At 39.0% G+C, this 142,636-nt stretch overlaps 6 protein-coding genes across 15 annotated transcripts; 3 read left to right on the forward strand and 3 right to left on the reverse strand.

Moving 5' to 3' along the window:
- Positions 1-570: 570 nt before the first annotated feature.
- OCIAD2 (OCIA domain containing 2) lies at positions 571-15,747 on the reverse strand. Of its 4 annotated transcripts, none has more exons than XM_048303383.1 (8): positions 15,649-15,747; positions 12,311-12,440; positions 9,844-9,934; positions 8,980-9,033; positions 7,112-7,159; positions 6,003-6,108; positions 4,724-4,811; positions 571-2,317 (listed from the first exon to the last, which is right to left on the reverse strand). In XM_048303383.1, exons 2-7 carry the CDS (start codon positions 12,368-12,370, stop codon positions 4,730-4,732), a joined length of 441 nt encoding a protein of 146 aa, XP_048159340.1. In that variant the 5' UTR covers positions 12,371-12,440; positions 15,649-15,747; the 3' UTR covers positions 571-2,317; positions 4,724-4,729. The 4 variants fall into 4 exon arrangements, with proteins under 4 accessions (XP_048159340.1, XP_048159341.1, XP_048159342.1 ...); XM_048303384.1 differs by having other exon boundaries at positions 12,311-12,443; positions 15,649-15,740; XM_048303385.1 differs by lacking the exon at positions 15,649-15,747 and adding an exon at positions 15,415-15,498.
- Positions 15,748-21,142: 5,395 nt separating this feature from the next.
- CWH43 (cell wall biogenesis 43 C-terminal homolog) lies at positions 21,143-47,887 on the forward strand. 2 transcript variants are annotated; one of them, XM_048304520.1, is made up of 16 exons: positions 21,143-21,277; positions 22,127-22,318; positions 25,561-25,681; positions 25,823-25,977; positions 27,381-27,582; positions 28,553-28,641; positions 30,004-30,258; positions 32,974-33,099; positions 35,948-36,027; positions 36,953-37,058; positions 39,801-39,936; positions 41,120-41,269; positions 43,519-43,663; positions 44,263-44,324; positions 45,377-45,532; positions 47,039-47,887. In XM_048304520.1, exons 1-16 carry the CDS (start codon positions 21,235-21,237, stop codon positions 47,124-47,126), a joined length of 2,106 nt encoding a protein of 701 aa, XP_048160477.1. In that variant the 5' UTR covers positions 21,143-21,234; the 3' UTR covers positions 47,127-47,887. The 2 variants fall into 2 exon arrangements, with proteins under 2 accessions (XP_048160477.1, XP_048160478.1); XM_048304521.1 differs by lacking the exon at positions 32,974-33,099.
- A 7,230-nt stretch (positions 47,888-55,117) lies between these two features.
- Positions 55,118-97,156, forward strand: DCUN1D4 (defective in cullin neddylation 1 domain containing 4). 5 transcript variants are annotated; one of them, XM_048303828.1, is made up of 12 exons: positions 55,145-55,252; positions 64,765-64,835; positions 65,785-65,824; positions 71,663-71,692; positions 72,988-73,102; positions 82,578-82,669; positions 84,951-85,021; positions 86,579-86,670; positions 87,550-87,658; positions 92,030-92,134; positions 92,589-92,691; positions 92,802-97,156. In XM_048303828.1, exons 1-12 carry the CDS (start codon positions 55,228-55,230, stop codon positions 92,855-92,857), a joined length of 909 nt encoding a protein of 302 aa, XP_048159785.1. In that variant the 5' UTR covers positions 55,145-55,227; the 3' UTR covers positions 92,858-97,156. The 5 variants fall into 5 exon arrangements, with proteins under 5 accessions (XP_048159787.1, XP_048159785.1, XP_048159786.1 ...); XM_048303829.1 differs by lacking the exon at positions 71,663-71,692; XM_048303833.1 differs by lacking the exons at positions 55,145-55,252; positions 71,663-71,692; positions 72,988-73,102 and adding an exon at positions 55,264-55,405.
- Positions 97,157-99,835: 2,679 nt separating this feature from the next.
- On the reverse strand, positions 99,836-108,279 carry LRRC66 (leucine rich repeat containing 66). The gene is made up of 5 exons (XM_048303826.1): positions 108,125-108,279; positions 107,410-107,910; positions 104,836-105,005; positions 103,988-104,318; positions 99,836-102,596 (listed from the first exon to the last, which is right to left on the reverse strand). Exons 2-5 carry the CDS (start codon positions 107,903-107,905, stop codon positions 100,123-100,125), a joined length of 3,471 nt encoding a protein of 1,156 aa, XP_048159783.1. The 5' UTR covers positions 107,906-107,910; positions 108,125-108,279; the 3' UTR covers positions 99,836-100,122.
- An 86-nt stretch (positions 108,280-108,365) lies between these two features.
- On the reverse strand, positions 108,366-115,757 carry SGCB (sarcoglycan beta). The gene is made up of 6 exons (XM_048303827.1): positions 115,684-115,757; positions 113,984-114,193; positions 112,985-113,170; positions 112,681-112,872; positions 112,047-112,178; positions 108,366-111,202 (listed from the first exon to the last, which is right to left on the reverse strand). Exons 1-6 carry the CDS (start codon positions 115,705-115,707, stop codon positions 110,999-111,001), a joined length of 948 nt encoding a protein of 315 aa, XP_048159784.1. The 5' UTR covers positions 115,708-115,757; the 3' UTR covers positions 108,366-110,998.
- An 89-nt stretch (positions 115,758-115,846) lies between these two features.
- On the forward strand, positions 115,847-128,877 carry SPATA18 (spermatogenesis associated 18). 2 transcript variants are annotated; one of them, XM_048305075.1, is made up of 12 exons: positions 115,847-116,149; positions 118,113-118,218; positions 118,330-118,418; positions 119,833-119,951; positions 121,700-121,834; positions 122,485-122,719; positions 123,682-123,840; positions 124,221-124,396; positions 126,292-126,415; positions 126,762-126,827; positions 127,639-127,684; positions 128,160-128,877. In XM_048305075.1, the coding sequence occupies exons 1-12, from the start codon at positions 116,063-116,065 to the stop codon at positions 128,165-128,167; spliced, it is 1,350 nt and encodes a 449-aa protein (XP_048161032.1). In that variant the 5' UTR covers positions 115,847-116,062; the 3' UTR covers positions 128,168-128,877. The 2 variants fall into 2 exon arrangements, with proteins under 2 accessions (XP_048161032.1, XP_048161033.1); XM_048305076.1 differs by lacking the exon at positions 121,700-121,834.
- Positions 128,878-142,636: the final 13,759 nt, after the last annotated feature.

Raw genomic sequence — 142,636 nt, forward strand, 5'->3', positions numbered from 1 at the left:
AAATGATTCACAGGAAGCTGTGTAAGTTCATTGGCTTTTTTAGCCTTTTTGTAACATCTTCTGCCAAAAGGAAATGTACAGCCTATTAGTGTAAGAAAACACTAAGAAAAGTTTAGTTTACCTTTGCAAGGTCAACTGTTTTTCCTCCTGGAGATCTCTTCCCCTCTTATTAAAGAAGCAACTGATTACCTCAAATCTTTCCCTATTTTTTTCCATTGGTCACCCCTAAATTCAATGCATTCAACTTCTGCTTCAATTAAAAATAAGTTCTTTAACCTGCTTGTATGAAATGCACAATAGCAATGGTCAACAAAGATTAGCTCATTAAACTGGACATAATTAAAAGCAGCTGTTTTGTAGTAAAAAGACCTTCAAAGAACAGTCTTCCCATTAGCTGTGCTCATTTTTCCTTTGATATGCATAAATTTAGTGCTAATACATCTTAAGATTCACAAACTGCCTTTTTTCCATACCTGTATCACAGTAGCTCATGAACTTAGATCCACACAATTAGCTAATCAGCTTTTTGCAAAGTATGGAAACAAAGCTAGGAAAAAAGGAGACAAGAAATTTTATACATCAGAATATTTATTACAGAAAAATAACTGAAAGCAAAAAATAACCAAAATTACATTTAAAGCAAAGTTCAGTAGCTAAGTTGTAATCAAGAGGTAACACTGATCAAGAGGTAACACTGACCACAAGAACAGCCTCTGAGAGTCTGACATGAAAGGTCCTCTGTCACGTGCATCACTCTCCTTGGCACCACCTGGATGTGATGGCTTCCCTCCCTTCCAGGCATGACTAACCTTGGTGCAGCTTCTTGCTGTTATCTTGACAGCAGATGACAGATGAAGGGGAAGTAGCTCAGACATGTCACCATTCAAGTTTTGGTGGCTATCACAGTACACCCATGACAATTACATTATTTTCACAAAGGAGGTCGCCTTCTCTGTGGTTGTGTAAGCCCCTCGCCGTGGAGCCCCTGTGGAAGGCTTTCCCAGGGTCTCCCGCCTGTACCCAGCATCAGCTGTGACACAGCACCGCTGTGTATCACTGACTCCAACTGAAAGAGCTGTGGAAAAATACTGCAGAAAAGTAGCAAGTGTAAAATTGAAGCCCCTGTTTAGACAGGGGTTCTTAGCAGCTCAAGAATTCAAGAGGCTAAACACCAAGTAGAAAAGTATAAAATCTTGTAGGAAAGAAAAGGACAGGGAGTCTAGTCAGTCCAACCATTCCCCTTCTGCCTGGTGGCTGCTTGGATAGGAAAGGCTGTCCAAGTGCTGTTGAGTCAAGGAAGTTCAGTACTCAATGTTAATCACTTTGTCAAATCCAGAATGTCTTTTGTGTTTACTAACTAATTAATAATTACATTACACTTTTCCATACTATATATTTTGCTTGCAGAATCTTTTTGTGTCCAAGTAAAGATGCCCACAGAAGCTTGTTCAAAAGAGGGGCACTAACCATAGGCACAGGATAAAAGCAAACAGAAGAACCCCACAGAAGATAGCCTTCATTAGCTGACACTGAAGCCCAAACTTCCCAGTAGCTGTGCATTTCTTCCCATGTGAAAGCCATCACTGTGTTTAGGGGAAGTGTCTGCTTTTGATTTCCTGAGATGTTTCATGGAAGACTGCGTGTCCTGCTGTTTGTAGAGAGCATGTGCCATCTAGGTTTGGTTGTTTTTTTCAACATCTGGTGGCCTCAGATTTTGTGCAGACCACAAACTGTTCCAAAATATTGTGTGTTCTTGTTCATGAATGTGGCACCCACTTTTGGTATCCCTGGCAAAGTGGACCTTTGTGTAAAACTGGCTTATGGGAAGTTCATTCAGCATAGTAACTGGAGCGTGACAATTCCCTGGATTTGGTACTCTTAAAAGTACTCCATAACCAAGGGGTCAGCTCAGAGACTGAACAGCTGCTTCACTGTGCAAACCACTTAAACATCTTCACACTCTTTCCATTTGACATAGACAAACATTCCATCATAAACCACTCTGCCTGCTACACAAAGTATTGCCAGCATCTAAATACAATAGACAAATGCAATTTTTCAGCACTAAGAACTGAATTGCACAGAAGAGAGGAAAATAAACCAACACGTGCTGAAAAGAGAGGAGTGTATTTCAAAAGGCGCATTACAAAAAACTGGTATTTAGTGCAAACCGAACTATATAACAACACAGAACTATTTCAAATAAGTCAATTTATACCAAATCCAAGAGATAGAATCACTAAATTATTATTTCTCATCTACAGAAAAGTGCCTTGAAAGAAGCTGGTCCATAAGGTTTTTATCATGTTCACCACATCTGTAAATAGAATAAAAGGACCTGTTACTTATGAGTGGCACCTTGCTTTCAGTGTGAAACATGGAGCTTCTTGGTGATTTCTCTGAGAACATTCCAGAGTCCCTGACGATAAAAGACATTACCTTTGGACTCATAAACATGAATACAATTTTATCTGGGTGGTCTTCCTAAGCACTGCCAGAGCTTGCACCATATGCTTAGCATGGATAGTAGCAAGATGTGCTCAGCAGGGGGTCTGCACATTTTTAGAGCATAGCATGCTAAATTAAGAACTTTTATCAAAACAGAGAAGAGGTTTAACAGTACACAAAACAACACAATGCTTACAGTACTTCTTTTCCTAAGTTTCTAAAACCTGTCCATCAAAATTGATTTCTGGCAAATTCAAAATACCACACTGGCCCAAATATAATGGCTTTTTCGTTACAGCAATTAAAACTTGAAAGAAATACACTTATCTTACATTTGTTTTCAAACTAAGTTTTTGACTAAGCTTTCAAGATCTTCTAAAAACCAAACAAGAAGACCTAAGCTGCTGTTAAAATGTCTTTGATGAACATGTGAGCTGGAACAGGGAACAGGTTCCACAGCAGAAATTCCAGGACCCATTACAGGAAGAAAACAAAGAGAGGGGCCTCTGGCATCCTGTGTTCTTCCCCTCAAAAAGCTGTGAGGCTCCTTTGTATTTGAGACAATTTGGAATTTATTTAAAAGCTAACTGGTACTGGCACACCAGAAAAAATACTGTCAACTCACAGAGGAAGGCTGAAAAACAGAATGTGTTTGTATTGAAGGTTCAGAAAGCTGCAGCTCTGACAAACAGCAGAGGTAAATCCCACCATAAATATTTAATTTCTCTACACAGGTAATTGCTAGTAAGTGACCATCCTCAATTAAATATGCTTTGGGGTTCTTATTTGAAATAAGTGAGCCTCCATAAGCATTTATTTAAAAGAAAATCTTCCAAAGCAGTTAATCGGCACAGTATTGCAAGAGGTTAATTAAACTCATAACTGCTAATGGATTTAGAATGTTATTCATTCAGGCTTACCTGAATTATCAGCATTAAGTCTTGCTAACTCCCTCCCTCATGCTGGCACTAGCAAGAAACCTTTCAGAAAGTTTTGGGGGTTTTTTTACCCCTTTCCTCATACCAAACTAGCACAGAGAGCTGATCTGGAGGGCCAAGTCACTTCATGATCTCTATAGCTGGCACAAGGGAAGCACTGCTCTTTTGGCACAACCCTATTAGGTGAGCCTAAGCCAAAGTGCATTTTCTGCTAGTGGCTGAGCACTTGCAGCACTTGATATAAGATGCTGAACCAAAGTTGATCAAAATCAGGACTTTATTCTAATGGCTTCTTTCAGAACTCTGAAAACTCTTTTCAATCCTCACTGCCACAATGCATTGTTGCATAATAAAAGTCCATCAAAATCTCTCTTCTGGGCAAGTAAACAGGTTCTGATAGGATATTCCTCTTTATTCCTCTGTGAGCACACACTTAAGAGTAAGAAAGGGACTATTATCAATATCCTTGTCTAAATTCCTACATAATATATGCCAGACTTAATCCAACAATTTCTGCATCAGGCTTCTGTTCTTAGCTATATAAACTCACATGGCAGGATTTCACACAGGCCCTGTGCTCTCCTCTCTTGCAGGCAGCCAAGCTATTTGCAACACTTTCACACATTCTCCTGCCTGTGAGAAATGTAGGCCAGCTTACCACAAGCAAAAAGTGTGAAAGCATTCTTAAAAAACCCAGCTGCTGGCCTGTTTTTCATAGAGTGCAAGTCCTTTTAAACACTCCCCTACCTTCCACCCTGTAAACCCTCCTTTTTCATAAAGGGAACTTGCCCCTTTCTGGGGTGAAAACACCACATGAGTCATGTCCCCTGCCCCACCACAGCAGGCTGCTCGAGCATCACTATTCTGCTACTGCACTAAGGCTCTAGTCAAACTGTAGTACTGAATGCAAAAATCCCACACCTAGCTGTGTCTCCTTTTAGTTGTCAGTATTTCAGTACATTTTTAAATACCAACATAATCCATAATTATTTGATTCTTAAGTAAAACAAGCTGGAAATTGAAAGGAGTTGCATTTGTTTTAATACAAGCAGTTGATCCAAATTAATTCCACTCAGGTCAATCAGCAATACTCTGCTACAGCTAAAGAAAAAAACTCCTCAGAGATGGGGGATTTAAAATTAGCATAAAACGTATGCAATGTAAAAATAAGAACAAAATTAATCAGAAATTACAGATACGGAGTATTTCCTTGAGTAATGCTTGGATTTTGATCCATTATTAAAATCTGTGATTTTCACTATATTGTTCAAAAGAAGAATACCATTCAACATGGAAAATAACATGAGATTTTAAAAAAAATTAACAAGGTTGACTACCTGGGACTAAGATGCTGAAGGAATTGAATCTTCGCTCTCATTTGATCCCAATTTTGCTTTACATTCTTTGCAAGCATGATGACACTGCCTACAATATTGAAAGCAAATAAAACATTGAAGAATTTTGCTGGATTTCTTCTAATACAACCGTATAGCATGATGGCAAAAGTTCTTGAAGAAGTTATCTCTTGCCTATATTCCCCAATTCTTGTAATATGGGATATAAACTGCAAAATATGACATCTAAATGTCTCAGCCAATAAACCCCCATTAATTAATATTAAGTACTCCTTCTAGCAATTGCCAAAATATAACAGGATTTTCAAAATATAACGGCAAAAGATGGTCCTTGCCATTCTGCCTATGAGCAAACTGAGCTAGGAGTAAGGTGTATAACATTTTGTGTAATACCAAGTATATAGCTTTTTATGTGGGGGAAGAATACAAGTAGAGAAATAGATGAACAATGAAGAAGCTTCCCATTATCAGTCAGGCATTTTTGTAGGCATGTTGGTCTGGGGGAAAAATGTGGAAAGACAAAGGAGAACGATTTTTTGTGTAGAATTTTTGGAAATTTTGTGAGTGAAAGGTTTGTACCAGAAGCCATATCGAGAACAGAGAGTATAACAGGCATTTGAAGGAGGAGCTGGGAAAGAAGTCAGAGTCTGATTGGATGTGAAGGAGTACTTTATGTGAAGTTGAGAAAACAGTGACTGAAATGTGGAGTTGCCAGGCGACAGATCGACCACTGAGATCTATTCTATGGTTAGAGGTGCAAGGTGGAAAAAACACCCTCTCAGTTCGTGCTCTTCATGGCTTGGCGTGACAGTATGAGGTTGGGCAAAGCCACAGAGGAGGGGAAAGTTGGAATATGGATTGAGATTTAAATTTTTGTTAAAATATGAGAACATTATAAAAAATCTGTAGCATATTTGGCCTGATGTATGTTCCAAAGGAAGACTCAAAGGGTCGAAGTGATAACAGACAATCTTAGCAGTATGACACTAGATGAAAATAGAACTAGTAACTGTTGTCACATCACACCTAAAAGTACAAAATTTTCATTGAAATCATGGATATCCTAGTAACAGGTATTACAGTGAGTTTAATTTGCATTTTCTGAAGAATGTGTAGTAGTTTCTAATACTGCAATATATAGCCTATGACTAGCACCTCAGGATCTGATCACAGAACTTAAGTTCATAGTTCTGCTGCATATAATTTTTAGTGTGTTTTAGACTATTTTGATCTAGGCTTAATAATTCAAATAAGCACAGACCTTTTTTGTTGTGGACCAAATGGTGCAATACCAATTTTCTGAAACTTTTTTTGGCATTCTCCCATGTATGACATCTTTCCAATGGCAAAGCCTAAGACACCAGCAACTATAGAGACAGATAACAAAACATTGTTAATACAAGAGCTTAAATCAGGAGTGTGCTATTGGCTCCATTTTAATCATACAACAAATTGTGTATCACATCTTCTCAGAACACGTCACAAACACGTGAAGTTACACAGGGATTACAGGGTGAATTAAATAACTACTGAAAACTGGTTACCTATCATGAGAGAGAGCAACTGGTCCAAAACAATGCATACAGAAAAAGGATATAATATTCCTGCATACAGGAAAAGGATGTAATATTTAGAGGAACAGATTAGAGAAAATAAAATTTACTACACAATGTCAGCACTAATTGGTCTTGCCTTTGATTGCACACCATGGTTTACTTCTAATGATCACACTTTTAACACCAACTTCTCTGGCCTTCTAAGAAGCCAGAACATCAATTTGCCATACTGTTGCACTGTGGCTTTCATTGGAGTCAGAATAAAAGACTACTTCAATATCCTTGATTTCCTGCTGAATTTCTACTGAAGAAGGAATCAATTTAATTTCTTGTCATTTATGAGCCACCTCACTGTACAGTACAGTTTCTGTGCTTCCATTTGCTTTCTTTATCAATCCATGGTTTTGAATTAGACAGTTGAGATCAGTCAAATGAAAACATGAAAAGGACCATACCATTTTATATATTATAGTATCATGACTTCTTGATACCATAAGTTGTGCAATCTGCCAAGCACAGCTGATCAATGAGGCTGACATAATTTATAAAACAAAGTGGAGGCTGGAGTTTATACCAATTTGAGAGATTGCATTACATAAACATAAGCTGCTACTGAAAATATTTACATGAGAAGAATCATGTTTCATACATTTATTTTTAAACACATCAGAAACCTGATTTCCTAATCTGCTGGGGTAACATATAAATTCCAAAAGAATAAGATTTTGGAAAGAAATTCAGAGAGATGCATCTAAGGTCTGCATACTGCCTGTAAAGAACCTTTCCTTTCCTTTTAGAATTGGGTGCAACTTACTTGCCATCTTGGGGTATGGACCAAATCTTGCGCTTGCTGAGAAAATGCCTACAAAAAAGGAAATGATCAGAAAGCTTATTCACTTGAAGAACTCATCAGCACTCAAAACCAGGGCACCAATTTTCCTACAGGCTTTTGCATTTCTTAAGGTGAGGATGGTATGAAGTCCACTAACTCAGATTTCAGTACATCAGGGCACTTTGCATTCCACTAGTTCTTAGTGCATGTGTTTTGGGGTAGTCCTAGAGTCGTAAGAGGAAGAGAACCTGGACTTTGCAGGATTCAGCTCAGGCAGGAGTTCAGAATGTAAACCAACATGAAAGCAGCATGTCTGCCACTGGTGACACCTGCAGCACTGCAGAAGTGATGGTGGCTTATGTTTCAGCACAAACCAACCCTGAATATAAAACAGCAAAATTAAATCTCTTACACAGGGTCCAGCTCCTTGTGCTGTGTAAGTAGGACGAAACTGCTCTTTGGCAGCTTTCTGTGGCTATTGATTAAAACTGTACCACTGGTATCTAGCCTCCTCCTCTGGAAAGATCACACATTTGGGCCTTTAAGAGGGGAACACAGTGTGCTAAACAAGAAAAGCAAAAAACTGTCTTTAGCTTTTCCACCAAAATCCACATTCCCCCAGTTAAGCTCAGGAGGTGAAACCAGTATTCCTCTGAGAGCTATGTGTCTGGCAGAGGAGTGCCATGCTGTGGAGGAGGGCTCCACACAGCAAGACTACCGTGGCAAAGGGAAGGGAAGCGAACACTGGTTGCACTGTTACATGCATTCAGATAGTAATAATGAGGCATAGAAGCTCCAGCTTCTTCTAGAGGCAGGGTACTGTGTGCAGCCATCAGAAGAGTGTTTAGACAGAGAAGCATTCAGCCTATGCTAAGCACAAGGGCCTTTGCCCACTGTGATCTATGCAATTTTATATTGTGTCTCTCAGCCGAGGGAGGAACAAAAGTGTTGTTTGTTTCTAATCACTCCCCTCCAATTGTTGACACACAGTAATGATTATTTAATAAGGGCATTTGTTACTTCACAGCTGGTCAGAAACATCCAAGTACAATGAACAGAAACTGAGAAGAGTATCTGGTGCCAGAGGCTGGCATGTTAGCTATGGAGACAGCCCCAGTGCCCTTCCTATCGCTGCTCATCGTTTATTGAATGTGTATTCCTTCTCTGACACACCTGCTCTTACTTCTTCCCTCGCTGTCTCCCTACAAGCTCTTAGGTCAAGGATGGAATAGGGAACCCACATCAGCCTCTTGTGGTATAGCTTAGCAGACTTCAGGGTGGATGCCCCTCACTCTTTCCCCAAAACACTAACCTCAACCTTATACACAGTCAAGGCCCCCAGCAGGGAAACTGAAGGTGCCATGTGTAGAACCAGGCTCATCCACCACATAAACAGAATACAATTTTCTTTTGTGTTAGCCTGCAGATCGTAAGCCATCTCTACAGAAAGCTCTCTGTCTCCTCACTTTGGCAGTACTCCTTGTCCCTTTGCACCAAAGCTGTAGTCATATTGATACATGGTCACTGTAAAAGCATTGCCAGCATTTTTCAAATAAACCAACAGTTAGAGCTACAGTACCCAATTCTAACACCCCCGCTCGGGTTGTACAATGCTCTGCCCCACAGGCTGCCCCAGTGAAGGCTCTACTCAAATACATGTGATCATGGAGACAGAATCCAGCCACCAGTCTTTGGATTTGCAAATTCTCTTTTCAGTTCATGTTCTTTCAAAAGAATGACTGTGGCAATGCACACATAATAATCAAATCACCATAACAATGACAGTAATGAGTGAGAGGAATATTGGTATTAAAAACCAGCACTTTAATAATGTATTTTTTTATCTTTACCTTTTGAGATTAGCCCCTGGGTGACAAGCATGCTTCCAAGAGATAAAGGAAGACCTGTGCAAATGAAAAGGAGAGTAGCTGGTGTCAGCCAAAATTCACTACTTATTTGGTAAATACTCTTATATATTAAATGTTTTATGTTTCTAATGTTAAACATACTACTTCTAAACATTAACTTTGCCTACTGTCTTAAATCACCTATTATACCTGCTCATTCAGATTACATTCTCTTCAAAGCAAGGATGTCCTCACACATTAGACATCAGCCATGCTGTAACATCTGGAGCTAATGCTATATACATATATATTTATTACATAATAGTTTCCACAATCTGAGTATCTCCTCTAACTACTGCAACACTTGTAATGACAGCAGCTCCGATGAAATGCTGAAACCCTTTTCAATCTTCTCCATTCAGGAAATACGTAATTTAGACACAAACTGAGAGGGTGGACTTAAAAGGCACTAAAACACTGAGTACTAATCTTTTACATGTCCTAACACACAAAGAATTTCAGAAATCAAAGACATGTAGCCATGCCTGCCTTCCATTCAAAGGCACTAAGTATGTAATGAAGTAAAACATTTCTAAGGTGGTTGTAATAATGGACTTCAAGAATAGAACCAACTCTACAATTGCTAAAGTTCACATTAAACAAGACCTCAATTCAACCACCTTTACCTACAACGATTACGCAAACAATTCAATCAAACCTTTAAGAATACAATGCTTAATTTAACATGACATAGTTAACCCACAACAGTGTTCCAACAAAAAAGCATTTTGCAGACAGTTTTGCATACATACATCAAGAAGTCATTCTGTGTGGTGAGTGTGGTAAGAATGACTTTGGATCACCCACCTCTGTACCAGAAACTTTCCTGTTTGCATTCTTTATGGATCCTTGCAATCTCTCTATCTTGAATTTGGGAGATGGGACAAAACAACATTGGCTGAAAGCATAAACCTGGATTAGTTTGCTGAATTTAATCTCACAGGAAGAAAAAAAATAAATCAATTAAAGAAGATAAATTATTTTTAAAAAAATTAAAATACAAAAACCTCCAAGTGAAATTCCCTATTCTGTTGTTAGCGGTGTGACAAAATCTTGATGCCCCAATATAGAAACAGAAAGAACTACATAGGTTTTAAGTTTAAACCACCCATCTTGTTGGTCTTTCCTACAATTACTCAGCTGCTGCTTGCCTCAGAAGCATATTGCTTTATATCTGTTAGTAATTTTATTCTCATGAGCTACATTATCTCTCCCAGAAAGAAATGACAGGAAATAAAGGCAGAGTGGCAGTTTCAAAAATCAAGTTCTGCTCTGTACAGAAGCCAACTGAAGTTCAGTAAGAGCAGATTTTGCAAGTATTCAGAAGAGGGTCAACATAAACTCTGCCAGACTCCCCACTAGTAGAACTTCCTCTCTGAGCAATTTAAATATATCCATGGCATTAACTGAACTCAACCATACTGGCTTCACCTTAATACAAATTAGGCCACCAATAGACTTCTTTAAGGTAGCTCTTTTTTCACCCACTGTGATTGAGAGGAAAAAGTGACAGTATTATCTCTTGCAGTCTACTATCCAGAGTGTTGACCTGTAGACGTAAGATTATTTTTCTTTCTCTAAGAAAAGACTCAGCATTAGCACTTGTAGTGTCATTATCAGACATCTGAAATAAATGGGTGTACTGGTTTTGACTGGACAAGAGTTTATTTTCTGCATAGTAACTGGTATGGTGCTAGGTTTTGGATTTGTGACCAAATCAGTGTTCACAATACAGGGATATTTAATTACTGCTGAATAGAGCTTACGCAGAGTCAAGGCCTTTTCTGTTTCTCAGGCTTCCCCACCAGCAAATCGGCTGGGGGTGCAGAAGAATTTGGTAGGGGACACAGCTGGGACACCTGACCCCAGCTGATCCAAGGGATAGTCCAATTCCATACCATGACATTGTGCTCATCAAGAAAAGCCAAGGGAAAGGAGTTGTCATTAAGTTAAAATTAACTGAAATGTTAACATTTTTCTATAAAAACACAACATCTTCAAACACACATATTCTTGAAAGAAAAACCAGACATCATAGAACAAGCAATGTCTTGGGAAAAAGAGCACATTCATCTGTTACAGGATTCTATCTCATTTTATGCCTGACTGATCCATGATTTTATAGCCATAATAATGAAATGCATTTATTGGCCATAGCCACACATTTCACATTATAGCTAATTAATATCTCAGCCCTTCTTCAAGCACTGCTCCCACAGAGGTTAATGGTGGTGCTGCTTGGCTGAACAATACAGAATTGACTCCACTCCAGACCACAGAGAACCACTTCAAACTGGTTTCAGAGCAAGGTCATAGCAAATACAGTAAAATACAAACAGGCTGACTGAAAGATAAGGAAATGAGTGTCAGAGCCCCAAGCACACCAACAGGCTTTGCAACCTTTCTGCCTCCATACATATCCTGCCAGGGGTTTAGCTGCTTGGGCTCAGAGTCAGCTCTAACATGGCACAGTTGTGTAACACTGAATTAGACTGCTGTGAAAAGAGCAAAGCTCAGAGAAAACAGCAAGAAGCTTTGCCCAGGGACTCTGCCTTTCAGCTCAGGAGCTGTATATAAGCTCAGGCCCTTGCCTTAACTGTGTTGTAGGTATGTCTTACCTTGCCGTGCTAACCTGATCACCTGGCTTAGCATCAGACTTGCCTTATTCCTATGGACTTGCCTGGCATCACTGAACTGACTGTAGGCTGACCCTGGTTAACATCATTGGATCTCCTCTCTTCCTTTTTTGGGTACTGTGCTCCCTGTACCTGAGGCCTTAGCCCCTGCCACCCTGCTGTCACTTGTGCCCCTTCCTTGCAGATCAGCCCAATACTGCTGCCCTCTGGTAGTGACTGGTTAGCAAAAAACTGTACCACACTTGAATTCCTCAATTTCTCTATCAGAGGAGAATGTTCATCTTCTGTACAGCTGTAGACCAGATCCTTGTGCCATACTGTTCCCTTCTCCCCCTCTGAATACACAGACATGTGCATATGGAACTTGTTGGGGACAGGTTGTACTGGACTTGTACTCTGACACCATGCCAGCTATGCCAGCTTGTAACTCAGGGCATAAATCAGAGACTTAAGATTCACAACTCCTAGCCCTCTGAGCACAGTGAACCAGGAAAAATAACACACTGTCCTTTCCCCTCTTCATGTACACGCTTAAGCTAACAGACACCTATTTCTCTCTTCAGTAAGAGCAACTGAGGCAAAATCCCAGTTGTTCATTAGCAATAGCATTGAAATACAAGGGAGGAAACCCAGCTTACCCATCCAGGTTGCTTTATTGGAGGTATCTGACTCTCCTGTTGGACTGTTCCAGAAGACATTGTCTCTTTCCTTGTACTCTGCTACTGCTCTTGTTCAGCAGAAGCTATGCGCTTTATGCTTGGCTACTTTCTGCTAGGTACAAAGGTAAAAAGTCAAGATAACATACTGATATTTGTAAGTCCAGTGTTCATCTAGAAACAAAAATGACCAGGTTGAAAGGAGTGTACTTTTTACAGCACACAGCATTCAGTCACCTGATACACAGTCTACAGCACAGTGTATCACTAATCAGCAACACAGCCTTGTGTGTAACTTATGCAGGTAAGTCAGTAACTACAATTAAATGCTGAATCATGACCTAGTGCAGTATGCTCAATCATGAAGAAATGCAAATAAATATGAGCAAGTAATAGAAAACCTTCCTAATTTTTTAATGTACTGCAGGTCCAAGAAATAGCCTCTTTAGAGTGCTGTCCAGCATTACTGCACTACTTCTATCCTCACTGCCATCATTTGAAGCCTGGATTCCATGGGACCCACCAGGCAAGCCTATCACAAACCATATCTGTAATTCCAAAACCACAGTTCAGTTACAAACATCCTTTAAAAAAATAACAAGAAAGAATAAATAGATTCCAAAGAGTTTCAGAGTTGCAACCTTCCATGCCTGAGAACTTCACTGCTAGGGAAAAGCAAGAAGGAAACTCATTTATTTCTAGAGTAATTCAAACATGTAAATTGGATTTTTACCTAGCACTTTGCTGCATGGTCTGGCACTTTATTAACATAGAGGGCCCTTCTGCTTTTCCAAAAGTACTTTCTGAGAATGGTGGCACTGAGCAAGGCTGAAGTGACTGTGAAGGGCAGAGTTAAACAGAAAAGATATGCAACAATTTATTGACCTAAATGTTTTTTGGCATTCACAGTATTACTGTATAAACCACTTCCTGCACTTATTTTGGGGTCAGTTACATAGCTATAAAGCTCAAGCAACGTCTGCTTCACATACATTAGATATTCAGACAGTGAAGCTTTTTTAAGAAATGGAACAGAAGCAACATAACCTCCTCTCCCCTTGGTAAAAAAAACTTAAATAAAGCATTGCATTCGCACCAGTCTGCACTTTATTCTCAGACACTTGCAGAAATGACAGTGATCACTGTGTCTTTGAAAAAACGTAGGTTTGAAAACCCATATTATATGAGGGAAGCTCACAGCTCTGCACTGTCTTCCTCAGTCTGAGAGCAATTTAGTTTTTATCAGTCTCTTGTCACTTAATGCAAAAAAAGGACATAGAATATGAGAAAGATGCATAAAACTTTAAAGAGATTTGCATCAATCAAAAATCACTCAAATTTTCTTATTCTTATCAGCTTTCTTGTTCTTATCTACTCACAAAGCCTACTTGGGCAGACGGCTGCATAAAAATAATCACTGGAAACAGTTTCTAACTGCTGCAACAGATTTAAAGTGCTTGTCTTTTTCATGATGATAAAACAGCTGAGTCACAGGAGGATAATAATAAAACAAGGGAAAAAGAATGGTATAAATTAAGTTTATGAAGATTTGCAGTTTGCCATTGGACTCCTATATTGCCCTAAGTACACGTTTCTCCTGAATTATAAGTTATTCAGCTATGCTACTGCTTCAACATCATGAACCCCCCAAATATTTAGCCCTTTAAGCAGCCTCATGGTACATCTCCCATCATCCCATCTTTCATGGGATGAAAGCTAAAAGCTATACTGGCAAGAATGAAACAAAGAGACAGAGGTCATGTCATAAAAATATTATGTAACTGAATTATTAATATTCATACCTAGCAGACATGCTGTCTCCTATCTGAGGAATGCAAAAGTGTTCCAGTATTTTGAGGCCCTGTGTCTTGCAAAGACAAGTGTCATCCCAGAAATTAACTTTATTTCCATTAGCTTACTGAAGAAATTTAACTTTCTTGCAATTTTCTGTAATACTCATTGGTATTTTCTCAACCTGACGTGTAATTCTTAGTGTAACAATTAACTATATATTCTGGGAAGAATTCCCCAATTATATTATACTAGTTTAAGTGAAATACCTATATAATACAAGATTAAATCAATGTGGTTTGCAAGGATCAAATATTCAAAGAACTTACTCATCTCCTACAAGAACTATTCTGGATCATTTATTCATTTATGGAAGAAAATGCTAATATCAGGCTCCTGAAAAATCTCATGGATTCAATACCTCTAATGGGATGATAAAGAAGCAGTATGCAAGATGATAGCTAAGTTTTTCAAATGTGAGACTTGTCAACTTCCTATACTCTGTTTTCAATAAAAAGTCTCCTTCTGAATAGGAATGGTGACCCCATAATTTCTAGGGCTACTTTGGGGAAGAAAGAGGGAGCCAAAATTGCATGTATTAACTAGTACATGCAGTGGGCAGTTATGCCCAGGGCACTCATCACCGAGACAACTCATCAAGGATTTCAGAGAGGCGCTTCAAGGACCATTGTGAGGAAAACGAAAGGTGGCAAGACTCAACATGTTTCACACCTATCTAAACTGGCTCTTTGTTTTAAACTCAGGCTCTTATTTCAAAGGAGAGTCTACAGAGTAGCTGCACTAGGTCGTCAATGAAAAACTCTTTACCACCACCTGACAGCACGGCGCTGGGGAATGCAGCAGCTGCTCAGTGCCCTCACCCAGGGCAGTCCTCGCCCGGCCAGCACAGAGGATTGCTTTCACAGTATCACAGAACCAGTTAGGTTGGAAAAGACCTCTGAGATCATCGAATCCAAGCTTTGACCAAACACCACCTTGTCAACTAGATAATAGCACTAAGTGTCACGTCCACTCCACCACCTCCCTGGCAGTCCATTCCAATGTCTAATCACCCCTTTTTGTGAAGAAATTCTTCCTGATGTTCAACCTGAACCTCGTCCGGCACAGCTTGAGGCCAGGTTCTCTTGTCCTGTTATTAGTCGTCTGGGAGAACAGACCAATCCCCATCTGGCTACAACCTCCTTACAGGTGGTTGTAGAGGGCAATAAGCCTGAGCCTCCTTTTCCCCAGGCTAAAGACGCGCAGCTTCCTCAGCCGCTCCTAACAGGACTTACACTCCACACCCTCCAGCACATCAACGCGCTTCCTGCACTGAGGGGAAACGGCCCCGTGGCGCTGAGGCGGCACACGCCCCGCAAACCCCGCCTGCCCCGGGCCGGCTGCCGAGAGCCACGCCCCGACTCCAGCCTTCCCCCCGCCGTGACGCCGGAGAAACCCGGCCCCGCGGAGCTCAGCTGCTTGGCGCGGAAAGGAGGAGTCTGACACTCACAACCCCCAGCCGCGCTTACCTTCCTCCGGCGTCCGGAGGAAGCGGAATGGGCTGGGCTGACCGGCCGGGCCCGGCCGGCCCCGGAAGCCCGCGAGTGGGCCCGCCTGCGCAGGAGCCGCGGCCGGGCGGGGAGCGGCTGCAGCCCGCGCCCGCCTCCTGGGCTGAGCGGCGCTGGGGCGGAGGCCGGCCCGCCCGTGCTGCCGGGCTGCACCGCCGCCTCCCGGCCGCCGGGTGCAGGGACAGCCGGGGCAGCCGGCCGCAGTACCCACCCAGTTCCCCTCATTCCCCGGCTCCTCGCTCCTACCAGGATCTGCTACTACACGAGCGCTTCTCGCCTCCCCGTGGGCTGCTCCGGTAGAGAAACACCGAGGACGCCAAGAAAATTCCGCGTTCTCGGATTTCCCCAGTGAAATTCAGAACGGTCTTTTAGCAAGGGTATGGGTTAATGAAGGTAACAGAATCACAGAATCGTTAGGGTTGGAAGGGCCCTCTGGAGGTCATCTGGTGCAGTCCCCCTGCCAGGGCAGGGTCACCTGGAGCAGGTGACACTGGAACTCGTCCAGGTGGCTTTGGAATGTCTCCAGAAAGGGAGACTCAATGACCTCCCTGGGCAGCCTGTTCCAGTGCTCTGCCACCCTCAATGGAAAGGAGTTCTTCCTCACGTTGAGGTGGAACTTCTTGTGTTTTAGTTTATGGCCACTGCTTCTTGTCCTTCTGCTGGGCACCGCCAAAAAGGGTCTGGCACCATCCTCTGACACCTGCCTTTGAGATATTGATATGCATTGATGAGACCCACTCCCAGTCTTCTCTTCCGCAGACTAAACAGGCCCAGCTGCTGCAGTCTCTCCTCATAAGAGAGATGCTCCAGACCCCTCATCCTTTGTGGCCTCTGCTGGACCCTTTCCAGTAACTTCTTGTCTGTCTTGTAGTGAGGAGCCCAGCATACAACATACGGGGTCTGTCCTAGGAATTGAAAATATTTTTTGTGGAAATGAAATCTTGTTCTTTAAAAAAGAAGCAACAAAGTCTACTTTGACCATTTTGGAATGAAAAGCATTGCTTATCTACCTCGATTTTAATACTATGATGCTTATGTAAGTAAATGAATAAATTTTAATATTAACAAGAATTAAACAAATAAGAGAGGCATTTTCATCAAGCAAATAATTTTGCAAGAAAAAGTTATCCTGAAAATGTCAGTAGGGTGTGGGAGGGATTGTTCTAGAAATACTGAAAAAAATGGTTCCACTTTCTCTGGAATGAGAAATGCAATGCCCTTCTTTAAGGATGAGTTTTCTAAAACAAAAAATATAAACATGAGTTTTATTTTGCATTTTATTTTAATAAAAAAGGTCTCAGTTTCTATTTTGTTTTGCTTTGTTTTTTCACAGGAAGACATAATAGTTTTCAGTAAAGTATCCTAAATGATGATATGATACTTCAGTGCTTATCATGAAATGAATAGTCTGTGAGATCACTGTTAAACTTCCTCCTTTTGCATCACCTTGGCATATCAGTTTCATAAGAAACATAAGTCGTAGTTGATTTTTCTTAAGTCCAAAAAAACTTTCAGCTTCCAGGAGCCTTGGCTACTTGAAGCCCCTTTCACCAGACTATTCTTCCACTCTAGCCTGCCAAACCAGAGGATCGGACTTAGCAAATGTGCTTTTCACATGGAGGCTCGGCAAGAGTGATGTCCTAAAACAAGTCTTAAAAGTGTACCTAATACTTCCTGGGATCTAAAAGGTATTCTTGAAAACGTACATGAAAACTATTTAATAGATACTGGCTACATGCTATTCTGAAAAATACAATACACAAGAAAATCCTGTGTGGAGTGAGCACTTACTAAGCAATAACTTCTTAACTGGTCCAGCTTAAACTGAACATAAAATGAAATAGCATTGGAATGACAGTTTTCTCACGGGGCACATGTGTGCTTGGGGATAGTGGTTGCCTAGGTGGTTGCCTAGATAGGACTGTTTGGATTCTTGCACCTTCCTGTGCAAAAATGCTTATAAAAATCAGTTTAAGCTTCTTTTTAATTTTAACATTAAATTTAAAGTTAGTCATCACAATTGAATAAACACGAAGCAAAAGAGAGATTTTTATTGTTCCTGGAACAAAACCAACTTTACATATCAAAGGAGAAAAAAACCCCCAAGTGATACCAAAAATAAAACAACCAATATGGAGTTGAATGCTTGGCTGAGGAATTATCTGTTGTCAGAGTAGAAAGAGATCAAGGACTGAGATTTCACAAACTCATGGAAGGTTTACAGGCTTTGGCTGCTCAGCTGAAGAACCTCTTAGAAATCACTGAAGGGTTGCCAGGGTCCTGAGGTTCACCACATTCCCCAAAGCAAAGCCTTTCCAGTGTGCATATTTAACAGAAACACTCCACCTGTATATACAGTGCGTGCCAGAAGGAGGAACTATTCCCACTTACGATAAACATGGTTTATTTGTCCTTTACAAAACTGAACACTGTTAATTGCTTAAAAATTCCCTGGGAAACAAAGCTCCGCCTCCTTGCTTTGTAATCATAACAGAGCATGGAAAACCAAGTAAGTATTACACGGGAGGGCATTGTTCTCACACTGATGGGAGTAGGAGTTAAGGGCGAATGAAAAGACATGAAAAGTCACAGCAGGAAACTGCGGAGAGATACAATGGACTCTACACGATTCAATGTGAATCAGGCAGAAGCCATTTTTTTGATGAACTACTGTCCCTAATATACAATTCTTGCTTTCCCTACATGCAATCGTGCATAATTATTATTGGTTAAGGCCTATTTTCACACGCTACTTTATGCTTTATGATTGGCTCTTGTGTGTGTGTCACATCGTCCGTCGTGTATGTCACAACTGTCCTTCAGTTTGCATTTTCTTATCCTTTTCTTCCTTTGCTTGTTCCTCATTCACATCCTCTCCAATGCTGCTTGTTCCTTTCTCACAACCTTCCCATGGACTTTTCCCCCTGTATACATGCTTAAGTCCTTTTGTCTTATGCGCTCTGGTTCTTCTCTTTTATGGCTGGTTCACAATATGTCCATTTTCTAGTAAAAACATGGTTTCCACAGGAAACAGTCAACATACTTCTGAGTAAAACATTAAACTGTCCTCACTGCTTGCAAGAAATCATCTAAGTTTTCTGTGTCTTGGCTGATTCTTGGATGTACTTCTATTTTATACTTGGTCTGGGTTATCTTTTAGTAGAAATGAGTAGCTGGCAATTATGAGATATTCAAGATACAGGATTTCCTCTGGTCAGTGTGAAGAACCCAATAAAATGTTTGCAGACACCTGCATGTCTTTGTGTTTCCACTGAGACTGTGACAGGTGCCTAACTGTAAACTCACCCACTCTTGCTTTTTTTCCAGAGTTGCAGTTTTAATCCTAATCTGGGCTCATATGTTCATGCTTTCTGCCCCCCCCCCCCCCTTCCCCACGCCCCCCCCACCCCCTTCCCCCTTCCCCCCTCATTTCTCTGGCACTTTCTTCTGCTTCTTCATCATGCCCATTCAGGCACATCTCTACTGGGCAATATGCAAGGACAACTTCTCACAGGGGTCTGAAAGTTCTTTTAAATTCCATGCCTTTACTCAGGTTTCAAAACATGCTTGTATTATAGTTTGAACCCAAATAAAGCATTGTTTTTTACAATCACTAGCTTTAGAAAAGTTTACTCCTGTCAACCAATGTGGTTATGGGGCTGTTAAATTCAGATAATTTTTTATGTCTGTTTTAGGGTAGGGGTGTATTAAATACTATTCTAAAATGAAAATGCTCCTTGTTCTGTGAGTGGAAACTCCTACTGTAGTATGTTCTCTTGACTTTGCTGGTTTGCCATCATTGTATTCCTGTAAAGATCAAATGGTTTTGCTTTATTTTTTATCAGGTGCGCATGTGGCACTCCAGGAATAAAAAAAATATAGTGAAAGGCATTGCTACACGTACATGTGTAACTAAGCACCTTGAAAGCATTGGCTTTTGTATTTAAGACATTACACCTGAAAACTCTCTCCTCTTTTGCTCTGATGCTTATACATATATATAGTGCCCTATGAAGAGCACTGGAATGTAACTTTGTGACATGTGAAACCAAACTTAATAGTTACTAAGAATCTCAGAGAGAGTACCCAAAATACAACTGCTAAATTTGTCAGGATTTGCATTATTTTCATTGTATGATGAGTTTAATGGAAGCCACACAAGCATATCAGGTTTACTATTCCAGTCATGTCTAGTTTTACTGGAACTCCACCTCTGAACCATGAAGCAAGATATTGTAATTACAAAAGGTGTTGCAAATTTTTTTCAAATCTTTATTGGCTGAATACATGCTGTGAGCCTCACGCTCCCGCCATACAGCTCCAAAAGCAGCCATGTTCTGGGTTTATTCTGGCCAAGGATCTCATCTTCCAAGTTCCATTTGCATCACAGCACAGCAAGATGAAATGGTGTCATCACTTACATAATCCTGAACCAGTGATAAGTGAGCTTGGTGACTATTCTGGTATGAATTTTCTTTAATGAAGAAAAAGAAAGATGCATTTAATGACATGGAACTTGGAGAAAACAGAGAAGCTCCGTTTTCAAATAGCAGCCAAAATTCAACAAAGTTTTTGTAGCTAGCCAAACCCCACCATACTGCAGGGTAAATGAATCACTTGACTTCGAGACTACTGGGGCAACATTTAGTTAAGTACCCTTTCCTCTCAAATGTCTAGACCTGACTTTATTGCTAATAACGGGTCATATAGATGTCAGGTGTTTATAATTTACTCCTATGGATTTAGAGTTTCACAAACCGGGGAAAGAAAATGCATACCATAAGATTTATTTAGAATGGGACAGTAGTTTTAACACAAATGAGAAGATACAGATAGCAGTTCCATAGAATGCTGTATGAAGATTAATAAAACTTAATATGATGATATATTCCAACAGCAGAAGGACTTCTTAGTTCTTAGTTCATATTTACAATTTTACTTTTCATACCCAAAAAAATATTCTAAAATTCAAATTTTGCTTATGCAAACTTTTTGCCAGAACTTGGCCGCTGTGATCATGGCTGGGTCGATTTAACTCATGATTTCTTCTAAAATTAACAAAGGTAGTTACGCAGGAATCTCAGCAAACGAAATGCTTCTTTTGGTGCTTTTTGTAGACAGCATTGTCCTTACTCTGCTATAAAACAACTCACATTTCACAAAGGTGAGCACAGTATTATTTCGGACATCCCCGAACCCCGCGTAACCAACCATGTGTTTATACAAGCCGCCAAGTGGGTTAGCTCCTCTTTTCCCCGCCAGCTTGTGCGATGACAACATTTTGCTTTTATTTTTCTTGCTGGTGTGACTGTTCAGGGGACAAATGCTCCTTTGCTGACACATAAGTGGAGGGGAGAGATCTCCTGGCCGTTTCGCGCGGCGGGGCTGTGAAGAACACGGTCCGGCCGAGCGGGCTGCCCGCCCCGCCGCGGGGACGCGGCTCTGTGGGGCGGGACGGGCGGCGGAGCCGCGCCCTCCCGGGCACTCGGGACTCGGCGCCCGGTGAGAGGGACGCAGCCCCTGCACAGCCGGGCAGCGCCGGGGGCGATGTTTCCCCTGTGGAAGGCCGTTCTCTCGGAGAGTCTCCTGGGTAGGTGGCGGCGGTGCCGCCCGACGGGGCTGCTGGGGGCGAGGGGCCGCGGTGAGGGGCACCCGGGGGGCTCAGCCGGGACCGGCCGTGGCAGGGCAGCCCCGGCAGGGTGTCGCGGGGCTCACCGTACGGGCAGGCGCGTCGCCGATGAACGGCTCCCCTCTGCAACGAGTAAATAGTGCTCACATCTGAGTGTGCTTCTTTTGGCTCGTTTTTTCCTCTAGCGCTGGAATGCCTTTTGTTTCTTGGATCAGCCTAGAATTTATTGCTGCTCCCGGCCAAGTGTTTGTGCAGGTGTTGCAGAGCCGGTGCTGTGCTGCCCTGCTCAAGGCAGGGCGCCGAGGGTGGTCGCCATACCCAGCACCCGCGGTATCGCCCGCTTGGTGCGTCTCCTGCAGAGCACGGGAACTCACAGCGCTGTGCTGGTGTGCCTGGACAAGGTGTCTCCAGGGGAGAACACCACACCGATTTACTAGAATAATTCCTTTAGCCACCAGTCTGCCTTTGAGGAGCCCTGAGAGTGTGGGTGGACTGCTTATTTAGCCAGCCTTCTGAACACTAATCCTTTCCGAAGTTGAGCACTTCGCTGAGGATCAAAGAACTGCTGTCTGAGTGGGGGAAGAGCTGTTTTATTCTCATCATTCTATTTCCTCGGAAAATGTGTTTGTTTAACTCAAAATAACCAAATACTTCTTCACTGAAAGTGACTGTTGTTGCTTAAACTGCTTTCAAATACATTTGATAGTCTATATGCAGAAGTATAAAATGGTACTTTTAAAGTAATTTCCAAGAAATCTTGCTGCTGAAAATACGTGATGGGGTTGGTTTGTGTTTGTTTTTTTTTTTTAGGCTACATTTCTTGGTCTCTTTACCATGCACTGCCACCAATGATCTACTACTTCCCCCTTCAGACACTGGCACTCACGGGCCTAGAAGTTTTTGCTGTTGCCTTCTTTTCTCCAATATTCTTGACAATAGGCCCTTTTTGGAGGTTGGCTAACAATAAGTATGTCCTAGCCGTTCTGAGATTGACTATGGTTGGTAAGTACGTACTGCAGTGAGTTGTAGATTCCGTTTTGGTATCTATCTGTAAGAACCAACAGTCCAAATTGCCTTAAAATTCAGGTGATTACAAAAAGAGACAGGAGTAAGAAGTTCTTGCTCTCCCCATACTCATGTTTTATTGGTTTCTTTTTTATGCTCTCAAGCTTTTAACTATAGTCAGAGAAGTATTTTTTGCAGCAGTTGTATTGCATAAATACAGAAAAATCTCATTTCACTTTTATTTCTAGGAGCTTTTAATTTAGTATGAGTGACACCCAATAGGAAAGGTGTTTCCAGTATCACTCAAATACCAGCAGAACAGGTGTTTTTTTTTATTGTGACAATGGGTATGGACGAGACATTACAGAACAGCTTGGGGCTATTATAAAAGTAGTCTTCTGTGAGTGAAATATCCTTTTTTAGTTTCTGAGGCAGTCTTTTCCTTCTAGGAATGTATTTTTAAAATTGAATCTATCTACTTTTCTCTAGCATAATGATGGGGTTATAGGCTCATTCTAAATATGAAATAACCCTTATACGGTCAGTTGCACAGGAAGAAAGTTTGATCTTAAACTCAGGAAAAAGATGCCCCATTACCCATTCCACAGGCTCCTCCTTAAACATAGACTTGCTGGGATTCCCTCTTTGGTCTTCAGCTAACTGGTGCAAATCTTAGCTCTTGTTGATTTTTTGAAAGTTTTTTGGGGGAAGGTTTGGCAGTTACAGCCACGTTCAGAAGCAAGTTACTGCTAAAGAGTTTCCCACTCCGGATGAACTCGCAGGAGACAAGGGTCTCCGTCCTGTGTAGAGGTGAAAATGCTGCTGCTGTGTTTTAGAAGCAGCATTTCCTGGCTCCTCATTTGTTAATATAAGATGATAGTCAGATAATCACTTTTCTTATAGTTTTTTACTGTTAGAAGACGGAGTAAGATCATCTTATTTACTTTCCTTGTGTAGTTTTTTTAAAAAGAATTCTTGTTCTTTATCTCTAGAAAAATACTAGAACTGAGCATAGTTTGTCATTGATTTTGATGAAGAATAGTCTTACCATGTTCTTTACTTTTCCTATTCTTCCCATTATATCCATCCCAATGCTTTTTTTGTTGTTTTGTAATAAGCTTCTCAGTGAGCAGAATCTTCATCTTCCTGCAGCAGTGCTCAGTGTTTTTGCTTTCTCCAAGATCTTCTAGTTTAGAAACTGGGAGTGAGTGTGAGCATTTAAAATGGCACCTTACCTTCCTTCAGATGTGACAATAACACAAAGTTTGCCATGTTTATTTAAGATTAGTCCTTCAGATCACCTTGCTGTGTTTATTAGTTCACTTTCTCAAAAGCAATGGAAATCCCTTAAAAGTGTTTGTTCTGCTAAAGAAATTTTTGTTCTGCTAAATAAAGAGCAGTGACGGTCTTTTATGTTAGTTCTGTCCCATCATACTGATTCTGCTGTTTCTTAATTCTTCCTGCTTTTTTCCTCCTTCATACTGAGACACTCTTATTCATTCTCTTTTTGATCTGTTTTCCGTCTCAGAAAGGCCATGGCCTTCCTCTGGGACTTGTTGAACTGTCAGGCGGAACAATCTACCCCATGCATGCTCCGCCCCATTCTACGCAGTCTTCAATTTCACTATCAAATAATATGAAAATTCCTCATGCTTAGCCGAAACCAGAATTTTAATTTGGTATGAGTGATGCCCAATAGGAAAGGTGTTTTCAGTATCACTCAAACACCAGCAGAACAGGTGCTTTTTTGTATTGTGACAATGGGTATGGACAAGACATTACAGAACAGCTTGGGGCTATTATAAAAGTAGTCTTCTGTGAGTGAAACAATTTTTTTAATGTTCTGTTTCTTTCTGCCTTTTCTGGAAGCTTTCTTTTCCCTGCAACTTCTAATTTCTGTATCCTTTCATACTACTTGGTTTTATGTTCTATTTGGAAACAAACAAGCAATAACAAAGTACCCTGAGTAGTGTCTATTTGCATCTGTGTCTTCAGACAATATATGTTAAGTTTGGGTGTTTGGATAGATATATTTAAGTCTTGGGTGTACTTGCCCAGCAACAAAAGGTGTGTCTGCTCTAACTTGGCAAACCCATGCTAGCTTTAATCAGGGTAGCCCACATGATGAAATATTTGAAGAAGCAGGTTTATGGATTGCCAGCACAATTTAGGGACAGAAATCTGCCTGTACTGTACATGCAACTTCTGTTGAAGTCCACAGAAGTACACCTTCACTTCAGATAGATCTTGTTTATCATCTTGGCTCTAAGCTTTGCATCTTTGAGCAGAATGAGCAGGTAAACAGTTGGAGGATTCCTAGCATGTGTTGCCAGAATCTGCAGCTCCATTTCTGACGTTACTTGCTTAACGTCTCTTCAAGTTTGACTCATGCTCACTTAGCAAATGGCTGGTAGCATAGCAGTGTTGCTTCTTCTGCTGTTGGTCATTGGTCCTGGGCCAGAATTTGCCACACTGACTGAGATTAGAAGAGAATATATGTGGTCCATAGTCACTTGAATTGGAAGCCTGTTAGCAGAGTTTAAAACTGCTGATAATGTGAGGTCATTGTGCCCTGGGAAATGGCAAAGATATGTGTGCATGCTCTCCTTCAGTGACTGGGAAAGTGGTAGTTTTCAGTAATGAGATGGCACAGGCTGGTGGTGACCACTCTGAGACCAGATACGGGGCCAGAGAAAGCCTTGTTCACCCCTGCTAAGGCAGTTGATTACTAATCCCTGAGCTGTGTTTGGTGACTGCTCCTGTCTAATAAAGAACGTGGCTTTTGCCACAGCCCACTTATAAAAGTAAGTACACTGTGGCAAAAGCCATATCCTTTTTAGACAGGAGCAGTCACCGTACATAAAACTTTATGGTTTTTGAGTTATCTAAGTGCATGATTGAGGACTATCTGTATGCTTAGATATTTTATCCATGTAGCCTCTTTATGGAATAGATCACCATAAGTACTTAAATTAGGTCAATCACTTGGATTATTGGATAGTTCCTTCATATAATTTTTTCTTTGAAAATGATAACTGCTATAAAGTCATGTATACCCAGTTTCTATGCATACCTACATTTCTTTGGTTTGTTTAAAAATGTGTAGTGTCATGTGTTTTCAGATGAATGGTATAGCCATTCAAATTACAGACAAGGTTGAACTAATGTACAGGAAATCCTCATTACCTGATCTCTATTGCCCTTTAAAGCAACCTCTGTGTGTGTGTATTTGTTTGTAGGAAGCTTAGCATCATACCAGGCACCAAATGCTTCAATTAGACTACTCATCTTGGCTGCTGGTGTTTCTTCTTCATTGCTGGTTCAAACAGTAACATGGTGGTCAGGAAACAGTGTACAAAGGTATTTTCTTATACTGATGGAACTTAACTGATGTTTCTTTATATTAAAAACTGTTTTCTTTTTTTTTTTTCTTGTCCCCTAGAAGTTAAGATTTATTTTTTTCCCCAAATGCCTCACTATTTCAAAAACTGATTCTTCCAGGTTCATCAGGATATGGGGCTTCATGCTAGGCAAGATAATGCTCCTTGTTCTTCGTATCTGGTATACATCACTTAATCCAGTCTGGAGCTCACAAGTTGCCAATACTATCATACTGGCAATTGGTTTTGTAGCAGCAGTGGAGCAAATTCATTCAGGTAAGTATATTACAGCAAAGATGGTGGTTATGAAAAGAACCTAAAGTATACCTGGCTATGTGTCACTGGGTTTTCATTCTTTGATTATTTTCCCCAACACAGTCTGGTTTTTGACCTGATGCATGAGCATTGCAGGCTTTAGAAGCCATGGGGTACTTCCATCTTCCCATAACATGGCAGAACTGGTATCACAATTCATACAAGGTGTAGTAAGTTGGTACTGGAACTGCCTCTTTTTCCTGCTTGCAGTGTCAATAATATGACAGTAACATAAACAAAGGCATAAGCTAGACCTGCCTCTTTTTCCTACTTGCAGTGTCAATATATGACAGTAACACAAACAAAGGCATAAGCTAGACCAATAAAACCAGAACGGGTTATTGTCTTTCCAGCATGAAACATCTATAGTATTTTTGTTAGTATGTTAATTCAGTTTGCACTTTGAGTTTCTCTGCCAATGCATATCCTTTGACAGAGAAGGGGAGACAGGACAAAGTTGGGGAGCAGCTGATATGTCAAAATAAACAGAAAGAATTGGAAGAGTGGACAGCTTGTCCTGGTTAAAATTTTCCCAAGTTCTTGGAGTGTTTGTATGGGGTACACAGCAGTGGGGGCTGGCACAGGCTAAACTGTGGAGGTGGTATTGCCAAGGAAGAGAGCAAGGTTGGGTTGATTAGGTAAGGCAGCTCATGTTAAATCCTCAGAATCTCCTTCCTTCTCAGTATAACCATGATGAATTAATTGAAAGATAAAACCTTATCTATGTGTAAGTGGGTAGAAATTAGCATAATGCATATTGTTCGCAAGTTTGCATTACATGATAGAAATTAAGCCTGAGCTTTCACCAGAATTTAGAAAGGGAATCTGCTGCAGGAGATTAGGAAGGAAATCTGTCTTGTTTGTGGGTGACAAAGTGATATACCTATGCAATTAAAGGTGCTGCTTTCTGCTTAGATGAGAGAGGTTCTAAAGTACATGGAAAAAAGGAGAAGGAAGGAGTTTATTTCTGGCTTATTTGGAAGTGTCAGGTTTTGTTCTTATCAGAGTTTAGAGTTTCAGTCAACAGAATCCTCTGAACAAATTCTAGTAAGTTTTCTGCTGATTTTCAAAGCAAATTTAAATATTTAAATTCCAATATTATGAAAATAATCAGATGGGCAGGTTGTAATTTTTGTGCACTTATGGTGAGTATATTTTTTTGACAGACCTAAGATTGTTAGTAGAGATTTTTAATTTTTTTTGGTGTTATCAATTTCTGATAACACAATCCTAATCAGATAAATTAGCTTTTGTGCATGTAATTTATTCTGGTAAATTTGTGATTTTGGCTATTTATTGTTCTCAGAAACTCTTGCTAATAGGATTTGACAGTTTGCTTAGCTGTATCTCTATTCTTATTCTAGGTGGAGACAAGAGTAAACAAGGAACAAACAAAACTGGTAATGTGGTTAGACAGACTGCTTCCCATCCTCATTGGTTTTTATCAGGGATTGCTTTTGGCAGCCTCATGTTCCTCACTCTGTGGATATTTGGGGAGGTTTCATTAATTTCTAGATGGGCAGTAAGTGGACATCCACATACAGGTCCAGATCCTAATCCATATGGGTAAGTGGATTATTATTATTATTATTATTATTACTACTACTACTACTTCAAAATTGTAATCAAAATCCAGTGCTGTAGTGGGTGACAAGTTAAAACTCAACCAGATGATGGTATAAGAATTTAGATAGAAAAAAGAGGGTACAAGGTACTTCACACAGAGGATTCATTCTTCCTTTCAGATAATCTCTGAGCATTTTGTCCAGACCTGGAAATCTTAACATTTTCTGATACAGAATTATTTTATTTCAGCACTAAAATCTTGGTTTGCCACATTGCAAAACAATTTTTAGATGAGTTTCAAGGACTTATGAATGCAGTACATCTATAATATGCAGTAAATTAGTCTAGCAGTTCAGGCTTCAGAGAGATGATCAGGGATGCATGCACATAAATAAACTGTGTGCAGTATTAAAAGATATACTTCTGTAGAAGTTTTGATTAGTAAGAATGTTGTCTTAATGCTGTGTGTGGTTCATTCAGGTTCCAAAATCTAGGAAGAGACCAAATTAGTTATTCTGAGTCAACTACATGTGGTGGCAGGTGACAGAGTTTATAATTTGTAATTTGTATACAAAAGAGCTACCCAAGACTGATAGCAGTGTTAGATACTGTAGGATCCCTTATTTGACATGAAGAAAATACTTCTGTTTGGGGTGGATTCTTCCCTCTCATTTTCTCTGAGTTGTTTTTGCCTTTTGTACCTGGATTTCAATGGACTGCTTTTGCTGCTGAACACACCTCACTTATACATTACAATAAATTGCCATTATTTTCAGATGGATGTTTTTACATCCAATAAAGGGGAGAAAATGTAGTTGGGTGTGAGCAAAATTTAGCTCTGTTTAAAGTAAAAGAACTATAATATATTACCTAGGACCCTTATCTGTATATCTAGAGGTTTCTTTTTCAATGCCAGGTGTTTTTAAAATCATGTTACTGTGTATTTTCTTTTCCCTTATGGTTGTTTTAGAGGTACAGTTCTGCTGGGCCTTGCTCATGGGCTGATGCTTTCATTTTGGAGCTGGTCTTCTGTCATCAGTTTTGCCTTGCTTCTCATAGGTAGGTGCAAATCCTGAGCAGAATTTCTGTTTGTTACCTTATTCCCTTTACTCAAGTCCTCTGACCTTACAGCACGTCTCAGAAAAGTGTGGCTAATCAAAGCCTCCTTTTCTCTGCCACTGACTATTGTACAGTATGTCTGACCAGTTGACTAAGGATTACAGGCCAAATCTCCAGGCCATTGCCAAGCAGTGTTACTGTCTTCAGAAGCCCCTGCTAAGGTTCCCTTGACCAGCATCTCAGTTCTGAGCATCTACATTGTATAACAGTTGGACTTGATGATCTGAGAGGCCTTTTCCAACCTTAGTGATGCTATTATAAGGCCATATCTAGGGTTATGGGGTTGAGATGACATAAGCCTCTCAATTCCACAGAAGGCAAAATAACTTGTAATTTGACAAGCAGTCCACCTGGAGACAAGCTTACCTCCTATCTCTTTATTTTCCAAGTTCTGCAGGCAGTAAAATAGTATGAACATGGAGATCTTAGTGTTAAGAAATGTGTGTGCGGATTGTAATGTAAGCATGAACATTTGAGTTTTGATGTATACACACTGATTATTTAAGACAAGTACAGAAAGGTTCTTTAGTTGATTCAAACAATGTATTCTAAAATGCTCAGAACCTTGATGTATAAGAGTTAAATATTAAAAGTGTTTCTATACATTTGCTTTCATGGTGTGACAGTTAGTAAGTATTCTTACCTATAATGTTTTAAAATGAAGTTGTTCTGCTATAGAGAGTTTCTGTGGTTGGCTTTTCATGTACTGCCTTTTTCTCCGGCAAAGCATAACTTAGTAACAGGAGAGGAAAGGTTAATGTTCTGTTTGGGGTCAAATCCCCAAATCAAAGATAGCATGGTAAGTCAAGGATCTTGCAGTTAGTAAAAGATTAATAGTTGCTTTCTTGCCCATCATATGGTTATCTACAGGGAGAGAAGATCAGGAAAAAATATGTTTTCTCTTCATATTAACCTTTTTGATTCTTTCTGTATTATGGTAAAAGAGGTTCATAACTGGCAAACCTGTTACTCTCTTAAGAACTGCATCATTTCTCTGTTGTGCTGAAGAACTCTGTAAGAAAATCTGTTCAGTTTTGGCTCTTGATGATGTTTCTCTGTTGTCTTTTTGCTATACTGTTTTCAGCTGAATAGGCAATGTTATAAGAATGAGATATTGCGAAAGATAAAAGGCTGTCTTTGGCTACTGTGAGTAACTGTTCTTCTACTGATGCAGCTTTCATGGCTGCAAAGCACAATTATATTTCCCAGACTCTATTTTTTCCCTAGACAGAATATTAAAATGAATGTTGTAGATAATATACCTGACTGAGACTTACTCTATTCTTTTCTGTCCCTTCACAGGTTTAGCATCTTCAGCTGGTCTCCTTTATTTACATACCTGGAGTGCTGCTGTTGCAGGCAACATTCTTGGTATCTTTACTATGTGTGTGTGGCCTCAACTAGCTGGACGTTTTGTTAGCTGTCTGCATCCTGGGAAAGCCATGAGTACAGCCATGTTTGCCTATGTTCTTGAATTATTCTTCTGTGTGTGGTGTACAGCTTATAAATTTGTACCTGGAGGAGTTTACGTTAGAGAAAGCTCCCATCTTCTTTTAGGTACATTTGCGATAAGGAACAAATACAAATATGGAAATGTGTCTAGTGTATAAAGAGTCTTTTCAAATGCTCCGTTACTGTTTGATTTACTATGGCAAAAGTTTCAGAGCAAAAATTAATGAGACATGCAAAAAATAATCTACTTGTTTCTTTACTGTTAGAAATAGTCTAAAATGTGAACAGAAAATGGAATTCAGTTAAGGGGAAATGTCAAAGTGAAAAAATGCCTGATAACTGAGTATGCAGTGGAGGAAGAGATCTGTTAATCAGTCACCCTAAAAATATGGCTGCAATCCAGGGTGTGAATGTACAAATATGCTGGCTACCTAAGGTAGCAGTGCCTCAGGTAACGGGGTAGCTACTGAGACTGTAACAGAATTCAGTGCATTATTTAGCCCTGCTCTGCAGAGCAAAGTGCAGCATCCTGCTGATCTAGCTAGTCTACATTTGAGACCTGAGCTTCTTTGTCATGTGGCCCTACCTTATGTTTTGTGGACACACCAGTGTGTTTGGGGGGAATTTTGATGAGCCTGTAGCATCAGAAACATATGACCAGGACACGAAGAAAAGAAATTGCCAGGTATTTGTAAATAAGGAAGAACTAAGTTGAGCAAATATAAAGGCTTTAGCAAAATGATCACTTGATACGGGTGGAGAGGTGGAAAGGACACCAACCCTTCCTGGTTTTGTCTCCAGAAATATTTTTGCAATAGGTACTAACATGTTTCAATGGCATATTTCACTAACTATATTTAAACAATGCCAAACATTGTCTTGGGCTAATTGTGTGGCACATTTTTAAAATGTTATGCATTAGCCTATATTTTATTTGGAAAGGAGTAATGAACGCTGTGCTTAACTTGTTGCTGCAAAGGTTTTAGATTTCATAAATGTCTTTGCAACCACTTTGTGTCATTCCAGTTTCCTACTCTCCATGTGTATTACTTATATTACAGCAATCAGATGGTGGATTTGAGCTCATTATGGTTTGAAAAGAGTTTCGTTCCATTATTGCATTATTTTATTTGTTCTGAAAGCACTCTGAGGAGTCTTTAGAAACAGTTATCTTAACTAATTAAATTTATTTTTTTAAGTTATATGAAAAAAGCATGTGGTAGAGAAGTGTCAAATACTTTCTTGAGTAATGCTTTGACAAAAGAAATACTTTCATTCAAAATCCCTCTCTGTTGCTTCCTTTGAAATGCACACTTGTGATTAATTTACCTGGCATGGTCACTGGGTAGTCGCACAGAGATGGCCCTAATTTTTTCTTTGGTAAAGAAAACTGTAAATGGAACACATCTCAGCTGATGGCACTGCGTGAGTTTAAATTCCATCCAGTTTCTATCTTTTTGATGCCATCCCATAGCTTATCAAAGATTATACCATGAGGCTGTGTATTTGTTGCAGTGCTTTTACCCTTACAGCTTGGCTTTCTGGAAAACTGCTTGTTTTCTTCTGGTTTCTTTCAGGTGCAAGTGCTATTTCTTGCTTTCTTCTCCTGTCCAATATCCTGCCTTTCTCTTGCTGCAGTTTGGGTAGGGAACTGCACCAGGAAAAGTGACAATGAAAGTAAGATCATTATATTCAGAACTTCTGTGCTGCTTCACTGTGATGTGATATAATGCTGAGGGATTGGATTCCTGGTCTTCATCAACTTTAATGGCTGTGACTCAGTCTCCCTTTGAGAAAGGTTTTGTGTGTGCCCCCTTAGTCATTGCACTAGACCCAGTGTCCTGGTTTGTAAACTTTCACTACAACTAACGTAACAAGTAAAGGCAATAAAAAAATACTGACTAATAGTTGGCTATTACTCTGAAGTAAAACATGGCTTCTGTAATTAATTAACTATGCCACAAAGATATTAAGGGCATAGATGTTCTCCAGCAGAGCTCTTATCCAATTCATTATCCCCTCCTGGTTTCTTTGAAGGTAATTGGATCCTTTATCTCATAAGGGATTGGAAAAGACCTTGTACTATTATCAGTCTGAGCTATTTATTGAAAAGATACCCTCCCCATGCGTTGCAACAGTTAGTGCACAGAAGTTGCTTACTGGCTTTTAAAATATATCTGTAGGTGTGTTTAGTTGTCTATTCTTAAAAAGCAGAACTATTTCTGTTGGCTCTGGAGTTCCAGGATACAAGCTGCTGCCATGCTAAATTGGCCTTACAGCCTGCTGCAGTCTGCTTGCGCAGTTTTAGAACAAAATGTTGAGCAATTGCTTTTGTAGTTCCTATATGAAAAATGTGTTACTTGTATCTTGGTATCAGAGCAGTTCATTGTCAAAGATAATAGATATCTGCAATCATCAATGGACTTTTTTCATCAAGCTGTTATATCAAGGTTCTGTTATATGGAGGTGTAACTCAATTGTTCTTGTCCAGGTTAATTTCAGTAAACTTTGAAAACAATACTGCCTGGAAGGATTTTAGCTTAATTTATCTACCATGTGTTAGCCTTTTTGACGTAATACCCTGAAACTGTGCTGCAAATCAGTCTTTACTTGAGAGTGCTGTCAATAAATCTCATAGTTCCTGCATTGCCACATTAAGTGTGGCATTTATCTGCATTTGTGCTTTGAATCATCTTTGTTGTTGGAGCCATAAGGTTGTTGTGTTATAACACAACAGCTGGGAGTTTATAAAAGATGTGTTTATGAGCAATGTTAAATGTTAAAGGCCTATGACAAAACTAATTACTTATATTTTTACAGGTTTTATAATGTTATGCATTGGGGTAGACTTTCTAACAGGACCCAAGAAAGACCTTAGCTCTGTCTTTGAAGTGAAAAGCAATCAAAAACCACTCTTCAAAAAGAGTAAAAACTATATTAAACTATGTAAGTATAATTTTAGTTCCTTTTCTCCATGACGCTAGGAATACTGTCTGAGGAAAAAAGGTAACACTGCAGGGTGTTCTGCTCAGATGTTTTAGAAATGTTTTTTTGGTACTAGTTTTAGAGACAGATTCGTAGTTGGTATTTCCCTAGTTCCAGGTCAGTGATGACATAAACTACTGGAGAATCTGACTCACTGTGATTGTGACTGACAGAGGCTATTCCTAATGGAGTGTGTTAAACAAAGACCAGAAACTGGGCAAAAACCAAGATGTGAAAATGTATTTGGCATCATTTGTGGTTTCATTTTAGTGGTTGAGGAGGAGGCCTCTCTGAGCCTTGGGGTTTACATATGTGTGCAAAAGATGTGAATGATTTCCCAGCCCATTCAGTATGGTAATTTTGAAGCAGTTCAGTGTGACAGCATTGAAAGGGCTGGCTGGCAGTGTGGTGGGACTGGGCTGGCCCAGAGCTGCTGTACAGTGTGACACTCCTGCGTGGGGAGGCCATCCTGGCCTGCTGTGGCCAACATCACAGCACAGCACTTGGGCCTGGCTCTGTGTTCAGACCAGGCCTATCTGATTTATTTAAATATGGGCATTGATCTAATATCTATACCCAACTGAGACGGACAAAGACTCTAACAGTTTAGAGTTAGAAAGTGTATGTTTATTCCAGCGCCGGGCAGCTGCGTGGGGTAGCTCCCTAATATGCAGTGCAAAGTTACAAGCCAATACAAAGTCTATTTATCTACAAAAGTTCTGAATATCCAAAATACAAGTGCATATTTATAACATCGACACCTCCCATTCTCCGCCTCGTATGGTAATTAGCTTAAATGTCATTGAGCATGTGTAGTGTGTGTTCTGAATTAGGTCAGTGGTCTCGAAGATGAAGTAAAAGTAGTCTCCCTCGATTTGACCTTTCTACCTTTCTGAATTTTGACAATACAAATTACCCTTGGTGAACTTCCAGTTCCTCTCTTTGTGATTTCTGAATAGGTTCTCAGATGGGAAAAAATTGGTAATTGTCTACATTTCTTTAGATCTATTTATCAGTGTTTCTGTTTCTCATTATAAGCACAGCTAAACAAATATAAAAGTGGCAGGCAATGAGTTATTTAGCAATCAGTTACTTACATCTTAAAAGCTTATTTCAAGCCTGGCTCTTTTTAACACATTATTAACTTTTAATTAATTCCAGCCGGTCTTACTTATCTACCTATTTTAACTAATTTCAGCAAAGCTAACCTTTAGCTAAAATCTTCATGTTTCTTTTAAAATCCGTGTTTCATATCCTCGGGAAAACGTTGTCATCTGCTGCCTGTTAACTATGCTTAAGGATCCCAGCTTTTCAGATTATGTATATGGGGTCTGCTGCTTTCCTTAGGTTTTGAAGAGAAATGAAAATCAAATTTTGTTTTGAGGTTTTATCACTTTTTGGCTTTTAAATCATACAAATGTTTTCAACTATTTCTCTACAATCATTTGAGCCCCTGGTTTGTTTTCATTGTCAGCTTACTGTTTCTAAAGAAAAAAGTCTGTCAATAGTGTGAAGTTTGGTAGAGGAACAAAATGCTAGGCATTAGGGCATGGTAACGCTGCAGAGATCAGGATGCTGAAGATTCCAATTCCTGCATCTTTTCTTCTTCTGTGACTTTGAAACAAATTGCTTGCCACTTGGGTACATTTTGCTGCATTTGGAAAAATGAGACAAAAGTGCTTCACAATTTTTCAGGGCTGTTTCTGGAATCTTTATGGAGGTCTTTACCCTGTTTACTCAGGGGCCAAAAGTATGTCGCCTGTGAGAGTTTGTGTGTCAGAGGCAACATGTGCACCATTTCAAGTGGTTTGAATATTACTGCTAAGAAACATTTCACAAAAGTAAATTAATATTTCAAAATCCTACCTGTCACAAAGCACAGCCCTTGCTCAACTAATCCTGTAACTTTGCAACAGTACTTCTTGTACTTCCTCATCATGCCCAGACTTGTACTGTTTCTCAGCTTCCTCTCTAAGAGCCTTTGTGTCTTGCAGAATATGAAATCCCTTAACGTGCTAATATAAGTAACGTCCTTCCTTCTGACATCAACCATTATAAAATGTATTTAAATTTTGCACAAAACTCTTCCAGAAAACTTGCATTAAAATAATTTAATATATTTTTAAATATATGAAAGAATAAACTGGAGTTACTGAAATTGTTGTAGATAGCATATGCCACGGGGTAAAGGAAATAACTGCAGAGGGCTTTGATCATCAAATTACATTGTGCTGAATGGTGGAAGCTCTTAAGTGCACACTGTGGTTATTTGTAAGGCTACAGGAGCAATGGGAAAGCTCTGAATGTGCTTTCTGTGAAGCTGCACTGCCTTTCCAAGGGTGTGTCAAACAAATGACCACTCTGGAAGTCTGGCAAGAGTCACATCTTTCTGACATCTAAAGGCTTGCGAAGTAAATTAAATTTTATTCCACATGTTGTATTAATACAAAATAAAAATTGTGTACTACAAATGCATACATGGACACAGAGAGGAAAACACTGAAGGGTTTACATGATGCTCTTACTCATGTCCTATAACAAATTCTTCAGCAGGCATGATTTTTACATAACTATTCCAAGGAGTTTTGGTACATTTTACCTGCTCAGCATGTTGTGTTTTGGAAAGTGTATTTGCACACATATACATATTCTGCATGCATAGGTACTGCCTTGATCTAGTGGTGTCACTTAAATGTACACATTTCTCATTCTATGGACACCTTAGAATAACGGTGTCCTGTTTAACAGCAATAATAACATTATTTTTTCTTGCATTAAAAACATTTTTTCTGTGTTTTTCTATTTCAAGTATTGTGGCTGTTTGTTGGTGTTGGTTTGCTTGGATTAGGTTTACGTTATAAAACTTACCACAAGAAGTTGGGCCAAGGGGTGAGTAGGATGTTTGTGAGAATAGTAACTTCCAAATATATAGTAATGTGTGTGTGTGATAGCTTAGGTGTGTTAATTGTTGCTGAAGAAATCTTTGTGACCAAGTATTCAGAAAAACTAATGCATAAATGAAGATGCAAAAATTTAATTTATAAATTCATGTCGAATTGAAATGTCTGGATCTTTGGAGATTTATAGTGATGCTACAAAGGAAAAAATATTTTGAAAATTTGAGAGATTCTTGCCTTGTATGTTCAATTTGAACATTACTTTTATAAATTAGTTTATTTGAACTGTATTCAAACTGGACAATGCTGTTAGCAGCCTGACCTCATGTTGGGGAAGTTTGAACAGATAACATCCTGAGGTTTCTTCCAGATGAAGTAATTCTATGGTTCTATATTGTACCATAACGCTGAATTGAAGGTCTCTGAAAAGTTGGTTGACTTAGACTAGTTATGGAAATCGGATAAAAATTGGAAGATTCCAGTTTTCTATCTGGCAAGAAAGTAAGTATTGCAATGATAATAACAAGATGGTTAACACTTAGGAAGTTTAGTGTTAGATTCACAAGCACGCACAGATTTATACAGGTGGCTTTCTTTTTTCAATTAATTCAGATTTGTAGTACATTATTGCGCAGCAAAAAGTGGGTAGTTCCTCTTAGATGAAAAGATGCATTGTCTCTTTCCTCTTCATTTGTTTGCTGTTACTTGTACAAATTAATTTTAAGTATGATGACTTTATTCCCTTGTTAATAGCAGATTTCGTCTTTTGTAATTCTGACAGCTTTATTAGGAAAATATATTGGTTAAAACATCTCTTGTATTTCTTTTATGGCACCATGTGTCTGATGTTATTTACTGCAAAGCTATAATACGTAAAATTCAAATTGTATTTAACTTTTTGCCATTTATTTTTTGAGGTTCCAAAAAGGGATTTCTCTGCTATGATCTGGCCTTTTAGATTTGGATATGACAATGAAGGATGGTCTAATTTGGAAGGATCAGCTAATTTGCTTAATCAGACAGGTAACTGTTTTCTTCCCCACTTCATTTATATTTGGGAGGATTCATCTGAAGAGACAGAAGTGAAAACACCTGCTTGGTAACTGAGGCCATTTTTGCATTAACACAAGAACCTGTGTTTATAGTGGCTTTCTCCTCAATCTATGAGCTGCTCCAATACAATCACTTCAGTCAAAAATCCATTTGCAGAGGTGATAATTTGTTTAATATATTTTAAAGAGGTTTCTATTCAGAGGAAACACTTCTCACTTGGATTTTTCTTCTCGTATTGCTGATGAGTTACTTGTCTATAGAGAAATTCTTTGCATAAATAATATCCTTTTAGATAAAGTACAATGATATTTACAAAGGTAAATATCCTTTTAGATAAAATACAATGTTTTATAAGTTCTCTGTGGGTTTTTTTAGATATGAAGCACTATATAATTCCTAAAGGGTGTGAAATTCAAATGCCCCAAACAATGAATACAGAGGAGAAACAGACAAGTCTGTTTCCATCATTGACCCAGAGCAATGTATACAAGAAAAGTAGCAATTGTAGCTTGGTTGTCATGATTTTATTGTAAAGAAGAGTGTCTAAACTGTTGCTCATGGGCAGGATTTTGGTTGGAAAATGAGCTATAGGAAACGAAGAATTTGGACTCAAGATTAGTGCTGTTGCAGAGGGCATGGAAAGGAATTGGCCAGGAGTGCTTGTAGGTGTTATTTTTTTCCTGTGATGCCCATGAGATAGGGTAGACAGGGGACTGACAGCTTAAGATCTAAGGCAGTTCAGGAGATTAGGAAACGTTGCATTCCAGGATTTGTTGTTCTCCAGTCCACCACAGGATTTTCCTGAGCAGCTGAGGCTTTACAGACCCACACAGTGAAAAGGCACTGACAGGTGCTCCTGTGCAAGTCTTGATTTCGTGGCAGAGATATGCAGGAATTAGTGAAGAGAGAAGAGATTTTAGCATCGTTCACTCCATTGTCCCTTGACCAAAGGTTCAGAGATCTGGGCTATGCTGGCTGTCTGGTGTTATGAGAAAACAGCCAGGACATTTAATGAATTGAAATTTGGAGCATTCGTGTACGTAAGTCATGTCTGGGTGCTTATTTAATCTTTGCATATTTATTTACGAATTTTAATGAATGGATTTATTTCTGGTACCTATAGTTCAAATTAATGAATGTTAGAAAAAGTTGATTACCTGGTTATGTCCACTGGCATTTCTTTGTGGAAATGAAATATCACTTCTGAAAAAGACAATCAGTAAGTCAAAAAGGCAGCAAATTCCAAAATATAAATTAATAAATCATAATTTCTAATAGGTGGAAACAGTATTCTGGAGTTTTATGTTACATGTATATTGTTATATAAAATACTACATCAACATTGTCAGTAAATGCATTTGTTAATGCATTCAGAATTAGGCTAGAAATTCCTGTAAGAAGAGTTCCTGATTCTGAGAACCCCAGAGGAAAGAGTGGCTATCTGCTTCAGGATAGGGGTTGTCTATTTTTAGGTGTGGTGGTGTGCGTTACTTGGGCTCATCTCTCTGTTGGAATAGTGAAGATGCAACATGTAATGGCTTTTGTGACTGGTACTTCTGTCTGCCCTGGAGGGATGCAATATCAGCCTCTCTTAATGGTTTCAGTTACTGTTCCTGTGATCAGCATGTATGCTAATGATGTAGAAGGAAAAACCTGGGAATCCACTTAAGAGCTCTGAGCTCCCATTTTCCCTGTTGACAATGCTTTACAGTGCTACGTATGAGATTTGGAAAGCAAAAAATCTTCTGTGTCAAGTGCTGCTGGATGGAGTAGCCATAATCCCTTGTGGAAGGGCTGTGGGTGAAGTGGTGACTATTTCCCTTCCTGTGTAGGAGAACACTCCAAGGGGGGCATAACTGCAGCCAAGAAGGGAGCACTTGGAGCACTTGCTGCTGCTGCAGCTGTACTGACCTGCTGCTCAAGCTGAGTCTGGATGGTTCAGCCATCCTGTGGACAGCTTGCAGACTCCCACCTTCCTTCAGGCATGGGCAGGTCTTTCTTAGATACCAGTTCCTTGAGGGACTGCATAGTTCTTCCTGTATCCTGAAGTTAAAATATAGGGGAACCCATCATGTTCCCCTGGCAAAACCGTACCTCTGCATGTAAACAGAGAGGGACCAGAGTGCTGTGAGGAAGTGAAGTGGCTGCAGATGGTCAGCAATTCATTGGAGCTGGGAACCCTTCTGTTACCATGCCCTGGGGCTGATGCTAGGTTGCTCTGGGCTGAATAATTATTTTGGCAACAGCATCCAGTTCTGTCTTGGACAGGACCCTTTGAAGCACAATAGGATTTGGTAGATGAAGGGAAGTGCAGATGTGCTATGTAGTGTTTGTTCATCGAGTTGAAAGCAGTAGACTTGCTGTTAATTTGTGTGTGCACAGTATCTCTAATGCTTTTGAAATGGCATGAGGTCTCTTCAGGCCAGCTGTACTCTGCAGTCTCATGTATCTCTGGTTATGTACCAAGGATGAGCTATGGCAAGCAGTCACTAAGTACGTCTTCATCGGAGGCTGCGTGGCCTGCGATAGCCAGAAGTTTGGGCATGACTTTGTGGCCAACATTGATTTGCCTTGACTGACTCCTGCAGGGCTTGTGTCCATCCCTCTGTAATCAAAAGGGAAATAATGACATTATGTAGTTATTTGTAAGTCCCATTTATAGGTAACAGTTATAAATGTGAAATTTTTTTTCTTTTTTCCCGCCCATTTTAGAAGCAGATTTTATCACTATTATAGAGAGTGATGCCTCTAAGCCATTCATTGGAAACCATGATCCAACAATGTGGCTAGGAGAAAGACTAGGATTTTATACAGATTTTGGTCCAAGCACAAGAGATCACACTTGGGGGTGAGTCATCTTTCCATGCACAGTGACAGTAAATAGATGTAAATATACTGCCCAATACAAACTGCACTAATACAGAAGCAAAGAATAGTTGGAATAATAATCACTATAATCACTTGTTGAAGCTTGTCTTTTAGGAAGAGGCTTTGATTCATTAGCATTACCATGCAATGTGGATGGAATTTTCTCATTGTTAAACATGATCAGGTTTTGGTGCCTACCCCTGTAACCTACTTTGGTTTTGGTGATGCAGAGAATGGATGGCATCCTGCCCTTTAATATACAGATTTGGAAGTACTGTATCTGATGCCCATTTCACATTATTTTGTTTTGGGCTCTGAGAATTTTATATTTGAGACTTAAAAACGTGATAGCAGTTGGAAAATGTAGTGCATCAGAAGGTATGAGAAATTTTCAATTCATTAAATCCAGCTTGGGCTGTATAATGGGAAATGAGAACAGAAAGATGCTTATCTATTTGACCAGCTATTTTTTGTCTAATTTTACCTTAATGCTTGACGACCTACCAGTTGCATACCTTTAAATATCTTTGCCCTCTGGAAAAATAGTGTCATATAATGTGGCTTTTATTTTTCAGGGGGATATGCACATTTCTATGGCAGATGGAACTTCCTACTGATGGTGCAATGGCTATTTAATTGTTGCCATGTGTGAGGGGTATTTAGTAACTTTCTTCTTCCAGAGCCTGTCTATTTGAAGCAGAATGGGGCAGAGAAGTCATTCTCTGAGATTTTATTAATGAAATACATTGAAAAACCTGATGCAAAATGTCCAAACAGAAGCTGAAAGAAGCGAAATCGCCCATTTTAAGGATGTATTTCTACCTACTTCTACTTTTAATAAAATACATTTTAATTTATGGTAGTACAAAACTCTGTTTTGCGTGAAATACAGATTGTGAAAAGCTCAGAGAAAGAATTCATATTTCTGGAATAATATTTCTTAGTGTAGGAATTAACTTGATTATACATTTTTAGACATGTACTTAAGCAGTATTTTAGAGGGAAACCTTCTATGTTCAGAAAAATCCACTAGAGAGGGTTAGTATTCTGGTCTTATAATTTTGTTAAATGACTGTTAGTCTTCTGCTCACATTTGCCTGCTTAGTTCACACCTTTGATGCTTGTGAACCACAAAATGTAACTTTTTGCTTCTCCTCATGTAGGATTATGGCACTATCAAGGTATCCAATTGTAAAATCGACCCATCACCTCCTTCCATCTCCAGAGGGAGAGATTGCACCAGCCATCTCCCTGACTGTCAACTTCACAGGGAAGCTGGTTGATTTTGTCGTCGCTCACTTTGGAAATGAAGAGTGTGTATTTTATTTATTTTTAACGATAGTGTACGAAGTCACGTAATGTAATTTGTGAACAACTGGGATCTCTTCTGTACCCTTTAAAATCTGGTGCTGTAATACTGGTTCTAACAGGGCACATTTGAAGAAATAGTATGACAGTTTAAAATTGGTTAAACTACTGGTTTAAAATTTTGAAGCATTTTTTAAGTAGGACAAATGTGTCATGCAAAACTCAGCTGAAGTTACTATCTGAATTAGTAGAGATTTAAAGATACTGTTCTGCAAAGTCACAACAAATGATAGGGTTACAGATGCATCTCAGTGCAGGATAGCATCCTTCTGACTTTTTGCATGTGGAATAGATCTATTACATTCCACAACGAGTGTAGATAGGTATAGTTAGAGACAGATAGCATAAATGGAAAAATGTTATTTATTAAAAATAAAAAGTAAAAAATCTGAAACCTCCAAGAAAGGACAGTGTTGAAACAGCAGCAAAAATATGCATCAGTTTCCTTCTGAGAGTATGCAAGTGGAAATATGAAGTCTGATCTCTGAACTCAGAAAAGCAAAATAACTCAAGTGATGGAAAAGAATAAGGTATATATTTCAATTCTTGAAAACAATGTTTTGATTACTTGTGTGTATTAATAAGAGAGAGTTTTGTGAATGCTCGATGTAGCTGTAATTTCTGATATAATTGATGGGATATCTAGTATGTTTGTGGCTATGTAGTAAGATTTGGAATTTAAAAAAAATTACTACAATTCACGGAGAGGCAAATTTATGGGTAGGGTGCAGAATATTATAACACAAAGAAGCTGCTCAGAAAGCCATAGGAATTCTCTGTATCCCATTTCCTTCCCCTGTGTAGAAACTGCACCAAACCTGCAAATTGTTTATAGATTTTCCCATTTACTAAACAAATATAGTTGTCAGAAATCACTCCCCATTTTTAACTCTAGATAGGAATCTGTGCCTCACACAGATGATTTGACTTGCCAGCCTGAGAAATTGTTTGTCAAAGTAGAAGAAAATAACATTGTATTCTCCCCTGGCAGAGAAATGAGATAAAGATGAAGGAGAAAATATGAGGAGACGCATGGGAAATGAGTGCAAATTAAATTGTGTTTTAGAGGGGAATGAATTTGTAACTAAATACTGCGCATAACTCATTTTTAGTATTTTTTTTTCTGCTTCTTGGGTTGACATAGACTACAGAATACTGGATAACTAGGGTTGTTTTTAAACACAGTTTTTAAAATGTGAGAATATAACTATGTCTGTGCCTTTAAAAGATCCCATCTTCTGGAGAGGTGTAATTATGGAAGGAGCAGCTAACTGAGCAGGCAACTTCATATATACCTAGGTCAGGCTTCTATTTAAGTGTTTGGGGGGTTTTTTGTCTCCTGTCTGTGTGCTCTTTCTCCCTAATGCATTTGCTTCACTCAGAAGCACCACTATTTAGAAAGCATAGCTGCACTTAAATTGTTGTCTTCTTTTGGGTTTACAGATTCCAAAATCAGCTCTCTCTGTCAATGTTATTTAGCCCAGACTACCAAAATCAAGAGGACAACATGATTTACACAACTGTTTAAAGTCACTAACATGAAGAATCATAGAAAGAGAACTACTTTTGCATTATTTTATGACAAATCCAAGGACAGGGACTGGGATCCAGTGAAGTATTTTACCAGGCCCCACTTGTGCTATCACTTTTGATCAAGTTGGAACTCTTGTGTAAATCTTGTTATGGAGGTGTAGAATACATGCCGAATGTAATTAAGTAATGCTAATGATATAACTCAAGTTACATTTCATAAATTATGGGACCCAGACTTTAAGACTATATTTACCATGATCTATCCATCATAAAATTTTTGTTAGCATGTAAGTTTTTTGTTATGCACCACAGGGTGCTAGCTCAGTTAAATTTTAAGTGCAAGCAGACACAAAGCCTTAGATAACCAAAACACTAACATTCACATTTCCTAGTGATGGGATCAGTATTAAAAACAAAACAGTAATAGAAAATGTTGTTCCTGTAATGGATAGAAAGAGAATGTGAATTACATCTACCATGGCCATGTGGTTTTTATCAGATATAGTGATAATTTTGAATCAATGAGCTTTCTGTGAACTTTCATACTCTCTAATACTGAGCAACAAAAATGGTACCAGATTAATTTGTGGTTTACTATGTCATAGCACAAAGATTCTGAGCTAAAATGTATATGTCTTAAAGTATTTTCCATTTCTTTCAGAGAAGACTTGGACAGAAAACTCCAAGCAATAGCTGTTTCAAACCTATTGAAGACTAGCTCTAAGCAAGTTGTATTTCTAGGATACATCACTTCAGCTCCTGGATCCAGAGACTATACCGAATTAATAAAAAATGGAAATGTCCAGGTACTATAAGAACACTGCATCTTTAGAGAAAATACATATTGGAAACACTCAGCTTAATATTTCAAATTGGTAACTTCATATAGGCAGAGAAGAAAATACCTGCCCATTTACAAATACAATCTTTAGCTACCTCATGATATCTTGCAGAGAAGGTGGAGTTACACAGTGAAAGAACAAGAGGCAATGGACAGCTGTCACCACAAGGGAAATGTCAGAAGAAATAAAAAGTCGCAGGGTTGTCAAGCATTAGAGCAGGGGCCTGGTGAAGTTGTGAAACCTTCATCCTTGGCGATATTCAAAAGTTAGCTGCATAAGGCCCTGAGCGACCTAAGTTATTTTGACCAGGGTTGGGAGTAGGTGACCTCCAGCCAGCCTCTAATTCTGTGATTCTTTTGTTTTAAAAATGAGCTCCACATTAAAAGACGTCAAAAAGTTGTCTGATTTGTCCATGTCTAACAGTGAGGTTTTTTCTTTCTACCTTATTACAATGTTTAGGCAAAATATTTTTCTGCAGTGAGTTTACACATTGTTACTGATTTAAAGCCTACCCAGATGAACACTTACCTTACTTCTTTGACCTTTTTCCCTTTCCCTTCTAGGATATTGACAGTACAGATCGTGACAGATGGTGTAGCTATATTATGTATCGTGGAGTAATAAGGTATGTTAAAGTGAATCACTTATTTGTTGGTTTAAGTATCTTTATGGTTATCAGTTTTATAATCTTTTGTAAGTGATTGTGGAAGACTCTTACATCCCTGAACAATTATTGTGGGCAGTTGGGTCTATCATAAAATAATGTGGAACAGTGATCTCAGGATCACAAGAGCTGGTGTATTTCTGAATATAGTTTGCAAAGACACTATTACAGGTTTCATCATTCTGTGTCAAAAGCCTTCAGATCTACTCTGCTTCGGTAGCATAAAACTACATTTTCCCAAAGCTCTGGCTTTGCAACTTCTTTCTAAAATGTGAAGGCTACACCCTTATTTGTATGTGACACAGAAGATACAAATTTTGAGCTATGATCTTGCGGTTTCTTGAAGCAAAATGCTGATCTAATCCAGCCAATCTTTATTCTGGATTTAGTGGAAACTTGAACTGTGTAGACCCATATTGAGGCACAGGACCTATGCACTCCATATCTTTTAATACCAAATTTCTTGTAAATCATTCTCTTGGTGATGGATGGACCAGAATGAAATTCAGCTTATCCTGAATAAACTATGCTAATTCTGCAGTGTTTACAGGAGTAACTTGATAGCTGTCTTAACAGTATTGAGTAAAAAAGAAAAAAAAGGCAACTAAAAAAGCCCAGCTTAAACTCTATGTGCAATTTGAATTTTTCTCATTATTCATTCAATTGATGCTTGAGTTTCTTTCTTGAATATTGAAATCTTTTCAGTGAAAATTTGGTGAACTTATACCAGCTTTCATATTCTAAAGCTGTAATTTTTAAAAAAAGGTTTTAGACATAAAACTTATTTTTATTGTCAAACACTTACGGTTTTTTAGTTTTTTTACTTGTGACATGGTGTTATGATCCTGTTTATAGAGCACTTTCATTTTTTTGAAGGTGATATTCACAGAAATGGAAAATTGTGTTGATAAGTTAAAGCATAACTCTTAGGAAAAAAGATACATTATTCATTAAGAATGTGGTGAAATTACCTTGAGTTATTTCTTCAAACTAACTCTTCTCATATTTGATAGGCTGGGTTATGCCCGCATATCTCATGCTGGTTTAAGTGATTCAGAAGTCCAGATGGCCAAATTTAGAATCCCAGATCATGTGGATAGCTATGTTGACAATGACAGAATTGTCACTGATCCCAGCCAAGTTTCTGAGGACATCCATTTCAATCCCAGGTCAGTGTGTCTCATAGGAAATGAAGGGGATGATGTGTCTGGCATCTTGTAAAAGAGAAGTCTAGGAACAAGACTTTTTCTAAAGTGGGAGACACTGATCAGTACCCAATTGGGCAGAAGAGTAGGAGTCAAGAACTTCTGATTTGTAATTCCATTTTTTGGATTGATTTGGCATGTACCTTGGGAAAATCAGTCTGCTGTGTCACAGCATAAATTGCTAGTAATGCTCATTTCACCCAGGCGATTAATTTCTGAGATTGTTTGATAGGGATATTTGCCAAGTGGTGTGGTGACTCATTTTACAGATGATGAAAGATCTCCCATGGTTCTCAACACTTTGGAGATTGGGGGTCTTAAAATACTGTTATTTAGAATACCAATTACAATATATACATTAAATACTTTTTGCATAAGCATTTCAAAACCTACCATATAATTGGAGCAAAAATTCAAGAGAATGCCTGAGGCAGTATGCTACATGTGTCAAGAAGGAAAAGAAAAGGACTAGGTTTAATGTAAAAGAGTTATATATTTCTAAATTGCTGTCATTTTACCACTGGTATTGCATAAGGAAGAGAAATATGGAGAAAAGTGTTTATTCTAATACTAGTATCAGTGAAAGAGTCATGAAGTTAGTGATAGATGTTGCCACAGAGGGATAATTTCCAGCAATGCCATGTTTACTACTCCTGACATGCATAATGCAGAATAAGTTGCTTTCTCATATACACCCAACAGTTGAGCTTACTCACTTTTTATGCACCACTCAGCCACTGGCTTCCTGTCTAAGCAGGAGTTTGCTCAGACTTTTCCACATGATGGAACTTGCCTACAGTTAGCATTCACGTTCAGATTTTTCTCAGTTGACTTTAGTACAGAATCTTGTCCTAATTTCTTTTGTCTCCCTATAATCAGAAAATGTATACCCTATTGGAGGAGATTTAACTTTTTCTGATTAACTCTACTTCTTTAGAAATACAATGATACTGCTCTTAAATATTACTTTGCACTGATATTTTGAATAATTACTCCATTTTACTTTTGCAAGTCTGTCTACCATAACAGTCAGTTGTCAAAACTTTCATATTTAAAAATGAAAAATTACAATTTTTACCATAATTTTCAAAAGTGAGATGTACAATATTAGTAACAGGGTTGACTGTTTTGATACTATGGGTGTTTTAATTACATCTCCACTGAAATCAGGACTAAAAACTTAGCTTAGAATTGGAGTAGATAAATGCAGCCCTCAGCTTTGTCAGCAGGAGTTCCAATTGCAGACTGCCTATGGCATCAGTGGAACCAATATAATTAATTGTCTCATTATACTCAAAGACCTTTAGTAGGAGAGGGTTCATAGAATCTGATTTACACTTAAGTGGGGTTGGGGCCTGTTTCTGAAATAAACTGCCTAGAACATTCAGAAGTAGGGTAGTAATTGTATGATTTAATTGCATGGGTTAAATAATGTTGTAATTGTATTGCTTTGTTGAATATTTTTCTTAGGTTTGGATCTTATAAAGATGGACATAATTATGTGCCTATTCATCACTTTCATATGAGCACTCCTAAATATTTTAAACGGACAAATTAGAGCAAGAAAATAAAATATTATTGGGACCAACAAGAAAGGTTTGTTGCTGGAAACTGACTTGGCAGCCAAAAAGACTACCTTGTTTAAGGATGAGCAACTCCCATGCTGCACAACACTGTGGATGTCTATGTAATAGTTGGTGACTTTCTTCTTTAATGAGCTGCCATCACTGTGAGGGAGGGAAGATGCGTGCATTTTGATAAACTGGTATCTACCTTGGCCAGATACCTGCTTTGTATGCAGCCAAGCAAGGGTGGGAACTTGCTTTGGCAACAACTTCTTCAGCTTTTGTGTAGGTATCATATATCATGAAATTTCAGAGTGCTATTGCTGCTATTGCAATAAAAAGCTTGGTCACAGGTTTTTCAAAATAGGAATGGAACTAGTGCATTTTTTAATTGGGACATACGCAGTAAGTATGTGTTGAAGTGTGTGCATTTTCGACTCAAACAGTATTTACATCTGCTGCTATTTTACATTTTATTCTTAAATGAGTTTTACAACAATTTGCAGATAATTGATATTCATAATACTGGAGAAAAAGAGGTGACTTTTATAGACTTCCTTTCATTAACTGGACATTAGACACTTCAGTGCTTTTACAAAGGGAATAATGGAGTACCTCTGAATACTTATAGTTGTGAGGCACCTACATGAACACACTGATGAAGAATTAAAAACAATCATGCTCAGCATAACAAGGTTTCCGAAATGGGAGAAAAGTTGGTTCTAACTTTTATTTAAAATGAAGTGTAAAGAAGGAAAAAAAAAAAGCTTTGTTCCTTTGCTATCATTACACTTCAGTAGGACTAAATAGAGGTGTTCCTTTTTTGACCTAGGCAGTGAATTCCCTATTACGTAATGCACATGACAATGTAAAATGTTGTGCCATCTTGGGGTCTCTTGGCAACGTCTTTTATTTTTAGCTCCTGATCCTTTTGTACACATGCAGAGCTTCCCTTAAACAATGAGGACATCTTCATTGTTGTCCAAAGTATGTTTCCTGCTTGTGAGAAACATGTTAGATAATGTAAGTGACCCTCTCAGTTTGGAAACCACGTTTGTGATGTTGGTATTTAGTACTTTCTGTCTTTCCAGTAATATCTAAGCATACCATAACTGAAAGTAATAGGATATGTTACAGGAAAGAGGGTGGATATTTTTTTCTCCCTCTAATTCTTCACCATATATGTTTGAGAACAGCTTGAACAGACTCAATTTTATTGTTTCTCTATGTAAGCAAATACAGGATGTGTTTTTACCCAGGGTTTCTTGTTCTATGGAGTCAGGTAATTGCTGCCAGCACCAAACTTGTCACTTTATCAGGTCACCTGTCGTTTTGCTCCCTTGTTTGTGGAGCTGTGTTTCTGAGGGTGAAACTGATCACTGGTCTTTGTGGACAGAGGATATCTGAAAGGCATTTAAAAGTCTCAGTGGTTATATATTCATCATCTCAGATGTAACTGACAATTAACCAGCCGTTGTTGAACTAATTTCTCACCTATGTGTGCTGTGGGTGTCTTTACAAGCTCTCTGAACTTGTTCTCTGTGTGACTGTCCAGCAAGACAGGATGAATTATGTTTTGGAGTGATAGAAGTGATTTTCTTGCACTTCTGGCAGTTTTCTTCTGCAAACACCAGTAGCCCTTGTCTCTACTTTCTCCCAACTTGCAAAAGCAGCTGGCACTGGCACCAACATTGCAGAGCGCTCTGAGTACCCTAATTTATTTTCAACGTGCCCTCATGCTAGCTCTGATGCACATCCAGCCACAGGTTTGCCGTTTCATAGTCTGTAGAACACATAAAATTATCTTGCCACATTACTTAACATTCTCCACAGGCTGACTTTGCAAATACCTTGTAATGTGAGCAGTTTATTAATGTGAAATGCAAGAAATGATACGTATAAATACAAAAAGCTTGAAAACTCCTAATTTTTTAACAATTGAAAAATAGGATGAAGGTATTTTTCAAGAAGTCAGACAGCATGACTTGTATAACAGATCAGATTATAAATAATATCTGTATGTAATCTTCAAAGTCTCTGAGCATACTTTGATTTAGACATGTTCACCCCATTAGAAGGGTTCATGTGGACAGTGACAAAATCTAAAGTTTGAATATTCTCTTCTTCTGAGTAGTTTGTGTAGTTTAATGTATATAATTCGTAGCTAATATTTGTTGACATTTGCATTATTTTATCAGAATGATTAAGAAAATCATGACCACAAACTGTGTGTATACTTCTACTACTGTGGTTAGAATCGGGAAGCTAAAACTAAACTTTATTTGTCTTTACATCTATACACTGATCTAATCTCTTGTATCTCACTGATTTAGAAAACTGTGCATTATATATCTAAGTCACAATCACTGTTTCAAACTATGACAGAAATGTGCTAGAACAGGTCCTGCTGCGTGTGTGACTAATCTTTTAGTTTTCTAATCATACTCTCTACATCTCAGCTTTCATAAGAAAGTATATTATGAAAGAAGAAGTTTGTGGATACCTTCATGCATTCCAAGATGGCTTGCAAAGAAAGAATGTATAAAATAAGCATTATTTACTAAAGTTTTGAACTTTTGCTGGTTGTAAAAGGTCTAGATTACATATCTGACTTCTAAATGATATGTATTCTGTTGTACTCCAAATCTCATCCTCTGACATTTTGTGCAGGTCAGTTGAAGTTTGTAGGAATGTACAGGAAGAGACAGCAGTACATCAGGAGTCTGCCAGTGCCTATCTTGGAATAAAAAAAAACTCTAGGTAACATGTATGAGAGCAACTTCTGAGAGTAATTGTACTGGATTCTTCAGCAGGGTGGGGACTCAGTCTCCTCTTACATATATATTCCTGCCTTGACTCAGGCATTTCTATGTGTATTGTAAACTTAGCTTCAGGAGCAGTGACTCCAGTGTTGTCACAGAGCACTCCAAAACCTGGGGGCTGCTATTCAAACCTCTTGGGCTAAGAAAGACCTGAATTGTTATTTCCCATTGCCAAAAACAGTGTTGCAGCTACAAGCTGAGCAAAAGTTGGACACACCCTTTGGTTTTGAACCAGAGTTGATGTTATTGAAACAAGTTGTTGCAGCTTAAGTGTGCAGATAACCAGTTCCCACCTGTCTCACTGAAACGGAACACTGAGAATGTTCACAGTCCTCTACTGACAGTGAGGGAGCTTTGTGCCCCCAGAGAGAGGTGCTGGCTGTTTTGATGCACCTCCAGGGTTCAGGAAGAAATTCTGAGCTGCTCTCAAGCTTGGCTGCTTAGAGTTGTCTCATGATGAATGAAGAGAATTTAAACTTTTAAACTGAAGCTGAAAAAAACCCTATAAATTGAATGTAAGAATTTAAGTATCAGCTATCAACAGCCCTGAAACATGTTTTTTCTCATATATGTAAAATGACATTTGTTTGCAGGGTGTTACAAAAGGATCTTTGGGGCCAAAGTAATATGGCCATGGAGCAAGTGTTAGAGAATAGACCTTTTCATTTCAACAGGGAACATAGTATGGGTCCATGGGACAGGGAGATTAAAACGAGCTGAACTGTTTAATGAATAGTGCTTTGAAGCAGTTCGTAAAATCTGCAGCTACTGCTTTCTGCCACTTGAGGTCCTCTTTTATCCCTAATTAGTACAGTTTGCTGATACCAAGCAGGAATAACTCACAGGTTATTAGGTGTTAGGTGCCTCATTGTAACTCTGAGGGCAAAAAATCTTTTCAGAAGCATTACAAAAAGCTGTGTTGACTTGGGTATCAGTTACCTCTTCAAATCTGCAAATGATTTAGAACTGTGTTTGCTGGGCTTCTTGTAGGCAGTTTGTTTATTTTCTTACAATACCCTGTGCTGTACTGTGCTTTGTTGCTGCGTTATCTGCTTTCTTAATGTTCAGCAAATTCTTCTGTGGTAATGTTTTTTTTTCAAAACAATTCTCTTCCCCCTCTGACTTGTAAAACACATCATGACTTGTGATTCTGGTGCCTAAAATTAACTTTCAAGCTTGTTTCGAAGCAAAGCAAGATGAATGAAGGTATTCAAGAGATACAATGGCTTTAGCAATCTGGAATCTGATATCTTTTGGATATAGAGGGGAAGAGTTTCCTTTTGGAAATTCTTTCTCAAAGATGCATCTGCATGGTTTCTGATAGTGAAGAAGATACAATTCCTGTAAGATGGCTCCTCTTTCTCATGTTATCCAGTATTTTTCACAGTCTACAATATGAGGTTTTTTATGTGGTTGCCATTTTAGCTATCAATTTAAAAAAGCAATGCAAACATAAAAAAAAGCAAACAATGGCAGTCTTTCTTCAGAAAAAAGAAAAAAAGTCTGCAGTTTCAAGTTTGATTTAACAGTGTGTAAACTGGCAGATGCATTTACTACCACTCTCCACTTCATGGTTTGTTATTCCTCTCCTGTGCATTGATGGGAGCACTTACACGTATGTGTAGTAAGCCAGATCTGGATATTCAGCTGGCTGGGAAAATAAACAAACAAATAAAACTAAAAGAAGTGTTGAGGGGTTTGTTTTGTTTTGGAATTTTTTGCTTTTTGGGAGCACTGAGGACAGTCTTGCTCTTTGACCTACCTTGCTATTTAGCTGTCCAGGTGGTTGCTCTGGCACAAAAGAAAGGATGCCAGGAGGGTTAGTATTAAGACACTCATGATGGACCTGCTTAAGCTGTCTCTGTCCACATAGTGCCAGGTGCCCACCAAAGCCTCTCTGTCACTCCCCTGTGCAACTGGACAGGAGAGAGAAAATATAATGAAAGGCTTGTGGATTGAGATAAGAACAGGGAGAGATCACTCATCAGTTAGTGTCATGGGCAAAACAGACTGACTTGGGGAAATTAGTTGAATTTATTGCCCATCAAAGTCAGAGCAGGACAATAAGAAGTAAAACAGATCTTAGGAGCACCTTTCCCCTGCCCCTCCCTCCTTTCTGGGCTTAACTTTATTCCCAGTTTTCTACCTCCTCCCACCCAGTGGCTCAGGGAGATGGGGAATGGGGCTTATGGTCAGTTCATCATGTGTGGTTTCTGCTGCTGCTTCCTCCTCAGGGAGAGGAGTCCTTCAACTGCTCCAGTGTGGGGTCTCTCCCTTGGGAGACAGTCCTGCATAAACTTCTCCAACCTGAGTCCTTCCCATGAGTTACAGTTCTTCACAAACTGCTCCAGTGTGGGCCACTTTTCCATGGGGTTCAGTTCTTTAGGAACAGGCTGCTCCAGCATGGATCTCCCACAGGGTCGCAAGTGCTAGCTATCAGGACCGTGCTCCAGTGTGGGCTTCCCACGGGGCCATGCCTTTCTTTTGGGCATCCACCTGCTGCAATGTGGGGTCCTCCACAGGCTGTGTAGGTGGATCGCTGCAACCCTGTGGAGCTCCATGGGCTTCACCACAGACTGCAGGGGAATCTCAGTTCTGCCACCTGGACACCTCCCCCCCCTTCCTTTACTGACCTTGGTGTCTGCAGAGCTGTTTCTCTCACATATTCTCACTCTTCTCTTCTCTGGCCACGATTACATCTGTGCATTAATGTTTTTTTCCTTCTTAAATATGTTACCACAGTGGCATTACCCCCATCACTGATTTGTCTGCCTTGGAGCTGTCTGGCCTTGGCTCTGTCAGACATAGGGGAAGTTTCTCACAGAAGCCACTCCTGTAGTCCTGCTATCAGAACCTTGCCAAGCGACCCAATACAATGGTTGATCAGCCATGACCTCACTGGTCTGCTGTATGTAAAATGAAGCATTTCTGCATTTTGTAAACCCAGGCTTCAGAAAGAAAATACAGACCTGATTTTGTAACATCTGTTACATAGTGGTTTACAGCTAGTGGTAACAAATGGGATTATTTATAACTTCCTGAGGTTGGAATGAAGGTGCATGTTTTAATGTGCCTTGTTCTCATGGGGCAGGCCTTTTCTGGCTGATGCATGAATCCCCTGTTTAACAGGCAGAAGCAGAAAACAAAGTCTCTTTTATGTTTCTCTATGGATTTCTTTGCAGATCTAGTTTTTAAGGGTCAGGGATTATATTTGTGCATTCAAAAATACATTAAAGTTTTGCTTGGCAAGCTTATTTGCTTTACAATTTAGAGTGGAAGTAGTTACAGAAGCTGTAGTCTAAGGAAATATTTTTAAGGCCAAGTAGTATCTTTCATTTTAGACTAATATAAATGGAGAGAAGTGCAAACCTTTCTGTCTTCAGATAGAACCAAAAAGGGTTTTTCTGTGCCATATTTCCTTACATCTGTATAAATTTACAACTTTGTAAGGCATGGAAGAATTTTTCTTTTTGAATACGTTTTTATTCTGAACTAGCAGCCTGCATGCTTTTATGGTCAAGTGAACAAACAGACACCCCTAAAGGGATAGTTCCTCTTAAACCAGAATTAGATCAGATGAACTGCAACTCAATGGTGCCCCTATTGGGTAAAGAACTTGGGATGACACATGCTGATATGAATGTCTGGCATGTGGGATGTTATAGAACTACCCAAGAAGTGAAACCTAGTTTGCGTTGCTTTACAATTACTATTTTTTTGCAAAGGTTTCACAGAATCACAGAATATTCTGAATTGGAAGGGACCCACAAGGATCACCAAATCCAGCTCTTAAGTAAATGGTTCATACGGGGACTGAACACCAACCTTAGTGTTATTAACACCAACCAACTGAGCTAAAGAAAAGATGGTGAAAATAGGAAATATCCTGAGATAAAGGCAGGAAGTTCTATAGAAATAATTTCAACGACATAGTGAGTAAGTAAGAATTTCAAATAATGTGATCTTTCTTTGCTCTGACATGGTTTTTAGTACATGACTTTTGAAAAGCGGATTCATTTTCTTGTGGACTCCATCCTCTTCTCTGTAAAACAAGCAGTTGAAAACATAAGATGTAGCTCAGCAAAATAAATCATCTGCACTTGCACATTCTGACTGGTTCACTGAGATGCAAAGCTAAGGCACAGCTTACAAAAAACCCCAAAGAAACACAAGCAGGCCTGTGATCAGTTAATTCAGGACTGTATGTTAATGCATTACTCCAAAGAGGACAATTATCTGGCCCTACTTCAGTTTCATAGTCCTTGACTTTATTTTAACTTAACCTCTTAGCAGAAGGGTTTTTTTCAGTACTCAGTTCTGTCATTATAATCCTCCACTGCACACAGACGCTGCTCTAGCAGTCTCTTCTCATCTGTGTTTCAGCACCGAGTGGTGCCAGGGACGGCATTTATCCCTGAAACGACACGGGATGCTGAGCTCGCATGCGAAGCAGCAATGACCTGCAAGGTGTCTTCCTCCTCCGGCTCGGGGATGGAGACCTCTTTGTGCAAGGAGGGGGAAGTGCTCCACGCACTAGATTTCTAGGATCGGGAACAATACCTAGGGGTATGAGCCGCTGTCATCGGCCGGCAAGGAGCACTCTTGGCCCCAGGTTTCCCCACCGCCCATCCTGCCGCTGCTGGAACATTGACTGACACTTGTGTGCGTTCGGCTGGCGTTGGCAGCCTGCCATTTGTTCTCCTCTGGAAGAGGGAGATGGAAGAAATAAGATAATCGTTCCAGACTGGCCGGTGATTTGGCAAAACCGCGTGGGGATCACGGAGCAACAGGGAAGTGCCGCAGTCCGGCTCCCCCCCCGCCCCGCGGCCCTGCCCGCCCGCCCGCGGCCCCTGAGGGGCGGGGCAACCGCAGAGGTCACGCCCCCTTCTTCGCTCACCCAATCGCATCAGAGCATGGGCGCGGCCCTTGGCCCCATAGCCAATCAATGCAGCGGGTGACACAAAGTGGCGCTCCTTGCACGCGCTTTAAAGGCCGGGAAAAACTGGCAGCGCCAGAGTCCAATCAGAGCGGAGAGGGGCGTGGTCGGCTCAGCCTTTTGCCCAATGGGAGGCCGGGGAGGTGGTGCGGGGCAGGCGGGCGTAGAGTGGCAGGAGCCTCACCCAGTAAGAGGGCGGCACTCACCGCCTCCCGCAGCAGCTCGGACCAATGGACCCGGGCAGTGGGCGGGGCGGAGGGATCCGTGCCCGGGCTCTGGATTGGGAGCAGGGCAGGAGCCGGGCCGGGCCGGCAGCGTGTGCAGCGCTGCACGAAAATGCACTCGGATGCCGCCGCTGTCAGTGAGTAGCGCCGGGGCCGGGCCCGCCGCCCGCGCCGCTGCCCGGCCGTAAGAACTGTCCGGCTGGGGGCGGCTTCTCTTGCCCCTGACCTGTGAGGCTCGGCCGAACGTGCCACCGGGACTCCCGATGCCGGGGAAGGGTTCAGGCCCGCGGGTGCGGGACGGGCGCGGAGCGGGGCGGTGTGTGCGTGCCTGCCGGTGGGGTCCCCGCGGGGTCAGCGGGAGCCCCGTGGCCCTCGGCGCGCTCCCCCAGGGGGCGGGGGCGGCCCATGCGGGGGCGGGAGCGGGCGGGGGCAGCCGCACCGGAGAGGGCCGGGGGCGCTCGGAGGGCGTGACGCAGTTTGCCCGACCCGGCTGGTGAGCGGGTGAGGCTGCGGCCGGCCCTCGTGGACGACTGCGAGAAGGCTGGGGCTGCTGTTAAGGGAGGGCGGGCGCGGGCTGCGGGGCTGGGTGTGTGGGGGAAAGACGGGCGGGGGTGAATTAAGCGGGTTCCGTCGGGCCGGTGCGGGAGAACCGGGCTGCGTGTGCTAGGGAGCGGAGCCGCGGCGCATGGTGGGAGGTGGAGTCCCTTCGGCGGCGGCCCCACGCAATAGGGCGCCGGGAGGCGGCGTAGCGGACTACAACTCCCAGCGGGCCCTGCGGCGGCGCGGCGTGCTGCCCCCGCCCCGCGGACCCCCGGCCTGACCCGCCGTGCCCGCCCGCCCTGGGGAGCACGGGGGGATCGCGCCGCCTGTTTTGGAGGAGCGTAGCGCGGGCTTTATCTCCGCAACAGAGTTTCCCGCTGTGCGTTCCGAGCAGCAGGGACCGCTTGCTGTAGGCGGCTTGCTTGGCGTAGGAGGGTCACGCATCTGCGTGGCCGTGGGGTGGCCGGGGTTCAGGGACAGGCACCGTCTGCGTCCGCTGGAGAGACCAGGCTGTCATCCCGAGCACAAAGCTGTCCTGCCACAACGACCTCCCTGTGAAATCTACCAGGAACGTGTTCTCGCTGTGGCAGGAGTTGCAGCTCTGAGATGCTTTATTACAGTAGGACTTGCTTGTGGGAAAGATAATGAAAATTGAAGCTTTGATCATGCGTTAATGAATGATGGTCTGACTTTTGGACAAAGTCCCTAAAGCAATGGTGGAAAGAAATGCTGCATAATGCCTGGATTTTCTTGAATCCTTCCGTGTCTCTCAAAATGAGATGTCGGACAGGGGCAGCCTGGTAAAGGCTCTAACTCATAAGGTTGTATCATTTCTTTAGTGGTTCTGGTTTATTTTACCTTTATATTTAGGGATCATTATGTGTCGGTGGTGCAGGCTGCCATTAAAGCACAAATAATTGCCTCATATTAGAAATGGCAGGGTAATTATTCTAGAAAATGCTTTCTGTTCAGTGTCTTTTGTCATGTGCCCGTGCAAAAAAATGCAGGTCCTCATTATACACGTGAGTTAGTTACAAATATTTCAGAGCTCCCTCATGTAGGATGTTTAGATTACATAATGACTTTTAATTTTTAAAAATTTTAACTTGTCTGCAGAAAGTAGGAAGAGTACTCTTCCTCAGCCTTCAGCTATTACTGGCTTTTCATTAAAAATGTGCCTTGGAGTGATCAAATCTTACACCTCACTTTGTTTTTGGTTTTTTTTGGGGGGGGCTTGTATATGTGTAATTTAAATAGATATGTTTTCATAAATTAGCTAACTTAATTATCTGTAGCTTCATAGTGGTTGGGTTTTTTTCATTGATCTAAATGCTTGAAACAAGAAGTGTTCACAGCATAGTTTTGCACATACAAAAGCTGGCTTATGATAGTCTTTTGACTGAACGTTTATTTTGAGCCACCTTTTTGATCCTTCTTAGATCCTTATCTGTTCTTATGATATAAACTGTATTAATACATTTTTTCTCAGTCTCAGTTTTACTTTCTGAATACACACCTTTCATATTATATGAGGAAATCAACTTTCCTTTTTTCTTTTGAAGATGTTTGCTTAAAAGTTTGTTGCAGCTCCTGTATAATTGGAAAAGCCTTCTCTGTACAAGACCATGCAATAAATTGAATTAGGCAAGTAAAGAGGTTTTTTTGTTACTGTTTCTCTTCATTTTGTTGTATCAGGGTGAGCTCTTATTTGTGTAATTGCAGCACTTCATTTAAGTTTATTTTTGTCTGAGTACTTTTTGTGCTCTTAGTGAATTATTAATCTTGTGTTTTCTTTAATTCCCCTCCTCCCCCACTTTCTTTGCAGGTATTGACAGCCAGACTTTGGGCTTTTTCAAAGCATTATTTCCTAGTTTTGTTTGTGTCTTCAAGCAGAAGAAGATAACTTGCTTAATTTGTCTGTCTTGTGCTTGCCAAAAAACATAGCACTAGGAAGTACAGTGCATCCTGTGAAAGTGTTCAACTCTTGTATCCAATTTAAATATTAGAACATTTAATAGTATGGTTATTTCTTCTACAATAAGTAAGACTACTAACAGGGGCTTGAAGCAGAACCCTTAATTTAAATGTGCCAACATTTTTGTCATATGGTCCAATTAAGTTGTTTTATGTAAAATCATGGTCTGAGGTTAAACAGAATTTTTATTTTTGGCTCATAAAGAGATATAAACAACTACCAGTTCGTTCAGTGGGGGGTGTATATATATATGTAAAATTGTGCAAGGCTTTAGCTTGCCCTGGGGAACTGACTGAAGTGACACACTTGATGCAGGTGTGTGGCTGCACAGACTGTGGGACTCGGTCTGCTGCAGCTGCTCGTTACTGCTCATTAGCTGTAGATTACTGCTTCCCTTGCTCTGCTGGTAAAGTGGTTTGTAGGAGCACTTTCTAATCCACTCAAGTCAAATGTACCTGGGTTAGCTATTGCCACTTACTTGAGTTGTCTAAACTGACGGGGTTGATTTCTTGCCTGAAGTGGGTTAGGGAATGTTACCATGGCCTGTGCTGCTGGCAGAGCTATGGAGTCAGTAAATTTTGGCAGGGATGAAGATGCAAGCAGCTGGGACAGTAATGCTTTTGACTGGCATAGCTGTTCCTAGGCTGTTGCAGCTCCATTGTGGTGCATACCAGATCTGCATGGTGCTGGATGCCCTAGCAGTGTGTGCTTGACAGGGTTGCATTTCTGCTGAATTAGCTAGAGCACAAGATACGAAGTTTATATTAGCTTTATGCCCTTTGTAGGATGCCAGATGACACCTGGCATGAAGTTAAGACTAATGCTTGCAAACAACATTCAGGTCATGGCAGCCAATGATGCAAAACTAGCTCACTGACACTTGTTTGAATTTGAATTAATCTGATGGTGGAATAAGTGTTAGACTGGATGAACACTTTTCATCAACAGAAACAGATGTTTTGCACCAGAAACCCACTTAGTGTTAGGTCTTCGTTATATAGCACAAAACACCCAACCAAAAGCCTCCAAAGCAAACCCAAATCCTGCCATGAGCCAGTTGTGCAGAGTATTTTATCCTATATGTTAGTATAGGAGAATTAGCCTAGCTCTTATTTGTTCAATCAATTTAAGGTAAATGGAAATGTATTCAAACTAAAGTAGCAGTTACACAAATTTTGCACTGCTTAAATTGCTCTAAAATTCTCAGTGAACTTTAAAACTGCAGTAGCTCTTTTTGTAAACAAGCCTTCAGGTTAGAGTACTCTAAAAACAGCTAGGTAGAATAAAGATTTGTTCCTATGGGGGGGAAAAAGAATTATGCATTTTCCTATCTATGTAGCATGCAGTGATCTTAAAATACTTTGTTGCAGTAAGTCATTCTGAGTGGTAATACCAAATGTTGTGAGTTGAATGTGATGTTTACCTTTAAATGGTGTTTTATAGTGCACGTAGTAATTCCTACCACATTTTGTTGCTTGGGTTTGGGTTTTCTGTAGAGTTTTTTTATTTACTAGCTTAAGTCAGTCTGTGTTTTGCTTCAGAACATTTTAGGTGGTTGTGTTTGGAAAATGTACACAAATTTGTAACTGTGGGTTTTGGATACCGCTGCTGTCAGAAGTAGCTCTGAGCTCGGTGCAGCTCTGGGTGTACGCAGGCAGGAGAAACATTCTGCAGTATCATGTCTTTAGCTTTAATGGCTAGGTCCTGATGCTGCTCAAGATAGGTTGGATCATCCCATCTAATTGCATGTCCTTACTTTCCAAGCTGGAATTCACTTCTGTTTTCCTTACTTTCTGAATCATGCCCTTTATTTGACCACACCAGATTAAGGGAGACCCTGCTTTTCAAGCCTGTTCTCTGCCTCCCTTTACCCAAGGCTTGTTGTCACATTATGGACTGGGAGGAAGGTTTCTTCTGCGGGCTGGCCCTGGTGTAGGGTGTCAGTGCCTGCAGGGATACAGCTACAGACACATTGGAAATAGATTCTTTGACAGGAATGCAGAGTCAGCTCCTAGCTTCTTTGTGCTGCAGTTTGGGATTCTCAGTCTTCAGGTGTATTGTGATGTTTTTTTGTAAATAAGACTGATGTACATTTTTCTTTTGCCTTCTGTATTCAGTAATGAATATAAAAATTCTGCTTCCTGAATGTAAGTGTTGAGGGCTTTCACCAAATGTGTAGGTTTCAGATCTGAACTTCTAAGTTCATTAATCAATTCATCATTAATCAATATAAGTTGTATTGCTGTTAGGATAATTCTGTAAGTAGACTACAGAACGTAAAATGGTATATTTTATAGAAGATTAAATGATTCTTTTTTGAATAAGTAAAATTTATTTAAAGCAAACTAAGGCAATATAACTTTGAACTATTATGGCCAGTACTACTACAAGTTTTTTCTAGTTCTCTTAGTTGAATGCAAGGAAAACAATTAAATAAAAGCCTAAACATTCTATTTTAATTTTTAGGTATGAGTTTGCCTGATGTGTGTTTTCTGTTATTTTTTTCTGAGAAGTTCACAGGTATATCTTAGCAGTAATAGGAATTACTACTATGTTATTACTCCTGCTATTTCTATATTTAAATTTTAATATTGTATCTATAGAATTTATATGGCATATCTATCAAGGATAACTATGTTTAGACATACAGTTAAAGTGAGATTTTTTTATAGATTTTGTATTTGCTTAGAAAAATTAGAAGCTTTTAAAGGAAACTTGGAGTCAGCTGCTGATCTTGTTTACTACTATTGTTAATTTTTTACTAGGTTTTTAATAGATTGCAGCCTGTAGCTGTGTTTTGTCCAAGCTTTAAATTTTGACAGCAGGAACTAAGTTAAAGGTTTTATTCAGGCAGGTACTTTTTTTTTTTTTTTGGCATTCATTTGTGGTTTCATTTAAATAGTTTGGCAGCACATTGCTCCTTCTAAAAAATTGGGACTTGACCTTTAAAGTTTTTTCATTTCAGATAGCAAAGTAAAGTATATGAGTTCAGTTTACCTGTATACTTTGCTTATATTTAAGATACATTGAGTTCTTTGGTTTTCTTTATTGTATTTCATGTGTGCATTTATGAGAGGTTGTAGAATGTTTTTTCTCTAGTTTGTTATGGAAGCAAGCTCAGCTAGCTCTTGTTTTCTTACCTCTCTGTAACTCTCAGGTCCATAGTTTAAACCTTAATCTGTAATATTCTAAAAGTTATTTTTAAACTGTTTTCTTTTTACTTTTAAATGGTATATGATTATGACTAATTGACTAACCCAGCCTTTAACACTTAACATTGTGTTAGTGACAGACTGCAGACAAGGTTTAAATTCCATGAAACTAGGTTGGCTCTGTCATTTCTCTCTGTTCTGGGTTCTGGATTTGCAATTATTTTACTCAGATTTTTTTTTTTTTTTTTTGCCATTACATTCTGAATTACTGCAAAGTATTTAATACCATTTGGAATTTTCATTGCTTCAGTCCTCACTGAAGATCAGCTAACCTCTACATGAAAAATAATTTAATCAACAAAATGTGTATGCTTGTTTGAGGTACACCCCTTAAAGTCGTAGCAAACATTCCGCACATCATCTTTCAGTATTTACAAAGCAAGCAGGTTTCCTTCTTCTGATATGAGATCAATAAACTGTGTGGTACATCAGAATCTTAGAATGGCTTGAATGGAAAGGGACCTGAAAGTTAATCAAGTTCCAATCCCCCTGCCACAGGTACAGATACCTTCCACCAAGACCAGGTTGCTCAGAGCCCCATCCAGCCTCACACTTGAAGCTTGGGACATCCACAGCTTCTTTGGGTAACCTGTGCGGTGGTCTCACCACCTTCACAGTAAAGAATTTCTTTCTAATATATAATCTAAACCTACTCTCAGTTTGAAGCCATTCCTCCTTGTCCTGTCACTACATGCTCTTCTGGAAAGTTCCTCTCCAGCTTTCTTGTAAGCCCCCTTAAAGTACTGTAAGTGCACTTCAAGTGCTGTAAGACCTCCCTGGAGTCTTCTGTTCTTCCCACTGAACAACGCTAGCTCTCTGCCTTTCTTCACAGGAGAGGTGTTCCATTCCTCCAGTGATCTTTGTGACCTTGCTTCAACAGGTCCATGTCTTTCCTGTGCTGAGGACCCCAGAGCTGGATGCAGTTTCTGTAGAAAAAAAAAAAAAAATCAGACCAACTCATGTGCTTTGATACTGTTGTATTCAGGTGAAAAATATCTTCACGCATGATGGCGTTATACATGTAAAGCCCATACAACCAGCTGTTGGGTGTGTAGCTTCATGTGACGTACCACCCCTCTCATAGTGGGGCTCAGATGGACAGGTGGGTTAATCTAACACAGGATTAATCAATCCTGTTTCTTGCTTTAACTTAGCTGGGCTGGCAGCTCCTTGGTGATCTGATTCAGAGCACTGGGCTGGCAGGGCTTGTTTATTTATTTTTGTAGATGAGATTTCAAGTGTAGTGGGCTGACCAAGGGGGTCAGCAGGCACAACTTTGCAAGCTGCATAAGCATGCGTGGAAAGTTTGGGAGGTGGAGGGGAGAGAGAGTGTTCCTGAAGAATATAGTTGCAGCCAGCTGTCCAATTGCTTGCCGTATTGACCATTGTTAATAATTGTCCCTTGCTAATTTCCCAGATAGTGTTATTTGAGCATGGGAGATGTTATTTTTTGGATTTTGTTTCTTAAAAAATATTTCTTTAAAAAAATAGGCCTTTTCACAGTGGCATAGGATACTCTGTGTATCTTTCTTGAAATATAGATAAAGCAAACACTGACCCACTGACCAATTCAGAGAATAACCTGAGCTGTAATTTAACTTCCCTAATTTAATGGGTGCTGCTTGCATTTGCTTTTGTAACTGTAAAGGAAACCTGTTTTCAGTTTTAGATAATACCCCTACACTGTGCAAGCTTCCCCTGTGAAAGAAAGAAAACTTTGGACTCTGGTCCTCCATATTCGTATGGTGTGATATTTCTTGTATAAGAACTGGAAAATGTATTTGTATAACGCTGCTAAGTCTTATGTAACCTATTTCTGAAGCAGCAGCTTAAACTTTTACGGATATTTCCAGTGGACATGTAAAACATACTGGCATGAACTATGTATTTTGAAGTGCCTAGGAATGTTTTGTTTCAAAGGTGATACCTGTATATATAATCCTAATTTTAGAATATTTTTTTCAATCATTTTTAAGAGTGCTATCTAAAATTAATATTAGATTAGAATAAATAAAATATTTGCTTAGTGTTCTCAGCTTCTTACCTCCAGATATAACTGATTTCTCTAATGACTCATGTTTTTTGTAGAGTTTAGGCTAAGCAGTAAGGGACACTGTAAAATTCATATTCCAGAAAGTTTAGTCTGTTCTGCCAGTTAACAAATCAAATCTTATCTTTTAATCTTGCCCTCTTCAGAATGGCTTTTATGTTCCCTGTTGTCCTCATCTCTGTTTGTCCCCCTCTCCTTTTGTTTTTTCTCATTACTTTATATTGAATTGAGGGTTGGCTAAGAAACTCAGAGTAATTTTTTTCTTGCTGAATGGTTCTGGTTAGTATTGTTTGACTAACAAAATGGAACTTTATTGAGCACTTAATGCAGGAAAAATTCTAGCACCCTGTTGAAGGTTCAAAACCTTCCTGTTGTAGCTTGGTAAGAAGATTTGGATTGTCTTTGACTTTGTATATATAAGGTTAGCTAAAGTTGGAAATTCCATCTCTGGTACTTCTGACTTAGAGCAATTGTATTGGTGGTGGACTGGGGAGAACATGGTAAGAAATAGGTAGTAATTAATTAAATGATACTCTAGCTAATGTAATGAATGAAATGTATGATTCCTAAAAGTATCTTATGATTTTTTTTTTTAATTCACTGTGACAAGAGAATTCCCTAGTGATGTGTGTAAGAAGTACTTTGAGCAGGCAGTTTCTTCAGTTTCACTTGCTAACTTCATAGCAGTGGTTCACTGACTTGGCAGTCAGATGTTTAATGATGACTCTTGTTTATCTGGGTCACCTTAAATGTATCTTGAGAGCATTCCTTTGAAATGCTCTGGATGGAAATAAAGGAATTATGTTTTTGACCTTACTTGCATCTTGCATCAGCTGCTGGGCAAAGCCAAATTAAATGTCTCATATTAGAAATGCTTTAGTGCATTAGCTGGGTATTGACACTAGGCACATGCAGAAGCTTTTCACATACAGAAGAAGTTTTCTTGAAATACTTTGCTTGTCATACAGTACATTTCTCTAGAGTGTTTTGGCACATGAGTTCTAGTGGGGTAGCTGATTTATTTTTAGTTTAAATGGAAATACTCTGTAGTAGTTGGCAGTCTTTAAGCCCTCTCAGCTGGTTTTGTTCAGCTTTTGAGATACTTCTTAGTTTGCTTGCGGTCTGGCTGGATCTCAGCTGATCTTTTGTAAGTTACTTACTTTCCAGTTTTGTTCTTGACACATTCCTAGTAAAAATAGGGAGTTCAAAAGAATAGAGAAAAATTAATTTGTCGCTCTTCAGCAACTGAAGCAAACGCAAGTGTTTTATATTTGGAGCGTGGAAGCAAAATCAACATCTATGCTATGGCTTCTTCCAAGAAGTGTCAGAATATTTTATTATCAGTTTTATTGGCTCTTGTCTTAACAGCTGCTGCATTGTGACCTTTGGTTTGTTATTAAAAAGCCATGTTTCAACTGTGTAAGTGTATGCTAGCCACTTATTTTTGCAAGGAAGTTAGTATAAAGGATAATACATGTGTATTAATAAAATCAGATTTTTTAAAAAACTAGGATTTTTAGTGATGATTTTAGAATGTTACATGGTACTTAACTTGGTTTTGGAATAGATGAAACAGAAGGACTGGGTAACATGGAAGTTATAATGATTCCCAATGTAAAGGAAAAGAAAGTTGTAATTTTTTTTTTTTTTCGTATTCAGCTGTAGTTCTGTTCTGCTGAGGTCATCCGTGCCTTAAGAAAAATGCGTATATAGGATATCTTTTTGCAGATTTCAGTTATTCTACTCAAGTGTTGAGATTGTCTTTTGTTTTATAGTTTTGTGATGATTTTATTAAATAGCCAGAACATAAGAAGATCTTGACTGCTGCATCTGGAAACCAGACATTTAAAACTATTTTTTCCCCCCCTCTAGATTTTCAACTGAATTCTCATCTATCAACACTGGCAAATATTCACAAGATTTACCACACCCTCAATAGGCTGGTAATGACTTGCCATTTTCTCTTAGCAGAATTAGCTAGGGCTTTGGTCCAGAATATTTCATGATTGAAATTGTTAAGTGATTACACTTCTAAAAATTATAACTGCCGTGTTGTATGAAAGGCTGTTGGGTTTGAATTGGTGAAGAGATAAGCAGTATTAGTAAAAGGTGAAAGATTGTACTCCAGAGGTCAGAGTGGAGTTTGAGCTTTGTTTGAACATTGGATTAGATGTTGCCTCCATTCAAGAAGCTTTCTTAGATACACCAAATGATGGTAATCATCATGGTTACCCAGTTTCCTACAGTTCTTCTGAAAAACATACTGAATGAGCAAGCTGTCCTCTTACACCCATGCAGAAAGTGAAACAAGGTTTTTTTGAAGACGCTTCCTGCTTATTTGCTGTGTTTTTACGTTTGTTTTATTGCAACCATAGCTGGAAATGGTGATACAGCTTCTGTCTGTACACAGCAAATTTAGTGGAAAAGACCCTGCCTGCAGAAGGGGGTAACTTGTTTCCAATATTTCGGTTGGTTTTTAATCAGTTTTCTTTAGAACACGTTATGTGTGTTTATCCTTAAGTAAAGCCATTTCTGTGCTAAATGGTAAATTCAGTCTTTCTAATGCCACATTTATTGCCGGAATTGTTCAAGACAGTAATGTCAATTCCCCATCTAATGGGTAGTTATTTTCACTCTTGAAATAATTTGTTAAGTTTTTGATTGAAAAAAACTCAAAAATATTTTTCAAATTCAATTTACTTGAACTTTTTAGACAAATTTGCAATGGTAACTTTTTAGGTAAATATGAGCTGAAAACCCAAAGACTACAGTCTTACATAGATGATCCTTAAGTAATTAAGAGGAATATTAGTACCAAGTAAAAGTTAAAAACAGTACAGAAGAATGAAGATCACCATCTTGTTTAACTGTATCATTCCTGTTCTCTTGCAGAATCTGACAGAGGACGTTGGTCAAGACGATCACCAGACAGGTATTTAACAGGAATGGAGTAAAAATAGATTGAAACAATTTACACACACTTTAATAAAGAAGTCTCTCTAACATAGCTGAAAATGACCTTTTAGAAGGCTAAAGGAGTTTGAGGAAACAAGCACCAGGGTTTCCTAGTTTTTATCAAAATAGATGTTTGTGCCTTTAATTTATCCAGTCTTAAAGGACTTGAACAAGTTTCAGCAGTACCTGTAATTTTACTGTTTCTTAGTTTAGAAGACTTAATGAAAAATTTCTCTCACTCCTGGGTCTCAACCCACTGGGCCACAGAATATCCATGTTCTTGTAGTGTTTTGAGTCTTGAAAGAGCATTAGTGAGAACAGAGCAGAAGCAAGACCTCTTCTGGCTGTTGTGGTGCCTGTGGCTGAGTTTAAATGCTGTGCTCCAAACAGCCAGCATTTTTCTTGAGTGCTTTTGATGCAGGTTATTTCTGTTTCTTGTGCAGATTTTCAGTCAGTGTCTGAGGACTATCTATTTAATAGCTCATATCTGTGTTTTGTTCAATGAAATGTCATCATTTTTCAAGGCCTTCTTCTCCGGTGCCTGGTACCAGCTTCCTGCCATTCTTGATTTGTCAGCATTTGGGCTTTGTGACTTGATGTTTTGCGCAAGAGTTATCTCCTTTTGCACTTCTTACTTGTGAGCTGGCAGTTTCCTTGATTTTTTTTCTCCCTTCCTTTCTGTATTTTAGGCATGATACCTGAGGAGGGAGGGAAATAACTTACTGTCTTCAAGCCCTGATCACTCACTCAGAGCTGTTCTTTAAAACTGACCATATCTCTCCTACCATCTGACTCAAAGCTTTTTCACTATCCTGAGGTGATGGCTGTATTTGCTGATGTTACCTTGAGCATTTAGGGAAGTGGAGAGAGCTGTCATCTCCTGGAGATTTCTGGCACACACTTAGAAACCTAGCACACTCTTAGCCTAGAGCAATGAGAAGAGATGCACAGGGCTGCATTGCTTGGGATCGGACAGAGCTCACTTAGGAATTATGCACCCTCCTCTGTACAGCAGCAAGTGACTTTGTTTCATGCTTGAACTCTTACCCCAGCCACAAAAGGCTTCTCTGAAATACTTTCCTTCAGTGTGGTTAGTGATTTGATACTTGAAATTAGCTCATCGTGTAAATGAAAAGCTTCTGCAAAAGAGATTGTTACAGGTAGTTCAAGACAGAGATTTTAATGTCCGTATTTTAGAACTCTGAAATGTCTGATGTCCTCTCCCATCTCCTGATGGAGACTTGGAATTTTCTCCTATGTGATCCAGGTGCTCTAAACTAAACAGCTACATAGATTTCATGTATGAAAATGTGTTCTATAGTCTTGGTTTACTCTTGATGACCAAGACCTGTTGTGAAGCATTGAGGTAGTCCCCTTCTGTCACTAATCTGTAAGTGTCGATGTACTTGAGGTATTTGGAATTTGTCTTATCTCTTGCCTAGCACTTCCGTCATAAAGTAGGAGAAATTAGCCTTGGCACTCCCATTACCTCTGTTAGAAGGTGCTTGAGCATGTTACTGGCTTTGATGAACAGTTTTATACTGACACCCATGGTAACCTATTGCCTGCATTGTGTTGTTTGAATTAAGCTGTTTCAAAAGTTTAAACATGCCTGTTGAATGAGTTGGGAAACAAAATCCCACTAAAGAGTGTAATCTTTTGCAATAGTTGTAAAAGAACCTTTCAAACCAGAAACAAATAGGAAATTAGAACCAAAAGTAGAGGTTGATAATGCCAGGTTCCCTCCTAATCTCCAGATTTTATTTCCAGTATTTCTTATGCTTCTGCCCTATTTTGTGTCTCCTTGTGGAAAGAGATGAAGCCCAAATGTTTGCATAAGTTCCAGGCATGTTCAGTTGAAATGTGTGCTTGATTTGACTCATATGAGGACAAACACACATGCAAGGAGCTATTTTATAGGCCATTGTGAATGTAGTACAGTGAGGTCTCCTATTTCCATTTTGTATGGAACTTGACACTTCTGAAACATCTTACTTGGGGAGACTTACGTAAATCAATAGAGTTATTTTGCAAATTGTTTGATTTCAATGTGCCTAAACTTTTGGAACTTCTGTTTCCCAGTAAGAAGTTGTCAAGACCTATTAATTTTGTTACTCAATTTATAGAACTGCCTAGGTGCTGTGAATTTGAGATTCTGTGTCTAGAATTCATTTGAAAGTCAGATTAAGAACTGTTGCAAAAGGTTTGAGTGTTGCCAAACCCATATAAGGGTTTTTTAATAGTTCTGAGATTATTTTAAATCTTCTAAGTCTTCTGGCCCAGGCCTTATTCTTAAAGATCGCTGTTCATTTTCTGACATAATTATCATGGTTGTTGTTACTACATTGTGGACTTTGCTTTTGGGATGACTTAATAAATGCATATCTAAATTTGGTTGAGATTTCTAAAAGCTATTTAAAAAATCTTAGGTTTAGGTTAGTATTTATTATGTGTCTTTCCTAAGTATTTGCCAGATTTCCTTTCTGGAACCAGGCCTTAAAATATCAAAGAAATACAGGGAACTGGCAGTTTCAAAATTCCTTCAGTGATTTGAGCGCTAAGGAGGATCTTGTTTCAAAATTCCAGTCCCCTACAATGATTGGAGTCTCATGTGCTATCATTCAGTATGCATATCTATCTGAAAAATAAGGTAGACTTCAAATGTGTCATGGGCCTTTGTCTTTTCACCTGTTCACAGGTGTAAGAACAGCAAGCATTCAGATTAAACAATTCTTTTTCTTTTAGTATGTATATGCATTAACTTGGAAAACTCGCATTTAGAATAATAGTTGTTTTTATGTCATAACTACAAATCTTGCAGCTTGTTAATAGCTTAAAGTCATGATTTGGTAATTAAATTGTGACTTACTTATCAAGACTAAAAAGTCTTTAAAAATATGCTTCCTGTTGTCACCTGGCTTGTTTAAAACAGTGAGGTAATATCTTCAACAAAAACAAGGCTTCATTGCTGTTCTTGAAGCTTTGGAGAGGGAGAAACTGCTTTTGCCTCTGCTGGCTTTTTCTTTTATATTAAAAAAGAAACCCCTCTTGAGTCCAAAGCAATTCTGTAGTGTGGAATTCAAGACAGAGAAGATGATTTTTCCTTTTACAACAGGATTGCAAGTTGTTTAATGTTTTGATGAGTATCTTAGTTTTCTCATCTGAAAATTGATGATTGTTAACTCTGCTTGTGGTGGTCTTGTTGCATTATTAAGTGAGCAGCTCTATCTTCCCAATTGCTTCAGCATTCACAGTTCTTAATTATTTTTCCTTTGAAGCATCCTTCTACTGAAGCATCAGAAGAGCAGGATTACTCACACACTTTATCTAGAGAGAAGGTGAAAATTCCATGCCTGTAAATCATTTCTGTAGGGGCACAGCTTGTAGAGTTCTTCTTCATTGACTTTTTTTTCCCTTTTTTTTTTTAAATTCTGGTTTTGTTGCTATTCTAGGACTGTCCCTCCCTTGTGGGTTCTATTTTGTATATTGTTTTAAATTTCCTAGGGTGAATTTTAGCTCTTGAGTTGATACTTCCCTTTGGAAGCTTTGTCTCCTGCAAATGTGGAAGTACTGAATAGGATGTTTGGCAAACAGCATTTAAACTCGGCAGGCTTTTGGCTGGTGGTGGCCTATTCAGCAGCCATTTGGAGGCTCTACCTTGAAAATGCTAGCTTCAAGTGTCCAAAAACCAGTGAGACCTAGGAGGGTTCTGCCAGTCTTGAGTTGAGACCCAGGAGTGAGAAACTTTGAAGATAATCACATCAGCAAAGCTGCACTTGGTAAGTAAAATTCTGTCAAACTTTGCATGTAGTCAGAGGTAGCTGCATGTTTGTTTGCAGATGGTCAGATCTTATGGAAGTGAAATTAGTTGTGCAGTGCTAGACCTAGAAATTACATTTAGAATTAGCAAGCTCTGTGTAGGAAAGGTTAGTACTGCTGCTACTTAGTGAGTTATACTGTAAATTAAGAAATTGCAGGAGTTCAAACAAAAAAAAACCAAACTTATACTTTTTAGCTTTATATAAAAATGAAAGATAGGAACTTTCTGCTGCCGTTACAGAAAAATTATAACTGCTCCTCAAATTTAATATACCAATTTTAGTAACAAAAGAAATACTTTGAAATGAAAATTCTTACACTGTGTTTTTTAGTAGTTTAGAGATTATTCAACAGCTAAAGCCTAGTGAAGACTTGGTCCAAACCTCAGTTATTAAGATGTTAAGTCTCTGAAAGCATGTACAATATGTTTGTCCACCTAGTGTCTGTGTGCTGTCAGTGTGTGAGGGCAGTGTGTGTGTGCATTTAATAGCCACCTACCAATTTCTGAGCTGTCTCTTTTCTTCCCTTTTCTATCAGTTTGAGAGCTGCAACTAGATACATTCAAACCAAAAAGGGTACAAGTTTTTCATAGGAGTCATTGGAGAAATTGGGTTGTAGTGAATTCTGTTATCAGTTTAAACCTTTAAAACAAGTTCACCAGTCTTCTTAGAAATATCCTGTCATTTAAGGAGGCAAAGAGTCCAAACAGGAATTCTTGAGTTAAATTCTTTGGTTTGTATGGGGTTGCAGGTCTGACAAAATGATTTCTCTGTTCTATAACTGTTTTGTTTTGCTTTTATTTATTTTATTTTTATCTTTTGCTATGCTTCTCTTTTCACATAGGCCTTGCATATTTCTTTTCACAATCAACTGACCAGTAAACTGCACAAACTTGGGGGATATAAGGGGGAGGTGTGTTTTTTCTTGCATTTTACCAGCATCCAAAGCCTGTGGCTATCGCAAATGGATTTCTATTTTTTTTTAAAGAAAGGCACTTAAAAACAATCCATTTGCTTTCAGAGGAATGAGATAGCTACAGGTTGTACTCAAGTACATACATATTTTCCAAAGGTGTTCACTATCACGTTTTTCATTTATTAAGTTCAGCATGTGTCTTAAGTCTGTTGGTTCTTTGTAGCCATCTCTTAAGTTCTGCTGTCATCTTAAGTGTTTTTAGTCTGTGTAGGCTTTCAAAAAATACCTGCTGGCAGAGTCTTTAGAAATTTGTTCTAAATGATAAAGTATCACAGTTTCAATAACTTAGGAGAACACAGTGTTTCAGTGTCATTAATGTGCAGGCATATTCAGATGGAACAAATAACATTCAGCAGGTCAGGTTCCTTAGTTCGTTTAATTTGTAGTAAAATGCATTGGGTGCACTGTGAGTTTTTTATGGTCTCTGGCTTACCTGTTTCAAATATATCTGCTATTGGTGAGACAAAAATAAATATTATTGTTGTCAATTTCCTTTTATAATGCATTCTGACAGTGCTTCTAGAAGTATGTTCTTCTGACACAGCCATTAAGATTTTTTCATGTGGTAATAGTTTATGGAGTGTAATACTTGCAAGTTTTTTTGATGAGTAGTTAAATGGTAATTTGAATTTACAATGCTCTTAATTCTCTTTCAAAAAAGGTAGTGTATGGCCATACTTTCCTGGGAGAATGCTGGCGAGGGAGCTCTAGGGTTAAAAAAAGAAGAATATATAGGAAGAATTTTTTTGAGAGTTTTTATTGAACTAGAGAGATTAATTCTCATCTTGAAAGAAATTAATATAAAGATAAGACCAAAGAAGGCATGCTTAGTGCAAAAGCTTTATTAGTTGAAACCAGATAAATTCATCTTGATGTAAAAACTGGTTTGAACATCTTACATATTACTAGAAAAACCTGTACTTTCTTATGCGTAAGAGTTTCCGTGCATGTTTGAAATGACGTGCATGCAGCAAAGCCTGTGAGGCTGTAAGGTTCCTTACATGTGTTTCTCCTATAACAGGAGAGAGCCTTTCAAAGATTCGAAGAATAGGTAAGCAAAAGATTGCTGTCAGTATTTGTTGGGAATTGGGCCTCTGATTTCAGTCTGTTCCCTTGGTGTCAAAAAGTAGTCAACATTTTATTGCTTGCTTCTGTGCTGTGACGTAAGATATAAGATTTTGTGGGCATCTTAGTTGAGCATAGCTAAACTTGGATGCTGTTGTAGCAAAGAGAAGGTAGCTTAGGAATGCTGGAGTTCTTAATATTTTCTTGCATATTTCTTGGCATCACTTTGTGTCTGAATTTTTATACCTCACTTCTCTCTTCCTTTTCTTTTAAAATTCTCTGTGTAACACTTAGAGCTTTGATAGCTCTTTGAGCTGCTCTTACACACACCTTTCTCAGGTGTCAATGTGGTCTTCAGCATATGAAAGTAGGACAAAATTTTGCCCAGAGTGTTAGCCTACTGTTTTCATGAGACAGCAAAAGCAATTTAATGACTTGCTGTGGTCAAAAGGGCTGGTCCTGTGCTCTTTCTTGTGCTAATGTACAGAAAGTTGTTACTCTCTTTTTCTTTGGTTAATTATCTGCAGGTTTGGTGAGCTGGATTGGCACACTGAAGAGTTACCAGAGACATAGGAGTATGTAGCTGAGAGAAGGGGATGGAAAGACTGCCACCTGATTGGCATCAGTGTCTTGAATTGGCTGTTTCCTACTTGGGGACCCTTATTCTTTGAGAATTATTCAGTCCAAATCATACAGCCAGCCACTTATTTTTTTTCCCTGGTGGTTGCTGAATGTCTCTTCCTGTCCGTGCAATACAAAAAAAAAAGCCTCCCAAAAAACCTGAAAAAGACCCTTTTGCCAGAGAACAAACAAAACCTTTCCTACCTCTTGCTCTCTGTATCACAAAAAGCTCGGGGCTTGAAAAGAAAGGGTTCTGTTTTCTAGAGGTAGGTGCTCACTCACATCTGTGTTGCAAAAAGCAATGATCAACTCTTAGAAGTTCTGATTTGAATAAATGACTAAAAATAAGGATGACTTTTTGAGGACTTTAATACTTCTTCAGGATAGTTTCAGTTCTTGACTGCTGTTAGACTGAAGTAATACTAGTGCTACTTTACATTTTACTGTAACTTTTGACCTTAATGGAAATCTGGTCATAGAATACCATGTAAAAGTGAGATGGATTTTGCTATTGAAAGGAGACCATTTATTTTATAATTTTTAAATCCACTAACTTTCTTCCCTTCCCTTCCCATTGTAATATGCCTATTAGTGGACACAGTTTAACTGGTCTGCAACAGTTTCATTTCTTTGTGCTGGTGTTTTTAATTCCCTCTGTAGGAAGTCTCCGGTCTTGCAGTTCATCAGACTGCTTTAGTAAAGTGATGCCTCCAAGGAAAAAGAGGAGACCTGCAGCAGGAGATGATTTATCTGCTAAGAAAAGTAGACATGATGGGTATGTCATCTTACCATGAGCTAAGACTGATGGAATATCTGAAGTTGAATAGCTGATATATCATGTGTTTAAATACTAATGGAAATTATATTGAAATTTGCTTGGTTTCTCAATGTGGAACCATAGCTGATGATTGAACTGTGGGATATTGATAAGTATATGTAGGTTCAGTTTGCATCTCACCTTTCTCTAGTTGTACAAGAAGCATGCAGGGAACTTCTCCTTGCTCTAGTTGCCAGCTGTCAAAATACATACTTGTTTGTTCAAAAACAACTTTTAGGAGATGCAATAGTATTTTCCCATATACATGCATAAGATCTGGATTGGGCATTACCAATCTCCAGCCTGTAAGAAAAGTGAATGTAATTATAGTCCACTCAGATCTTACTTGAAATCCTGCTGGTCTCTCCCTGTTGTGATTTGATACTGATCATGTAAGGGGAAATTGTCCAGGTAAGGTGATAGCCAGTGGTTCAGTGGTTATTGAGGTGCTTCTCACTGGACAACAGAAGCCAACTAGGTTATAGCATGAACAGTGTATTCTTTGGCATAGGTATTGGATAGCTGAGACCTCTGCAAATGTTGGATTTCCAGTATGTGTAGTATGTTGAGTGAGTCATTCAGAAACCATTGAATGTGCTCCCTGTGTGCAGGAATCACTATTTATGTGGACTAAATTCAGAACTTGTGGGAGTATAGAACTGTACAATCCTGCATGATAGATGCAGGACTGTTCTGATGTTGAAAAGTGGCTTATACAACTAGAAAGTTTGCTTGCCACTGCATCAGTCAGTGGAATTTGAGCTCTATTACATTCATGTATTACTGGTGTCTCAGAAAACACACACTTCCATAGCAAGTACCTTCTGGAAGGTTAAAAGAGGCATTTTTCTCCTAACTGTCAGCCTGAAATCAGGCTGGGTACTCTCCTTTTTATACTCTAGCATGAGTAAGAAAAATACTGGTAGCCAAATTAAGCGTCTGGTCATGCCCCCATAACTCCATTGTGTTTAATGGGGTTGCACAACTGTAACTGCACTGGAATTTATTAAATGATCTGTTGATGCAGAAGAAAGATTTCAACTCTCTTTCATTGCTTTGTAACACTAACTAGAACGAAAAAGCAGTTCATGTTCTTAATGTTTTGTGTTGCTTTTCAGAAATGATGAAATATAAAAGCTAAATAGTTGATAGAGGACATTACAGCTTATTCAAAGATAGCCATACAATATGGAAGCAATATGAGGACAGAACGTTTCTAGAATATAGAGAGGTTCACAAAACTGAACTCTATCTACTTTAGCCAAGACACTGATGATAGAAAAAAGCAACCCCCTAAAAAGTAAGCTTGTCTGTAAGAGATACTGATTTGTGTAATGACATAAGAAAATTATAAAGACATGATTTTTTTTCTCTATCAATACTACATATTTAATAGTTTTTAAGAGCTTGTTGAAAATGTAATTTGAAGGATTTTTTTTTGTATCTGCCTCTCAGTTTGTAACTAATGCGTTTAGTCTTCATTCTACTGCCATTTAAGTTTTTATTAAATAAAGGAAGACCTCAGCCTGCTTTTAGAATTGGAGGAGAAACCAGATCTGCTAGTCATGAACCATGGGGTAATATCCTCTGATGTGGTTCCAGTTTTTATCTGACTTCATTCTTCTAAAGGTTTTTGAGCTTTCTCTGCTTCCCAGAGTGTTTCTTTTGTTTTGGTCTTCAAGAAAACAGTTTTTTATTTCAGCATGACTGACAATATGAAATTATTTGCTGGACATTCAGCTTGGTCTTGAAGCTCTGTTTTCTTCCAAGGAAGGATTTTTACTCCTGTAACCTTCTGTGATCAGGTTAATGAAAAAGCAGTCTCCTACTTCCATGCTTGTTTTGTCAGATGGAGTTCATACCTGTCAAGTTTGGGTTTTGGATCAGACATCTCAGTTAGTCGAGCAGGAATCGGTCTGAAATCTGGAAGCTCTACAGCAGTGTCCTGTAGCATACCTAGTTATTTGCAAAGCCAGTTCTGCTTACACTCTGTGCAGAGAATGCTATATACAGTAAAAATAGTATGGATGGTGGAATGCCAGTTCATAGAATAAGGGGCTCCTAGGCCCAGTTCTCAGCTTCTGTTTTAGAGACAGACTTCCTAGAAGCTGCGTTCTAGTAACTCAGGATAAGCCTTCAAGGGACATTAGTCTGTGTGGATTCTGTATGAAGTGTCAGTGTCTGAAAAACTACACTGTGTCCTCTCCAGAAAAGACTGTATTTCCTAACAGAAGTGATTTGTCACCTCAAATACTTAATGGAATGACATAAATTTTTGTATGTTTCTCAGTTACAGTGGCATACTTATAGGGTCAACATTAACAAATTCAGTAATTGCAAGTCTCCTGTTTGTTCTCAGTGTGAAAATATTGGGCGGTAGTCCAAAGATTTTCAAAGGATGTCATCATCAGGGGTGTTACCACAGCTGAGACTGAATGTTGATTTCTCCTGGTGTGTCCATTAAAAAAAGAGTATCGTTTTTTTAAATCTGTACATGGATTGTTTTGTTGGGTGATATTTTCAGTCTTCACTATTTTTGATTCACTCCTATAATGTCTTCAAATCTGATAGTAATATTTTTAGATATGCGTTCTTTCACAAAGTTTCTTTCAGCAGGTCTCTATGCTGAAAGAGAAGGTAGTTTCTAAAGATTCTTAAAGTCATAAACTTAAAGACATCTTATACCCTTACTTCCAGGCTGTTAGGAATACAGCCTCATCTCAGAAGCATTAGTGGAATGCACAGGCAATTGAGGAAAAACATTTATAGGAGCAAATCTAGTTGTTGTGAAATTATTTGGAAATGCCAGTCTAGTGCATAGACTGATTATGGAAGATTCCAAACATCTTAATTTGTATTCCACCCTGACATAATAAGAGCTTGAATTCTCTTAAATAATGTTCATAGCATCACCTTGAACCATGCATGACTGCAATGTTTCAGTGGGAGGGAATTTTTATACCAGGTGATGTATAATAAAAAGAAATCAAGTGTTTTATAGATCACAGTAAGATTTATCTTGCCTTAAAGAATAGCTGTTGGAAGTAAACAGTTTAGCATGTGCTAACCTGAACATAATGACTTGAAGACTTAGTTTGTATTTTTATCTCAATATCACAGTCTTGACTTTATTGTACTTAAAACTGTCACAGTATAGAGTATTCTCAAATTGGAGTTAAAATTACGTTTTCTGTACGTGGCTCTTCCATCACTGTGTTAAGCATCTTCAGAAAGGTAAAGCAAGATTCATGTAAAGATACTTGCTAGGTAAAAAGATACTCCTCACTATGTAATTTTCTAATGCTATTTATCTGTTACACAATATCTAGCCAAATATTATTTTTCCTTAGGGAAAAATGAGCAGTATATATTAATGTCTTAATTTTTTTACAGTCTCATTTAAAAAATAATTCTGCTCCTTATTCTGGAATCACTCTGAGGGCAAAAGTCTCGCAGTCATGCATATTGCCACCTTAGGAGGATGAAAACTAGGAATATTTGTCTACTTCCCTGAAATTTATGTTTTCAAACAATTAGATGTTTTCTGTCAGTTTACCTTTATGTGTGTAGGAACCACAAAAGGGCCTACTAACATGAAAAACAGATTTTCTTTATTGAATTTTAAATTCCATGCTCTGTAGTGGAAAAATGTAATTTTTGAAAACATGGTGTCATTAACATGGGGTGTACTAACTTCCAAAGTTTTCAAAACCTTCGGTGTTGAGAATTGGTTTGGTTTTTGTTCTGTTGTTGTTTACTAGCTGTTTTGGTCCTGCCCCATGCAGACCGCCTGTGTTCCCAGCTGTTATAAAAGTGTAGATCTTTTTCCTTGAAGTAGGGATTTTCAGGTACACACAAGTGTAGTTTTTCCTTTTTCTGTAGCTTTTCAGTGCACTTCTCTTAAACTGGACATGTGACTATCAGCATGTGTGTTGTTACACATACTGCCCATTAAATAAGCCTGATAAAGTTCCAAACATTTAACAGATTAGATTTGATTGTAACTCTTGAAACAGGGAGAGATAAGGCATATTCATTCATAAAACTTAACAGTCAAGTAAGTTGGTCCTGAGAGTTGCTTTAAACAGTTTTTGTCACCTCTTGCAAGTTGCAAAACATCTCTTCTCCCACCCTTCTGTTTCTACTACAGTTTTAATGAAATTATTGCTAGAATCATATTTGTGAGTGAATAGATAAGGCTTTATTAAAATACTTTCATTGTGCTGCATTGATGAAAATTCTCAGCCAAAATTTTAAATTAATTAGTATTAATGGCAGTAGTATGGGGCATCTTCTTCAATCATAAGTTTGCATGTTTTGAAATATAAATAATCTGGAAGCAATTAGTTACTCAGTTCAGCTACTTGAACAAAAATCCAAAAACTCAAACAAAATCCAGTAAAGATTTTGATTAAATTCTGGTTGCTTAGAAACAAAGCTTCTGTTGGTGAGTTTCTTGATGTCTTCATTCAGTTAGCACTGGCCATCTGAAATAACCAGGCTGTTGGTCTTCATGAGAGGTTAACTTTTGACTTACCATATTAAATGTAGCTTTTTTCCCCTTCCTTTTTTCTTTTCTTTTTTTCCTCCTCAATGAATTATTACCGGATTCTACCATGGAGAGAGTATTTTGTGTGACCTAGACTCCATGTTTTCACTGATCATGGTTTGAGTATTCTGGAACTACACAGCCCAGAGTTGCTGCAGTGGGAGGGGCTGTGGGTGGAGATTTAACCAACTCCAGTACAGGTGAAACATGCTCAGAGCAGTGGATAACCCAGCTTTGAAGACTGCAATGGGTTGAAGGGAATTGCCCTTACCTTGTTCTTTTTGCTGTGAGCAACCATCAGCTCTTACAATGACTTGCCTAGTCACCCCATAAAAGCTGTATGGAATTTTCATGCTTTTGCTTTCCCACCAAATCAGTTAGGAAGGGAAAAAAATCTGGAAAATATGTGGATGACCATACATTCAAAGAAGGATGAAATACCTTAGACACTCAGTTTGAATATTTTTTTTTGTTTGTGTTGGCCTATAACACTTTCAGTTATAAACTACATTGTCTTACCTTTATTGCTGGTATATTACAATTCCCTATATTTCAAATACAAGTTTAAACATGGATGTTATGAGTCAGCTCTTACGTCACGATGGACGTGCAAGCATCTCTGAGAAAATTATTTCATTTTGATGTGGTTAAGTAACTGATACCACTTTTACAAAATTCAAGGAGGTTATCTCATGTTGCTTTTGCCCTGCCCTGTCCTACATTCTTTCCTTGTGCTAGTTGACAAAATGGCTATTAGAGATAATAAAAGAGAAAAACCTAAATGCTCCTTACAGAGCTATTTGTTACAAATAGCTTGTATATAGCTGTCACTGTCTTGACACAGTGTCACGCTAAACTAACAAAAAATACTGTTTTTCAAGTGAAGATTTTTCTGAGTTATTGTACCTACATGTGTGTTTCATCTGAGAGGCAAATACATACTTATGCCTATAGATAATACTTTTTTTTTTCTTGCTGTTCCTGATGGGTATCATGACGTGGTTCAGAAATGGAAGGGTAATTCTAAAAACAAAGGTTCTGAATTTGGTATTTCTGGTAGTGACAGGTATAGCAGACACTGGGGAAAAATTGTGCATGCACCTTTCTAACTGATGATGGAGAAAATGCCCTTTAGCAATCCTGTTTCAGTGTCAGCATTCTTTGACAGTGGTACAAATTCTGGTACCAAAAGTACCAGGTCTATTCATTTGCCCTTCCTTTATGGAAGGCATCTTTTTGAATTTTTTACTTTTCCCCTGACCCCTGCACCTTGTCCCCCCACCCTTTTTTTTTTTTTTTTTTTGGCAATGTGTTCTTTCACATCTGGTGTATGACTGACACTGCAGTTTCCTCTTACAGACCATCAATACAGAAGCGAATTACCAAGCAGAACTTGGTTGGCATAATGGTTGTCCATCTGTTTGAAGGTACTGGTGCTGGTCATCTTGAGGAAGCTGTGAGCCCTTGAGGACCTGCTGTTTGAAACTCAGATCTGTTCAGTAGATGTTTGATACTCACAAAGTATTCAGATATCTACCCTGTGCACTCTGGCAGTTTGTATTTTTCTGCATAGCAAGAGATGCTGTCATTAGAACAAAGACAAGGCACATCATCTTGCAGTATGTCCTGAGAAATTCCAAGGAGATGAGGAATATTGCAAGATACAAAATAGATGCCACATGTGTCTGGCAGTTTGTGGTTTTTTCCTCTGCATATATGGTTCTTGAGAGAATCAAATCCATATTAATGATAGTTCAGTGGATGTAGTCCTTGAAAATGCCTTTACTTTGTGCCGCCAGATTGAACCAAGTTGTCCTAGGCTGAGTAATCTCAGAGGCTTGTCTCTGCTTTACTTGCTTGCATCTCCCCACTCATCTTGCTTCACTAAGCACTTCAGATATTAGGAGTCTCTTGCTAGTAGAAATAGTTGGCTTGGCTAGACTGGGGTAAGAAACTCATTGAATGTTTGGAGTAAGCAGGGAGAGAAAAGGGTTCGTCTTTATGCATGAGATCCCTAATTCTGAGTTGGTATTGATGTTACTCATTTTTACCGTACTTTTTTTCAAGTGATCTTGTCTTGCAGAATATGTAATCTAATATTAGTTCCTTTAGGCTGAGGCATCCAAGATATCTGAGACTCATCAGCTGTTTTTGTGGCATGGTTTTATAGTTCTGGCCATGCATAGTCTGTTTTCATTATAAATGTGATAATGTCACCCACACTGTTAATGCATGTCTGACTAATTAGCTTGTAGCATAGAGGGGGATAGCTCAAGATTATATCCCTTTTGACTTTATCTTCTGAACTTGTGAACTGGCACAAACTAGAATATCTGTAATCAGTTCTGGTTTCTCAAAAATTGAACTCCAGTGGTCAGGTATTGAGCTTTTTGAACAATCATAAGTTTCAGGAGAGAGCATTTTCCTTGGAGTTACTTGGCCGTATGTTGGGCACATGGATTGAGTAATTACTGTTGTTACTTCCTGCAGTTCCAAACTGTGACCTTAGCCTTAAACACAACAAGTGACTTTCAATCTCATATCAGTTGTCTGGAAACCTGCTATGTGCAGATGCAGAGTGTATAAAAAGGGCTGGTTTTTTCTGTTCTTGCTCACCATTCCTATTACACATAATTCTGGCACTGATGTCTTGTTTCAGGCTGCAGTATTTAGCTCTGCCGTTTGTAGATGCAGGAAACCTTATTTTCTGAAGTACCTGGATGACTTAAAGCTGTGTCAAGTCGGTTTCTTGAGGATTCCTTCTTAAATCCACTGTTTGCACACTGACAGCTTAATGTATTGATGAGTTATATGAATAAGTAGGGCAAGGCAATTGGTTATCATTCCTTTGTAAGAAAAAGCATTGAGTCTTGTGATAAGTATCTTCCTTTGTGAACCTCATTAGCTTTGCCATGTCCTCGATCTCAGCAATACTCTTACAGACTTCTTGAATAAGGAGAATAAAATAAAGATGTTGACTAGCTCCTGCTACAGTTTCCAACTTGGTATTCTGCTTGGTGTTTGTCACGTTTGTTTGTGACAAAATGGGGATACTGAATAATTAAGACTTTTGCCAAAGTGGCAGAATGCCTCCTTTCTTTGTCTTGATTGCTCTGAATTCAGAATAGCCTAAAAATTATTGGATAGGTCTTTCATAATCACAGTTCATTCTGCAAGTATGAAAATGTTATCAGACGTATAAAAAAAAAAAATTACTCTAACTCAAGACTTATACCTTCTGGATTAGCTCCTTACTTACTGAGCGATGCTGTCAGCCTTTTCCTTTGCAACTTCAGTAAAGCTTATGCAAAATAGGTAATTCAAATAGGAAAAGAGTATTTTCAAAATGGGAAAAAAACCCCAAATCTGAAATTGTGGGTGTATGAATATATGTTTGGAACATGTATGGCTGACATTTCTGTGCAGTGTTCCAGTTTGTTGCAGATCAGTGTGTTTCAGTACAGAGTCAGTTTTTCTTAAGAAATTTCTTAAGAGCCTCATTTGTATTTATCTTCCAATTAGCAATTTATCATTTTGCTCTGACTAGTATTACTTTTCTAAAGGTTAGCTGCTTTAAAGGAACTATCACAGTAAACATGAAATATTTCTTTGAATTCCTGTCAGAATGATCCGTGTGCCATTAACTTCTAGCTACAGTTCTCACAGCTGATAGCTGAGCTAGGTGGAGGATAGTGGGATCAGTGTACTCTAAGTTTATAAATCTAGGTGTCTTTTACATGTCGTTCTAGAAGGACAAAACAGTGATGAAATAAACTCCAAATTAATTTCATTATTCAAATTGTTTCAAAATTCTCCTTGAACCAGTTAGCTGCTTCATTGTCCTTCCCCAGCTGGATTTGACATTGTGAGAGGAAGCTCTGCATGCTTGGAACACTTACAGAGCTGTTCTTGGCTACCTCCTCTAGATTAAACCATTTATTTGTTGCTCTTTTCAGCCTTTATGAGCCCAAGCTACTGAAGAGCGGTGGAAATGGATCACAGAATGCATGTGCAGCAGTGGATAACTACTTGGACTGCTGAGTCTCTTTCCTCTAGCAGGCACAAATGATATTGTCCCTGTTTCAGAAGTTCTAACTGGGGTGGAGTAACCCTTCAATTTCTGTCTATGTTTTCTGTGCTTTAGGTGTTTCAGATACTAAATTTTTTTCCTTAGTGTAGTTAAAGTTCCTTACACTTCTTGTCAAAGGAGAAGAGCACTTTGCTTTTGCTGGTAGTCTCTGGGGAAAGGGGCCAGCTTCTCAGATGATTCTTTACTCCATGATAAATGACGTTCCTTGAGGACTTTTAACCTTTTTTCTGTGGTTCTTCCGTGTTACCAACTTACTGGCTTTAGAATAATATAAGTGTAGATCATGTCTATTTTGGCCTTTGTGCCTTTTGTAGCATTTTTTGAGGCAGCAAAATGAGTATTTGCAGTTCTCTTTAGTTAATAATTCAAAGTGCACAAAGTATGTGTGCACTTAGAGGTAGCACCTGTGTTGACTGTGACATGGAATTGCTCTGGCCTTAGACCTACAGCCAGATTGCAGCCTATCAGTTGACTGTGGTAACTGGTGGTGTAAGGCAGGGCTGTACTGTGAACTTACACAGATCAGTTTGGGGTTGAATTTGAACTCATCTGTACTTGTTTTAGGGGAAGGTCGTTTACATGGGTAGTGATTATAAATCAATGGAAGTATGACAGTGAGCAAAGTATTTAGCTTCAATGATTCTTAAGCAGTGTTCCAAATGACTGGATATGAGGACAGAATGTTGGGTAAACTGGAAGGAATAATGTTTCTGCTGAGAGTGGCTGTTGACTAAAACATTGTTTTTAAAAAAAATTGATGAAATAATTACTTGTTTCTCTTTCTTTTTTCTAAGTATGTATAGAAAATACGATTCAACTAGAATAAAAGCAGAGGAAGAAGTCTTTTCAAGTAAGAGATGCTTGGAATGGTTCTATGAATATGCAGGTAAGTGTGAGATGCAAATTTCCTACCTATAACAATTTAATTTATATTGTAATATGAAAATTGCATTGGCTGAGCTTTTGAAAGACTGGATATAAAGGATTTCTTGTAAAAGTCTTAGAGAAACTTTCCTAATATTCTGTGTAGCATGAGGTTGAAGAGTTCAAGGTTCAATTTTGTCTTTGTCTATATCCTATAAAAAGAATACAGAAGGTGTGTAACTTGAAATACGTGCTTTACTATTCTAATCTACAGTTAAAGCTGTGCTTCTGTTGAAAGTGCTGTTACCTTTCTGTCATCTGCCATGACAGCGCTGAACAGTACAGCACTAGCCTCAGGAGAAATGGTGTGTCTTTAATTAAAAACACCCGAAGGGTGAGGGAGGTAGTAATGTTAGTTTTGTTCCTGCTGTGAATCTGGTGCTTAGGGTTTCAAGCAAAGAAGTGAATGGATTCAAATATCCCATACTAGTTTTATCAGATAGTTTTCCATCACAAGGTATAGGGAAGGTAGTCTGTATTACTTATTATTGTCCTTGTTTGTGAGAACTTTCTTCAGACATTACTTCTAGGAATGTTAATTATGGTCTGTGGTCACAAAAGATGCTCCTTTATTAGTGGAGTGGTTGTTGTATTTGTTTTCCTGCATGTGCTTTTCTGAAAGTATGGGTAAAAATGATCCCGTAACTGTAAAGACCAAAAAGAAATTAAATAGATGTTTAATGTCATCTTGTAGTTTTCTGGTGCTGTCTTGGATAACATGTCTCACAGCTTCTTCTGTTTTGTCTACTTCTTAAACATAATCAAGACTGACTTAATTTGATGTAATAAACCATTTTTTTCTCCGAATAAAATTACATAAATGAAATTAAATACTTTGAGATCTCCCTTGTCTGTGGCAGTCTGTGAGAGGAGATCAGACAAATTCAAGGCAAATCTAACCTGTTAGGTTCTCTGCTGTTTTGACCAGCTTGATTTATTTTTTTTACTCTAGCAACAGGCATGACTCATTTTTGTCAAGACTTTCATGGAAAGAAAGGATGAAAGGAAGGCTGTTTGTGAAAGAACTTTGGTGTTTCCACTGGATGCACACACCAAGATAAAACACAGAAAAGTGGAGAGTACGATTCTGTTTACAGTATTGAGTAACATTCTAAAAACGGAATTTTCAAGGAATAATCTCTTGTGTTCTTGCTTCATAAGTTTTCTTTATGTATGGGGACGTTGACCCTGCATTTCTTTTTTTTTTATCCCTCCCTTGGTGTGTTTTTGCATTACAGAACGAATCTTTTTAAAGGCTGTTGTGTACACTTGGAGAACTGAGAGGCTGTGATGAGAAGATGGGAAAAGATAATTAAACCTTGTTATTTCTAGAATAGATCACCTAATAATAAAATACAGATTGATCTTCCCTTTATAAACCCTGTTTTTCTTGCACATGTGATCTTTATATTGGAGGAAAGTAGGAATTTCAGCCTGTATTTTTTTTTCAAATGAACCCTTTTAAACATGAGTAAAATAATTCTAATAAAATAGTTCAAATACTTAAAATGTATTTAAAAACAGAATTGCACAGTACAATTCTTAATGCCTGTATAATTTTTCAGAAGTATTATAGAAGTTAGAAAAATCTTGATTTAATGTTTTATTAGTAGTGCATTTTAATAGCTCTTATATTTTGAATCTTTCTTTCCTTTTAAGTAGGCAAAGAAATAATTAATTCGTTATTTCCTTCCTGTTGCAGTTACTATTATTCAGATGACGTGTGGCCATGGTGTAGCAATATGAATAAGCAGGATAACATTATATAAAGATAGTATATGAGACAATGAGGAATGAGATTCTGGAAATGATAATGTCTTGTATCCTGTACATCATGTTTTTATGTGATTTGATCTTATGATAACAGTAGAGATTCAGGCCAAGAAATGAGTTTCACTAGACATCGTCCACTCATTTAAGCATGGTAATATTATGTGGGTGTTCTGTTAGTCTTAAGTCATTTCTTAAAAATCTTATTACTTTACACTTCCAAGATTATCTCAGTAAATGAGTAGAAAAATTGGCAGGGATGAAAAGTTGTTTTACAGTTTCTCTGTTTTCAAAGGTGAGATAAAGATTTAAGTGTATCCAAGTCTGATAGTAAGTATGGAAATAGTTATTTCATGTCAAAACAAGCTGACTGTATGAAAGTTAGGTTGTACTGTGTGATTGCACTTCTTTTGTGCTGTAAAGGACAGGCTATTTTAATTTTTAGATATTAGTAAAATGCATTCTGTTTGCAGGCACAGATGACATTGTAGGGCCAGAAGGTATGGAGAAATTTTGTGAAGACATTGGAGTTGAACCGGAAAATGTAAGTTCAGAATCCGTTTAAAAAATGCCTCATCTGCTATGGTGTACATGAGCCAGTCTTACAGCTCTTGCTTTTCCACCAAGAGTTTAAAAATTCTTGAGAGTTTAAAAAAATTCAAGAAATATAAACCAGGGAGGTTTTGAAACACATTTGGGGACAACTTGCCATTATTTTAACTCCCAGACTGTCAACCTCTAAAACCTCAATTTGTCTTTGCTGCCACCCCTTCTCTTTGACTTTAACACCAACCTTCAATCTCCCCAGAAAAAGAGAGATCTTAAAAAAAAAAAAAAAAAAAAAAAAAAAGCTGATGGTTGTCTGAACAATGAGACAACATTCAAGATTTAATGTAGCAACTAACAAACAAGTAGTGTTTCCTTTAGGTTTCCTAGGACAGAAAGGTGTTTCAAATGTTGTGGGCAGTAGTGGCACTATGATTATACGATTTCAAAAAACAAATAAGGAATATAAATATATTACAGATACATATTCTATAGGGGGGTGTGTATATATATATATGAAAAAAATTTTAAAAATAATTCTGCCTTTTACAGGATTTTTCCTAGTGCCTAATCATTGTTCTTTAAATGCATTTGGAAATCGTGTCTTTTCTAGAATTCATGGAGCATATAAGTAAATGAGAATTGTGGCTTTGAAAGATGTACTGGAAAAATAAGATGTAATTTGCTAATTTCAGAGTTTATGAAAGTAATAAATGTTGTGATTTATGCAGATATTTGGATATATAACCAGGTATTCTGATTTCGCATTAAAAGCTGTACAGAGCTGCACTAACGTTAGATAATGGCTGAATTGCAAGTTTAAATAACTTCATTATTGAATTACTTTTTTTCTCCTAGTTGGCAGGGTCAGTTATCCTGCAAGTTTTTCTTTCATGTATTTGTCAAAAGTGTTTTCTTAAGTTGATGAGTAAGATAATAATAATCTTACGGTATTGCTTTATCTAAATTCCTTATTGCTTTGGTCTTCTGTGTGAGGGGTGAAAGACTGTTTCCTTTTGACCAAAACGGAAGTATTTATGTATCAGCCTGTCTTTGAATGTGTGTTAATGTTACTTGTTCTAGCTTTACTTAACATCTCCTTGAATTGTGGGATCGTTATTAGCTTTCAAATAACTGAATTTTGTGGATTGCAGCTGATGGTTCATTGAGATGAAGGTTTAACAAATGTCAGATATAACTTGTCAAACTGCTACTGAAATTTTGTAGTTACTTTGGGAAACCTTTTCTGTAGCTTCTGCACCAACTTCCTCATTGTATTGCTCATGAGATGACTGTGCAAACTCCCTTGAAGTCCCTACTGATAGCTCGGGTGGATGTTCGCTCTATATATTTGTACTGTTACCTTCTCTTCGTTTGGATTGTGTACAGGTTTGTCACTTACAGGGTTTTTTTAACTTCTAAAATAGTGTAGCAAAGTTCTGAACTTCCCACTTATACAAGTAAAAGCATTTGTAGCCTACTATACAGTGGTTATTGGAAACCATGGATCTTTTTGTTAACTCTTCCATCTCCGTTTTTTTTCTCTTTGAAACAGGTAGTTATGCTTGTGCTAGCATGGAAGTTGGATGCACAAAACATGGGCTACTTTACATTACAAGAATGGTTGAAAGGAATGACATCGCTACAGTAAGTGCCTTGAAAATTCTCTTAAGTTTGTTATAGTAAACACAGCTTTTCAGAAAAAACACACTTCAGTGTTTTGACTCATAACACCTAAAGCAGAGAGCTCTACCATGGAGTAGAAGTCATAAGTTTTTGGCCTGATTGATGATGATATGGTCACTTAGAGACAATTTGAAACCTGAAGTTGCACATGTAAATAGAGTTGGATTGAAATGTCTGCAGTCTCGATAAAAGAGAAGTGTCATGAGGCTTGACATTCTCTGTGTCCCCAAGGACACCTATCTTTGTTGCTGGATGGCACAAATCTTTCAGATACTGGTATGTTGTTAGACTGGTTTAAAATGCTGAATAATACAAAGCCTTTCTGTAACTCTCCACTATTCTTTCTAAGAGTTGCTGTCTCCGGTTAAGAGCTTGTTTTTATGGCAGGATTAACATAAGTATAGATGAATAACCATGTTTCATAGAGAGTTGGAGAAAGAAAGAACTGTTTTGACTTACCTTTCAGAAGAAAATTACTAAAACTGTGTAGGAAGTTCTGTAGTTTCAGCAAGACTTTAGAAGTATTTTTCACTGCTTCGATTTCACTGCAAGCTGGTTGTTGTTTGCCATGCATGGACAAGCTCTTAGTTCAATCTGTTGGAGAGTGCATTTTTTATGAAGCCAGCCAGTCCCAGTGTAAGGCTTTGCTACTTTATCCAAGTTTGTTTCACACCGTGGGTTTAGTAAGACATTTTATGCAGACAGACTCAAAAACATGCCTCTGTACAGAGTGATGTGTTTTGAACAGGTTAATGGGGATACATGTTAGAGATTCTTTCCTAGAACATCAGACGTTTCTATAAGAATGCAGACTAAACCCACTTGGTGCTTGTTTTATAGGTGCGATACTACAGAAAAATTGAGAAACTCTCTGGATTACTTGAGATCTTTATTAAATGAGCCTACCAATTTTAAACTTATTTATAGATATGCCTTTGACTTTGCACGGGTAAGTACTGTGCATTTGAAATTAAAAACTTTACTGTCATAAGTAATAATTGAAAGACTGTGTACTTCTAAGTTTGTTTCTCTTAAGGTGCCACTCAAGATTGCTTCTAACAAATGGAATCATTTGTGTTCTAAAACAGTATATGCAAGATGCCAAAACCGGAAAAGTATATTGGATGTGTAATGTTTAGTGGTTTAGTGACATGTTTTGTTATGTCTGTGCCTCAAGCCATTTTATGACTTCAGGGAAATCATTTAAGCCCCATTCTGTTGTATATTGGAACTTGACCACTGAATTCCCCTGACTTTATAATTACTGTGATTTTTCTTACTCTGAATTTTGTGAGCATAAACATATTTAAAACGGGAAGACACTTCACACATTTCAGTAGCTGGTAAAAATGGGTAACATGGTAAAAGCTGGATATGATATAAATACTGATTCAGAAGATTGTTGGAATGGCTTTAATGATGTTTTCAGTATTTATTAAAAAAGACCCTGATACCAGTCTTCCTGCTATAAAACATGCTTTGATGAAATTTTTCCTGTAATGGAACCCATAATATACATAAGACTATTCCTACTAGGACAGAGTAATAGAACTTTATTTTCTGAAATAACATTTTGAAATAGAATTTGGACATCCGTTTTGCTAATGTGATGGAATGTACAGAAGATTTAACATAAAAAGGTAAAACTGAACCTCATATTTCAGTGCAAGAGAACTAAAAATACTAAGAAAATCTGCAGCAAAAAAAAAGTAGCATGAGAGAAATAAGAAGAAATTGAACTGATAGCAGTTCTAATAGTCTCTCATTAGCAACTCAGATTTTTGGCACCTCAGTGCTTTCTGCATCTCAGCATTCAAATTTATGGTAGTTCACTTTTAAACAAGGAAACTTGGAGCTAGAGTATAAAAAAAATGCGTGGGATTAGTTAGTAGTATGAGAGGGGAAAAAAAAAGCCGTATCAGCCTCTTAATTCCTCCTTTGCTGTATGAAGATTTGTTCTGCCAGTTTTGCTCAATGTAAAATGCAAAGGCATTGCCCGAGAAGTTCAAGATACTGATGAAATATTTGGAATAGAGAGCAAACCTGCACCAGCTGATGGCCTGTCAAAAGTAAGTGCAGAAACTTAAGAGGTAGAGATAGTGTGTGAGTTCTTTTCAAGAGGTACCAAACTGATGTGACAAACGGTCTTGGAAAAGAACTTAAACTTTGAGACACAGGCACTGTGACTTTATTTGCAACAAAAAACCCCTGCAGATTATGGAACTTCAAGTCAAAGGCATATAAACTGGGGAATTACCAAAACAATATTAGGCTAATATGGTTATTGAACTTTTGATACTACAAACTTGGGGAAAGTCTATAGGAGAATGGCATCCAGAAAAGAACGCTGACAAAGGCGGATATATTTATAGATGCCAGATTAAACTGGGCATAGTTTTTTTCAGGGTCATGGAAGTGATTAATAGAAAAAAGGTGATGGTTTCCAATTTGAGAGATTGCATAATTTCTGTCCTGAGGATAATTCTTTCAAGGAAGTGCTCCATGGCAACAAAGCACTTGTCTAAACTTCCCAAGTTTTAAGAGAAATTTTTTTTAAGAGTGTCTGTTGATTTGGCATTTAAAGTTAGTTTGTGAATAAAAATGTATCATCAAGGTTTCATGTGGCATGCATGATTTAAATCGGCATAGATTTGAGGATATAATATAAAATACCATATGTTGATATTAAGCATAAATACATTCCTCAATCCATGTTTGCCCTCGTCATTGCCAACTTTGAGAACATACATGCATTACATGGCTTAAATAGATCTTTAATCTGTAATATTATGGGGGGAAATCTCAGGAAGGCTGTCTATCATCAGTGTAGAACAAATACTCAGATTTAACAGTTTATTAACATATTCCTTCAACTGTATCCAAGGAATATAAGTGTCTGGAATGTATGCTAAGAGTGCAATTGGATCATCTGTCATGGCAGATGTGCCATTAGGCAGTTGGAGGTGGGTAGAAAGGGCTTATCTGAACAATTTGTTCTGATCAGTAGTCAGAGAAAAAGAATGTAGGAATGTAAATATATAAGGCATGAAAAACCAGTGTGGCCAAAGTGAAGGCAATAGAGCCTGATTTCATTAATACTTGAGTGTATGGGAAGAATTCAGAGAATAAGCAGTATGTAAAATAAAATGTATTCTGACAGCAGTATGATTTCTGCTTAAAGGTGTTTGTGACATAAGGGTAGATGGACTTTGGAAAGAGAATTAGTTTTTAGAACTTTCTGATGTTGGAAATAAACAAAGGATTTATATCATACTAGTACAAAAATGCCTTTGCAGGTTTCTTTTTCATCTTTATTACTAATTGAAAAGCTTTGTTCATCCTGGAATTTACTTTATTTCTCTAAATCCCTCTTGGGTTTACTGCCTAGAATGCAAAACAGTTTCTCATGTTTTCAGAGTTGCTGGTCTCCCCACTTTACTTTCAAAACACATCTGCATTAAATTCTGTCCACACAATTTTAGAATTGAGGAGTGTTTAGCATGAAATGAACATAACCTTGTGACTAGGGCATTCAGTTGTTGATTGAGAACTGGGATCTTGCTCAGTCACATCCATCCTATGTGGTAGAAGACAATTCAGTTATGATTTGAGCTTAATTTGTTTTTTGGTTTTTTATTTAATAAAGATGCGTATTCTGTAATATATAGAACTGCATTTGTACAGGTGAAACACAGGACTCAATTCCCTTTGTCGTGGGCAGCTAGCTGTCTTGCAGTGATCTGTTAGACACTCCCTGTATCCAGAATATCCCTATAATGGGGTATGTCCTGTTGGAGAACAAGCTGTCCATGAGTCAGCAGTGTGCTCTTGTGGCCAGGAAGGCCAATGGTATCCTGGGGTGCATTAGGAAGGGCATTGCCAGGAGGTTGAGAGAAGTGATCTTGCCCCTCTACTCAGCCCTGGTGAGGCCACATCTGTAGTGCTGTGTCCAGTTCTGGGCTCCTCAGGACAAGAGGGGCATGGAGCTTCTGGAGCAGGTCTGGTGGAGGGCACTGAGGATGGTTAAAGGATAAGAGCTTACCACTGTGTATTGGTATCTGCAGGGAGGGTGTCAGGGAATGAATCCAGGCTCTTCTCAGGGGTGCCAAGCAATAGGACAAGAAGCAATAGGCAGAAACTGAGGATGTTCCACCTGAATATGAGGAAGAGCTTCTTTACTGTGCAGGTGACTGAGCACTGGAACAGATTGTCCAGAGAGGCTGTGGAGTCTCCCTCACTGGAGATAGTCCAGTGCAATCCTGTGCCATGTGCTAGGATGACCCTGCTTGACCAGGGGGTTTGGACCTGATGACCCACTGTGGTCCCTTCCACTTACCCATTCCATGATTCTGTGATATCCTGTATTTTCTTAATGTAGACTGCGGTCTGCAGTCATGAATATGTACAGAGAACAAGGTATACATTGGCTAATAAGGAAATTCATTTTTACTGATTTCACTGACTTGTGAATTTGTAGCTCAGTGCTATAACCGAGGCATAAAAATGTGGGGGTTTACATCTCACTTCTCAGCAAAATTGGTTTAATTTTGTGACAACAAATGTAGATGGATAAACTGCTTAACAAAATGGAATCATACACATACATGCTACTTGGAGATGCGCAGAAGTTATGTTACTAAATATATTCATTTTGCCACTGATAAACATATGCTGGACACAGGTGCTACTGCTTTTACTTAGCAGAAACAAAAAAATCAACCCTGAAGCCTTAATATACTGCTGCTACATTGAACTAAAACTGGACAGTCCAGAGAGGTGTCTTGATGTGCTAGTGTATTATATTCTTTCTGCTCATTTGATAATTTAATCTGAATTTCATGTAATCAGTTAGAATAACAGAGCAAAGATTCTCCTTGGCTCACTCTCGCAGAGTTGAGGAGCTGTCAAGTAGCCCTGAGTGTCTGTTGACAGTCCACGTAGTTGTAATGATATGGCAGGAAATAGGTACAGCACTGCTCTTCTGAGAGGTGTGGCTGTGCAGAGGATATGTGCAAACATGGCTGGGGATCTGATGGCCATTTCTTACTAGGGAGGTGTGAAGTCAGAAATGACCTTATGCCTCATCTGCCTTGATGGTGATTTTTTTTGGGAACATCTGTGGAAAGTAACATGTCTGTATAACAAACCATTACCTGTAAGGAAGGAAATTTTACTGGCAAGTTGTGTATTATTAAAAAACACTGTTATATACTGCTATATATTATTTATTCGTTAATTTATTTTGTGCATGGGTGAGCTGTGAGGGAAGTGAAAAATCCTGAATTCATGCTCTGTTTTCCTTTTTGACCTTTTCATGCAGGAAAAGGACCAGCGCAGCCTAGATATCAATACTGCCAAGTGTATGTTGGGCCTTCTTTTAGGAAAAGCATGGTCCCTTTTTCCAGTATTTCATCAGTTTCTAGAGGTATGGAATTGGAAACAGAATGATGGGGCTTTTTTAATCTGTCTTCTCTGATACTTTTCACTAGAGGTAGAATGAACGGCTAAGAATGCTGTGTCCTGATTTAGGATATTGTAACCATCAAAGCAGCACGTGCAACTGGTTATCTTTCCTTTCTTCCTTTTTCCCAAATTCCTATGCTGTTAGGGTTTGTGTAATGCAGAACAAAGTATAGAATGTTATTTATTTGCTTTTGGACTTTATTTTATTGCTTTATGTTTGCCCTCTAAAAGATGCCTTAATCAGAAGCATGATTCAACACTGGTTTAAATACTCGCTGGTTTAATCCTTTTTTGTTTTAGATGACATACAGATTAAAATAATAATGCATCACAAAGTTTAAATTTTCTGTAAGAAAATCTGAGTTTGAGACAGTTGAAAATACATTTTAGTAACTTCTGTTTCTTTCCTCAAGCAGCAGTCAAAATACAAAGTCATCAATAAGGACCAATGGTGTAATGTTCTTGAATTCAGCAGAACAATTAACCTTGACCTCAGTAACTATGATGAAGATGGAGCCTGTAAGTACTACCATATGTTGATGTTGTAAAATAATTTATTTCTCTGAGCTTAATCATTCAGCGTGCTTCTACAAAATTTTGTAAAATACAGTTATTTGATCTCTCTACAGGGCCAGTGTTGTTGGATGAGTTTGTGGAATGGTATAAAGGAAAACAAATGACATAGGAGTTTAACTATGCACAGCCACTCAAGAGTCACTGTTACCACAGTTACATCAACCATTAGCCATAAACTGCTATTTGTATCAAAGTGCATGCTGCTTTTCTTGCACTGCATCCCTTTGGCAGGGAACTTTTGATGTTTGCTATTTAACAAGCTAGCTATGCTTGCTGTTTAGCATTGTTCTCTTTGAAGGCTGCTTTGCATTTTGTATTTACACTATGAATTGGTGAACTTGCCAGAGTCTTCACTGTGATTATGTGTATATTGCTGTCTAAATTTTGTATATGTGTATAAAAAAAGGCTTCACCTAGGGATTATTTCTGCAGAAATGTATTGTAAAAATAATTTTGTGGCATATTTCTACTATCACTTAACATGTCTGTTGAAACTTTAGTTATTTTGTTTTTCTTTTGGTCTCAAATGTAGCATTTCAGACTTTCTGGACATAGTTATGTGAAGAACTATTGTCAGTTTCAATGTTACTATTTGAGATGCCAGTTTCTGAGAAGACATGCTGTGACTTCCTTCACCAGACTTCGCCAAACCTGACCTAATGCTTTATAGGAATGAAACATTGGTGTCTTAAAAATATATATATGCATATAAATATTTAAACACTGTAATAGTTGTACATGCCACAGATGATTTCCATTTGAAGAAAAAAGTACTGACTTTTTAATGTTAAAACTGAAGTAGTCATTACAGGTACAAATGAACAAATTAAAGTACCTTTTAAAAATGGGTTTTAGACTTTTGTAAATTGCCTTTGGCATACTCCTTTTAATTTTTGTTGTACCAAGAGTGTTTGGTCTATGTTGTGATCTAGTGACCCAATGACATTGAAAGTTCTAGCTGAAGTTCGTGGTTTGGGGAATGAAGTATGCTCGCCCCTAGCACATACATAATAAAGATTTTGGGGATTTTTTTGTTTGTAACACTAGTCTTTCCAGGGGCCTCCAGCTTTGTGTTTCTGAGTACTAAAAAAATATGATGTTGAATAGTCAAAACATTACTTTTTCTTTCCTTTTGGGAGTTAGTTTCCTGGCAGAATGTCCATTGCAGGCAATGGGCATGTAAAACACCAGCATTAAATGACAGTACTTTTTAGTAGGGACCACTGCCTGTTTCACTCATTTGTTTGTCTGTATAGGATGGTTATAGTGATTATTTTGGGGAAGAAAAATGAGTGAATGGAATAATGTTTAAGTTTTGTAATTTTGTCATGTTGTCTTTGCCTTACCCTTCTTTATTGAGTAATGTTATTGTTGATATTTATAAATAGGTCCTTGAAGTATCTGGTGCTATTAAACTTCGATCCCTAAGGATTTATTAAAATGTTATCGATTCATGGAGCATTTAACAATGAAGGGCCAGTGGGTGTTTTGGAACAACAAATAACATTACTTTTCTGTAGAAATATTTTATAAGATATTGGCAGTTTTGTTATTTCCCTAGAATGTGATCCACGGGAGCAGGAGGGGAAAGCGTTTTATGTTGAAAGTGAAATTTTCATCTGTGTTGAAGGTTTTGTCCTTGCTGTCAAGTCAGGAGCTGCCGTTGACTTGACTCCTTTTAGGATTAAGCCTAGTTAAGCAAAAGCACATTATTTTGCTGCCCTGGACCAGGAGGTTGTAATTGTGGTGCTACAGGTGGTCAGTTGTGTTCAGATCTGTTTGTTGTTGTCGTTGGTTTTTATTTTTCAAGCTCAGCTGCCAAAGACAAAAAATGTTTGTATCTGTTTGTGTATATTTGTATATACATAAATATACAATATATATGCATATACAAAACCTAGAATTTCATGATGCTAAGAAGAAAATACTACCTTTCCCATGAAATAGCTACATTTGGATTTCCGTAACACTAAATACTGCTTTTTAAAGTTAGTAGTGGTAAAACATACGTAGTCAGTGCTTTCTTGTGTACTAAAGCACATAACCATAATTAGATGTTTGATGCCAATTTGCACAAGAAATTAATTGAGTGGAGTGTGGTATTTAATGTTTACAATAAGCCTCTTAAGAAAACACATTTTATTAAGACTTCTGCTGTAAATGTGTATATTACTATAGTATTACTGTAATGAAGTACCAGTGGAGCTGCTGGTTTAGTTCTTAAAAGAATGAACTTAGAAGCAATATAACTTTTAACATTAGGCCAAATTGTGATTGCCAAGATTTTAAGTGAAATAGGTGTAATTGTTCTTAAAACATTAAGCTAGCTGTTGACTCTAGGAAACTGTTCACAGTTTCTGAACACAGAATTTGTGTTCACAGAACAAATTGGTGTGAATCCTCCGACAAATACAAGTTTGTATAAAAGGTTTTGTATGTCACAAATAACTGAGCTTCTAGTAATGGAAGCAAGAGCCAAAGACACTTTTAATCTATTACTGTTACAGGTACAGCTTTCATATAACAGGGTTGACAGAAATCTGTTCAGCCAGGTGTTGGCAGTTTTGAGATGTTTATCAGACTACAAAATTTAATTAAAAGCAAAGAAATGGGAAAAGAAACCTCAGAAAGTACTTGTGCTGTGTAAGCAAACAAACTTGGTTTTTTAATTTGGGTAAAAGTAGTTGTGAGTGATGGAAAGGAAGAATATGTTTGGAAATGAATCAGATGCTGCAGATTTTTTCTTCCATTTGAAACAGGATAAATGTAGCCATCAGCAGGTTTATAAACATGCATCTTGATAAAGTAAACCACAGATTCAATTACAGCTGGTAGAGACAGCTTTACTGACATCTATAGTGAACAAATGGACTAAAATGGACCTGTGTGGCTTGATGAGCTTCCCTGTGCTATCCATCCTGCTGATATATGCTGATAAGCAGAAGATCCTAATGTTGCCTCCTCCTGTATATTGGAGAATTTTTTAATAGTTGTGGAAACTTAACTAGCCTACTCAGTTGATCTTGTATTTAGTACAAGTGTGGCATTTGCTTTCTTGTTTATTATGCCATCAAATAGCTCATGTGGATTTTTTTGTTTGTTTGGTTATGGGCTTCCCCCCCTCCCCTTTGGAAAAGTAATGTACAGATTATGCTGATTTCTGGGACAAGACACTGAGAGGTCTTTCCTGAGAAAGTGTCATGGGTCTTGTGCTAATCTTTCTGGTGTACTATTACTGAACTTTTAGCAAAAATTTGATGATCAAGGTACAGTTCATTTTTGGTATTTGGGAGATGTAAATTGGAAAGACAGTTAGTGAAAGGAAAACAATGTCCAGAGGCTATACGAGCTGATGTTCTTTGATAGATGACACACATTTGGAGCTCTTTGGACTCAATAATCTTAAGGATCTTTCTCAACCTAAACGATTCTATTAATGTTAGGAACCAAAACAGCCCATGGATTAAATTTCTTTCTAAAGCAAAGTGATATTAAGTATTTAAAGTATTCATAGAATTCTCTATTACTGATGTTTTTTCACTTTTTGCCAAGGAAAGCAAGATAAAGAACATAGAAATTGTCGAAATTATTTATGTACTTGAGTTTTCAGTTAAAACCTCTTTAAGGTTGTCTTTATGCTACAATAAATACTTGGGTTATCTTTGTGTAACCATTTCTAATTCTGTAGAGGCTTCTCCCATTTTACCACAAACACGTGCATTTTATTTCATCACAAATATGCTCACACAATCAAAATTAGTTACAGCTTATTGCTGCTTGGTTAATGTTCCCAAGTTACTGTTTTGTAGGACAAAAATGGACTTCAGTTGTGTTAAGGTTTTCCCAGATTTCTGTTGATCCTTGGTCACAAGTCTAACAAACTGTTTGATACTCTTGGAATTCATATAGACAGCTTTAAAGGTTAGCTTGTGCCCTGGTTTTAGTTATAGCTGCTAACATACCTCTTTCTAGGCCTTATATTTTGTCTTTTCATATTGTAAAAGTATATAGAATCCATCCACAAACTAAATAGTTTGTTTTCTGTAATCGGGACCAAAATTCAGCTTGATGTTTTTGTTTGCTTTTATTTTTTAAATCCTTGCCCGTTCCCCCCCACTCTGTGTGTGTGTGTGTGTGTGTGTGCATGTGTATGTGTGTCAAAATAGCACCTACTGACACTGCTGTTGCAGGAACAGCAGTTAAACTGTAACTGTGAATGCTTTACGTCTTAGTTACTTGGATATTACATAAACAAGGTGTGCTAAACTCCTGTGAATCACAATATGATGAAAATACTATTATGCCATCTAACATGAGTTAACCTGGTTGATTTTTAGGTCTTTTCATGGTGTTGATGTAAAATGGCATCCCACAAATAAACAGTATTTGTGTTGGTTTCAGCAACTGATTTCAGATTTTTCTGTGATTCATACTTCAGAAGTTCTCATATCTGAACATAAATCAGCAGGCAACCTTTATCAAGTATAAGCAGAGAACTTGCGTGTAGGATCTTGTCACCTTAATAGTTTCTAATAGTAGAGCAAATCAGTATTTAAAGCTCTTGGGAACAGGTATGTGTTTCAGAATGGTTATGGGTCAAATGGAGTGTGTGAGTGTAAAACAGTACCATAATACCAAAGTTTTCAGCAGTAAGTCAATTTGAGCAGAAATGTCTCAAGACAAAATTTTACAGAAGCATGATCGTTACCCACTCACCTTGGTCCAGCCTTTTGACCCACAAGGTCCTCATAGAAAAGCTGTTGATGTATGGATGAGCACATAGGTGGACTCAAGAGAGTTTGAAATGCTTTGTTCCTACAGCAAAAACTTGATAATTACCAAACTATCATAAGTCTGTGTTTGAAAAGGAGACTTGTTTCATTCTGATTACTGCATTTGAAGTTCTTGATCTGCTCTTGAAACTAAAGTATTTTTTCCTGTCCTGATTCACTGTGTGAGGGATTCTGTGTCCTGTCAATTGCAGAGCTCAGCACGCCATTGCCCTGTGAGAAAGGTGTGTCCAGAATATTGCCGACATCCTCTTGGCTGACTCCTCATGCTTTGTTTACAAATTCATACAGCATACACACAGGCACCTTTTTTATTGAGCTTATTATGTGACTTTGTCTGATTACCCACAGTCAACTGGGATAGTAACAGCAGTTGGCTTCTTACTAGTATAGGTGTCCTAGAAAATTCTCAGTGGCCAAATAAGCTAAATAAGTTTTCATTGTGAACAAGATACAGTGGATGAAATGTAAAGAAAAGTGAGGATACAATCTTGGGGTCAGTGTGTATGGGACTGTGTAACTAATTGCATACCGAAGGGCATGCTAACATGGGATGGGTAGAGAGGAGCAGAGTATGATGACTACTGCGTGGAAGTCACAGAAAATAGAAAGGTTTTGTATTAAGGAGCAATTGCTAATGAAATGAACTAATATGAAGGAGAAGCAACTGCGTGTTTGGATTTGAAGAAGAGATAATAAGAGGGGAGAGATGAGTAGCAAAGGACAGTGGCAAGATTAGGCAGAACTATAAAGAAAAGTTTGAGATGAAACATAATATTTTGACAGTAGAGTGAATACTTTGCCTCGTTAAAATCTCGTGATACAGGAGTGAATTGACTGTCTGACAAGAACAGAAACTTTTCTGCAACTTTATGGCATAAAGGGAATCTTAGAAATCCTGCAACTTCTCACAAGTAGTGTACTGTCTGCCTTGCCACAGCAGCATTCTCACAGTCAGAAAAAAAGATGAGAAAATAATTTTCCAGTGTGTATTTTGAAATCCTATTGGACTGTTGCACAAGCAAACGGCAAAACATTTCAGTGTATGAGACATCAATAGAGCACTCAAGTGTGTTTTTTTCCCTATGATTCACAAAATTGCCTTGCTTGTATGGTTAGATGTCTTAGTATGTTAGCAGCTGCTACAGCCAAAAGGTGACAGGCCTTGGAGAGGTGTTAACAATGTTTGAAGACTCATAGATACCAAAAAGAGTAAGTCAGTGCTTTTTTCAGGCATTGCATTTTTAAAGTTGTTGTAGCCACAAAGAACTTGTGTGGATCATGAGCTCTACTGAAAGCTAGCAGTGGCTTCTTTGTTCTTAGTTTTTTTTCTTTAAAGGTAGTCTCAATGATCACAGAATCACAGAATGAACTAGGTTGGAAAAGACCTATGAGATCAAGTCTGACCTATGACCGAACCTAAACATTCTCATCAATTAAACCGTGGCACTGTGTGCCACATCCAGTCTATTTTTAAACACGTCCGGAGATGGTGACTCCACCACATCCCTGGGCAGATGATTCCATTGCCCAATCACTCTTTCAGTGAAGAATTTTTTTCTGACATCGAACCTAAACTTCCCCTGGTGCACCTTAAGACTGTCCTCTCGTTCTGTCAGTGGGTATGGATGTAGTGTGCCACTGGACTTGCTTGTCATGTGATGGAATTGAAATGCGTTCCTTCTGTTTGGAGTTTTTAGGAGTTGATTGAGTCTTCATGAAAAAGTTTTCCCAGAGTTGTAGCCAGTTTCCTGCATTTTCTCAGAACTGGGTCTGCTCCCCTTCAGGATGACATTTCCCTTCAAGGACTACATCAGTGGTACTGAGTCTGTTGAAAGGGCCTTGGGGTATATTTAGAGGTAATTTTACCTTACATTTTCTGTCTTTTGGCTACTGATGTTCTAAAATAGCAGTTTTGAACTGCTCTTGATTTTCCACTCTTAAGTAAAATTCTCAGGTGGGTATAGGATCCTTTGTCTTTTTTTGAACTACCCTGCCTGTGTCATCACGTCTGCAAACTTTGGGTGATGTCCCATTATAGCTACATTTCTATAACTGACATTTCTGCAAGAATTGAGTTCTATTCTGTTTCTTTGAGAAATGTGGTTTTCTCTCTCTTGCCAAGTTAAAAAGTAATTTTTGAAATGTAAATGAATGCTGCTTGGGCTTCATTTATCTTTGCAAAACTGAATTCAGAGATAATCCACAAATCTGGTTCAAAAAGCAGAAGACAGTAGTATGTACTATTTCACTGTATAGGTTGAGTCCCATAAGAAAACACAGTAATAGTAATAATGTAAATTTCAGTGTTGCATTTATTTTAGACAAAGAGACACAACAGTGAGTATCTGAAGCAAATTCCAAGGGAAATGATATATTAGTATCAACTACCAATAATGAGAAAGTAAATATAATTTACGAAAAGCTTTTTTAATATTCTGGAGTAGCTTTTTATAAAGTCTATTCCTGTTTTTTTTACAAGTGCCCTTCTAAACAATAGTAATTTCACTTTGAAACAAAATAATTTTTGCACCTGCTGTAATGACATACACACTGTGGGAGCTTAGTATTACCATTTTGTGTTTCAACTATTGAAGTTTGTTCTCCTGCTTTGCAAAATATTAGCAAAACCATCAAATGCTCTTTTCTTCTTAACAAAAAACTGGTCCTGTCCTGAATTTGTCTGACTTTTTTGGCTGACATTTTCACTGGAATTTTGGAGGTGTTCTACTGCTGCTGCAGAATGGTTCTCCAGTTCTGACAAAGTAGTGTGATCCTTCGTCTTGCTGGAATCAGTGCTTTCAGAGATTGTATTTACTGTAGGCTTTTGTGGGAAGGAACATGAACTATATGGTGTGCTTTCATCGAAGAAACCTTGTGGGATTGAGAAGGAATATGCATCCTCATCACTCTGATCCAGTTGGAAGTGATCATCTGTTGTCAAGCCTGACTTTGTTTTCCAAGAACTATGAAGCTGCAGCAGAGCTGCTGTAGGATTACAAGACTGTGTTTCTTCAGGCAGACTGCAATTGCTGGTATCCTGTAATTCTGTGTATCCATCAGAATCTTTCTCATCAGAACTTCCTTGCATTTTATCTGCACAAGCCTGCTTCCCCTGTAGTAGCCAGTCATCTTGCTGTGTAATAAACATGAAATGTTTTTCAGCTGTGTGTTCAGGCAGCAGTTGAAGAGATGATTCTTTGCTGGAATCCAGCAGTGATGTTTTTTTAACAACCTCATTCAAACCAGTATCAATGGCAGCAAAAATAAAGCCATTGTCCTCAAATGTACTCATGTTTCTTCTTAATGTACTGTCTGCTCCACCATGATTCTTTTCAGGGGAGTTCCTGGCTATGTGCTCATCTGTACTTCCCGCTGGTGCATTTTCTTTTTCTTCTGTGTGACTGAAGCTGAGGGAATGCTGTGGTTCTCTGGGAAGCAGAGACGGCTGCAGTTCAGCCTCTTCAGAAGTGTTCTCTGTGTAATACGTGGAAAAATGTTTTAACTTAAGCACTGTGTTACCAAAATCTGTACTTTGACTGTGGAGAGAATCAGAAATAGAGTTTTGTACTGTTGACTCTGCATTAGTAAAATAATCAAATGTATCTGGAACTTCTTGACTTGAAGAACTAACTGTATCTGGATCTGACATGCTTATGTGGCCACTGCATTTGTCAGTATAAGGGGATGCCGTTTCATGCATGGTGGTATCTGATCCATAATTAATAGTGGTTTCAAAATAGGCACTGTTCTCATCTGCATTTTTCCCAATCTGCTGAAGTTCGGCAGTAATGTTTGGAGACTCTGGCAGTGTTGAGAGCTTCTCAGTTCCACTGTTTGTGTCAGCTTCCTCTAGCGATGACTGACAGAGTGGCAGGTTGTCACTAACATCAGCTTGTTCCAGTTCAAAGTCTGCTAAAGAGCTACAGTCACTCAATGTGAATGGAGTCCCTTCAGCTGAAGAACTGTCATCAAATATATCTGCTGAAGCATCTTTTTCATCTGAATGTATCCTTTTACAGTCATGCTCTGTAAAGGGAGAGTTTTCTGTTGTTTCATAGATGCTTAAATTCTCAGTATCTGCATCTCTTCTGGAGCTACCAGGTGAAATAAAATCTCCAACATCACTAGGTATATTTTCGTTGTCGTTTAGACCAAGTTGTTCTTCACAGCTTTGCCTTCCCTGCATAAATTTTGTAGCGTGCCTGGGTTCATTATGTGAAACAATACCTTTTCTTTCTGGAGATCCTGGTGTAGCTTTTGTGATCTCAGACTGCAGCAGACCAGAGCAGTTGCTTACTTTGCTGTTTGCTGTTACTTCATTGTTGTTCTGGTAATCTGTCCTTACAGAACATAGTTCATTATCATAAATACTTATACTTTCATTATTGTCAATACTAGTTTGGGTTTTTGAAAACACTGGTGTTTTCTTCATGTTGATCTCAGTATTGCTTTTTTTCTGGTACTCTGCTTCAGGATTTGGTGGATGTGCGCCACTGCTAGTGACGTTTTCGTACAAAGTAGAAGTTTCTGTAAGAAAAATGTGTGTGTTTCCTAAAGAATTCTTATCACAAAATAACACACTATGCTGCGTGTTTGTTAGCTTGCTTGCAGAAGACTCTCTGCTCAAGGTTTCATCTGAAAAAGCTTGATTAGAGTAAGTATGTTCTGAACTTGAATTTTTATTCCTGCGCATGAGTCTCCAAAGGTTTTCCAGATAGGGTCTAGCAAAAGCACCCAGACAGAAAGCACAAACAAACGTAATGAGCACAGAGAGGGAGACAGCCAGTGCAAAGTTTGGCTCTGTTTCTTTCTCTCTAAAAACAGTGTTAGTGTCCCGGGCTTTTCTAACCAAAAATGCCGAAACTCTTTCTTTCACCTGTATATTGTAAATGAGGTATTTCTCCTTTGTTGTATTAAAAAGACACAAATATAATCCTTCAGCAGTTTTCTCAGCATTGTATATCACTAAATTATTCATTTTATCCAGTGTCATATGAGGAAAACCATGATTTTTTGAAATTCTGCCCTTAGGTGTCCACCAAGAGACTCCATTACCTGAAATGAAAGAAAATACAAACTCAGTCTTTGTTAAAAGCATAGTATACTTGGTTTGCAGGGTCCAGTGATGTTTTTAAGAATATACTCTGGACTATCTCTGATAATTTTAACAGTTTATTGTAAACCCCATTTTCCTTCTATCCATCCTAAGTAATTAAACATGGTCTGAAGTCTCTTAAACCATATTATAGGCCCCTCCCCACTTCCTCCCATCTAAAAGCACAGTACATGTGGGATCTTAATAGCAGACTTTACAAGAAAAATGGTAGTGAGGGAGGAGGTCACTGAAATCATCTAAGCAAGTTCAGGGTTGTATTAGAAACACCTGCTGATCTTCCTTGTGGAAGAGACACATCTATAGCCAGCTGCTCTGCAGCCTGGCCATGGGCACTGCATGCAGCTGTGGGTAAGACAGGACCTCTTAACTGTCACTGCTTCAACTACTGTTTTTCCTGTAGCTGCTGATCTGACTGCAGAAAAAGTCTGTAAATCAAGGGTCTTTGTACTGGTTGAGCAATTGCTCCAAACGAGCTAGTGTGGCCCATGGCTGGTTGTTGGCTCTTAGCAGTTGATTTCAAGGTCATATTTTCAGCTTTGTCTTTGGATCAGCTTTCGTTCCCAGCTGAGTTTAGCCGCAATCCAGTGTGTTGATTTTAATCCAGATTTCTGTGATTTGTAAACAGACAAAGCAGGTGGCATTTCTGATAGTTCCTGCATATTTTCATTCAGGGATGAAGTATTCCCAGGGGAAAGCCTTACCACCTCCAAGTGCTATTAGTACATTAAACTGTTTTGCCTTACGACACATGACAAGTACACTTTCTGCTCTACGTTTGGTCTTATTTTTCCATCTGCATGGTAGGTCTTGGCTCTGTAGGTTTTGTCGCTTATACCTTCAGTGTTCTCTATTAATTGTAAATCTAAGTGAAGTGTGTGCTACGGTAGCTGTACTTTTTTAGAAGAAATAGAAATCTTTTCCCCTGCAAATAAACCTTCATTTCATTTTGCTGTAACTGAATACTGAAAACTATTGCATCCTTCTCAGTTTTCTACATGCCCCAGACGTGCCACCCCACTATGTGGTCCTTTGTTTCAGTCCAGAATGAACCAATACCTTTCCAATGCATTACTTACTGAAACTTTTTTGTGTAGAATTTGACATCACCTACTCCTTTAATGTAATGAAGGCAATGAAGACTTGGGAAACCTAACTTTCAAATATTCTAAGCAGAATACTACTTTCTAATGAAATATTTTTTGCACATTAAATTGTTATTCAGTTATTTTTAAACAGCCTCTTTAGAAATACACTTTTAAACCCAGATTTATTTGATCATTCTGTATTCATTTGGATTTTAGCAGCGTTATGGAGTGCCTGATGTACATACCCCTTATGTTGTCCAAGTTGCAGGTCAGCACTGATGTGTTCCCTGGTGGGACTGTAGCCTTTTTGAGCAAAACATTGTCCCTGCAGTTTAAATGGAAACTTGAAAGATACAGCAGAGGTTTCTGGGAGTTGTTGTCAGACTTGTTGTATGAAAGGCTCCATTTTTTCCTTGTGGAGTCAAAGACAAAATGAAATAAATGTTTAAAAGCATTTAGCTTGCAGTTAAAGATCCAGGCATTCTTTGACAAATACACTTCAAGTTGAAAAAAGTTCAAACTGACTAGTATCTGTGGTAGAGGGATTGTCAGAGCATTTTCACGGAGATCCACGACCTATTTGGAAATAATACAGAATTAATTTGATAAGGCTTACAATGGAATCCTTATTGCAACATCTTACAACAGTGTTTTAGTGTACAAGCACTTCTGCAGTTCTGTGAACAATACATCTGTTTAGGATTTCAATAATGCTGTTCTAAACCTTTTAATGTAGATGAAAAGTTTAAATTGTGGTATGTTTAGAATTCTCCCATTGTTGACTTAGCTCTGTGTGAATAGGAAGCTGCAGGGCTCTTGCCATGGAAGGGATGGGGGTAGAAAGGGACATGTGTGTGTTTAAGGCAGTTATGGATTGGTTTGTGGCATAGAGAAATTGTGAATTTATGGTTATATCTTGTACATTTCAGTGTGTATGTTTTCCTATATATAAAAAGCAAATACATAAAAATACTATGTTCATCATTTGCTCTAGTTTAACTGTACACTAGTATTATAATCATGCTGAACTGTTGGTAATTAATATCTTTAATGATTAACATAAAATATTGCAACAGTTGTATTCCTTTACAACCTGTAATTTGTTGAGATCTCTGAAGGCATCTGGATGAATTTTAGTTATCTTGTTGTTTCGCAGGTGAATGTCCTTCAGCTGTGAACAGTTTTGAAAATCCTTTGGGTCAATCTGTTGTATGGCATTGGATGACATAGAGACAGTTTGTAAAGACTGCAGGAGGCCTAGTCCTAGGGAGAAAAAAACCTATTTCACATTTCATATTCTTGTTTTCCTAATTGCATCAAGTGTCTTTATAAAATTCTTTGCAACAAAATTCCTTCCTTTCCTCTCTGTTGCAATGAGTGGCTGCAGCCTTTGTGTTATGCCTTTCCTAGTCAGGAGTTGTCCCATTCTAAAAGCTGCATAGCATCAACAGCTGGCATATTAAAACATTCACAGTCCGTGAATGTCTTAAAAATTGGCACTTTCATAAAAGCACTAACATTTCTTTGTGCTTACAAAATTATTCTGACTGTGATCTCTCTACTTTGAGCAAGCTTCTCTGGAGAACTGGAGGTAGGAAAGGAGTGTGAAAAGCGTGGAATATATTGAGTTTCCAAGATCCAAATATTTTAATTGTAAGTAAAAGATGGAGATGCAAAAGGTGATACAGTATCTCCTATCCATTGCCATAGGCAATTTCATGTGAGTTTTTCATTTGTGGAATTATTTGAACTGTATTCATAGGATGTAAAACCAAATGAAAACAAAAACGTGTTGTTGCTTCTGCCTGTCTGCCTGTGAATTATGAAGCATGACAGTATATTCTTCAGTTTATCCTAGTTACAATAACATCCACTTTACATAAGGAACACTTTTGATTGCTGGAGACGCCTCATTTTTCTGAGGTGCTGTGTAGGCAGCCCCTGAAGCTCCAACCTGCAAGTTCCAGTGGGAAGGCAGGCACCTGAACACTCAGCATTCCCACTGATGCTGAGTGTTCAACATCACAATGTCACTCTAAAGTGATTTTTAATCATACAGCATTGTCGAGAAGCTAGTAGTTCTTAAAAATTTTGCCCTTGGTGTCACCTTGTTTACCAGAAACCTCTTTTTTCAGCTAGCAGTTCTGTTTGCTGAGTAATTGATCTTTGGGTTTATTGTGAAAAGCAGAGGGAATGATTCATTCCTGCTGTAAAACTAGAGGTAGGTGATAGGAAAGGCATACAGAAGTTCTGGCAGTTCATAAATTCATCAGTGCACCTGCATGAGGAATTGTACTGTGGATACATGCCTCAATCTATGCTTGTGCCAAAAATATACGCTGGTGTGGCAGCAGTGGACAGCAGCCTTACTCCTGGGTGGGGGGCAGCTGGGAGAAGGATTTCTCTGCTATAGAACTGCAGTTTATATTTCCTTTCCAGAACTTAAACCCCAGAATTTTAGTGAAGTATTTTGGATAAGGAAAATAAGGTTCTGAGCATGTATTTAGAATATAGGGTTTAAGTATAACTTAAAAGTGTGGTGGTACCATGCACAGCAATTTGAACTTTTAACATCTAAAAATTCTCTTATACAGATGTATCTGCTATCTAAAAATGTCTCTTATAGAAGAGGATTGATCTGTCTCACCTTCTGAGGCATCCTATAATGGGCATATTTATCTATCAAAACAAATCAAATCTTCATAGATATATTTTATAATGTAAGCTTTTCTATACTGTCTATACAGAAACCTTACAGACCATTACGTGAAATGGGTTTCCTGTATGCCAGAGAATTATTCAATTAGCATAAAATGAGAAAAATGGAACTTTCATCACCCTGTGTAGGGGCACATAAGACTATCTTTGTCTGACTTTGTGGGATAAGCAGTATTTTTGTTTGCATCACATGTCCTCCTGTATTTTCAAACTCTGATGAATCTGATGGTGGTATCAGAGATTAATAAATTCAACATGTTGTATAGGATAAGGCTGCTCATCTGGCAGCTTCTGCTTCATTTAAACAGTTTGGCCACTGTGAATCATCCCTGGATAAAGGCTGAGCTGCCCAGCATAGTTCAGTGACCAGGACATCAAAAGTCTCTCGAAACCTTACAGCCCTCTCCTGTTACACCAAGGTGTCGCTGTGATTATTAAACAGCACTGAGTAAAATTGTTTGGACAGAACAAAATATATTTTCCTGTCTCTAAAATACTGAAATTGCAGCAAGTTTAAGAGTGTTGATTTCCTTTTGAAAGGTAGTATGAAATTAATGATCTGTGATTTTCTTGACTTTAAGGTTCAGGACTGGGATGTGGAGGCTGGTGTTTTTCCAAAGATCCTTATTCCCCATTTCTATTCAACAACCAAGAATACTGCTTGGGCTATTAGAGCATAAATCTGGTTATATTTGACTGCTATTAAGGCAGTATGGTTGCTAAGACTGTATAAAAAATACCTAATGATGTAAACCGAAACAACTGATTTACTTCAGCCTCTGTATTTGCAGGTGGAACTTTCCCTCACCTTAAGTATAATAAAGTATAAGTATATAAGTATATAATAAAATAAGAAAGTCACATTCTGGATTCAGGAAGATGTATGAATTACATCCAAAACCAACTTACCCCTGGGAGTCAAGTCCTTAAAGATTTCAAAAATGCTTACCTCTTGGAACTGTATGAAGATTATTTCTTTCAACTGACAATACTTTCAAAGCAGGCAGGAGACGATCAACAACGCTGTACTTTTTAGACCCATGTGCAGGTGTAGGCTTGTCCAGTGTGAGGGTGTGGATGGCATTACCATTGAGGTTTAGAGTTTCTAAAATGGGTAAATTTGTACAAGTAGTTAAAGTGAGTTCAGAAATCCGGTTGTTACTGAGGTTCAGGTGTTTTAGCATCCACTGTTCATTTCTTCCATCAGGGCACACAAAAGTTTTAATATTATTGTAACTCAAATCAGCTGTTACTGCTGTTTGTGATACATCATCTGGAATAGTAGATATTCTGGTAAAAGAGCAATTCAGTAGGAACTGCCCATCCCACTGGCACTCTGAATGGTGAGGTGTAGCAGGAAGAGTCCACTGTGGCTTGGTTCCCACTGATCCAGGAAGATTTAAGTAAAGGACCACGGCTATGACATGCAAATGAAGGTTATCCATAGTATCTATGTGTAAAATGTAGAATTATGGTTAAATTCAGCATAACAAGAATAGAAAGCGAAAATAGTTTGACATTAAAAAAAATCAACACCAAATAACCACAGCATTACCAACATTCTGCCTTAAACATTTGTTTTAGAGTCTTATTTTTTAAAAAGAACATTCATAAACTGGTAACCTCCCCCCCTCCCTCCATCTATCCCAAAAAACAATTAGAACCTTTTTTTCTTTTCCAGCCCTTTGGTCGAGAAACACAACTTCTCGGGAGCTTGAGATCTAACAAAAGGGAGACTTTTGAACTCTGCTTCAGGTATTGCACACAATTACACTGAGCAAAGTCCACCACATACAATCTATAACAAACAGGTGTGGAACAATTTTCATACTTCGTTTCCCCATCAATAACACAACAATGTATTTTTAATGAAAAACTATATTCTTACAAATAACACTTCTGAACTGCAGCTGCATCTTAGAATTTATTGTTTCATTTCAAAACAAAACATTTGAAATTCAGTTTTTCTTTCACCCATTGGAACAACCACCACACTTACAGATGGTGAGAACTCTTTACATGCAAGTTGTTTCAGTGTACCCAGCACGGCATTTTACAGAGGCATGTAGAATGCACTTTACACACACAGACTCTTAAGTGCATCTGTGGGACTGAAATAAATAGTGTTCCACTCACTGTTTTAAATACATATAGAAAAATGTACCTTAGGCAGTTAGGAGATGAACAAGTAAATGCTCAACAGAAGGCATGCGTGGTGCCAACATTTGTCAAACTGTGTAGTATAAATATAAAATATTTTAACAATACATAGAGAATGGCTAGCAAATTTGATAATTTAGTTCATTTGGTATTTTTATGATTGGTTTTGCTACATTTTGACAAAAAAATCCACACTTCAAAAACAGTTCTGCAAATTATGATGTAAGAGTACCTTTTTGAAATCTTTCAGCTGTATATTGCACACACTCTTTTACAAAGAACTCTTGATAATTATAAGAATCTAATTCTAGCATATAAGCATGTCAATGTTAATCAGAGAAGAGCTTTAATATGTGTGTAACCTACTTGACCAGGGCAGTATCTGTCATTTTCAAGATGTATTTCAGCTTTGAGGATACTGCTCTTTATATTTTTTAATATGTGTATGCATTTGTATACATAAAAATAAAGTGACAGATTTCCATTAGCATGAGAGTGAAAATTCTAAAAATGTTAGTTTATTTCCTCCTCTTAACTGTAACAGATACTAATTGAGGCACTGCTTAGCAGAAAAGATGGATGTTGAGCAGCAAAATGTGTGTTAAAGTGTTTAGTAACTATTAATTCTAGTAAAACTACGAGGTTCATGAAGGCAGTATGGCAACATGGTAGTACTTCCCCACAATCTTTAATGTGAGAACTCAAAGTTTTTGCTTCATTATATTTAGCTTATTCTGATTTTGTCAGAACAGCTCCACTGCTGTCCAGCCCCAAAACCCCAACTACTGAGCATCAAAATCTGGCTTTGCCTTTGAGCAGTGAGGGAAGTACGACTCCTCTGACCTCCCCCATGTGCTGTTATGCCTGACTTATGAATAGCCCTCCAGAAATCACTTCCACCCATACACATTCTGCATGAGGGCTTACTGCCTTCCAGTAAATTCAGAAATTGGGACCTTGGATATGAATTCCTTGTTACAGCAGGGGCTGATTTGTATTTTATGGAATCCTATGTACTTTGAGCACTGTAAAACAAGAGTAGATGATCTTCCTTCCAGTAACAAATAACTAATTCTGAAGTTAATGTGTAAAATTTGCACAACTTTTAGATAAAGAAGTGTGTGCTTATCAAAAAACTTGTCAAAAAGCTTTTGCAAAGTCACTTTGAGGCCTCCAATATTAAGATTACTTGATGCTACTGCAAAACAAAGCTATTTTAAACTGAAGAAATACATGGGGTGGGGAAAGAAGGAATCTTATAAATAGCTGGTCTATTTTTAGCACAAAACACCTCACTGCTGCAAAAGGAGTTGCAAGGCTGTAATAGGCCCCAGTTCACCACAGTTTCACTGTTGACCAAATCTGATACACATGTATTTACCCTGATGTCCTACCATCACATTTAGAATTACAGTCCTGCAGTTTAACTTCAGAATTTAATTCTTAGGTTCTCAGTAATGCATCAGTACTGACATTTATGGGGAAGGACAAATCTGACCTCAGACACTGCTACAGCTTTAGATTATTAGCTACTGAGTAATGGACTCAGACACTGTTCACATTAGAACACCCAGGAAAACACTATTTTTGGATAGTGAGCAAGCTATAAGCACATCTTTGTACTTCTAATGTACTTCTAATATGAACATGTTTATAAGTACATAAATTAAGCAACTGCAGAATGCATTAACTGCATAGATAGAATGGAAGCTCAAGCAACATTTCAATAACTGCAAAACTACTTCAAAATTCAAGTTACATTTCCATACTCAATATTACTTCCCAAATATTATTTATGATAGCATAATTTTTTAACAACATGAAAATATATGGCAGAAACAATGTGATACTTTAATGTGATCTGCCATTACCCCTCTCCATACACATCTGGTAAACCACCTAAGTTTAGGGGAAATCAATGTATCAACAAGGAAGAGGACAGAAGTCTGCCACTTCAGCCGTCCTAGGAAAATCAATTTCCAACAAAAAATTGACATTCCTCTTGAAGAACTTCAGATTGCAGCTGTGTTCTCAGCAGTCCTCAAGGTCTTGGGACAAAGGAAAAAATCCTCCTCTAGAGACAACTGAAGGCAGTAGAGTTGTTGCCAGGATCACGTTCTTTACACGTATTCTACTGATCCCAGTTCAAGAAGGTACTTCAGTATGCATGTACACTGAAAGCTTACTGAGTCAGTGCCATTATTGCACCTAACAGGATGATGATCTAATACTGCTGACCGTAACAGCTTTTCCTTAAAAACACGACGTAAGAAATGTTAGTATAAACTGCTGTAAAAAAAGAAACCCTTGAAGGCATGCAATTACTTCATACAAATATATGTAAACACAAACGAGACCTGTCCCAGCAGTGGTTTGTTTTAGTGTGTGGCTCCACACGGGTTGACAGAAGTCTGACAGCCCATGTTATGCCCTGTCACCTGAACCTTGAACAGTGTCCCATCCGCACACATGCAGAGCTTGAAGCGCAGCCAGTTGCCATTATTGAACTGTTCCCCGTAAGAAGAACTGGGCAGTCGTGATGGGCTCACCATCACAGTTCCATTCAGGATAATGCTGTTCTCCTATTAAGGAGAAAAAAAAAAGTACAACTTCTAATGTAAATAAGGCAGATGGTTTTTGAGAATGACAACTTGGTTTAATGGATAAATAACATCTCTAGGATGGCTATAGAATCAACATAATAAAAAAGGTATGTTTAAAGAAGTTTAATTTTTAAATGAAAATTATAGCAATGCTTATGGATTTCTTGACTATAGTGAGCCATGTACTTTGTCATTCCAGTGGTGGATCGATATTGAGAAAGACAGCAGTAGGGTGACTTTTCACTTTACAGACTTATTAGCAAATGCAGTAAATGTAAAAATATAGACATGACACAGGAAACAGTGTTTGAATTCATACATGAAATTCATTCACACTTGGAAGTGCATATACTTTTATTTTTATCCTTCTTTTCCATTGTTCTGTATATACTGCCATCTTAATCTCCAAAAATCTTAAAGGAATGCTAGTGACTCTTACAGCAGCAGCACAGAAGGTAGTGCTCCTAACTATATGCTCTGCTCTTCTGGCAAAGGTTACCGACCCTGGTAAATCTTCCAGAGGAGAAGATTAATTCCCTTTGGTATTCATTTCGGTGCAGAGGTCAATAGCTTAGCTTTAACTGCATAGTAGGTTTTTTGTGTTTTAACAGTAGTAAATCAATGTTACCTGAAAACTACTCAACCACTAATTAACAGCAAAGTAATAAACCACCTATTTAAATCTTACTAAATATACAGACTAAACTTTTATGCATGACTAATATGTATAAAATTTGAAACTATATAAGGCTACATCAGTTTACTATCAGCCTAAATTTGAAACTGAGCTGTTAAAAAAATGCTTTGATTTGAAATACTTAACTGCTTTAAGTTCCATGTTTCCACCCATTCGAAACTCAATTGTCTTGCCTGTGATGAAAACACCTTCATTTCCACGGACAATGGCACGGCCATCAACCTTTATGTTTAGATCACTCGTTGCATTGCTGGTAATCTAAGAACACAACCAAAAAAAGTGTATTACAGATCAGTGAAAATGTGCCACTTCTGTTTGTCTGAGTAACTTTAATTACCTTAAAAGTAGTACTAAGCAATTTAATAAAAAACTTGAATGTACTTCTTGCCCTTCTGCCATTAGCTTCTGCATATTTGTTATTTTCCACGTTCACATTTCAAAACAGGATTACTAAATTTTGGAAGGTATGTAAAATTAGTTTTGCAATAAAAATAACAATTCATATGACAATATGGATACACAGGTAACACTTGTAGCAAATACAGGGTTCCTGTTAGGACAGATTATGTAAATTTACCCCTCTGTTTTCACTTAATCTGTTCCTCCTATGTATTTGTAGTTGTGGGTGTTTTTTCTGCAACAGGATTGCTCGGTGCTTCCAAAGGCACACTCAGCCTTCTATAAAACCACTAACTCTACTGTTACACAAACAAACAATGGGCTGTATTATTATTACTTACAAAAAATAAGAGAGACATACCCTCTCTGTAGAGGCCTTTTGTACATTCAAGATTTTAACTCCATTTGGCAGATGAAACTCATGAGTTTCATAGTCGGTGCTGAACAAAGTATTTTGTGTTCGTGGGTCAACAAATTCCATACCAATATCACTGGTAATAGAAGTTTTGTCTTTTTCCACGCTAAGCTTGGTTGTTCCTTGCTGAAATACAATCTTCAGAAACAAAGTCATGAACTTAATGATGTTTCAAACGTAACATTTATTAGCAATGTGAGTGTAATTCTCTAGTGTTGCTCACCAGCTTTCAGTTCATGGTATAACTTACAGGTTGATTATTCCCAGTGATCACCAAGTCTTCATTCCGCCTCCCTCCTACAGTGCTTTTATATAAGGGATGTATAACACCCATGTCAGACACTTGCTTAAACCGCAGCAAGCCACTCTCATGGAATTCCATACTGTCACAACCATTGGGACCAATTCTTATCACTGCCCAGATAACCAGGGTAATCTGAAAGAGAAACACATTTTCAAAGATTAGGTTGATTGTTTGGATCTTCCTACCACAATTATTGTATTAATTAGATGTTTTATTTGAACAATTATTAATGCTAGTGTTTAAGTGAGCTTTAAGTGTGAGTTTACTTTAGTCTGTTCCTACTGAAAACTTCACAACACATTTAATTATGAAAGGCATTTAAAATTATTTTTAGGCTTATTTGAAACAGTAACTAAAATGATTTATATATATATAAAATATTAAATCACATCCATAATTACATCTTTTTTCTGTTTAAGGATAAGCATTGACTAAACAAGTTTCCTGATGAACAGTTCAGCTTGGTACATACTTAACAATGTTAACAAACAAGAATGCACCCTCACAGATGGATGTGCAATTATGAAAAATAATTATTTCTTCTCATTGACCATCAATAAAGCTTTGAAGTGCAGTGGCTGGTTAATTCTGAATGTTCACATACAGCTCTGTTATGTAAGATATTCCTGCCATATATCCTGAACACATTTGTACAAATAATACTTCTCATGGGGTGGCATTTTGTAGGTTCCTAATTCTTTCTTGCATGAACAGCAGGTTCCTTGTTGGAACCATGATAACTGAAATAACCATGCCTGAACTTACACCCTTCTTCCATCTAATCTTGCTCAGACTACAAAAGAACTAAAAGGAAAGAAGAAAAATGAGAATCTCCTTCAGTACAGTTTAAGTCCTCAGCAGCACTGGAAAAGTTTTATTTTTTTTATTTAATTGTCAAAATGAAATATGACCTTATGTTGCTTACACTATAGCTATTATACTCACAATCAGATTGATGACAGCCAAAATAAAAAGAACAACAATCACACATATGGCCAAGTTGCCTTTCCTGCCACGTAACCCTGTCTTATGGAGGCGGTCTTCGTCAATTGGAATGTATCCTGCTTTGAAGTTACTGTTGTGCTCCTTATTAACGTTCCTGCGTTCCACAGCCTTCTCTCGCATAGACTTCTTCACCGGGCCGTTAGAACTTTGCTGTAACACAAAGCATGGGCTAGCTTTAAAACACATGTAAATTACCCACAACGACATACACATATGAATGCAAAAAATGCAAATTTGAAGTGACTAGTGGAATATATTGGATATTATGTTCAGTATTAGATTTCAGTCTGCCACCCTGTAGTCAGAATATACACTTAGAACCACAGCAACCTCTGCTAACACAATGACTAAATTTAAAATCCAGATAGTTTCAGACAATGTATGACTTTATATCTCATTTTTATCACGGCAGATAGGAATTATTAATTTCATTGTTATAGTTAAAAAACGAAAACAAACCAGCTACAAAGAACTTCATCAAGTTTGTAACTCTCAGGGATGATAAAGGACATAATCCTGCAGGTCGTCTGCCAATACACAGGATTTTAGTTCCCTCCATGCTCGTGTGTGATAGACTCTCAGTGACTATTCAAAAAGTGTGGTGGATACAGTTTTTAAATTAGTTTGATAGCACAGGGTTTGCATTTAACTCTTGTTGCTTGCATGCAGCACTGAGAAAGGTAACTGTGAGGCTTCAAACCTGGCATGGGGAACTTGGCCAGCGTAGCTTTCATGTAATAATCTGAAGTTACGAGATTGTAAGGGATATCCTGTCAAAGTAAGAAATTAATAGAGGAAACTCTTGTACATATTCATAGTGACAATAAACTTCTAATGTATTTTCGTAGCTGTCCAAAATTTTGTTCCACTTCCCTTGAATGGAACAGTTTGTTATTTAGGGATTCACATCTTCAAAGAAGGAGCTTGATCTTTTGGATGGAATTAAGTTTGTTCACTTGAAATGAATCCTAAAGCTACACCTTAAGTAACTGCACGTGCACGTCTCTACACTGATGTAGCAACACCGTGTTTTCCTCTGCTGCTGAAGAACTAGCAAGAGATGGTGTTGAGAAAGGACCTGGCCGAGTTTATGGAGGGTTCGCTCCCTCGGAGATGTTCCGGACCCACTGTGACCCTGCAGAACCCACACGAACTGCGGGGCCCCGCAGGCACGCACCGCCGCCTCCCGCCCCCTGGTCAGTGCCAAGCGCCTCGTTACGCGCGCTAGCGGCATCCCTGCAATGCTCAAATGCCAGGCGCCTCACTGCCAGGGCAGAAAGTATTTCTGTCTGTCACACCCCCACGCTTGCGGGCAGGACGGCGCCGCTCCGAGCCGCCCCGCCCGGACAGCAGGCTCGGGCCGCCTCTCCCCGGCACGGCCAGGCCCGTCCTGCCCGAACACCCCCGGGCACGGGGCGGGAAGCGCCGCCCGAGCGCCGTTTTCCCCCTCCCCGGCCGGAGGGCTTCGGCACCACGCCAGCCTCGCCCACCGCGGCGAAAATCGCACCCCCGCCCGAGCGCCCCCTCCGGGAGCAGCAACCCCCGGGCGGACTAGCCGCTCCCCACGACCCCGCTCCCCCCGGGGCCCGGCGGGGACGGCGCCGCCGCCTTTCCGTGTCCGTGTCCCGGCGCGGACGAACCTGCTCGGGGGCGGCCGCCGCCATCTTCCCCCGCCGCCGCCGCAGCTGCGCAGGGGCCGCGGGCGCCCCCTGGTGCCGCTCCTCCCTGCGGCCCGCGCCCACCGGCTTTACCCGGCAGCGCCGCCTGGCGGCCGCGGGCCGTCCCCGCTCCCCGGGAGGCGCCGCGCTCCCCCGCCGCCGGTTTACCGTGGCACCGCCACCGCCGCGCCGGCCCTCGCGTCACCGCCGCGGCTGTACAGGCCCTCGGACGCGGCGCAGCCCAGGGCAGGGGGGCCGGGCTGGCTGTACTTTCTCCGTTACAGCTGCGCCGCCCGAGGAGCGCTCCTGGAGGGGCAGGGGAGTCAGCGCAGCGCCCCCGGGAGCGAGCTGATATCTAGCCATGGCCCAGGATTTGAGGAGTCTGGTGGGCTCGGGGAGCGCCCGGGAGCTGCAGGAGAAACTGGAGAACTGGCAACGGGACTACGAGGTGGGTTCTGCCGCTCCCCGGGGCGTTCCACAGGCCGGTTTGGGACACTGCCCCGCACGCGCATCCAGTCAGCGCAGTTCTAACACCTTTAAAGCGCTCACAGCTTCGGCTGTTTGGCTTTTTGTCCATGACAAGGTTCCCTGAAAACAAGGGTTGGAGGTTGAAAGCGAGGTTTGAGCGGTACCGGCTGTGTTTAGAACAGAGGAGAGCGTTGGAGTAAAAGACCGGCAGGTGGAAGGGCCACGGGGGGGCTGTGCTCAGAAGCAATCGGCTGTAGCCCCGGAACAGTCAGGAGAACGTGAGGAAAAAGGGTGCTGAGAGCGATAACAGGTTATCCAGCATCCCAACTCTTCTGGGTGGGGAAACCTGTCAGAGCTGAGAGGCTGCTGCAAGGCAGCACGGCCGCCGGAGGGCTTCAGAACGGGGGAAGCGAGTGTGAGGGAAGAGTTTCGGGTATGAGGAGAAGGCTGCAGATGGGTGTAGTGGTATCTATGCAGGAGGAACAGGAAACTCAGGAGGTGAAAAGGGGGAAATAGTAGAGAAGGTGTAATTTTAGGGAAAGATGAGGTGAAGGAACATGAGACTTGACAGCTGTAACTTTGCTCAGCGGAAAATCTTAAGAGAGTTTTCACTTCTGCGTCCCCAGGTTTCTGTAGCTTCTGGATGCAGATAGTTGGTCACGAGCCTGTAACTGCTGTGTGCTGTGGTTGGTGAGAAAAGGTGCTGAGCACAGATGCAGCGTTTTCAGGGGGAAGTCAGTTCATTTTCTTTACTTCACGGTGGATAGGAGTTACAGTTACATAGCCAGTGTAACTCTGCAGGATTCGTGGCAAAGGACAGTTTTAAGGAGTTTGAGACTAGCTGGTAGAACTACCACAGAAGATGCCAGAGGAGGAACAGTGCCATGCATTTTAAAATCTTGCAAATGGATGGTGGGGGTAGGAGGGCTGAGCAGTAGTGGGGGCTGACCTCTCCATAATAAGTGAGTTGGGAATAGTCTTTCAGGTCTTGGGAAATGAACAGTTTTAGGCTGCTGTTTCAGAAAAAGAGGAGCTGGCAGATGGAAACACCGTGGGTGTTACGTCGCTGTAATGAGCTGGAAAAATGCACTTTGCAGCCGTGTTCTTGTGGAGGTGAGCAGGTTGACTGTGCTCCCTGAGGAAAGCATGTTGCAGTAATTAAAACACAAGCTGATGGGGGCATGGGTGGGAATTTCAGCTGTTTTGGAAGCTTGTAAAAACCATATGGAGTCATTAAAATCTGAAGACCTAGAGGGTGATCTATGTGGAAGGTGATACACAGGCTACAGATAAAGGTTAAGGAAGCAGGTACAAAGTGTGTATTTTCCTGGCAGATGCAGTAGTATCCTGGACAGATTAACCCCCATCAGCTCCTTTTCAAAACTGCATTTGCTGAAAGTGATGTCGTTTTGCTGTTTTCTAGGCATAATGCTGGGTTTTTCTCCTTCTTCAGTAGTATTTGTTTCAGTTTGTAACTCTTAAAAATCAGGTGAAATTGCATGGAGGCTTCATGTGACTGCTGACAAAGCAAGATAAGAGCCTTGTATGTATTATTTCAGCTAATATGGAAAACCAGATTTTGGACTATATTTTTTTTAATCCAACGATTTCCTAGATTATTATTTGAATAACTGTTGAAAGATTGTAACTCAGATTCACAATTACTATGATTCTTCTTTTAGAGATGCTTGTGGTTGCAGCCTCTTTATGATGGAAAAGGAGTATGTTTTCTCAAGTAGTGAATTAACTGGGTCATAGAAATCCTGATGTCTTGTTCATTTGCCTATTAAAAATGTGAACCTTGAAAGACAAGTATTCTAATGGATTCAGTAAGAAAAGGTTGGGAAGATGTAATTATAGGGTGGGAAAAATGCCACTATTGTAACAGGAATAACTGTAAGTAAGAAAGATTACACAGATGTATTAGTGAACATTATTTACAGATGAATTCCTTTGGTGAAAATCTGAACCGATGCTGTGAAATACTAGAATTGAACACTGCAATTCAAAAGCGGCTCTTCTCAATTCTCAATGAAACATCTCGAGAAGGTAAGTCAGTGCCTTGTCTAATTACTAACACGTTTCACATGTGACATTTTTTCCAACTCTGGCTCTTTCTATAAGTGTTCTCACCATTTCTTAATGTGTGTGTTTTCTTAGATACTCTTAATGAAGGTGCAGACACAATAAAAAACCGTCTCCTGCCAAGCCTAGCTTCAGGAGGTGAAAAGAGCCTCTCTATCACTGAGGTGTGTAACTTATTTTAAGGGAATAGAACCATGTGAATTTATACCTCCAGAAGAGCTTTAATGACTTTCTGTTAATATTAGCCTCCCTCTCAGATTTTACTTAATGAAATATGTCCTTTGTTGCTCATGGGGACACCTATGGAGACAGCCGTGCTATTGTGGAGGAATTTGCATTGTATAAGAAGTCTATGTTATTATACTGCTTTCATTTTCTAGGTAAAGATTTGCTATGTTTACATTTGCAGAGACATCATATTTATGCCAGATGTCTGTTATAACACTATGTGAAAATACATGTGAAAGCTGAAGGTGTGCATAAACTCCATACATTATTCTGTGAGCTTTTTTTTTTTTTTTTTTTAAGAAAAAACTCTTAATATCTCAACATTATACTATTTCCTGAAGAGTTAAAAAAAAGAAGTGCTTCTGCGTGTTGTGATACCACCATGCTCCTGCCATGGTATTTGGACTTAGTATGTATTTCATATTTACTGAAGGGGCTGTAATACTAACAGTTTGTCAGAAAAGACAGATCAGTTGTGACTTTCTGCTTTGAAAGAGAATGAGAGAGTTGGCTAATTCAGATTAGAGGAAGATCTTCAAGATCCTGAGATTTGACAGTGATGTCTCCATGTTCTTTGGTTTCTCATTTTTACACCTGCTCTGTCAAAATCTTTCATAATTAAAATGGGACAAATAAAAAGTGATATCCCTTAAGAGTCAGATTCTAGTATAATGCAGGAGCAGGCTTCTGCCAAAACCGCCACAAAATATAAACTAATTATGTTATTAAATGACAGTACACCAGGCATACCAGTTACAGATTTGTCATTGCATGTGACATTCAAAATTTAAAGAAAAGCCTATGCACAGTTACTTATTTAATTCCAGTACTATCAGGTCATTTTATGGGTTGTTCAAGACAGCTGCATGTGCAGTAGTGTGCTTTCTGGAATAACAATACGTGCCTCTTCTGTTCTAATAACTTTTTTTTTGTATTTTTGATTTATGTATGTTGTTTTGTATACATGAATTCCCAAAAAGTTTACTTGAGTTGATGCCGTAGTCAATCAGAAGTTGACTAACTGAAAAAAACCAACTGTGCAACACATCTGCAGAATGCTTTGTTCTGATGATTCAGGCAGTAGATCTGCATATGCAGACCTTCCATAATTTCTACCATGAGGTATACAATAAGTGAATATTTTTCTTGAGATAATTGAGTCATTGTTTGGTGTGCCTGAAAGGTATTGCTTATGTCTCAGAGAGAATGCAATTGTTTTTGTTCTCAATTTCTTTAGAAATGGTCATTACTGAAATATTTAGAAATACGTCTGCCAATAATTCTATAGTACATTGCTGAGGGAATCTGTAAGGTAGAACATTCAAGCAGTGTGACTTTGTTTCCTGGTAGGGTTCACTTGGGGGAGAGCTACAGCTGAGAGATTCCGCCAGCAATCAGAGTTGTCAACTGCAAGAGCTGGAGGACAAACTGTATGCAACTCGTGTGCAGATCAAGCAGATGGAACAAGAGTAGGGAAATTTCTTTTTGTTTGCTTTTTGTTTTTCAACAAGCCACATTTTTCCCTTGACATCTAAAGACTGATGAAGATTTGTAAAATGTTTTATTTCTGGCCTAAAGCCAGAGTTTCAAAATGCATCTAGGCTCTGTGTCATGTGTATGTATCCAAAGTGGGGTACAAATGATACAGTCACACGCACATTCATAAATTGACTTGGTAGGTTTTGCTTCTGGCAGAGGTGTTGGAAAACATGCTAGTATTCTACATAAAAAGGTTTTGTATAGTCCATGACAATCCCATGTGGAGTTATAGTCTACGAAATGTTGCATGCTGAGCAAACCCTAAATAGAAAAATCAATTGAGTGGCTATAGTATAACATCTATTGAAGGACCTACAAAATATTACAATTAATTATGCTACATAATTGATCCGAGAAGATAAAAGCCACTGTTGGAAGATGGAGGAAGAGAGTTGGATTTCCAGATAAGTGACTGGACCCGAACAATTTTTGCCTAGTTGCATAAATCATATTTTGTGGAGCATGGTAATATAAAAATTACTAAATTGCTTCAGATACAAATTTGTGTAGTTATTACCAGTTCCAGAGTCATTTAGGAGGTAGCTCCAAGTGGCAGACACATTCTCATGCATCCTATTAGCATGAGAACAATGAATGTTCAGAAGTCTTGGGTCAATACATAAAGTGATATAATTTCATGCCCTTACTAAGTGATTCCAAGAGTATCAGTTTGGATTTTCCCCATGCCTATTTCTAGAACTCATCTTCCCAAATTTGCTTTTCTTTCCCAGTTGTCCTTTACAGTAGAATTCTTTAGCCCTCTTTTACTACTATTCTGCTAGAAGTCCTTCCTGAAGGAGCTAAGGATGGAACTTGGCAGTCTTTCCTCTTAGCAGATGTTGCTGGCCTTATTACATGTCGTCATCTCAATCCGCCTGCTCCTTAAAAAGGTGGAACAAGAATCTTGTCAATTGATAAGTGTTAGAGCTTTCGTTAGTTCAGATCCTCAGAAATCTCACCAGGGTCCTCCAGTAAAGAAAAGGAAGGACAAACTGAATACCTTCAAAATAAATAGAAAACTTATTTTTTTATTTTTTCCTTCCACTTTTGGTAAGGGGAAAACAACAGTAATACTGGTGTTTAGAGGGAAAGCAGAGATGTTGGGATAGTTTTTAATATTAAGTAAGAGTAAAGGACAGAAGATAAACTTGCTTGTCTGCCAGTCTTTAAGAAACACTCCTTTTCTTGGGGACAGCAGGAGAGGAACTGTTAGCTTTTGGTATCAGTTGAATAACATTTGTGATGTCCTTTGACTGACTAATATATTACAGCAAAGAAAAGAGCCCGAGAGCATGATAGAAGAAAATACCTAGGTTCTTGATCTGTAGAAAAGAAAACTGAACTGGTTTAGTTAACATCTTAAATATGAGAAAGAAATCAGTTTCTATTAGACCGCATCATCTGAGCTAGCTTAAGGACACCAAATGTTAGCCAGTGATTTTTCCTGTAGTGCGGAGTGTAGTGTATCCACTCTCCTGCCACAATACACTTATACAATTTAAAGTAAGATTAAGGGTCTTCTTTGTTTTATGCTTTTTTAAACTCTTGATTTTTCCTTGAGCTTGCTCAATAACTTTCCTCTTTTTTCTGCTCCTGTTGCTTGATGTTGAGGATTAGTTGATAGATAGCTTACATTGATAGAAAGACATCTTGTCACTGACTGTTCTGTGTGATTAAGTCTGAGGGCTTCCCGTGCTGAAGAGTGCAAAGCCTTGAGGCAGTTACAGCAACTGAATGACTATGAACAGGAGATTCAAACACTACGGGATGAGATTTCTCTCCTGGATGCCCAAAAGTCTCTTCTCCAGAGCAGGTAGAGGCCTTATTCAGAGAAGTCACTGAATTGTAGAAATTGGTCATGTTACGTAGCGTGAATTTCCTCCTCATTTGAAGTATAAACAAAAGCTAAGCTTTTTTTACTTTGTTATGAGGGAACATAAACTCTTTAGATGATTTCTTCTAGTGCCCAAATATTTTATTTTAAAGCATCTATGTTAAGTTTCAGACAAAACAGCAAATAATGCAGCTTTACAAAATACATTGAGAGCAACTGTATGGAATAAAGAGGTTTTTTTGTTGATGAGTGCTCTTATAACAAGTTCTGCCCTATAATTGTACAGTGTTCAATTTTCACTTGTTTGACTTCAACTGTACTCTTCAGAGGTACTGAAAGAGGAACAAATCTCCAAAATATTACTAGTTAAAAGTGTGTTTCCTAGGAGCAAACTGCTTGGCTACACGTGCTTTAGGAATTACTTTACTTTTACCATTTAGGCTTTATCCCATAAAACATATTGATGCAAATGCCTTCATATTAGACTAACCAGCTGCAGCTTCTTTAATTACGTTGGCTGAAAATCTCACCTTATCCTTGTAAAATTAAATTGATGAAAAAATCTGCCCTAGGGAAAAACATCTGAGGATGGTAAAGTGACGTGAAGCTTCTTTGCACATCTGTCGTAGGCTTGTGCGGAGCCGCTCTCCTTTCAGGTGCAGTGTGAGCAAGTCACGCAGCGCCGTTTCCGTGAGGACCTGGTCACCTGCTCGGGCCGGGCGGGTCAATGCTTCGCATCGCGCCTGCATCATAGCCCGCTTTGGCTTCATTTATGCTCAAGAACGCTTGGATGCAGAGACTCTTTTAAGGGCATTCATCTGTGACATGGAGACGGTGCAGAGGATAATATACATTGCAGCTGTGGTAAGAAAGAAATAGTATTTCTTATTTTACAGGCCAGAAGTGTTTTGTAAAATACTATGTCTGCATTGGATTAAATTGTGGATAAATTAGCATTTCTCTCAAGTGCAGAGAAGAAAAGCTTTCTTCCTTTATTTATTTTGATTTTTCTTTCTTTCCCTCACACTTCTACATTGAACAGTCAATGTAGTGTCCTACCTGACCTGTCCCAAGATTGGAACAGGGTCAATGGTTTACAGTACAGGTACTAAAACAAGACTGATTTGGTCTGAAGAGTGATCAACGTTGGCCTTATTTAGAAAAATTATTTTGGGAATGCTGCATTAAATACTACAACACTCAAAGCTAAAAATCTTTCCATTTCATGCTTTCCTTTTGCTTGTAGTTATGTGCTTTTTTAGTTTAATTGGGTCCCTTGAAACCACACAGATGCCTCACATTTACCGTGAGCTCGGTGTGAAGAAAGTTGTTTTCATTTTTTCTGTATGGAATCTTCTTTTCTATAAAAGTGATGTAACACATACCTGTGTCAGAAAGCAGCATCTCTTAATGTGTGTGATCCCAAGCACATTTAACTTACTGAAAGTTTTTTCTCCCAACTGTCATTCAGTTTACACTCTCTAGTTCAACCTCTTTTCCCAAAAAGAAACGAGGTGTTCCGGTCTTACATGTCACATAAAATGCTAATGCTCATGGTACCTTTGAATGTGTTTGCAACTGATCATGGGTATGTGATGGAATCCTATGCAAATATAGAAGGTTAGGTGGGAAGCTTTTCCATCTTATCTTCTGCAATTACACTCAATCAGAGAATTCCTTCCTGATGAGTTAACTTTCTCCTTTACAGCAGTATATTATGTTCCTCCTTATTATGATGACAGTGGGTTAAATTAATTTTCTCAGATAACTGATAAAAAATTAGTCTTGGTCTCCTGTATTTAACTTGATGTTCTTTATGTTTGCAGGAATCTTTTCGTGCAGCAAAGATGGCCTTCTGGAAGCTCAAAATAAGTGTAAAAGAGACTTTGGCTCTAGATCACGTGGGACCTGAGTCACTTGAAGTTGCTGCCCTGGATTATATAGCTCGCCACAAGGATCTCTATGACGTTTGTCAGAGTGTCCAGGTAAGTCAAGGGCAGCAGGGAAGTGACGTGGTGATCTCTTTCAGGAGCTAGTAAATTCAGAATATGCAAACTAGACATGCACTGTAACCTGAAGGCGAAAAAAGTTATTGTATGGACTTGTAGCAGTTTACTTTCCAAAATAACAGTGCTAGGACTAGTATATGTATGACTTAGTAACAGCTTGTTTTATTTGTTTATAGCAGCACATTCTTTCTGAAGCTATTGTTTTCTGGCATAGTCGAGGGCAGCATTACTATGAGCTTTTTATACTGTTTTTTAAATGTAGAAGGCTGAGAGGCATATTTAGGGGGGGATTTCTATACTTGCTTGCCAATAAAATTGTTAGTGAGTGCAAATGACTCATGTATGTTTATTTTCAGGAAGTGGTTTGCTCCATGAACGTGAACCCAAAGATTCCATATCCACCAGAAGTTGATTTCTTTGTGATCCGCACTTTGATTCGAGAGTTGTGCTGTTTGGCTTTTTCAATGCAGACGCTCATTCCTCCTCTTGATATTGCCCTTGGTGTTGATGGAGAACTTTTCAATAGGACCATGTAAGAAATCTTTATATTCAGTCAGACTCTTACCATTAAAGGTTGTGTAGTCTACTTGTTTCCTGATTAATAAAAAAGTTTAAGATTGCTAAACATTAATTGGTGCAAAAAAACCTAGCCTGTAGTAGAATTTGATATGTCTTTAAGGTTTATGATAGTGTATAAATACCAGCATGTAGACAAGTGTCAACAATTTTTTTTAGTGAACAGCAGAGCAATTTTCTGGATAAACCTCTGTCTCAAGACCATATTTAATTTATCATTTAAAAAGAAAATTATCATCAGCTTTCCCTGTTTAGTTTCTATCTGCATTTTTAAAAATGTTTGCATCTTTGTTCCTCCGTACTGGCCTGTTCTGTAAAAGTCATGTTTACTGGGATCTGGCAGTTGGTGTCTGTTACCTGGATCATCAACATACTTCCTGCAACCTCCAGGCTGTGGCTGCTGTACAGCATACAAGTATTAATACGCTCCCATCTCTTCTGGTTTAGAGCTGAGCAAAACCAAAATGGCCTCTTAAAAATGGGAATTTTGTTAAAAGAAATTCACACCATGACATAATTTTTCTTTTTTCTATAGGGTCAGGCTGCTTTTTTAGCAGGCAGAGAACTGTAGGGTGCTTCCCTGTTGTCTAGAAAATTAATGGGATTGATAGGTCATACAAAATTCCTTATTTTGCATAAAAAAAAGCACCTTACATCACTAAGGAGGTTTCTAATAATAATTTAGAATACAATGGATTCTAGGTGCTGAAGAGATTGAGAAGTCAAGGAGAGAAATAGAGAAGATGAAAGTAGACTCTCGACAGGAGAGTGCAAAGTCATACAGGACTACTCAATGATCCTATCCAAATCCTGGACAGTTAGCTTTTGACACTCAAAGCTATTGGCTAAATTAAGAAGCAGTAACACTGTGGTATAGTCTTGGGATGCTTTCTCCACCTACTCGGTGTGTATGGCCTTAAAAAACCACATGTAACATGTTTTTGTGTGCTGCTGTGGGAGACACATACTCAATCTGTCTGTCTATCTATCTAGATAAATGTGGCATGTGTATATCTTTACATGTGTGGCATGTATACATGGTACACAGAGATGGAGCAAAACTTGTAGAAATTAAAGTATCCCTGTTTGTTATGTGTGATACCATTCTATAAAGGGCTAGCCAAACATCATTGTACCCTATGCCTTGCTTCATGCCTCTGGTTGTGACATTGTTTTGTATGACTTGCTATTGTAATACATTACTAAAGTATAAATGCATTGCTTTTTAAAAATTTCTGTTATTTGGTATTTGTTCTGAGTTTGAACCCATAAAGCCAAACATGTTAGTTAGCCAGTATTCCAGACTTAGAGATGCAGTATATATACCTTTGATTTAATTTTTCATCACTAAAATGCCACTGTTTCATTATTAATATATGAGGATCTTGCTAATCAAGTTGCCTGATGTCTCATAAGATACTAGGATGTAACTTCCTAGTTGACTATTTCTGTAATATCCTTTATAGTGGGCTTGTTTTAGCAAGGTATTTCAGGAAGAGGGGATGAATGTGCTTGCCAAATTGCTGCTCAGAAGGTTTGATCTGTCAGTGGACACAGGGGCCCTAGCTTGTGTGGGCTTATGCAAAAATTAAGGTCTAGTGGCCTTCTGAATGTTAGATGGCTTTATTGGAATATCTGTCAGTATAAGTAAACAGTATGTTCTGTTAAGTCTGTCTTCCAAGTGCATTTCTTTTACAGGATCACCTAAAGAGTACTTACTTTTGTGATGTGGAAAAATTGTCAAGAAGGATATTAGAGCTGTAGCTGCTTTTTATCAGCATTGATGATTTGAAACATATTTATCTTTTGGCACTTATATGCAGACATTTCTTGTACTGTGTGTTTCAACAGGTACTATCGTAGTTGTGACTCAGATTTCACAGCTCCCTTTGTGGCCTATCACGTCTGGCCTGCTCTGATGGAAAATGGTGCTGTAATTGTGAAGGGAGAGGTAGTCACTAAAAAAATCGTTCTGGTATGTATTTTGTTAAGGAATATGTTAAGGGAAGTCAGTGAATTTCAACACTGTTTTTAAAATTTAAAAAGTAAGTTTTTAACTGTTCCCTATGGGTGAAGTAGTATATCAAATATCAATTAGATTTTAGTGCCTCATCCTGTATTTAGGATGAATAGTTCCATTTTCCTTAATGTATTAATTATGCAGATGTATGGTTGTTGGCAGAGCCTGTTCTAAGGAGAAAGCTTACTCTGTTTCCTCTCTGTCCTCAAACCTTGTCTCCAGCATGGCAAGTCTGCTTGCAGAGTCTGTCTTTATTAAACCTTCTCTCTCAAAAGAGGTTTGTCAAACTCTTCTCTTGTAGTGTTCTCGCAGAAGAAGAATTAGAAGCAGAAGCTGCAGCTGTGGCCGTCGTCTCCGGTCTGGTCAAGTAAGCCTCAGCTGAATGTTTGTAGTGTTAACAGCATCAAGCCTTTTAACTAGGAATGTAGGCAACCTATTAAAAATGCTGATGTGCCACATGTACATTTTAACACTGGGAAAAAAAGGCCTTTGCTTGAAGGTCTCAAATGAGGTGAAGCTGAACTGACAGATAGCTGCTTGGTAAAATGATCAGTAGAGATACTGTATGAGAAGTAGTAATTCTCAGAAGTATCAACTGTGTATCTTGGAATGCTTTCCCCCTGCTCCCCTTGCTTTAGTGCCCTTCTGAATAAATAATTACATCATCTGGAAGTGTTTTAGTCATCTTGGAGTACATATACAACACATAGTTCCTGCCTCCTGGAATTAGTAACCTAAATTTACTCCTAATTTACTGAATGCATCAAAGGAGCAGAAAATAAGTGTAGGGTGAACAGGAAGGGAAGAACTGAGGTGATACAAATATGAGAAACCTTAGCAGAGTTCTGTATATGCTATAATTACAAAACAATTTAAATTATTTCTGTAAAAAATGTGTATATTTTTCTAATTGTTAGCCCATCTTATTAAATGGACATAGGTGCCCTCAACTTAAATGTGAATATTGAAATCGTGAGAGGCTTTGGGTAGGGCTCACTTTTTTGTGTGCGTGCAGGCTGTGGAAAAAAATCCTAGAAAGTTGTTGAACTTGACTTTATAACAGTAGAGCTGCACTGATAGACATGTGCAAATTTTCTGAATGTTGATGGGTCTCCAGGTGGCTTTCTTGGGTACAGTTCTTTAGCACACCTGATTTTCCTTTTCTATTTGTCTTGCAGGTGACTCGAAGCCGCAGTCTTTCAACAGTGAGGGTCAAAACGTCAAGTAAGTGGGCATGTTGGTTCCTAATGATTCATGGTTTTCACATTAAGCCCCTGAATGTTTGAACAAAGAAACAAAATAACATGTTGAACATCTTTGATTCTATAATACTTGCCCAAGTCTTACTTTTAAATTGGGTAGCCCTTTCTTTATGTGTGGAAAAATGCTGAGATTTCTGACTTGGAGGAGAGCTTGTTTTTTCACTTTACTGGGACCACTGTCATGGTTTCTTTCTGCTGCTTGCCTTCATTGTGGCCAGTGCTGTAGTAAGTAAAACTTTCTCCCTTCCCTACACAAGAGACAGTTTGCTGCTGCACACCTGCTGGCTCCCTGCCTTTCAAATTCCAAAGAGATAGCTCAGTGGTGACAGTGAAATGAGGGATTTCAGGCAGTATGAATGTGTGCCTATCTTGAAGCTAACCCAGTTTAGAGATTTAGAAAATATAGTTGTACTGAAATGTACCTTTTCCTTCCATAGGGTACTAACTGAACATGTTCCTGTGGTGCAATGCATCTGGATTCAACAACTTTGCTGGTGCCTCTTCTCTTCAGAAATACCTCAAATCTCTCAATAATGTGAATGGCAATTGTGGCATTCACTCAAATGGAGTTTGTGTGCAGTGTGTTTTTTAGAATTATAGAAGGCTTATTTATAATTTTAGAAACTAAACTCTTTTGATTTAAAAAAAAAAGTGCACGCAGTACAGGATCATTTGGCAAAATCTGCAAAGCTCTCACGAACCTATGATGTAATCTTGCAGATGGAGATAGAATTATTGCATCTAGAATGTTTGCTTTCCACAGATTCCAAATGATGCAGTTTATCTTGATAGGATCTTTAATATAACGTAAATGGTGAATGTTGCAAAATGTTGAGGTTAGCTGTTACTTGAAAACAATGTAATTAATTCGTGCTTATTTACAGTTTTAGAAAATAGTGATAATCTCAGGATGTGCCAGTCTCACACAGCAACCTTTTAAATATATCCTCGTGATAAACTGAATTTTCTAACTACAATGCAGAAGTTGCACAGAACAGTCATAAACTGCCAATACTCCAGCAATCCCCAGGCCTTTATTGACATTTTTGTATGAATGCACTCGTGTGCTTTAGCAAGGCAGTAGTAGTCCTTGTTTAAATACATTGTTACTTAGAAATTATTATAATAAAAATGTGTAGTTTGACACTAAAAGTATTTTGAAAGTGTGCCACATACAAGAGTATTTGTAGGCTTGAAATATTTGATTGAGGCCTCTTCAGTGTCACACTTACTGGACTTTCATACCATATTGATAGATCAGTAATTGTTGTGAATCTGGTGAAAAAAATGCTGTCCAGTTATCTCTACTGTGGACATTTATTGCACTTTAAGTGTAAAAATTAGAGACACCAAAGAGATTTAACAGTGATAAGATGTGAGATGACATGACATCGCACTCATACCAGTTAGATGTCTGAGCCAGAAAGAGATGGCCAGAACCTGGAGAGGGTGTGCAGGTCAGTGGAGAAGTAACAGCACCAAGGAGTTCCAGCCACTCCAGGCAGAAGTTCAGCTTCACCAGGGTCCCAGCTTAAATTCCTCTATTCTAAAAAAGCAGGCAGCATGGGGAGTAAACAGGAGAAAGTGCACGTGCCTGCAGGGCTATGACCTTATTGTCATCCTGAGAAGTGGTGGGGTGGCTCTCATGTCTGAAGTGCTGGAATGGAAGGGCAAAGGCACTTCAGGAAGGAAAGGCAGGGGAGACGAGTGGTGTTGCCCTCTCTGTCCACCAGCTGGAGTGCATGGAGCTCTGCCTGGGCATGGATGAGGAGCTGACTGAGAGCTTATGGGTAAGGATTAAAGGAAGGGCAGGAACAGGTGACATGGTAAGTGGGGAACTGCTACAGGCCACCTGGCCAGAAAGACTGAGCTGATGAGGCCCACTACAGACAGGTAGAAGCAGCTTCGTGTTCGCAAGCCCTGGCTCTCATGAGGGACTTCAACCACCCTGATACCTGTTGAAGGAACAACACAGCAGGGCACAGGCAGTTCAAGAGGTTCCAGAAAAGCATTGATGATAACTTCCTTCTCTAAGTGACAGAGGAGCCAATGGGGGGGGGGGAGGGGGGTGTATGCCGGACCTCATGCTCACCAACAAGGAGCAGCTGGTGGGGAGTGTGAAGCTCAAGGCCTTCTGCAGTGGGGCTACAGCAGTGGTGGATGAGGGAAGGGCAACAGACGTCATCTACCTGGACTAGAGATAAAGCATTGTGCAAAGCATTTGACACTGTCCTGCATGACATCCTTGTCTCTAAACTGGAGAGACATGGATTTGATGGATGGACTGAAAGTGGGCAGAAAAACAGCCCAGATGGTTGTACTCATGCTTTCAGTCGCTCCATGTCTATGTGGAGACTGGTGACAAGTGGTGTTCTTCAGGGATTGGTATTGGAACCAGCACTTTTTAATAACTCTGTTGGTGACATGCACAGTGGGACCATGCACGTTCAGCAAGTTCATTGGTGACACCAAACTGGGCAGTGTGGTCAATGTGCCGGAGGGAAAGATGCCATCCATAGGGACCTGGACAGGCTTGAGAAGTGGCCTGTGTGGACCTCTTGAGGTTCAACAAGGCCAAGTACAAACTCTTGCACCTGGACTGGGGCAATCCCAAGCACAAATACAGGCTGGGTGGAGAATGGTCAAGACTAGCCCTGGGGAGAAGGACTTGGAGGTGTTTGTGGACAAAAAGCTCAAGGGCAGCAATGACTCAGAAATGCGCTTGCCAACCACATTGGGCTGCATCAAAAGAGGCGTGACCAGTAGGTTAAGGGAGGTGGTTTGATCCTTCTGCTCTTGAGACCCTGCCTAGATTATTGCAGGGGCTCCAACCCAAGAAAGATGTTGACCTGCTGGAGCGAGTCTAGAGGAGAGCCATCAAGATAATCAGAGGGTTGGAGCACTTCTTCTATGAAGACAGTCTCAGAGAATTGGGGTTGTTCAGCCTGGAGAAGAGAAGGCTCTGAGGAGACCTTATAGCACCTTCCAATATGTAAAAGGAGCCTACAAGAGAGCTGGAGATGGACTTTTGCCAAGAGCATGTGATATGATGAGGTAGAATGGCCTTAAGCTGAAAGAGGATAGGTTTAGATTAAATTTTAGGAAGAAATTCTTTTCTGTGAGGGCAATGAGGCACTGAAACAAGTTGTTCACAGAAGTTGTTGACACCCATCCCTGGAAGTGTTCAAGGACGGGTTGGTTGGGGCTTTGAGCAGCCTGGTCTAGTGAAAGGCGTCCCTGCTCATGGCAGGGGGTTTGGAACTAGGCAGTCTTTAATGTCCCTTCCAACCCAAACCATTCTGTGATTCTGTGACTTTATTCTAGCACTTTAAATAGTTTGTTCCCATTGTAAATGTTTATTTTGTTATCAGCATTTTTGTTTTTGAGAACTGTTAATGTCTCTCAGAACATGATCTGTAGGACCAACTTTTAGTACAAGCCACACAAGTGAGTGCTTGGATCTTTGTGCTTTTACACAGAAAATGTCATAATAGAGCTGAGGTGTAATTCACCAGCTGCACTGTCCCATTACAGTCAATATCTGATGCTTCAAAGGTATGTGGAGTTTTCCCCAAATTGGTCCCCAAAATTTTGGAATATAAGGAGGGAAAATTCTTTTCTGTGCCCTCTTATTTACCCTATGCCGTGGAATGGGACAGCTCATTAATACTACAGCAATAACATGAACAAATATATTTTTGTTAGTTCTGAAACTATTTAGTTCTTGAAATTAAGTTGCAGGAACAGATTTTGTGATCCCTTTCCAAGGATCCTATGCAGATTTACACTTCCATGCACTTTCTCTCTACTTGTGTGGCTTAAGACTTTGGCACAAGGCTCATTGGCACAGGATCAGATTTCAGGCAGACTTTAGCAATGGTTCCCATGAGTTGACTCTAGTCTACAGACGTATTTTCATTGGAATTAGGCCCATTAGTAACCAACAAAAGCAAAATGAGGTCCTGTACATAGGGAGTCACTCTCCCTATGGTCATAGACCCACTCTGAATGAACTCAGGGGGCACAATGGCACATGCACATATGTGGTGTACATTTTTGTTGTCTAAGAAAGTCAAAGGAGAAAATAAAAAGCAATATATTTTCTCTTTAAGAGCCTGATTGTTGTTCATAACTGAATCTTGGAAACCTGCATGTTTCAGCAATGATCTCATAACTCAAATCACCACAGTTCTGGAAAAATGGAGCAACCGCAACCTGTGTGGCAAGAGAAGACAGTTAGATATTCTGAGTATGGTTTCAAGAAAAAAAATAATGAAGATTTTTCACAAAACCTTGTAACTACCAAGAGCTAAAGAGATGTAGTTTTTTTAAAAATTAGAAATATGTTTGTCTTCTGCATATAATTACCAAGACATGTCTGTGTTATGAAAGACAGTTTCCATACCAACTCTGAGAAAGCTAAGACTACACGGAAGAACATATGTTTTTCTTGACAAGCATGAAAGGCAAGGTAGTTCCAGGCTTGCACATGCTTGTGATGCCACCAGAAACTAGTATTCCCAAAGATCTAAAATTGCCATAAGACAAATTCACGATGGTTGGTGGACGATTTCATCTTACTCCCCCAACAACTACCTGAGAACTACTTAGTCTCAAAGTAAGAGAAAACCAATGAAATGACAGCCAATGTCTTGTTTGGTAGTGAGAAAACAGCTCTAGGATTTCTCTTTTTCATAATGTTTTGGAGCTAAGCAAACCATTTTCAGAAAAATAGAAGGTCCACAGCATGGTAACAGCTAAACAAACTTTATTCTACTCAGGTGTACTGTGCAGCCCATAGTCTTTTTTGTTTTGCAGTATACTGTTTTGTATTGGTTGCCTGCGCTGCTTATTTATAGCCAATTAAATCTATTTATCAGATTGCTTTTGTTGCCAACAATAGCTCCTGTGCTGCTTTTTATCCACAGGACAGCGGTGCAGAGAATGCATAACCAATAAAGATTACGAGGCATTAACCAAAAAATGCAAAATCACGTATAAAAAGGGGAGTCTGTAGTGGCTTGTAAGACAATAAAAGAATGGATCATGAATGTGAAATTGATGACCTGCTATTTTAATAAGAGTTTTTAACATCTTAATTAAGATTTTTTTCCCCTTCTCCTCTAAATCACAAGTGTGGATAATGCCACACTTGTAAGTACAGCAAAGTAGAAACAATGAGGGTGAATTCTAATAGGTGCCAAAAAAGCCAGTCAGACTTCAACTAGAAGATAATTTTAGAACAGTATGATCATGGTCAAAGTGTTACTATCAGGGAAGAGAAGGCTAGATTTTGAGCCACTTTAAACTCTTTGCAGATTGGACCGGCAGAAATGAGACAACACAGAATGTAAAGAAGCACCACCTTTAGGCCAAGGTGTTCATGTAGATAGAACATTTTTATGAGGGATTTTGAGATTGCTGAAGAGTTTCTCTTGCATGTCAGCCCTTTGAATACTGATGTTGTCTGTCTCAACTCAAAGGCTCTCTCAGACCCAGTCTAAACATGTGGATATTTTATCAATTATTTCAGAGAAAATACAATATCATCAAAATATATACAGTCTTTGTTCTTCAATGTTTACAGCTCAAAATTATAGAGACTTGTGCAGAACTAGCAGATGCTGAAGAAAAATGGCTCAGCCAAATTCGCTACTGCAGAAGGAAGATTTAAATTCAAAAATTATCTTAGCTAGGCTTTCCCAGCATAGGAAACAAAGTTGAGAGCAGCAGGTTGGTGGGGTCCTGCCACCTAGTCACAGCCAGCAGTGAGCTGGGATGCTGGTTGTCTTGTAGGAAGCTTTGGACATGAGTAGTAAGTTAAGGCAAAAAATACTCCACAGCCTGAAGAAAGTAAATGTGATGGCCAAAATTTATCAAAATGCTCCCTGGAAGACATATGCCTTACATCCCTCAGGGCTGGATCCTTTTAACTTTACTCTTATATGCATTTATGTACTGCAAATGTTTATCGTCCCATGAAAGTGCCACCAGAATTAAGTACTCTTTCAACTTTGTTAGCCATTTTTGAATGGTCTTAACTATACAATGATTTTCTTACTGTTGTATTAAATATTCTAACTTTGTATTAAAGAAATGAAAACCTATTTGTTAGAGCTTGCAGATAGACTTCCTTTTTGCAAACCTTTATGTGATATTATGTCTTAATCATAAATTGAATGTTTTGTTCTTTGAAAGTCCTTTACATGCCACAAGTAAGTGAATTATTTACTCCTTAGACTGAGTTGCTCACATGAGGGCCTGTGAAGTATCAGCTGGTTCAGTGTGAAGTCCTCCCCAAGGCACACTGTTAAGCCTTCAACTTTAACCTGAACATTACACATGTGCTTAGGAAACTTGATTATTTCTTCATGCTGCTGTAATTTGGGCAGGAATGTACCCAACTAAAACCAGACACACTTAGAACTGTGCCAGTCCTTTAATATAGAAGTACAATTAATAGTTTCATTTCCAGTCACTCTATGGTGTACTTTTCAACCTGAAGAACTTGTGGTTTAAAAGTAGTACTGTCTTCAAATAATTCAGCTATTAGATGAGTGAAATGTGTATGAAATTTTGAATGTAACTGTTTTCAGTTGATTAATACCAGTTAATAGCGTATGTTTTCTCACCCAGATGGACATTTCAGGAATGACTAACTGCAATCGGAATAACATTTTGATTAGTCTGAATAAAAAATGTGTTTTAAACTAGTACCCCAAAACTGTATTGTAAATTGTTTTGGGGGTGTTTTTGAGAATTACCAAGCCTATGCTCTTTATATCTTATAGCACCTCACCTGCTGTGAATTTAGTTTTGATGCTGAACATCAAGGTGACATCTATTCTTTGTAAACTTTTCTTTTTTCATTTCTATTGTTGTTTTGTTAATGCTCTTGTAACTATAGTAGCACAACTTATTGAGAGTTGTGATAAATTTTCCACCACAAAAATGTTAAGCTTGGGAGTGAATGTTTGTCTTACACCACGTATATAACAGTTCAGGGAAACAGGCTAGAGCCTCATACAGGAAGACAGAAATAGATAGGTGTGACAGTTTCATTTTATAATACTGGTGTTATAACATATAAATACAAATCTTGTGTGCTCTTGCCAGGATTATAAATGAAGGTAACAATTTACAGGTTTTCCTGACTTGGCTTCATTGGTAATGCTGAACAAAGAGCATCATGGAAGTAACCAGCCTAGGATTCATTCTTGGGCATGTCTTGAAACAGTGAGTGCAGACTGCAAAAGGAAACTTGCTGTGAATACATGATCGTATTTCATTCCTATTTATGGTTAATATCTATCTGATGGCTCCATAACTCACCATCTTTATCAGGGAACTAGCAAAACAAAAGTGTGCTGAGATTTTCCTGAATTTGCTTACATGGAAGAAGGTTGACTGGTGCCCAGATGGTGTGATTTTGGTGCGAGAGCCCTTAAAACCTTTGAGGAGTCAAAAAACACCAGCACAGTGGTGGGAGAAGTCTTGCAGAAAATGCTGGAGTCTGAAGCAGGCAGCCTATTTCTGTTTGAACCGGCCTTGTGTAAAAGCAAGCTGATTTGTGTCCATTAGTTTTCATCTTTACCAAGGAGCCATGCACATGGAGCTCTCTAGATGACAGAGCTTTGCTTCTGGCACACTTCTTCCACTGTTAAAAAAACAGATGCATCGTCATTGTTTTCACTCTGCAGGGCAGACAGCATTTTAAATGTAAAAAGGTGTCTGGTGCTGTCTGGCTTGTGACATGTTGTTCATCTTTTGACTCTGCGGAAACTGAGGGAAAAAGCCATTAAAAAGAGAAGAGGCACAAAATCAGATAAAATGATCCAAAAACATTGACAGGAGAAGCAGGGTTAAGATGCAACTGGCAATTGCATGTGTGTGTAACTTGTGCAGCAGAGCCAAGGACTCATGGCATGGACTTGGTTGGTGAGGCTGGTCTTGCTGGACAACGCAGAGTAGCATTGTTTGCAGTTGGGCTGGGAGCTCTCCCTCCTGCCCATGGCAGGATGCAGGACCTTTGCTCCCTCGGGCTGTATCCAAACTGGGACTGTGGTTTGTAGAACACCTGGAGCAGAGCAAAAACCTTACAAAACCTTACCATAGTGACTAGAAAGGGCTAGTAGGCATTTAAGATGAAAGTTCATGTGTTAACCCGAGGGGGCCAACTTAGGAAGAAAAAAAAAAATTACGTCTCATTTTCTTGAGGAATTGCTTGTCTAAGAAAGACTCCAGCCTCCTTTGCCCAGCATAGGACACAAAGCCGAATATTTCCCACGAGATGGCACTATTGCCTTAAGAACAAAAAAATCAGGTTTTCATCTGCAGTTTTAAAAGCCCGTTACCAAAGTGAGGTTTGCAAATAAATGTATAATAGTCACAGATCATAGTGGTATCAACAGATGTCAAATGGGGAATTAGCTTGCTGATTGAACTATTGAAGCTTTCTGCCTGATAAGAATGTGAAAATCCTGACATATGTGTTGTAAGATGAACATCACTATCAATCCATTATTGGAGAAAGTGTTTGAATTTAGGTTTTGGGGTGGTCAATTTTTCAAAATTAAATTAATGAGTCTTTCCAAAGTGAATGGTATTTATCTGGTTATATTCTGACCAATCCTCTTGAAGAACATATAAAAAAACAAATCCCAAACTGAAATTCAGATTGAAAATTAACTACTCTTAACATTTGTCCTTTTAAAATTACTTCTAGTTCTTACCTAGTTCAAGAAAATGGCAGCTTGCAAGATTGTTATGTTCTGTGTGATTGGTCAGTTGCGATGGCTGATTGCCAAGTTGCTCCATTATTCCCTTTGTCTATGACTGAAATAGGTGTTTTTCTAATGAATTCTGCAAAATCTTTGAATCAGGAACGTACTCCCTGCTTTAAGCTGCAACTTCTGTTCATTTTCTAATCAAAGACAGAGTCAATTGCACCTGCGGAACCCTCAGGATAGAGCTGAAGGGAACGCTGCTGTCACAGCAACTGGTTTGGATAATTATGTTCTTCAACTTATTAATTACTGTTTTAAAAGAAAGTTTGTTTTGCCCTATCTTTTACTGCAGTGTTGTTCCAGAGTGTCGTTTCTCTAATGCTTGGAAGTTTTCTTCTGAATCCAGCGCAAATTTATTCATTTCCAGGCTATACCTCTTTGTTCTTCTGCCAGTATGTTTATCTTCAGAAGTCCTTGTTCCCACCTTTGGTATTTGCCCCACTGATGAGAGCAATCATCTTTTCTCCTAGTTTTTGTTTCTCTGGACTGAAACCACGGACTCTTTCCATGTCCTCTGAAGAGAGGTTTTTCATTGCCTTGATTATCCTTTCTGGGTGGCTCTGGGTATATTTCTGTTTCAGACCATTTTTATTGAGCACAGATGACTAGAAATGGTGCATGGTATTCAGGATAAGGCCTGACAAGAGCTTTGCATCATCCATTTATCAGTTTCATTGTACCATTGTAGTGCCTCTGTGGGAAGTGGCTCAATATCTATGATCAGTTAATAAGTTTTATTATCCTCAATTGTTTCAAACTGATGAGTCTTTTTCCCCCTAGAACTTAATTCATCCACACATTTTTTGGTGGACTCTTGGTGTCTAAATGCTTTTCATATGAATGTTCTGGTTGTTTTAGAAATGCTGAACTTTGGACACCCATTTGCATGCATACCATGACAGTGGTGTCTGTGAATGCCATAGTGCATCGTGGTGTGTTCCTCTGTTGCTAAAACTTACTGCAGGGTGATGCTTTGCATTAAGCTGCCTGAACAGAGTTTAGTAACCAGCCTTACAAAGTTTCAAAGTAGCTACCTGAAGCTTGATGATGCAAAGGAAAATATCTTAGCTCTTTTTATGTTCACTTTGCCAAGAGAAGAAATAAATGTGAAGAGTATCACTATAAAACTTGTTGAAATATAGGAGACCATTCAATGGACAGGTCTCTGTCAGTATTAACAGAATGAAATACTAGAAATTCCTCATGAAAAGAATGGAACTTATGTACCTGATGGGTTGTTATTTAAAGCAAGAGCTTTAAATAACATTGAAATATTTTATAAGTAATCCAACCTTGCCTTTTGATTTATTGATGACATGGCTCTCTTTTCTTGAGACATGAGTTTTTTCTTAGTTGTATTTGCCTACCTCTTAAACCTGCCAAGGGCCTTCATAGGCATCTCCACAATATACGTATGGCACTTGTCACAGATAAAATACCCTTCTAAAAATATTTTCTGCCGTGATTCTGGATTTGTGTTGTTTATCTGTAAGTCCTGGGTCATCCAGAGCTTTGAAATCTGTTCCCTTGGTTGGATGGCACTTTCCCCAGGCTATTTGGTGCCATTGCTTCTTGTCTGAATCATGCAACCAGTAACAAGCAAGCAGCCAACATGTATGGGGCTGCCTCTGTCGCTGAAATACCCTGTTAATGTATCTAAATCTCTATGCACCCACAGGATGTGGTTTTTGTTCTCATGGTTCTTCCTCCACAATTCATCTACTGTCAGCTTTCAGACTAAAATCTTTGGGTCAGGAACATTTTCTTACCTTTTGTGCAGCAGGGCTAGATTTCACAGGTGATGTGTCTGCAAAGCAGATGCAGCCTTACCATTGTCACTGCTTGGTGCAACATACTCCCCTGGTGCCATGAGTCAGCTGTGGACACATGCACCCTCCTGTTGCACAGCATCAATCACTCTCTGTGCCCAAGTATTGTGCACTTACAACAGCTCCATCATCCAATATAAATAAAAACAAACCAGGCATCTGGATGAGTGTTTACATGCACAAATTCCTATGAGTAATAAAGGCAGGGAGGAAGGATTAGAGGGAATATGATCAAAAGGCAGATTGCCTCTTCCACTAAGAGCCTTCCTAAGTCACCCCTGAAATATGTGGGCCTTTAAACATTCTTGAAGGTAATTGTACAATTTTCCCTTATTTTTGAACAGGCTTAAAAGTAGCTTCCTCCTTATCTCCCTGAAGCATGGAGTGCACACAGGGAACAAAGCTGCTTGGGAGATTTGGCTGGGCCAAGGACAGGAGATTTTTCACAAGGCGAGCTCTTCCCCCCTAGCTGCTGTCTGAGAGACTTCTCAGAATTTGAACAGATTGGCTGTTCTTATAGGGTGGTTTTTGTTGTTGTTGTTGTTGTTGTTTTAACCCGGCCTTGGAATAATACCAGATAAATGAATACTTCAACACATGGTGAAAGTTGCCTGAGAGAAATTGCTTTTGGCAACTGTTCCTCCTAATTAAAATGAAAGTCTGAAAAGCCTCAGTCTTTGGGAACAATTAATCAAATGCTGGCACTAGATAAGATACAGATAATGCTTTGTGCCTATTAACTGCTTTCTACAATTAGCATGTGTGTGTTCAGCCAAATGCAGCCTGACCCTGATGTGGTGGGAAGGAGAGGTTTGGATTGAATAGAGGGCAGCATCTGTCACTTGCCCTGCTGAGCCAACCAGTGCCTTCCCACCTTCCTGCTGACAACAATAAGAACAATCAATAGAAAGTTTCAGTACCGAGAGACACCCAAACTGTCCCCAGGACCCTGCAGTGGGCAACAAGGCACTTTGTTCTGGTAGCTTAGATGCAGCAGCTACAACATCTCTGTAAGCTTTTGAGTGGATGGCCAGAGAGAAAGCAGAGAAAGGAAAGGGAAATTGTCTCCCTCTGGGGTCCAAGGTATGAATTTCCCTGCTGGGGGGTTAAATGCTGATCCAGAGTGGTCAAAGACAGTTGTGCAGACCCTCCAAGTTGTGTTTAGATCTACTTATTTCTCAGACTGTTAATGAATTAGCAGTCATCAAAATCCTGAGGAAATCTGTCCTCTGTTCCCCCTAGAGTGACAGCCCCAAGGCTGGGACGCCTGTACAGGGATGGGGCTCATTTAACCACTGGAGATGTCAGGACTAGCAGCTGGTGGAGATCCTGGGGGAGGCTCTGGACCCTCAGTGACCTCAGAGGTTGTTCCTGTCCTCTGCCCCAGCTTGGAAGGCCAAAAATATGTTGAGAAAGTGCTGAGCAGGAGCAACAGAAAAAAACAGTGTGTGCACATGTTTGCAATGGTCAGGTAAATCCCCCAGAAAAAACATGCAGCCGGAGGCTTTGGGAGGCAGTCCTGGATTTATGGCAGCCCAGCAGTAGGAGATGTGACCCCAAAATCTGAGAGACTGTGCTGGGCGGGAAAATGTGCAGGCAGGCACCTGGAGGAAGGCTCTGGAGGACAGCCATGGATCTGCACATGGGGAAGGGACGTGCTGGAGCCTGTGGGACCCAGATGAGACACAGCAAAGAAATGAAGTTTTGAGCCTGTTATCACACATGGAGAATGCGTGAGTCAGGGTTGTGGGAGAGCTGAGGATCCACATGTTCATTAATGAAAGGGAGAGGGGCAGGGAGCAGCCAGCCTGCTTGGCTCAGAAACAGCAGAGACAGGCGCACAAGCGATGCCTCCAAAGTAAACCCAACTGTAACGAGAGTTTCAGACAGCACAGAGTGGGAGTTGGAGATGACAATGTCATCATCTCAGCTGGTGCTGCAGACCTCACCCCTGTCAGCTAAAGCATGGGTATATAAACCAGGGAGCACTTAAGATAAAAGTACAGTCCAAGATAAAGGGGCTGGTTGACATATCCATTCTAAGCAGGGCAAAATGTTACTGCATGTAGGGGCATTTAAGTGTAGGACAGGGACCACATTCTGGGGATGGCAGCCCCATGGGAAGACCCGAGCTAGATATGCAGGAGCTCAGGTGCCATGGGAAATCTTGCCTTGCCATCTGGGTTGTGGCCTAGGCAGATTTCCTCAACCAAGGCTCAGAGATGTGTAGAAAAACAGCAATTAAGCAAGCCACATACAGGAAAGTATTCTCAGAACTGGCTTTAGCCACTGCCACAACCTAATGGTTTCAGAAATGACTGCAAAGTAGTCATGCTGCTCCTCCACTGCTGGGCTTAATTAAAGGGAGGGATTTATACTACGGCTCAGGGTGCCTGCATAAGCCTGTTTTTCCTTTGCTTTGTACGCAGGAATGAGGGTCTGGGCCCATGGCTGCTCTCTGACTAGGCTTATTCCCAGAATAACTCCTCTCCCAGCCTCCTTTGCCCCACAAGAAAAAAAAATCTTAAACAAATGTATGAACACTGGCAGCCTTCAGGTTTGTGTTTTTTTCTGAGCCTAATTTAAATGAACAGCAGACATTTTATGGGCTTTTCCAAGAGAACCTACAGGGGCTTATTTTCTCGAGTCTGACTTTCTGACAGCTCTCTACAAGCCTAATCAAAACCAGACTTAGTCTCATGTGAAGCAAAATAATATATATTAATGCAGCTACAAAGAGCCAGGCTAAATGTAGTAAGCCATAAACCACTGCTATGGCAGCAGACATTCAATCACGTGCATGTACCACACTTGGATTTTGGAACAAGGGGTGCATTTGTTTTGTTCCCATTGTACAAGGAAAGTTGTAGTGGTGAGGAGCTGAGAAAACACGTCTTGAGTCTAGAAAATGTCGCACTTGTGTAACCTGGAGTTTATAGCTACAACACAAAGGGTATCTCTTTACTTCTGTCCCCACAGATGGGAATGGTGAGTTGATATCTCATGGTGAGGTGCAACCAGTTCCCTTAGAGAAGCTGAGGGCATGGAAAGCACTCCCTTGGAGCTGAATAGGACAAATTCTAGGACTAAGCTGGATTTAAGGGAGATTTGTCTTTATCATCTTTTCAGGTTTTTCTTCAATACATAGACCATATTTCTGAAATGTTCCCAAGTCTTTCTTTAGGTGAATTCTGGATGGCATAGTTAGAGTGGGGAATTCTGCGGAGGCATAAAATACTTACAATGTCTTGACAGACAGCTAAACACTGATCTCTAAAAGAAATCTTTTTTCTATTTCTAATTATCCCACAGTGTTCTCATCACATCACCTCCCTCTGTATAAGTTCATGTTCACTTCCTGACATCTGGAAGAAATTTCTCCTTATCTAGCATGTGCATTTTCAAGTGAAATATGAAAAGAGGTGCTGAACTGATAAAGCAGGGATGTACCTTTGGGCTGGACCAGATGGTGAGGTGCTGCAAGCAGAAGGCATTCTGCCCAAAACAAGGAGAAAGGAGAAGGAAATCTCTAGGACTGGGCCAAGATGGAGGAATGGTAAAATCCTGTGCTCATTCAGGAGGTGTCAGTCTGTTTAACCTTCCCCTCCTAACAGAGACCTTAAGTTTGTCTGAAGCTGGAGAGACATCAGGCAGCTTTAGACGGTGAGCTTTCCTGTCTAATTTAGATTTCAGTGTTTCCAGTTTCTCTGTTGAACTGTTGCATGACTGAAAATCTTATCTGGTAGCAGACAGCCAGCATTGGCCACAGTGTGTATAATATGGTCTGCCTGGTTTCCTTAAACCTTTTGCCTTTCAATAAAGATCAGCTATTCTATGCTGAAGCCACAATTTAGCTCTTGCTGTATTCCTTAGTGATTTTAGGGTGATGATGTTTGCTTTAGCCTAAAAGTCCCAAATTATCTTTTACAATTTGTCTAGAGGATTCCTTCAAACACAGTTCTTGCCCGAAGGGACTATTGACATGGGATTTTTGACATGCCCTCTGTTGTCATCCAGTGATTTGGAAAGAAATGATTCTTTCAAAACAAGCCTGAGCTCCAACAGACTAATAGTTTTTATTTCTAGTCAAATAAACATACTCATGTCCATTACCATTGTGTAGAACACATCAAATTCAGCTGTTGGGATTCAGTGTTATTTGAGGTCCATCTGGCACATGATGCAGGAAAGCATCTCCTACAGAAAGCTGTAACAAGACCAAGACATAGAGTTACACCAAGTCCTACATGGTCATGTTTGATAGCCATAGAGTGATTTGGGGGGATGTAAAACTGATAT

Source organism: Corvus hawaiiensis, chromosome 5 (assembly GCF_020740725.1).
Source record: "Corvus hawaiiensis isolate bCorHaw1 chromosome 5, bCorHaw1.pri.cur, whole genome shotgun sequence".
In the NCBI taxonomy this organism is placed as follows: domain Eukaryota; kingdom Metazoa; phylum Chordata; class Aves; order Passeriformes; family Corvidae; genus Corvus; species Corvus hawaiiensis.

Bases quoted from the DNA above. Each gene is read 5' to 3' on its own strand.
- OCIAD2 (XM_048303383.1), bottom strand. From the start codon at position 12,370: ATGTCTTCTGGAACAGTCCAACAGGAGAGTCAGATACCTCCAATAAAG. The intron at 9,935-12,310 runs GTAAGCTGGGTT...TTATGCTTTCAG, and splicing joins CAATAAAGCAACCTGGATGG to CCAATGTTGTTTTGTCCCAT. The intron at 9,034-9,843 runs GTGGGTGATCCA...TCATTTGCACAG, and splicing joins GGAAAGTTTCTGGTACAGAG to GTCTTCCTTTATCTCTTGGA.
- CWH43 (XM_048304520.1), top strand. From the start codon at position 21,235: ATGTTTCCCCTGTGGAAGGCCGTTCTCTCGGAGAGTCTCCTGG. The intron at 30,259-32,973 runs GTACATTTGCGA...ATATTTTTACAG, and splicing joins AAGCTCCCATCTTCTTTTAG to GTTTTATAATGTTATGCATT. The intron at 33,100-35,947 runs GTAAGTATAATT...TTCTATTTCAAG, and splicing joins TAAAAACTATATTAAACTAT to TATTGTGGCTGTTTGTTGGT.
- DCUN1D4 (XM_048303828.1), top strand. From the start codon at position 55,228: ATGCACTCGGATGCCGCCGCTGTCA. The intron at 85,022-86,578 runs GTAAGTTCAGAA...TCTTTGAAACAG, and splicing joins TTGGAGTTGAACCGGAAAAT to GTAGTTATGCTTGTGCTAGC. The intron at 92,692-92,801 runs GTAAGTACTACC...ATCTCTCTACAG, and splicing joins CTATGATGAAGATGGAGCCT to GGCCAGTGTTGTTGGATGAG.
- LRRC66 (XM_048303826.1), bottom strand. From the start codon at position 107,905: ATGGATAACCTTCATTTGCATGTCATAGCCGTGGTCCTTTACTTAAAT. The intron at 105,006-107,409 runs GTAAGCATTTTT...TTTTCTCCCTAG, and splicing joins TCTTCATACAGTTCCAAGAG to GACTAGGCCTCCTGCAGTCT. The intron at 102,597-103,987 runs GTATGTACATCA...CTTTCATTTCAG, and splicing joins CAACTTGGACAACATAAGGG to GTAATGGAGTCTCTTGGTGG.
- SGCB (XM_048303827.1), bottom strand. From the start codon at position 115,707: ATGGCGGCGGCCGCCCCCGAGCAG. The intron at 113,171-113,983 runs GTGAGTATAATA...TTTCTCTTTCAG, and splicing joins TGGCTGTCATCAATCTGATT to ATTACCCTGGTTATCTGGGC. The intron at 112,873-112,984 runs GTAAGTTATACC...TTGTTTCTGAAG, and splicing joins TCACTGGGAATAATCAACCT to ATTGTATTTCAGCAAGGAAC.
- SPATA18 (XM_048305075.1), top strand. From the start codon at position 116,063: ATGGCCCAGGATTTGAGGAGTCTGGTGGGCTCGGGGAGCGCCCGGGAG. The intron at 116,150-118,112 runs GTGGGTTCTGCC...CATTATTTACAG, and splicing joins ACTGGCAACGGGACTACGAG to ATGAATTCCTTTGGTGAAAA. The intron at 118,219-118,329 runs GTAAGTCAGTGC...GTGTTTTCTTAG, and splicing joins CAATGAAACATCTCGAGAAG to ATACTCTTAATGAAGGTGCA.